General features: G+C 41.9%; 3 protein-coding genes across 4 annotated transcripts in view; all 3 read right to left on the bottom strand.

The window, feature by feature from the left end:
• Positions 1-8,442, bottom strand: part of LOC147901451 (BTB/POZ domain-containing protein At1g63850-like) — an 8,629-nt gene extending 187 nt beyond the window's left edge. The window contains exons 1-3 of one of the 2 annotated variants that reach the window (XM_087374701.1): positions 8,279-8,441; positions 7,137-8,074; positions 1-552 (exon numbers count right to left, since the gene is read on the bottom strand). The exon at positions 1-552 is cut by the window's left edge and continues 187 nt beyond it. In XM_087374701.1, the coding sequence (XP_087230827.1) occupies positions 292-552; positions 7,137-8,074; positions 8,279-8,288 (1,209 nt within the window). In that variant the 5' untranslated portion in view covers positions 8,289-8,441 and the 3' untranslated portion in view covers positions 1-291. Of the gene's footprint in view, positions 553-7,136 lie in introns of both variants that reach the window. The other variant, XM_087374700.1, reaches the window with a different exon arrangement.
• Positions 8,443-28,998: 20,556 nt separating this feature from the next.
• Positions 28,999-94,204, bottom strand: LOC147901450 (methylsterol monooxygenase 2-2-like). Its single transcript, XM_087374538.1, has 7 exons — positions 94,016-94,204; positions 93,237-93,371; positions 55,473-55,618; positions 55,229-55,348; positions 54,881-55,093; positions 29,504-29,584; positions 28,999-29,385 (listed from the first exon to the last, which is right to left on the bottom strand). Exons 1-7 carry the CDS (start codon positions 94,043-94,045, stop codon positions 29,220-29,222), a joined length of 891 nt encoding a protein of 296 aa, XP_087230664.1. The 5' UTR covers positions 94,046-94,204; the 3' UTR covers positions 28,999-29,219.
• Positions 94,205-113,477: 19,273 nt separating this feature from the next.
• Positions 113,478-126,336, bottom strand: LOC147901449 (Golgi transport complex protein-like protein). The gene is made up of 3 exons (XM_087374950.1): positions 125,159-126,336; positions 115,396-115,869; positions 113,478-115,033 (listed from the first exon to the last, which is right to left on the bottom strand). The coding sequence occupies exons 1-3, from the start codon at positions 126,278-126,280 to the stop codon at positions 114,098-114,100; spliced, it is 2,532 nt and encodes an 843-aa protein (XP_087231076.1). The 5' UTR covers positions 126,281-126,336; the 3' UTR covers positions 113,478-114,097.
• Positions 126,337-144,179: the final 17,843 nt, after the last annotated feature.

The raw sequence follows: 144,179 nt of genomic DNA, 5'->3' as shown, positions 1-144,179 counted from the left end.
TCAAAATTCACATTTTCCATAAGCCTGTACGCTGCTGTAATGCATCACTAAAGGAAGCACGATTCATCATACATAATTTATGATTTCAAGTGAAATGAGACAAATCTCTCAGGATTGCTTTGTATGTGCACAACTTGCACACTAGACATTGGGTTCACATGAAATAAGGTGCTGTGTGGGAGACTATCCCTCCACCTGGAGCATGACCAAAAGAACAAACACAGTACAAAACGATGTTGATTGTTACCATCCCTTACCATCTCATGATCAGTGTCAAGCCTTCAAGCCCATCTATTCAATACCATCACCTGCCCTCCGAAACCAGGTATTGAAAGCTGACACAAGATGAGGGCAATCCTCAACACTGCGAGTGGCAAAACTTAAACACTGTGGCAATAATGCTTGCGCATCTCCAAAGGGTAGAGTTGAGATGATACGTAAAAATAAATCTTCAAGCTCCCGGTTTAGAAACTTCGGGGACGCAGCAGGTGATGGATTATCCCGAGACACAAGTAGCACTGGCAACCAATCCTTCACCAGCTTCAATCGAACCTGCAGCTTATCTTCAGGCCTTAGAAAAATTACATCAAGTGCATGCAACCAAAACACACACACGCATATATATACATCCCTAAAAATCATCCTTGCCCTTACATACTTTGGCCTTGAAATGGCATGCTCTATACATAAACACTGAAGATCTATAAGAATCTATTGGACAGCAAAAATATCAAAACACAGCAAACAACTTCAGAGAAAGCTGCTCTTCATTTACAAAAATTATTGTAGTTTAACTGACATGTGAAGAGAGGACCTCAGTATACATGAACACGTGTGTAGGTACAAACATAAAAATGCCTTCCCAGGGAGATGAACATGTGTATGCATGCATGTGCTCATACCTGCAAATGTGCATGTGCACACAATTCAAAATGGACACTCTCTTTGGCTAAATGCCCCACACTCGTAGTAAAGAAGTGCCGTCTTGTAATTTCTCTCATAGCACGACACTTTTTCATCCCACAACCAGATCTCCATTTGTGTACTATTCCAATCCAGCCTGACAGGCCTCCCAGCTGAATCTAAAGGCATTAGCCTTTCGCATTCACTTCAGCAGGATCAGAGCACCATTTACGTCTAATGCTGCTTACAGTTCTTCAGTAAGAAATGTGAACCAGGCATCAACAGATCCACAGTTAAGTTGGCAAACATAAGGCTCTCATTGTCTGTATAGGCGTTCTGAATGAGCATTCAGGATTTTTTATATACAGATTAGACTGCCTTATCTTGCACATTAGGCACAATTATTATATGCATCTGATGTAATCACATATGAGCAGGCATGGCCAAAGTCTGATACCAATGGGACTCTTGTGACTGAGATATCAGAACCAGACATTAGCCCCAGAATGAGCTTTCCTTTTGTATAAAGGAGTCTAAACCTTAAAATCTCTTGAAAATCATTGAAGCTAAACTAATTTAATCAAGATACATAATTTAACTTTATTAAACTAGCCATACAATTAAACAAAGACCAACTCTAGCAGGTCGCTACTTTCGAGGCTTTTAGAATAATAGTTTCTCCGCTTTCTCAGAGGACTATGTGATGACTCAAGTTCAATGAAGAAAATCCAAGCAACAATTATGTATAGACGAATTGGAGGCAAGCACTCTTAAGTTGGAAATAGAAAGCACACAGTTGAGGCCAAGGATGCCACCAATGTGGCTAAGGGTACGAACATAAATGAGGTAGCCATGGATCTGCTAAATCGAGTGGCTCAAGATCTCAGGGGTGGGTTGGGTAGAGGAGGCCCTAGCAATCTGCACTTGTTTCTAAGATGATACAACGTGTGGTGTGGAATATGCATGGGCAACCACCCTACAAATGAGTGCCCTCACCTACAGGCAAGGCCAATGCTTTAATGTGCCCATTGTGCTAGATGGGGAAACCATGAGACTTCACAATGTAGATACCCCAAGTCAATGCCCCCGCCTATGTACCAGCAAAGGCTCCCGTTGTCTCTACCTACACCGCCAAATCAATATAATCCAAGTCAGGTAGCCATACAAGGAGCCCCCCCGACCAACCAAGGGCCACTATTGGCTCAAAACCTACCATTGCCACTGGTCCACGGTTCTAGGTCCACAACCCCCGCCATGACAGTCCCATGTAACAAACAAGTCAGATAAGTCATTACATCATGCAGCATGGCTTCTTTGATATGTTTTTTGAGTACCTGTTGTGGCTCACAAATATACCTTAATTTTGCTGCCATATATCTAGATGAATCTAAGAACATGCTCAAACTTTCCATCTAGACATAGAATAGTCAAAACATAGAATAGGCTGCCAGCTGCCATTAGTTTTTTCTATGAGCTTGATCATTGCCTATAATTATGAGAATAGAACGTTCCTTCTCATAATACAGAGTAGTTGTAATGACATGCAAGCTTGAACACATCAAGACTACTTAATTCTTAAAGGCATCAAAGAATTAATTTGTCCTGGATACCAAGTAGATAGGCTTGGTGAAGATATCCACAGGATTGTTGTTTTAAGGAAACAAGATCATTTGAGCTGTCCATCTTTCAGTCTCTCTGATAAAGTAGTACTTGATGTCAATGTGCTTGCTTGTACTATTCAAGGCCAAAGCAAAAACATATCAAGTAGAAAATATGGTTCGCCTCAATGCAGTCCTGCCACTTTGGAATCATATATCAAAAGAGCAAAGAAAATATGGGTGCAAATGCCTTGTTCAAAACGTGGGCTTGCACATGGTCTCATCGCCAATATCTACCAAGATGAAGGACATGATATTGAGGAGGTGGAAGCCACTTTTTCAGATTTCCAGGATCTGTGACGCCAGGATCAGCCTAGGTTAGCTTGTATTTGTGGACTGGCAACAGGATTTACTTGGTTCAAGACTCACACTAAAGAATGTTGACATTAGAAGTAATGCATATTCTTCAATAGCAGGGCATACTGCCGTCATAAGACCTGTGCTCGGGTTTAGCATAATTTCTATTGAAAATGGTTTTTTGGGGAGATGGCATGAAGTATGTCTTAGAATGTTTGCCATGCCAGTGAAAAAAAGTGGCTGGCCAACTTCCAGCTTGTTGTAGCCATTGCCCATTTCAAAAGGCAAGTGGACCAATGCTGACATGGATTTTAATACAACGTTGCCTTCTATAGATATGGGTAGGACAGCATTTACGTGGCGGTATATAGGCTTCTAAAGCATGTCCATTTCTAAGACAACAGGTTGCCTACTTGTTACCTTAGGAAAGCCTCGGTTACAGCGTTAGAGTACAGCATCTTTACTGGTGGATGTTCCGGCAAAAGTGGGTATGTAGGGGAGGACCATATTAGAATTAGCTCCACACATTGTACTCAAGTTTTTATGACATCTTCAGCCCTAACCTACTCATGCTCTCTCTCTCTCTCTCTCTCTCTCTCTCTCACACACACACACACACACACACACATTGTCTTCTAGTCACCATTTCTCACTTCCTTCACTCCCTACTACTATGCTATCCCTATTCTTCACTCTCAATTTTTGCCTAGTCCCCTTGTTTACAATAACTAACATTGGTAAGGCATTGGCACCTTCCATGATGCCACATTTCATGTCTACAAGCAGAAGATGCTAACCACTTTGCATGTGCCGAAGAAATGGCATCATTATTTGCATGGGAGCGCCTGCAAGTGCAAGACTAGCCATTATAAAGTTAAGCACACTGGTCCCATTTAGCCCCATGCTTGTACGTATGGAACATCAACCTGCCCCCCATAGGCATTATGGATCATCCCAAGGGTTGGGGACCTCAAGTATTACTCTAAAATTCAAGAATGTCTGAGACAACTTCTCTTCTATTGAGGACCATTGACAGCTATCACTTGTAGATTTTTAGGGCAAAGAATTGAAAAGGGATGGACGTAAGAATGAGGGGTAAATTTCCACTTTCACATATTAAGGTATCCATTGGTTGTATATATCCCCAAGTCTAGTCCCATGCTTATGAATGTAGGGACCATCAACTTGCCCCGTAGGCATGGATGATTTTTTCATGTTAGTTTCGTTAAGAAGTGAAACTTTCAAAATTGGCATTAAAAGTTCATGTGCCCTAATTAAAATGAAATTTGAAACATTTGCCAAGATTTGAAACTTCTATACAAAAATTTCAAAAGCTTCGCCAAGATTTACATATTCTACTTAGAAATTCAAAAGAAAATATATCAAATCATACAATGTTTGTCAATATTGTGAAACTAAAAAAATTAGCTTGTATAACGTTCACCAAGATTTGATATTAATATAAAAGTATAGCTTCGATAAAAACATCCATGCCCGTAGGCATTATGGATCATCCAAAGGGTTGACGACCTTAAGTATTGGTTGAAATCCACTTTCAAATTCGAGAATGTCTCAGACAGCTTCTCTTCTCTTGAGGTTGTCTAAAAACTTATACCTAGATGAATCCAGGAACATTCCCAAACTCATCCTCTAAAAACACAACATATTGCAGTTTCAATCTCATGATAGTCACTCATAAGGTTGAAAACCATAAACTCCATCACACATAGCAGGGACTAGCTACTATGACATCCCCACTGACGTCATCAATGCCCAACAATGGGTATAGACCATAGTATAAAAATATGCTCTCACACATACAAATCAACACACCCACACGTACTTGAGCATCCATTTGTACAAAGCCTTCGTATTGAGTTTCTGTCAGCACTCCAGAGGTGAAGGGCAGACTCAGCCATGACGAAGGCTAGTCACTTACAAACTTCTTTCTTTCCTTTGTTCTCTTGCTTTTGGTATAAAAATGTGTAAGATTGGATATATTCTAGTCTTATGGAGGAATATCTATTAGAACCTATTAGGAATACAAATTCAGAAATCCAGAAAAGCGCTGAAATAAAAAATGTTAGAAATAATTTTTAAAAATTCACATAAAGTAATAAAATAAAAATATATTTTTTAAATTAAAAAATGTTAGAAATATAATTTTAAAAATTAAATTAGGAAGTTAAAAATAAAAATAAAAATGACTTAATAAGCAAAGCTACGCTTATGTTCTCATCAGTACCCAAGCATAGGCTGCCATCTAGGATTCCAAAGGTTCCTCAAAGCTTCTATTTTTTTTTCAGAAAAAAGAACGAGGAAGGGTAAATCTAACTAGTTTGGGATGTAGTCTAGTACATTGTATATATATATCTAGATGAATCCAGAAACATGCCCAAACTCATCCTCTAAAAATACAACATATAATGCAGTTTCAATCTCATGACAGCAAGTCACAAGGTTGAAAACCATAAAATCCATCATACATAGCACGAATTCGCTACTATGACATCCCCACGGATATCATCAGCACCCAACAGTGGGTGTAGATGATAGTATGGACATATGCTTTCACATATACAGGTCCACACACCCACACAAATTTGAGCATCCATTTCTACAGAGATCTTCGTACTGAGTTTCTGTCAGCACTCTAGAGGTGAAGGGCAAACTCAGCCGAGACAATGGCTAGCACTAAAGGAGAAAAGCAGTCCACATTCTTTTCATTCAAACTACAACTGCTTGTGAAGACTATAGAATTTCATTTTAATCTCTCCCAAACGAGCATTTCTAAGCAAAAAATGCTTTAGCTGATAGGACAACACACCACTTATGATGGAACAAAGTAATCACAATATCAGCAAGCCGCAATATAGACAAAAACTTCACGAGGTGAAATTTACATTTCCGCTAATATAGCGGAAACATATACCTATATGAATCTGACAATGTGCCCCAATTTCCTCCGAAAACACAATACAGTGCAGTTTCAATCTCATGACAGTTACTAAAACCATAAACCATCACGCATTGTAGGGACTAGCTACTATGACATCCCCACCCACGCTATCAGAAGCTGTAGACCATAGCATGAACATATGCTCTCACATATACATACCGACACACCCACACATACTTGAGCATCCATTTATACAAAGATCTTCATATTGAGTTTCTGTCAGCACTTGAAGGAGAAGGGCAGAGTCAGCTGTAATAAATGCCAAAGGAGAAAGATAATCAAAAAGTAGTCCAGATTCTCTTCATTCAAGATACAACTAATTGTGAAGACCATAGAATTTCATGTTAATCTTCCCAAAACCAGCATTTCTAAGCAAAAACTGCTTAGAAAATCTAGCCGATACGGCAACCCACATTGGGGTATAGAGGGCATCTACATAGTTTCCCCTTTACGGCCAAACAGATTGAGAACTCTCAAAATAATTGCAGAACGCTCCTGGCATTCTACACCCCGCATATAATGTGAGCGCCCCCCCGCCCCCCCCCGTTTTTTGGTTGATTGGGTATTTCAAACACTTTCAACAATTCTCAGCTGTGGATACTTGGGAAACTTACCTTGATGTTTGAAGACAACCCATAAGCAAACAAGGGTTGGATATGACCTTGAGATACTAAAAGACAAATGTAAACGAATAATGTCTGTAATGTTTGCCTTGCCAAACAGCTTTAGTAGGAACATATGATCAAGACGAAGATATTTCTGACCAAAGAGGATGATCTCTCAAGAAAGGTGCACTGTATAGCTAATAATTTGTTATGCCAAAAAGCCTTCAAAGCAGCAGCACTTTGATGCTATGTCAAGGAATTGCTAAAGGGGTTTCAAAAATCAAAGTCAAGCTTTTTCTGAAAGGAAAATCTTCTCAATAAGCGGCTTTTCTGCATCTCTCACTAGTCACTATTATCTTGCACTTTGACTGTCCATGCATATTGATGGATCTCCAATGGAAACATATGAAGAATTCACTGCATAGAAACTCTCTCACTCGCCTCTGGGACGACTTAGATGAAGTCGAATTTGTCTCATAGACTAAGTCTGATATTTCATCAGTATTAACACAATTTTCAATCTCCTAGTTTTCTTCAACACTAGTGGTCCATGGTCCTTGTTCTTTCCCTTAATCTCACTCAAAGACAATAGAAGCGTTACCATCATGAGCCCCTCAGTATAGAAAAGTGGAAAGTGCAAAAATTTGTAACAACAATATCATCGATTTTGGACCAAGTCACTCGTGATGCAAATCCCGACACTATCTGAAGTACCTGACATGAAGCTATGACAGTGCCAGCAGCCACTGCATTAGCAAGACGGCACGTGCATTTGAGAAGAGCAGGCAAACTTGGGGCAACACTAGGCCAGGCATCATCATTGAACGCCCTTTGCAGATTTGCAGTAAACGCACCCTGTTCGCTCCATTCATTTACTGCGTTGTCTGCCACTCTTAGGTCAATCATTCGCTCCACCAGCCAGAGTAGATGCTTACCATTCACAGACGCAGTGTGTAAATTCATCCGTTGAAGAGCCTCTATTTCATCATGCCGCCCACGGACATTTGGGCTTGAATACTCCTCAAGAGAATCCTTCACAATCTTCAGACTACTTGCAAATGCTCTGTCTAAGACAAGTTTCACTGTAGCACGAGAAGCATGATCATTAAGTAATCGGGCAACAAAGGCCTTTACTGTGGCCCCATTTGGATGACTGTGAGTCACCGCAAACACAAGCCCACTAAGCATGTCCTCCATTGCGGTGTTATTGACAGGAACAACCCTTGCAAGCAACTGTGTAGACTCCCTGAGCTGAAGGGAAGAAACTAACTCCAAAACACGCCTTTCCTCCTCCTCTGTCCACGGAACAGCTTCAAGATACTGGATGCAAGCTAATATGCATTCATCATATAACAATTCAGCAGCTACTGGCAAGCACGACAAAGCAGTGGGAACATCCACGATAACCCCACGAAAGTCCTTGGAGTAAAACAGCGGTAACACCAAAAGGTAAGGATCCACTCCCCGCGAAGCTGGAACCGTCATGTTGATGCAAATCCGCCTGTCATGGATCAGTCCCTCGGAAGTTTGCCTACGCTCCTGCCAACGCTCAGACAATGCTGTAGCAAAGTACCTGCACTGCTCCAGAACACGTGCGTGAAGGTAAACTTTGGTGCTTGTCAACGTCGATTCAGGCTCCCGATCGCCAACCTCTTGCATGACAGCAGAGGAAACAGAATGCGGGTGTAAGAAGAGCACGACGTCTGCTGTTTTGAGATCGTTGAAGACAAGGGAGCATTTAGGTCGATGGCTAGACTTCCGTTCGCCTTCAATTTCCAGGTACTCTACGCGGCTAGAACCCCGTTCATTAAGCGAAGCGAGACGGTTGCTGCTGCCTACGCGTTGCCTCTTCTTACCAGATTGCATCGCAATTGTTGTAGAGCCAAATCTCCAGTGACAATCAACGATTCTCTCACCTTCACCTTGATGGAAGTTTGGAAATCAGTGACGAGGAGAGACAATTCGATGAGGAACACGATACGGTTTTGCCAACAAAACAAACTCAACGCGCTTTTCCCTTCTAGGAACACTTATTATTAGGTTATATTAGTGATGCAATTTTCTTCATCAACTTCTTCCTCTTCACAAGACGTCGAATTTACATGCATTTTAACAAGCCATTAATAGATTTACCAGGGTATGGAGGCCCCGGTCGTGGCTCACCGACTTTGGAGGCGATGCAGGTGAAGAGGGTGCGGGGTCGCGTGCTCTACACATATGTGAACACTCTATTAAGAACCTTAACTAGTGCTCCCTAACTCTTAGTGGGAATAGGCCCTAACCCAAGAGGGGCACCTTTTGAGTATGAACAACGTCACCACCACCAGTAAATCTAAGGTTCTAAAAAAATAAGGTGCTTTTAGACCCTGCTAAGCGCCTATTGGGGGGACCTATTGGCTAATGATACATGCAACACAAGTTTGTATTTCCCTAGAAAGTCACCTCCTTATTGGTCCAGTATAGCATCTTTTGACTCTCTCATATATGGCTTATTCCCTCCTATTTTGGATTCTCCAGGCTAGTGGCTTGCCCCTATTTTATCTCTAAAGTCTAGGTAAGGTCACACACTATCAATCGATACGAAATTGCATTAAATGATGTCACAATCGCCATTCCAATTCGCAAATTTCATCCACTACCTTTGCTTGCCTTGTGTGTGAAGTCTATGTGAGGGATCCTTTTTACTTTGAAAGAGGAAGAGAGAAAGGTTACTAACCTCTTTCAAGGGTAAGAATCAAAGAAGTAACCTGCATTTCACAAGTTTCTAATTCTCAAATGGTAAATGAGGGTCTCCTGAGTGTTAAGGAAACTAGTTGCTATGATAATTTATTGAGTTGAGTTGAAAGGAGAGCATTATCTAGGGACACAGTGCTCCCTAAAGAGAACAAAGATATGTGTAGTACTCTCCTAAGACAAGAAGTTTCCCTCTAGAGAGTGCTATGGTAGGGAGATATAGCTACTTGAGAATTGGTGTGGTAATCTAGGACCATTGAGACAGACAGGTCCACCTCCAAAGGAGAGAAGTGGCATAGGATTGCAAAACATCTAAAAAGACGTGACTATTTAGGCTTCTAACTAGATTAGTACCGTACCATTGTCGAGGACAATGAAAAAGTTCATGTTGTTAAGCTTCCTTTTCCATATCCTAAATTATAGTTGTTTGAGTTGTGTATCTTGTCTTAGAGGATGCTTTTTTTAAAGAGCCTAAAAAGGATAATCTACACCATAGGTGGATACAAAGGAGTAGCTAAACGACAATATTTGGATTTGTTTCTAACTTTGAATAACTTTGTGTGGCTCACACTTATACTAGAAAACTCATGAGTTTTGCCTTTAATTGTAAATTCAATGCATTTACCTTCTTCTTCCTTTCCATGATTACAATGATTAAATGGTAAAAGGTGCCTAAGGCCTTTCTGGAGTGTGTAGTGCAAGTTTCAAAATCTTATAATTTTTTTGTGAGTCTTCTTTTGAAACTTGCAAGCTTCTAGCACTCTCCTTGACTAGTTTGTCACTCTTTTTCATATTTTCTTACTTTAATCAAAGGCAAGAATACCAAAGTACACCTTACCAGTGGAGAGGTGTCATGTATGGTTCCTAGGACTTCGAGAGACTCTTAGGAGAAATTTCAGATATGGTCCTCTTCCTAGTAGAGATACTAAAGTCTCCGAGGGATCATGTACATTTAGTTGGATACTACCCTGACTTGAAGCCCTTGTAGCAAGCCATGATATTTAAAATCACTAGATTCCTTGAGTTGTGCAAGTCTTCCATGTGAGATTCCTTATGTGAGTTTTTCATGAGAAACTTGCTTTATGAATGATTCTATATTATATCACATGAACCTATTAAAGAACTCAAAGCCAAAAACCCGTGATCTTGAAACAAAGAACTCAAAATAAATTAACCCTAAACCCAAAACAAGTAAACTAATATAATGAACCCTAAACCCAAAACAAGTAAACTAATATAATGAACCCTAAACCCAAAACAAGTGACCCTTGAAAAGGTAAGTTCAAGACCCCTAAACCCGAAACGTGAAATTAAAACTAGAACTAGAAAAAGCAAACCTAGAACAAGCCTAAACTTGGATCAAGTCAATATCAAACCAAAACCCTAAATCTAAAGCCATGAAAACATAAATTTTGAATCTAGAACAAGTGATCTTGGGACTTGAAACCCAAAACAAGTGCAAAAAAGTGGAACAAGTGAACCCAACACTTGGAATAAGTGTGAAACTTGGAACATGTGGACCGAAAACTTAAAAACCCAAATCAAGTGAGCCCATAACTCAAAACCCAAAAAAAACATAGAATCCAAAACCCATATCTAGAACAAAACTCAACCCAAGTGCGGAACCTTTAATGAACCCACAATTGAGAACAAGTCCTCGTAATACTCAATGTACAAGTGTTGCAACTCCATGTGGGCATCCTAACAATGCTCTATAACAAGCTTGATCTCCTAAAAAACCAAGCATGCCAATCCATCTTTGGCACCCCTTAATAGCCACCAAGGCACGTCCCAATTGCATCTTAGGTGGACACACCATGAACACATATAAAATATCTTCAAATAAATTATTTCTTACGACAACATTAGAATTTTTTATTTGAAGAGATCTTTCATTTTTCCACAAGGCATGATGAAAGATAAGCCATAGAAATTTACTCATTTTTAATGCCAAATCCACATAGATCTATAGTTCCAAGTACAAGTTTTGTCTTGCTTCCTCCACCTACTATTTTAGGAATTGATTAGATCTTTGTTCTTTGTAATGAAAAGGGAGCACTTGTGAAGGGTATTGTTAGTTTGGACCCAAACATTTTAAAGGGTTAAAAAATCAAGCCACCTTTCTAAGGATATGATCTTTCTCCCATAGAGTTGTCTTGGTCATAATCAAGTATGGGCTTGATTGCCAAGGAAAAACTCCCTTCTAATACATCACCACTCCTTTCACCTAAGGTCCACATTGTTCCAAAGGTCACGCCACATATAGTCTTTTTTGGCTGAACATGAAGGCTAAAGCAAGCATATCATCCCTCAGGTTCTCTCTGTGCAATCAAATTGAGTCCACCACCATGGAGTGACCATTGGCGTTTTAGGAAACCTGAGCTTGTCACTTCCCAAGCAATCCACAAAGGTTTCCATATATTTCTACCCTTAGTAGAGCATAGTTCGAGACTACAAAGAGCAGTTATCCTTGGGAGATTCTACCATTTAAGAAGTCCTTTGGGCTTCACCTTCCTCTTGTTGAATGGAAGTAGTTGAGAAAGCATGAAGTATTTATAGCCAAGTTGTGAGTAGCCTATTCAATATCTATGATACCCAAGTTACCATTGCATTTTGAGGAGGATTAAAACATCCCACTTCACTTTTTTATTATCTTGTGTGTGTTGTTTTTTGAAGAATAGAAGATAATACACTTTTATCCTTACAACTCTTGTGTGTTTTCTCTCCGCTTGTGTGAGAAAGAAGACATACTAAAACAAGCTTCAACTCTCCCATTCCCCTTAAAATCTTTTAATGGTATCAGAGCCTATTTGTGAGAGGAGCTCAAGCAACAAGTAAAGGAAGAGATATTGGGTAAGACGAACTACATCTCTTTTTGTTTTTAGTCTGGGAGGAAATCTCTATAGGGAGATATGATTAAAGAGCAACAAGCAGGTGCAATAGCAATTCTCTATAGGTAGCTATGATTGAAGAACAACAAGTGGGTGCAACAGCATAATGCACCATCACATCTTGAGCCACCCTCTGTGATGGGCATTATATCGCACTCAAAATTTTGATTTGAGACCATTTTGGGGTTAAAATGTCAATTTTTTGTTGTGTATGCCCAATATCTGGTTTTGTGAAAACTTGTGATAGACATTTGGTTTGAATGAATTTGGTGCAAAGATTCTAGATTTTCACGCCATTAATGATTGTGTGGTTACGCATAAAGTTCACTTGAAGTGACTATAACTGGTTGAAATTGGACGGTGTTGCCTATTGCAATGGATGTGCTATAGCTTTGTGAGGTGGTTGTCGTAACTAGAAGATGTCTAAAACATTATCTCAAATTGTGAATGTGAAGCTAGATAAGGACGAATTCCCAAGGATGGAGGTCCATGATGACAATTTTCAAAAGGAAATAGTATCTATTTTATAGACAATACACATTCCATTTCCTTGGCCATGTTCATAGTTATAACAAGGGCTAATGTGTCATACTATAAATTCTTGGTGCACCTGGGTACGATGTAATTTGGTTAGTAACCATTGAACAACTGAAGGATGTCTGTTTGATAATAGCATGCTCTTGAATGGAATATTTGGTCTCAGAACCTTGAGTAGAGTGAAGTAGATGGAAAGGGTTGAAAGAGAGGACATGGTTTGTGAAACGTGCAATGCTAAAGAGTTAGAAAATGAGGAGCATGTTTTTTTGCCTTGTGAAAATGATGATTAGATGAGAAAGATACACAGTAAAAAACCGTCTTCACCCTCTCTCAAGCAGCCAACCAAATTGCTTTGGGATTAATGTCAAGGAATTGCTTTGGGATTTACATCAAGGGACTCTTAATTATTGAAAGCAAGTTGATCACTGGGGATGAGTAGGAACCACGAAAACTTCTAGAGACACCTACTTTGTAATAGGTACAATAGTTCAAGATAGGAAATGAAAAAGTGATGAAAGTCATGTATTGGTTTTTGAATAGTGTTTTAGATTCTATGATTGGTCATACACAAGATGCAAAGATGTCAACACATGCATGGGATATCTTGATTAGGTTGTATAGGACAAAACACCAAGTCAAGGCAGTTGCAGTTGGGGAATTACATAATGTGAAAAAGAAGAATCTAAGTATCAATGACTATGGGATTTTGGATTCCTTCAATCTTATTTTGGTTTTAAATGATGATGATTTGGTGTCAGCTACATTGAATATGGTTTGAAGAGTGTACAAGGCATTCCAAACCTTATTATAAGGATTTATGTGGCCAAAAATTATGTGGGGGCACATGTAGGGTCGAGTGCCATGTGAGACCTCCTAGCCATCCCCCTTCCTCAATCCAAAAGTTCCAGACAAGGGACATTTGGGGAGAAGAGTCCCGAGCCAATAGATCCTAGTGCACTATGACATCCGAGATTAATTCCCAAGGGCCATTTGCCACATGGCAACCCCTCATTGATGCCTTAGTTTGAATTGCCATTAGCACATAATCTTTTTTGGGTTCTAACACCCTCCTTCAATTCAAGCATGGGGGAGGTTTATAGTTTGTGCCAATCGTTAACATATAACTAGGAGAGCATATCAACCAGTTGGCCACTGCAGTGATTGTGCACCATAAAGGATTGATACACAAGGTGAAGCATGCCAGTTGTCCATGCCTACTAGCGATCACTACGTGGACTAGTCCTCGCGTTTGTAGCATAGCTACTATTGTGAATCATGTGCACAATTAGTTTGCCTATCTAGTAATTAGGAGGCATCAATAATTGACGCTAGGGTCTATGCCTTACCATCATCCATAAATAGGTGCGCCGCCCAAGTCATCACATCTTGATTGCCACATGTTGTTGGAGAGCCTTGGAGTCCTTAGATATGTATACCTTACTGCCACAAGGAAGATGCACAGTCAACTAACATCCACACATAGACATATAGAGTCCCAGCTCTGATACCATGATAAGTTTTTGAGTGGCCACCAGTTGGGTCATGCCATGTGTAGAGACAGGTGCCAGATGTGTTGCAATTTAATTATCAAGTTGTGAGCAAGTTGTGTGGATGCCTACTATTGAGTTGCATTGATGTACTCTTTGTTCCTTTCTTTTGTGATCTGATTGTCATTTTGATTTGTTGCATGTCCATCCCATTGTGCAACTACTTCAAGATTATAAATAGTCAAACTATGGGCTCTGCTTCTTATTTAGCTAAATTTTGTCAATCGAATTGCTTTATTGCTTTTCTTGCCAATTGCATTGCTTTGTTTGAGTAGAGTTGCATTGAGCTTGCCTAAGTAGCATGCTTGGCACTGTTGCATTGTTGAGTTGTGTGGCTTTCACTGCTAAGTTATTGATGTACTCTTTGTTCCTTTCTTTTGCTAGTAGTAGGTGATTGTCATTTTGAGTTGTTGCATGTTTATCTCATTGTGCTGCCACTTTGAGAATATAGATAGTCAATTGTGGGCTTTGCTTCTTATTTAGCTATGGTGCATCTCAGATCTTGTGTAGCTCTAAAATAACTTTTATGAAAAGACCACCATTAATAGACACACACACACACACACACACTTTATTTTATTTTGTGGAATTACACACACACACACATTTTTCTCAATAAAATTTCACACTCACACACACACACACACACACACTTTCTAAAAGTCAACTAAATATTTTTATTTATATGATTGACCAAGATAGGATTTTCTATTACCTTTATGATTATCTAGAGATTTACTAGATCCATGGATAAATTTTGCACATTTTACCTTGATCTTGGCTCCCATCATTGGTATATTATACCATCCCATTAACATAAGAAGTGTGCATACATAGTGTAACCCCCTTTACCCCCCCTTTTTTCCCCCGCTTTTTTGTTGCCCTTTAATTTATTGTATACTAATGATAGTTAATTCTTGACTAAACCCAACCCCCTACCCTACTCTTTCTCAATCTAACCTCCTTTGTAACTAAACCCAACCCCCAACTCTAACTAAATCCTTTGCCACCACCCTGACCTAACCATCCTCTAGCCTAAACTCCACCGTACCTAATCGTAAAACATGGTTTATCATCCCCCTAGTCCCACTCCCCTCTATCCATCTACCCCCCACAATGACCCCACTAATGGGCGGTGCACGTGGTCATATTTAATTCGATTTGTTGCTCAAAGGTCCTTATTATTTGCTGGCAGATTAGTCGCGCATGTTGGAATGATTATGTAGTACTTATGTTGGAATGATTATGTATTATTTTTCTTCCTGGCAGATTAGTCGTGCATGTTGGAATGATTATGTAGTACTTATCTTTCTTTTTACCCTTTTTGTGTTACATTTTTTTTGACACACACATACACAAACATAGCTTTATAATTAATTTACTCTTTATTAACTCAACTTAAATTCCCCTCAATTTATTTCCTTATATTTATATTTCCCCCCTCCCCTTTATTAAATCAACCTTTCGGTTTATTATTCCAATTTTATTATTCTTGTTTTCATAAAAGCATCGACCTTCTAGTTCTCTGATTGCATTTATGGCACCGCCAACACGTTGCCATTTCTTAAACGGCTTAACCTTCTTTATATTCACCGTTCCTTGCTTCATGTTCCTTCTATTTATTCGCAGCCACGCCTTCACGTTCCTTCTATTGTGTGGTCACTTTGCTTTGTGGTGATGGTTATGACTTTATAGTCTTACATCCTTCATAAGAGAATTTGCCTCTAAGCTGCCCTTCTTGCCTCAAGCTCTCCTCTTCCTGTATTCTCCTCGACTGCCTTTCTTACTGGCTCACCTCTTGGCTCTGGCCCTTCTCTCAGTCACCTCTATGACAACTCCTCCGCTGCAACCTTTTGGGTCAGGGGATCTCCCTTTCTTCGCTCTCTTGCTTCGCTTCACTATTGCTGCATAACAGTTAGTTCCTGACTTGCTTTTAAGTTAATTCCCTTTCACTTTGCCTCCATTCTTGTCTCCCTTATCCCTGCTCCCGTCATGGCAAGGTACATGCTTTCGTCTTGGGTTGCCCATTGTTTTTCGTGCTTGGTTCCCCTTAATAAAACTGTGTAGTGATTTTGGTTCTCTAGCTCTCTCTTGACTAAGAGACTATCTGCATGGCACCTTTTACGACTGTGTTGTCTTATTGGAGTTACCTTTCGGTCTCAATTCTTCTTGTAGCTCATAGCAATGCCCTCTTGTGCTTGTAGTTCTGGCTTTTTTTGCTACTTTGAGTCCCTCCTTCCGTTTCGAGCCCCTAGTACAAGCTGCCACTTGATTGCCTCTACAAGCCCCACACCTCCACATACGATTTATGGAGCCCGTAAATTTTTCTCTCTGGTTGCGTCGCTGATTTTGCTTCTCCTATCTTCCCTTTATGTCATTCTTACCTTTATGCTATGCCACCACGTAGTTATCTTGTCTATTTTCCTTTATGTGGTCATGGTCTTTGCTAGCCTTTACATTATATATACACATGTAATTATATATATATATGTATATATATATATATTTATTTATATTCTCCTCCCTTACGGTTATTCATGCTTTTATTCGTGATTCACATTTGGTTCAATTAATCTTTAGATTGACCATTGATTTAACGTAGACATTATTTACTTGGCTCTTGCCTTCTCTTTTGCTTAGTAATTTTTTTATAAGGAACTTTTATTTCTTTTTAATTGTTTTCTTGTTACTCTTTATTCCTTGCACTTATTCTTTTATTTACTAGACTAACTATGGATTGTTTTGTCTTGTGTACTAAACATTTAATTTATTATTGTAGTCTTTCTTAATCTTGTAAGAACTCTAATTTTCTTTTACTTTAACACTTTAATTCTAAATTGGTAAATGTTCTCCCCTATATTTTTGGCTAATTAGTTGCTTTAATCAATTAATTGCCATTAATACATATAAAAATTCTTATGCAAATTGGTTTATTTTTCCCTTTAAAATAAATCTTTGTCTTGATTGCCCTTGTTGTGTAATTATGAGTGAGTGGGTGGTGCATATGGTCGTATTTAATTTGGTTTGTTGCTCAAAGGTCCTTATTACTTGCTTTTTTTCTTTTGGGCAGATTAGTTGCGCATGTTGGAATGATTATGTAGTACTTATCTTTTTTTTGACCTTTTTTGTGTTACATTTTTCTTGACACACACACACGTGCGCGCATGCACAGACACATAGCTTTATAATCAATTTACTTTTTATTAACTTAGCTTAAATTCCCCTAAATTTATTTACTTATATATATATTTCCCCCCCTCCCCTTTATTAAATCAACCTTCCGGTTTATTATTCCAATTTTATTCTTCTTGTTTTCATAAAACAATCGACCTACTAGTTCTCTGATTGCATTTATAGCACCGCCAACACATCGCCATTTCTTAAACGACTTAACCTTCTTTATATTCACCGTTCCTTGCTTCATGTTCCTTCTATTTATTCACAGCCACGCCTTCACGTTCCTTCTATTGCGTGCTCACTTTGCTTTGTGGTGATGGTTGTGACTTTATAGCCTTACCTCCTTCATAAGAGAATTCGCCTCTAAGCCGCCCTTCTTGCCTCAAGCTCTCCTCTTCCTGTATTCTCCTCGACTGCCTTTCTTATTGGCTCACCTCTTGGCTCTGGCCCTTCTCTCAGTCACCTCTACGACAACTCCTCCTCTGCAACCTTTCAGGTCAGGAAATCTCTCTTTCTTCGCTCTCTTGCTTCGCTTCACTATTTCTACATAACAGTTAGTTCCCGTCTTGCTTTTAAGTTAGTTCCCTTTCACTTTGCCTTTAGTCTTGTCTCCCATATCCGTACTCCTATCATGGAAGCTACATGCATTCATCTTGGGTTACCCACTGTTTTTCATGCTTGGTGTCCCCTTAATAAAACTGTGTAGTGATTCCGGTTCTCTAGCTCTCTTGAGTAAGAGACTGTCTGCATGGCACCTTTTACGACTGTGTTGTCTTACTAGAGTTACCCTTCGGTCTCAAGTCTTCTTGTAGCTCATAGCGATGCCCTCTTATTCTTGAAGTTTTGGTGCATTTTTTCACTACTTTCAGTCCCTCCTTCCATTTCGAGCCCCTAGTACAAGCTACCACTTAATTGCCTCTGCAAGCCCCACACCTCCACATATGATTTATGGAGCCCATAAAGTTTTTTCTCTAGTTGTGCCATTGGTTTTGCTTCTCATGTCTTCCCTTTATGTTGTTCTTACCTTTATGCTGTGCCACCACTCGGTTATCTCGTCTATCTTCCTTTACATGGTCATGGTCTTTGCTAGCCTTTACATTATATATATACATGTAATTTTATATATATATATATATATATATATTCTCCTCCCTTATAACCAGTTATTCGTGCTTTTATTCGTGATTCACATTTGGTTCAATTAATCTTTAGATTGACCATTGATTTAATGTATACATTATTTACTTGGCTCTTACCTTCTCTTTCACTTTCAGTAATTTTTTTATAAGAGACTTTTATTTCTTTTTAATTGTTCTCTTGTTACTCTTTATTCCTTGCACTTATTCTTTTATTTACTAGACTAACTATGGATTGTTTTGTCTTGTGTACTAAATATTTAATTTATTATCGTAGTCTTTCTTAATCTTGTAAGAACTCTAATTTTCTTTTAGAGTTTTTTACTTTAACACTTTAATTCTAAGTTGGTAAATGTTCTCCCCTATATTTTTTGGTGAATTAGTTGCTTTAATCAATTAATTGCCATTAATACATATAAAAATTCTTATGCAAATTGGTTTACTTTTCCCTTTAAAATATATCTTTGTCTTGATTGCCCTTGTTATGTAATTATGAGTGAGGATACCCGCCAATTTTTTAATTACTTTTTTCTAAAATGGTTGTGAATTTTTTGCTCTAATTGAGAAATTCCCAGTCAAGCAATTTATGTACATTTTATTTCTCTGACCTATTTTCAACCTAGTGAGCATTACCCCCCATATTTAAAAGGATGTGGACTACCCCCCTATATTAAGGTGTTAGCTTCAAAATTAGCTTTGAAGGATGTGGACTACCCCCTGTATTTTTCTTAAAATACATAGTTAGCTTCAAAATTTTAATGATATATGCACATAAATGGAACTACATGGTCCATATAAGGAAGTAGATGGTCTTTGTACGGATGTATATGGCCTTATAAATAGCTCATGTAGCCTATGAACTACTTGGAGCTACATGGTTCTTATAAAGGACTACAAAACTCCTTATAGCCAATGCCATGATGCTCAAGTAATTAAATCTAATTTAACTAATTACCTTCTCATTAACACATAAAGAAAGAAATGATGGTGAGCTACTCTTTAGGATATGGCAATTCTTTGACTGTTGGAAGCATCATGCTTGTCCTAGCACATTAACAATGAATACATGATGGGTAGTTGAGGTAGCAAAATGTGGAGATTCAAGTTTTGCCGAGCAGAAGAACCCAGCTTGCATAGCTAGTAGGGTGGTCTCCAATATATGCACCGGTGAATCAAACTCAGAGGTGGTGGCTAAAGAAAGAGAGCCTATGCAAGAAGGAAGGAAGTAGCAGCAAGGTACGGCACTCTTCCTAAGATGTAGCTAACTGAGTGAATGTAGCAGTAGAGAAGAATGGAGTTTAAAGTTGAATCCTCCAATGTTAGAAACATGGTGATAGTGAGACAGAGCCAAGCATGAGATGCCACACAAGGAGGATTAGATTGCACATATCATACTAGAGAAAGGTACATGTCACCTTGTATAGGCTTGCTAGGTCTTATCTTCCTCACACATATACTTCATAGATGCGGTCATACATGGAATCAAATCCAGGTTAAAAGGTCAAGTGACCCTTCCATAATCGCAAAGGACAATTTCACACAAGTGGTTGTAGGACACATTACACCCACAATTATAGGACTAATCACATTAGGACTTGGATCTCCAACATATGCATTCAAGTAAGCTAATCACCCTCCACGTTCTTCCCACCATCAATGCAATGTGGGTAGCCACAAAGATGGTGGAATTTGAAGAGCCAATATGGACTTCCCAAGGGGTTTTGTAGAGAACAAAGAGGTATAAAGTGTAGTGTAAGAAGAACCAACATCCTAGATTAGTTGGACAGCAATAGTGACCGAATTACAAAGGACAAGCAATCAAGGAAATCAATGTGGATTCTTAAGTAGAACCAAGTTTGGCCCAAATAAAAGGGAAATCTTTTGGTCAGTGTTCATTTTTCCACTAAAGTCATAGTCAAAAAAATCCTAAGTACCAGAATATGGTGAAGTACCATCTATCCACCTATTGTAAAATCTACAAGAGCTATAATGCAAGCCATCAGAAGGGATGTGAACTCGATTTGTCTAGCAAGAATCCTCTCCCACTTTCAAATTACCTAAGCAGGGTTTCACAAATTTATTATATTGGATTTCCCTATCGATCTAAGTAGTATTGGTATGAGCCTGAGAGATGTATACTCCTATAGTTGTCACTCAATAGGTTTTATATTGTTGTACAATGCCCCAATAGGAATAATGAAAGAAAACCTCCATCGAGTGTGTGTCAGACCATACTGAGTGAAAAAATGTCGTTGAGACAAATTATGCTTGTCTCGATGACAAGCATAATTTGTCCGGGTGGAATTTATCGAGACACCCATGAAAAGATCCCAAGAGATACTAATTCCAAGGGACCAATACATGTCAAAACCACCATGGACCATAGTGCCAATAATCAAATAAGAGACATTGCTCACTGCTCACTAGTTAGGCCAATGCAATGTGCAAACAATGGATTCAATCTCCCTCATGCTCCTATAAATACCAAGAAAGCATGGCAAAGAGCCATAAAATTATGAATCACAAAGGCACTGAAGATCCAAGGGGTGGCAACAAATCATAGGACCTCCTTGCTAGACAAGAACAAATACCTAGTCATCATAGCCAACAAGAAGTCATTTGCTTCCTTAACATGGTGAAGGAATAATATTATAAAATGCACCACATATCCAAACTAGAAGCAGCCCAAATATACGAGCTTCTTTATGCATACGACATACCGCTAATACCCCAATGAAGAACCAACACCCCATGGTAGTAGAACGAGGTCTGAGCCATGAGGACACCGCTTGAGCATAAATCAAAGGTAATGTTGAGCCCCCATGGTGACGATGATGCTTGTTCGATGAATCAAGAAAAATGGACAAAGGTTGGACTCACATTTAACATAAGCAATTTGTTCAATGTCAACAACATCGCTTATAATGTTAGAAATGTCCACAAAACTTGTGGCCATATCACTATCATGCTCTTCACAGATTGGGTACTTCTTTTCTTTTGGTAATACATTTATGTGTCTTCAACTACATTGAAAGAAACTTAGGCAAAGGCAATTTCAAGAAAGCTAGTTCCTATTTGATAGTATTATGAATATATAAATGTGAACTACTGTGCATTGAAATTTTTTATTATGCCTTCACATGTCATGTCAGCTTAATGCCTCTATCATACAAAGAAAACTCTGGACATAGCCCTTGAATCTACTAATTGCTAACACTTTCCAATCAAGACAGCATCTCAACTTTTTCTCCGTCAAAATAAGTTTTCCTTATATCATGAAGGTAAGTCTTGAAAATGATTTCATCTTATCCCAAAGGTTCTCTGTGCTTTCATATCCAAAAATTCACATTATAACAAATCACCCAATGTTTCAAAAAGTACTGATATGGATATTATACTGTATTTTTTGATAAACCACATTGGTGATTAATCAACATACATCTTCTCTCACCACAACATTGAAAATGGCACACACTCATGGGATCAAGACTAAGTATTTATCAAAAGGCCATCACTTCATTTCTCCTATACAACACCACACCTAAACCCTCTTAGAGCAGATACTTGTTTTAGAAAAATTAAAAAAATTACAAGATGTTGCTTCTTACAATTATCAAGTCTCAAACTTGCAACCCTAAACCTAAATTTTCAATTTGTATACCTTGAGAAATATTCCAATTAAGCATCTTACATGAGCAATAGGTTAGTATAATACAATCATCGCTCAAATCAAATATTAAAATGAGTTGGACAATAGATTATATTGCATTCAACCAATTGCTCAAGAAACAGGTTCACTCTAAGTTGTGTTGTATGCAACCTATTCCTCAAGCTACATCTTGGAGTAATACACAACTTGTTTCTCAAATCAAGCTACATCTTGGAGTAGAACAGAACCAGTTTCTTAAATCAACAAAATTTTTTGATTTAAGCATGAGGATGTATTGCACCCTAACATTATTGCTCAAAATCAAGCAACAACTCGGGCCCAACACAACTAAATGCTCAAGTCAAGAGATTTCGCAATTATTGCGAGTACTTTAGGGATTTCCAAAAAATGTTGCTAGAATTGAAAATTTTTCTCAATTTATATAAAAAAGAAATTATTTTAATGAATATTGTCATTTCAATCTCTTTAAGATATTATTTTACTCCAATATGTTTTATGTTTGTTTATATATCTAATACCAATAATGAGTTGGTAATCACTTTGTAAGGACTAAAAGAACTAGGAGAAAAGGATTAGTTTCTTTAGATATTGTTCACGCAAAAGCTTACAGATGAGAGAAAGTCCCAAATCTATTGCTTATATAAGAGGAAAGGTGATCAGGAATCTAAGTTGTGAATAAGTGATAGAAAATAATTTCTTGGAGTGAGTGCAAAATTAGACAACTTTGTCACATATATTTCATGCATTGGATTCTTTGAAATGTATATGGGAAGGATTAAAAAAAGTACTGAGTAGTTGTTACGTCGACCATAATCATGGAAGCCTATGGCTCAGTTATGGCAAGGCGAGATACGATAGGGCTCAACAGTGCTTGCATATTATGGGGCCTCGAGGGCTTGGGTCTAGGGTCACCCTAGGCCTAGACATTTATGAAGATGTGCATAAGATAGCCCAAGAGAGGTCTTAATGGAAGGAGCCCATTAGGGGACACATGGCACCAAGAGGTGAGGCCATTTGGCAAGCATTGGGCTAAGGGGAGGGTTCTAGAGAGAAATCCAAGAAAGAAGAAGAGTTAGAGACTCTCTCTCACAAGCTCTAGTCTAAGTGGAAATAAAAAAGGAATCCCTCTTTGCTTGAGTTGGTGTCTCACTAGTATCAAGGCCTGGATGATTGTTGCCATCTTGTGTAGCCCAATCGCTCCTATAATAGATTTGATGCTAAGTAATGTCATTGCTTATGCCTTGTTCTCCAAAACATCTCATAGTAGCTACTGTCATCAAATCTACAGCTTGTCTACAGTAGAGGAAGCAGCCTTTGCGCTCTAAAATTTACATGTGGTTACATTTCTTTAGCAAGGAATGGGAGGTAGTTGCTCTTGTTAGTCACAAATTGCACAGTTGCCCATCGCTTATACTAGTAGTAGTGGAACTGAGGAGGGGAGGCAAAAGCCTAGACAGCAGCCTCTCTATGAGATGAAAATTCACTAATGAGCCTTTGTTTGCAACGATTTATTGCCATGACTTTGTGGTTGAAATTATTGTCATCGCATCCATATACGAACGAATCTTCACCAGTCGTCGCTACTATTACGGATGCCTCCAGAACAACCCGCACCCACGTAGCTTGAGCTCCGCGCTCTAGCTCTCCAGAACAACCCGCACATATGTAGCTTGAGCTCTAAAGATTAATGGCGAGTTCAACTCACAAGGATATCCAAATGGGAACTGTAGAGAGCCCTAAAGATTAATGGCAACTTCAACTCATTTTGAGCTTGAGCTCTAAAGATTAATGTCGACTTCAACTCATTAAGCTGCAAGGATATCAAAATGGGAGCTGCATCAAATGCTTCATAGCCTATCTAGCATAAACTATTGTAATAGAAGAAAGGATGATAGAGGAATCCCAAAGCTTATATGGAATCTTTTGCATGCAACTGCACTTAAAAGGGAAGCTTGAGAGCATGGTGGTGACCATCTGAGATGACATGAAATATCAAAAGCTAGTTCTTTGAAGAAGCCACATCATCCAAAGTCTTATAGCCTTTTTTTTAAAAGCCACCTCAAAAAGTCTTCTTTTTTTTTTCCCTTTCCAAAGTTTAAACCTTTTTAAAGGGCCTTAAGTTCTTTTCAATCCCTTTCTCTCCAAAGGTGTATTTTCCAAAACCTTTTCAATTCTTAGCATTGCCAACCTTAAGGAAAAAGATTGGAAAGTGAGATTGTGGAGATCAAGGTCAAAAGAAGAAAACTCAAACAGGACTAAAAGGCAAGATCATAAAGCAAAAGAGCGACCCAACTTTGAAGACATATCCAAGGCCTTGAACAAATACCAGGGAAGTGGGCATCACATTGTTCTCTGTTTGATAAAGCTTTTTGCTTTATTATTTTTACCAATTCTCATTTAAAAAAATGGCGAGTCCAAGATGAGATGATGAGGGAGAGCGAGGAAAGAGCAACAAAAGGACAAGCTAGTCGAAGAGGAAACTCATGAGGTTACTATAAAAATGGAGGATATTGATTACATTAATTACGAAATTCTGTATTTAGAATTCCTCAAACTAGAAAATCAAACGCAAAATCTAGAGTAACAATTAGGGTCTATTAATAATACATTGAAGACCCTCACTGAAGCCATATATCCAAGTTATATGATTCTCTATCGGGAACTCCCATGGAAAAATCACCCACTCCTCCAAGTCAAGTTGAGAGATCTACATCTTGACTTAAAGAAACCTCTTGACTTAAAAACACCAACTTTCAATGGGGAACAAGGATGCAATAAATACGTTCTTGCAAAAATGGCTAGACTTCCATCGACTCAAGAACACCCGTCCTAAAAATCAAGTCATGGAAGCAAGTCTTTCTTTTGGAATTAAGGCTTATAAATGGTAGATGAGCCTTAGAGAAAATGATAGGATCCCTAGGTATTGGGTTGAATTCAAACCAGCTTTCTTAAAAGAGTTTTGTCATGCATGAGCTAGAAAGGGATTGGGAAGCTTGGGACGATTATACCATGGGTAAGAATACTTTAGTCTAGTACATACCGAACTATAGGGAGGTAGTACTTAAGTTAAAGGGAATCGAGAAATGCCAAAAGATGAGGGGTTTTGTGAGAGGTCTGAAAGACACCTACAAGGTTGAGGTGAGCAGAAATTCTCCCAAGACCTCTAAAGAAGTAACTAAATATGCCCAAATATATCTGAAGGGCTCAAGATAGAGCAACAAGCTATACAAACTTCCACCGTTGAAGGTTGGAGTTTGAAGAAAATGAGAAAGTCTATCTCAAGGTACCTGAATCTTCAAAATCGCTAAAAATAGGTAAATGTCCAAAGTTGTCTCCTAGGTTGTGGACCATTCACGATGTTTAAGATAATTGGAGAACTTGCATACAAATTAGCCTTACCAAAGGGATGTAGAGTACATCCAGTTTTTCATGTAAGTAGGCTAAAAACAAAATTAGGAGATAATGATAATCTCCCTAGACATGAAGTCCTAGTTGAAGTCATTGAACATGCTACTTTACCACATGAACCAGAAATAGTTTTTGATAGACAAGAAAAAAGCACGCGACAAACAATATGGCAAGAATTTCTGGTTAAGTGGAAAGATAGACCTAAAGAGAGTTGTGAGGTAATCAACCCCCAGATAAGGTTTCCCAATTTTATTTTGGAGGATGTATATCATTCTTAAGGGAAAGTTATGTCAACCATATTCACAGGATCCTATGGCTCAATTATGGCAAGGCGGGAAACCAGAGGGCTCAATAGTGCTTGCATATTATGGGGCCTCGAGGGCTTGCATCTAAGGTAACCCTAGGCCTAGGCATTTATGAGGAGGTGTATAAGATAGCTCAGGAGAGGGCTTAATGGAAGGAGTCAATTAGGGGACACATGGCACCAAGAGGTGAGGCCATTTGGCAAGCATTGGGCTACAGGAGAGTTCTAGTGAGAATTCCAAGATGGAAGAAATCTTTGCTTCTTATCACATCTCTTCGAGCACGTGTTCAAACCCACAAAGTAGTTAAAATTCACCAGTACACACTATAGAGAGTAGGAAAGAGAAGAAATTTTTTTTGTCATTGAGTCATGTGACAACCATACTGAGTCGTTGAGTCATGTGACAACGATACTGAATCGTTGAGTCATGTGGCAGCCATACTTATACCAAGAAGAGAACGCAAAAGCCCTTAGCTTCCATGAGCAGATTGAAGTAAGAAATGGACAAGAAAGAGAATTAAGCCAAAGATGAAGAAGCTGCATTTACAAATTCTCATTTATCTAAGATCTATGTACGCATGCCAAACTTATACCCTCCTAAGGACGAGGGGTACATATGCAAAATTGGTCATATTTCTATGCTAACAATGCACATTAATCTAGTCTTTTTATTACTAATCAAAGAAAGCTTGATGACAAGGCAAAAAAAATGAGAATATATGTAACCAACATCACTTTACATCTTAAATTCTTTCGGAGATCTCAAAAAAGAGGATCCTCTCTATTAGTTGATGTCACCTTTCAAAAGTATCCAGACTTCTTTCAAGAATTCAAATGAAGTAACAATAGTTCACGAAGAAACGATGTATGAATGCAGAGTCAAGAAGGATAAGGCAAAGAAATGTATGCTCTCTAGAAATTGATTCCGAAAAGAAACACAACTTTGAGTCCAACAATAGAAAACATTCTATAAAGTATGCAAAATTGCAACTCAAATTTTGAGAAAGGAAAACTTGCCATTAGAAAAATACTTAGAAAAGATTATAACAATCATTACCTCTATATAATCATATTTCAAGAAGACTCAAAGTCGATATTAGAAAAGTTTGGACACTTACCATTTTAAAAAAACTCTAAAGATTTTATTTTTAAAGGTTCTAGTGCAAGCAAGAAGGTTATTAGTCAAGTATGGGAAGCCAAAAGCAACAGAGTAAGAACCCTACAACAAAATATCTATCAAAGCAAGCAATATGTTTTTCATTGCTTTACTCATGATGATAACATCTTAAATATATAATGAATGTGTATGGCATATGAAAATTATTTTTTTAAGAAATTATTTTTAAAATATTTTATTTTATTTATATTTATATACTTTACATCAATAATCTTATTTTTATAAATTTATAAGAGGTTAAAACAACACAAATAAAGATTGAGGTTTCTTTAGATGTTCCTACAAAAGCTTCCAAACGGAGAGCAAGTCCCAAAGCTATTGTGTACACGACCTAAGAAGAGCTGTCAAAACGGAATAAGTTAAAATTTTTAAAATCAAATAAACTTTATTTTTTTTTCAAGTATAAGTACTGTGCATGCAAGAGGTCATATGTGCCTCTCACCCTCTCCTATGCTCTCCTCCAATATCACCTTCTCCTATGTTCTACTTTCACGTGTCTCTCTGTCTCTATCCCCACCTGTAGCACATACAACAAGGGGAGTCCTACATTTGGCACTTACAGCGAGGGGAGCCCTACATTCACCCTCCCGATGAGCGCAATTCGCTGATGGAAGAGAGAAAGATGCATATGATACAGCAACAAAGTTGTAGGAACTTATAATATGCATGGCGTAGGTACTCCGAGATGGATCCAAAAAAGTATGTATGCATAATCCATGATAAGATGGACCAAAAAAAGACGGCAATTCCAAGACTTCGGGTGAGGTCCAAGGACACCAATTCTGCACGGCAATTATAGGTTTCACTCATTGGAATGATTACCCATGGGCATGGAAATGGTCATTATGGACACTTCACCCTCAATGGTTTGTGGCCATCTGATCCCAACCTGACGATTAGATCGCTCTCAATTTGTTTGCGCAACCTTGAGAGGATGGATATGCATGACCCCTCTCACTCTCTCCCCCACCCCACACCTATTGCGCACGCAACAATTGAGTGGGGACCTCTAACCGCCCTCACCCTCCCCCCACACAGATATATATATATATATATATATATATATAGAGAGAGAGAGAGAGAGAGAGAGAGAGAGAGAGAGAAGCTAGGATGCATCCATATTCATCCTCCACAAATAAAACAAATGACACAATTTAGAGAGAGAGAGAGAGAGAGAGAGACCCTAGGATGTATCCATATTCATCCTCTACAAATGACAATTTTGACATTATGACAATCAACCACATGTGAAAACCATGAACCCCACTGCACATAGCAAGGGCTAGCTACTTTGGCATCCCTATCAATGCCCGATGCAGGGTTGTAGCCCATAGTATAAACATACACTCTCACATATACACATCCACCCACACATGAGATCCAATTGTAATAAGGTCTTCATACTGAGTTCCTCTTAGCTATCTAAAGGTGAAGGGCACAGTCAGCTGTGACAAAGGGTAGCAGTAAAGGAGAAAACTAAGTTGAAAACGAGGCAGCATTCTCTTGATCCAAGCTACAAAATATGTGACATCAAAGCTGCTTCCACCATACAGTGCAATGGCCACATGCAAATTTCAAGCCATCTAGTGCCCACTAAACATGCTCTGGTTCCCTAGGATAATGTGTGTTCCAAGGCATAGCCATTACATGGCACTACTGCCTCTAGCATTCATCTCACGCATGCCTCTGCTGCCTTTCCACCATTAAGCCCCCTTTTGTCATTTTTTCCTCTTTCTTTTTTCTTTTCTCTCTTTCTTTTTTTTTGGAGAGGAGGCACGCTGGGCTTGCTAATACACTCCTAACACCACTCCTCAATTAACACAGAAAGTCTATAATGTTTTACACATTGAAAATTTAGTCTGAACTTCTCGCCTGCAATCAGGGTAATGAGAGGTGCATTACGCATGGGATGGGTGGGTCAATACATCACACATTCCTGTTGTTGCACATGAAGACAAAAGAACAAAGATAGCATGCTGAACAAAAATGCATGATAAATCTCAAGTGTCAATTCAACTCCATGCTTATATCATCTCAGGATAGTATAAATGAATCGACTAAGCCAGACAAAAACTTGTGTACAGAAATTCCCTAACTGGGTGGTAAGTAGTTGATTAACAAAAAAATGGAAGCCATTGCCTTTCCTTACCCGAACAAGAGAACAAGTCAAATAATAAATTTATTGCTAAAGTCTTTCATCAAAAATCTGTGACTTTTTCAGTTCTGCCTTTCCATTGTTTGCAACTTTCCGTTAAGTGAGCAGTCCTTTGCCCCCACCTCTTCTGGCGTTTCCAACAGGCTTCTCACCAAAAACTCTTCTGAAACTTCTGTGTCCTTCTTTAGAGACTTCAGTTTGCGATATCCCTTATCAGTACCAAAGATCCTACAAGTGGTAGAAAACAGCCCGAGTGAGGGGAATACAGTCCTACATACACCCTACACTCGTAGGTCAGCCAAGCAAAGAACATACAGTCCAAAAATATAATATCAACAGCTCATACCAATCCATGTACGTGAATGTGGATGAGTAGTTCCCCGACTTTGTATAAAGCAATCGATGGTGATAATCATGAAAATCAGCCCTACACAAAATGTGTTTTAAGTCTCTCTCTCTCTCTCTCTCATGCTCTCATGCACAAATAAAATCTCTAGCGTCTCTAAAGAATATATACAAACATAAAACTTAAGTCGTGAAAATATCGAGCTCTAAAGGATTGGTTTAGATCGCAGTAAAAGATTTGGAGATCAATTTACTTGTCCTACGATCTTGGAAGTCCTCAGAAGAGGTTTAAAACACCCCTCCCCCCCAACACCCTCTCCCTCACTGGCATGCCTAATGGCCAAACGAAGTCTAGACCAGAGATCTATCATACTGATTATGGCTGGTGTTGCTGTAGAAAGTGAACCAGCTGACCAAACTCAGAAGAGGATATAACACCCCTCCCCCCCCCCCCCAACACCCTCTCCCTCACTGGCTTGCCTGATGGCCAAACGAAGTCTAGACCAGAGATCTATCATACTGATCATGGCTAGTGTCGCTGTAGAAAGTGAACCAGCTGACCAAACCAACCAGAAGAAACCAGCATGCTTTACACAGGTGCACAGATACCCTGTGGCATGAGCTACCACATGTGAATGCACAGTGGCACATACCATGTGTTTCTCATGAATCCATGTAAGTCTCTCTCTCTCTCTCTCTCTCTCTCTCTCTCATGCACATCGAAAGAGCAATAAAATCTCAAGAGTCCCTAAAGAATATATACAAACATAAAACCAAAGTCGTGAAAATATTGAGCTCTAAAGATCGCAGTAAAAGCTTTGGAGATCAATTTGCTTGTCCAATGATCTTGGAAGTCCTCAGAAGAGGTTTATAACACCCCTTACCCCCAACACCCTCTCTCTCGTTGGCTTGCCTAATGGCCAAACCAAGTCTAGACCACAGATCTATTATACCGATCACGGCTAGTGTTGCTGTAGAAAGTGAACCAGCTGACCAAACCAACCAGAAGAAACCAGCATGCTTTACACAGGTGCACAGATACCCTGTGCACATGAGCTACCATTTGTGACTGCACAGTGCACACATACCATGTGTTTCTCGTAAATCCATATATAATTGTTCCTACAAAATATTAAGATCAATGTGTTTAATATGTTAGCACTCAATAAAATTAAGGGTCCCTCCTTTTTTTCAAGCTAGAGGACCACCCATACTCTTTAATCAACCTTAATCAACCATCGTGGCCCCCCGAAACATACACAAATTAATTAATACAGCGAGTTTTTCTTGCTGGGGGGCCCTATTAAGGCCACTGCTGCTTAATGAATTCACCTGCGTGCCTCTGGTAAGGAGGGCTTCAGTTGGAAGCATACAATGATTTATGAGGCAATTATATTGGGCAGTGCAGCCCCAAAACTGGCCCACCACATCAGGACCAGATTAGGCCAACCAGATAAGCCAACTTGATCTGTTGCATCTCCAGCTGACCCGGTCAATGTTTCACTAGACCAGCAGGTCAGGTCTAGATCAGATCTGCCAACCTGATCTGGTATTTCAACTGCCGATCTGCATGCTTTCCAGGCATCTAAAGCCTGCTGCAGATATGGACCAGATCTCCTACTGTCAGGGGTTGCAACCTCTAATCTGTTTGCACCCACCTCAGTCTGAGGCCTATATCTGGTGTAGATCATTCCTGCCTAACCTGCCCATCCCCCAGATTTATTGCTCCCCTGTCCTCGTTATATGGGGGATCACATGTGGGGCAGTAATGTCTAACGCCCCCTCTTAGGGCCAACCCCCATCCATTGAATGAGATGCTCCATCTGATCATAAGAAAGAGCTTTGGTAAATAGTGTTAGAATTATAGATATAATTCAGCAGTGACCAATGTAATTTAATAAGCTAGTTAGGGGCACTTTTCCCTCTTTAAGAGGTTTTTCCCCCTAACCGCAGTTAGTTCACTAACTATGGTTAGTGACTACTAAGGTTTTGTCACTAGGACAAAACCTTATCTCTCACACTTTCAGTTGTACTCTTTACACTCTTCTATTGCAACTCAGCTTCCAAGCTTTCAGCTCTCCAGCTCTCACTCTCTTGCTCTCTCTCACTCTCCATTATCTCACATTTGGTATCAAAGCATTTGATCCCGCTCCCTGCTTCTTCCCCGTTCAGCTCCAGCCTTTAGCCCGCGCTCCTGCATCTCGCCCGTACAGTCTGTACGACTGTACGGAATCTGTACTTAGTCTCTGCACGTCCGTACCGTACCTGCAGTACTGCTCCAGCAGCATCCGTACCTTCTGTACCTGCAGACTCGAATACCGTGCGACTGTACGGCTGTACAGCTGATCACCATACAGCCCCGTACGTATCAACGCCATCCGTATCGCCGTACACATCTGCGCCGTACAAATCCGCCCCGTCCGTACTCCGTACTGTCCTTCGTACTCCGTACCATACCTTCGTACTTCCGTACTGGTCCTCCTTCCGTACAGCAGGTAGTCCTCCGTACAATCTCTGATTCCGTACAGGAGAAACTCGCAAGTGATCTTTCGCAGGCACATTTTGCAGACAGCCATTGTTTGGCTCAGTTTTTTGGGAGTACATTTGGGGCATTTTGTTTGTTGCAGAGATTGCAATCATTTTGTAGTTTCGGAGCTACACTTGCAACAAACATTGCGGATTTGGTCTGAAATTTGGGGCCTTCTGCTGAAATTGCAAAATTTGGGGCTTTCTGTACTTCTGCCCCTTTCAGGTTGCAATTTCAAGCTCGAAATTTGGGGCTTTCAGTTTTGCAGTACAATTTCTTGAAGAAATTTGGGGATTTTGTAATTACACTGCAATCTCGCAGTGAAATTTGGGGCTTTTGCAGACAGAGCACAATTCTTGCAACATTTGGGGCTTTTGATCAATTTACCCCTTTCCGGTTGCAATTTCAGGCCTATTTTAGGGGATTTGTGTTGGGAGAGCAATTTCTGGAGTTTTCAGTTCATACTGCCTTTCTTGAAGTGTTTTGCAGCACTTTTGGCAAATTCTGAAGAGTTTTTGATGCTTGGACAGATTTCTGACAGTGCAAGTACAGAAATCTGAGTTGCATTTACAGCCGGTGCTTGGCTGTGTTTTTTGGGAGTTGTGCATTTCATTCCCAGTAAGGGAATTCAGTTTTGTATCTGCTTAAATCTCTTTCTCACATATGGCCCATCAAAATCAGAATGACTTCCAGTTCGGTGGTCTTTCACAGGAAGACAAGTTGGATGGTACCAACTACTCCCTTTGGAGTTTCATGGTACGCAATATTCTGATTTCTCACAATTTATGGGATTATGTGAATGGGGGTGAGATCCGACCAGTAGATATTGCACCTGCTACCCCTCCCCAGCAAGGAGGTGGAAGAGGTCGTGCACAGGGTGCAGCTGCAGGACAAGTTGTTGGTGCAGCTACAGTCACTACTCCAGAGCAAAAGAGATGGGATTCATGGGATGCCTTAGCTTTGTCATGCATCTCTCTTTCAGTGAAAAGATTTATCATTCCGCATATCCGGTCGTGTAAGACCTCCAAGGCAGCGTGGGATATTTTAGAAAGCATGTATGCAGCCCGGAATGATGCAAGGGTATCTTTTTTGAAAACAGAGTTAAGTAATACACATATGGAAGAGGGTGACTCCATGTCAGTCCACCTCACAAAGCTACAGGATCTCAGAGAGCAATTGTTGAACATAGATGAGATTATTCCTGATTCAGAGATGATTACCACCACTCTGAATTCTCTTCCTGAGTCTTATCTCATCTTTCATACCTCGCTGAACTTATCATTGAGGGGTGGTGCAAATCCTCTCAATTTTCATGAGTTGATAGGACTTCTGCTTCAAGAAGAGCAGACCAGGAAAAACTTGGCTTCACGTGCAGGTGAACAAGCCATGCTCTCAAAGTTCAAATCAAAAACAGAGGGACAGGCAAAGACATCAGTAAATCAGCCTTCCAGTGGGTCAGGACAGCCTTCACAAAAGGCTAAAAATGATGCAAGTAAGCCCAAGAAGAAGGGTTTTTGTCACTACTGCAAAAAGCCAAGTCATCACATTGCAGAATGCAGGAAAAGGCTTGCAAAAGAGAAGAAAAACAGCTCCGGTATGGCTGTTTCAGATTCAGCTCCTCATGCATCTGACAGTGGGGATGCTGCAGCCAACTTCGTTGGACAGGATTATGCCTTTTTATCTTGCATTTCAGATTCTAGGCTAGTTGCTCCAGATGCTCGGGATACTACAGCCACTTGTAATGATGATACTTATGCATTTTTGACTTGCAGTTATGACTCTTCTACGGATGCATCTGCTTTCAGTGTAAATGAAACACTGAACACTTGGTATTTTGACAGCGGTGCATCCAAGCACATCACTTCTAAGAAGTGTCTTTTTACTTCCTTGCATCCACCTCCCGTTGGTAAGAAAGTCACTTGTGCCAACAACTCATCATATTCAGTACGTGGCACAGGAGATGTTGAGCTCACTGCCATTGATGGCTCAATTTTCAGACTATCAGATGTCTTATATGTGCCTCGTATAACCAAAAATCTTCTTTCAGTGTCCACTCTTAACAGAGCTGGATTTCAGGTCATCTTTGAGGATGACAAATGTGCTGTCCGAGCCAGGGAAGATAACTATGCCTTAAGATTATCTGGTACTCTGCTGCGTGGGCTTTTTCAGCTTGATCTTTTTGGGAAAAGAGCACCCATGCTCTTGCAGTTTCTACCCCTACTGCTGCCATGCAGAATGCAAAATTATGACATGCCCGATATGGCCACATGCATTACAACAGCTTGATGACACTTCGGAAGCATTCCATGATTGATGCATTGCCACCTCTTGAGATACCTCCTCCACATGCCTGTGAAGGGTGCATTTTAGGCAAGATGCATAGATTCCCCTTCAAGAAGGATGGTTCAGTTAAAGCTGTCCGCAAATTACAGCTTATACGCAATGATGTATGTGGTCCCAAGAGGACTCCATCGTTGGGTGGTCATCTCTACTTCGTTACATTTATTGATGATTACTCCAATTTCACTTGGGTCTTTGGGCTGAAACGCAAATCAGAAGTGTTCACGGTGTTTAAACACTTTTCAGCCATGGTTGAAAATGAAACCGGACTCAAGATACAAACATTGCGCACAGATAGAGGTGGGGAATACTTGTCTGCAGAATTTGATGCTTTTCTGAAAGGCAAGGGTATTGTGCATCAGCTCACAATCAGGCTGACCCCTCAGCAAAATGGCAAAGCTGAGAGGAAAAAAAGAACTCTCATGGAGATGGACAGATGTATGCTGAAAAGCAAACACATGCCTCACAAATTCTAGCTTGAGGGTCTGATGTATGCCAATTACATTTTGAATCGGGCTCCCACTAAGGCTTTAAAAACCAAAACTCCATATGAGGTCTGGAATGGAAGAAAGCCTTCAGTGGATCACTTCCGAGTCTTTGGATGCCTTGCTTATGCTCATGTGCCAGTTGAATTTAGGCACAAGTCGTCAGATAAAGCCATTAAGTGCATATTTGTTGGGTACAGTGCAGAAAGCAAGGGGTACCGTCTCTACAATCCTGCTACACGCAAGATCATAGTCAGTAGAGATGTGATATTTGCTGAAAATTCAGCTCACACTCAGGCTGAATTTCAAATGCCTTCCTGTTCAGAGGATGTCTTTGAGGGGTTGCTACCCATTGCCTTGGGTTCCCCTGCTGATATTTCTGATGCAAATCAGAATTTACAGCCACCTCCAGATGCTTTAGTTCCGCCACAAGATGTCTTGCCCCCTCCACAAGCAGTGGAACGGGTGGTGCAGCAAGAAATTGCAGACATACGTGCAGCAAAAACAGTCCCAAACTGGCTGTTACAGACTCTCAGGGAGAGTAAAATTGATGCTCCGTTACCTGGCAGGACTCGCAGTGCAGCAAGGCACATGGAAGGTGCTAATTCAGTGGAATCAGCATATGCAGGTACTCTTCTTGATGAGAAGGAGCCTGCCACATTCGAAGAGGCAAAGGACAATGTGCATTGGATGAATGCCATGCACGATGAGTTGCAGTCCATTGAAAAAAATCAGACTTGGGATGTTGTAGACTTGCCACCAGGTAAACATGACATTGACACACGATGGGTTTTCAAGGTCAAACGGAAGCCAAATGGCTCCATTGACAGATACAAGGCAAGGCTGGTTGCTAAAGGCTATGCTCAGAAAAAGGGCATAGATTATGAGGAAACATTCGCTCCTACATCCTGGATGACCACCATCCGATTAGTTATTGCAATGGCTGCACATTTTGAGTGGAATGTTCATCAGTTGGACATAAAAACAGCCTTCTTAAATGGGGACTTGCTGGAAGAGGTGTATGTCAAACAACCTCCAGGCTTTGAAATTACAGCAAATGCACTTCAAGTATGCAAGTTCAACAAAGCTTTATATGGGCTGAAACAGGCCCCTCGTGCATGGTATGCCAAGATTCATGCCTTTTTGACCAGCAAGGGGCTGCACAATAGTCCTACTGAGAGCACCCTCTACATCAAGATGGATGGGGGGGAAATTTTAGTCATCCTTCTTTATGTCGATGACTTATTGCTCACAGGGTCCAATGAAGACAAAATTGCAGATTTCAAAGCTGATTTGCAGACCAACTTTGACATGTCAGATTTGGGGCTGCTTCACTTTTATTTGGGGATCCAGTTCTCTCATGAGAGACGTGGCACTGTTATGTCTCAGTCCAAGTATGTGCAGAAACTCTTGGACAGATTTAACATGCATGATTGTAAGCCCATAGCCACTCCCATGGAGCCGGGGCTGAAACTCACAATGCATGATGCAGGAGAATTAGTCGATGCCACACTTTACAGTCAGGCTGTTGGATGCCTCATATATCTCTGCAACACTAGACCTGATATTCAATTTGCAGTATCTCAAGTGAGCAGGTACATGCACAGCCCAAAAACTATGCATTGGCAGGCAGTTAAGCGCATCTTCCGTTATTTGCAGGGCACGAAGTCTTTTGGCTTGCTATTTCCCAGGGGGGGTGACTTGCAGATGCATGCCTACAGTGATTCAGATTGGGCTAGTGATTATGACACTAGGCAGTCCACTAGTGGCAATTGTTTCTTTTTGGGTAAATCTTGCATTTCCTGGCTGAGCAAGAAACAATCTACAGTGGCTACCTCATCATGTGAAGCTGAGTACAGGGCAGCTTTCACAACAACAGTTGAATGTGTCTGGCTGCGACGTCTATTTGCTGATCTTCATCTGTCTTTGGAGGGTCCTTCTCCAATTCTCACTGATAGTCAGAGTGCCATTGCAGTGGCAAAGAATCCAGTGTTTCATGCTCGCACGAAGCACATTGAGGTTCACTATCACTACGTCAGAGAGAAGTTGCATGCAGGAGAGATCAGTATGATCTTTGTGTCCACACATGACAACGTTGCAGATATTTTCACCAAAGCACTACCACGTGAAAAGTTTGAGGCATTTCGCAGTGCCCTGAACTTATATCCGTTTGGTGATTGATCAGCCTTGTACATGACATTGGCACTGCAGGGGGGTGTTAGAATTATAGATATAATTCAGCAGTGACCAATGTAATTTAATAAGCTAGTTAGGGGCACTTTTCCCTCTTTAAGAGGTTTTTCCCCCTAACCGCAGTTAGTTCACTAACTATGGTTAGTGACTACTAAGGTTTTGTCACTAGGACAAAACCTTATCTCTCACACTTTCAGTTGTACTCTTTACACTCTTCTATTGCAACTCAGCTTCCAAGCTTTCAGCTCTCCAGCTCTCACTCTCTTGCTCTTTCTCACTCTCCATTATCTCACAAATAGGTCAGCAGTATTTTCTTTTGTTGGGCAATAGATCAGCTTGATCAACTCGTCCATTGTTAGCACTCTGCTTGTTGCCGACTTCCATAGGCTTCACAGCCTCCTTGCATTCCTCTATCTGCCACCGCTTTAGTATTTCCTGGCAGTATTTTTCATGAGAAATGAAGATCGTTTCTTCCTCTTGCCATATCTAGATCCCAAAAGTAGTGCAGAAGACCAAGTTCAATCATATCGAAGTCCTTATGCAGCAGATTTTTTACCTTCCTTATCTTCTTGTTGAGGACCCCGATCAAGATACGATCATCAACATAGACAAAGAAAGAAAGAATATTATAGTCTACAAAATACCAAAAGGTCTATGAGAATTAAAGAAACCAAAATCATATAAGGACTAAGAGTCCATTCAAAACCCTTAACAACTAAGTCCATCCTAGTGTCTTAAAAAACTTATGTATTACATCAGTTATAAATTGAGTGTCTCCACATCTATGTGTTAGATATCAATGCTCCACTCTTGTGTAACTACGCGGGAACAAGCTAACTCTACTTGTAATCCCCCCATATGAGGAGAAGGCATTTGAGTAGCTCGATTATCTGGTAGGTCCTGGTTTGGACACCAGATGGGGGCCATGTGTGGCCTCATGGCTGGACGGCTTCAGATAGAGTTGGCACACTGCCAACTAGGCTACATGCAAGTGCGGGAAGGCATCCCATGACTGACCGCACTGAGGGTAGACGGAGCATTTCTCGGGGCAGCCCGCTCTCGGGCTGTAGGGCCCGTTTGGAGCCCCAGATGATACCGAATGGCTCTGAGCCGAACAAAAACCGTAGTTAAGTTGCTCTATTCTGCGCCACGATTCTAACGTGTGGTCGGTGGCCTATTTCGAGACCGACCTCCAGTGGGCCGTTTTGGGCCGACTGGGTGGGTCTCCCAATTGGGTCTAACCGACTACGACTGGTGGCTATATAAGAGCAAGCCCGTGAAGCCCATCATCATCACTGGCTACAGCAACCCTGATTTTGTAGCATCCAGCCTTCGTCCTCTACTGTTTTCAGCACGCCATTGAAGCTTCTCACACAGGAGCGCATGGTTGGGAGGCAGCGCCATCTATTGTATCAGTTTTACGGTAATCAAATATTTGATTCTCCATACTATCTGCTTTTCTCTCTTGCATACGAGATCATGTTACCTGTTGAGCACAGACGTTGTATTGTTTTCTTACATGGTATCAAAGCTTAAGCTCTAGCAAGAAGATTTGGTAGTGTGTTTCTATTTGCGAGTAGATTGTGAGAGATGGTCCAGCCCGCAAGACTGTGAATCCCATCGTTCGGCGACGGCACTAACTATCTACTCTAAAAGTTCAAGATGAAGACCATCCTAAGCGCATACGAGCTTTGGGATACTGCTACTGGGATGGACGTTAAGACGATTGCGAGACCGAATCCAACCAATGCAGGACAACAGATAGTACCAACTGCAGATCAGATTATCGCGTGGATAAGAAGAAATGCAGATGCGCTGTGTTCTATTGTCTGCAGTGTAAGTGATTCTGTCATGGTGTTAATTCAACATGTCACCACAGCGGAGGAGGCATGGACGGTCTTGAAAAATCAATACGAGACCAAGAATCAGACGCGAATTCAGAATCTAGAGACTCAACTCGCGAACGAGAAACTGTTTGAGTCTGAAACGACAGAGAAGTTCATCACCAGGGTGAAGAATCTGCGCGATCAGATGACTGCGATTGACATCACCATTACCAGCGAGAATCTAGCACCAAGGTGCATATGGATTCTCCCACCAAAGTACGACGGTCTTGTTACGGCGCTGAATACGCAGAACAAAAATTCGCCCCTCAACTTTGGGGATTTCAGCGCGATGCTTCTGGAGGAGGAGATGCGTCAAAAGACGAGGACTGGAGAAGATTCGGCTTTCTCGATTGGATCAAAGAAAGATAAGGGTAAGGACTCTGGTAACCCATCTTCTTCTGATGATAAAAAGAAAAAGAAGAAGATCAAGTGCTTCTATTGCAACAAGGCAGGGCACAAGCAGAATGAGTGCCGGAAGAAGATTGCAGATGAGAAGAGCGGAGTAAAGAAAGAGTTCAGCAACAGCGCACAGACAGTACCAATAGAGCTGGACGTAGCAATTGAGGAGATTTACATGGAGGCAGTTCATATACCTGCGGATAAACCTTGGATTATTGACAGTGGTGCATCGCGCCACATGACCAATCGGAAGGATTGGTATACCTCTCTACATCCGGTAGGGAATGACATCCTGGTAGCAGTCGACAATGATGCAAAATGTCCAACAAAAGGAAAAGGTACGATTGCTCTCAAGTCAGATGGAGTTGTAAAACAGTTGTCCGATGTTCTTTATGTGCCAGATATCAAGAGGAACTTGTTGTCTATTTCTGCGATCACAGATCGAGACCTCAAAGTTCACTTCGATAAGAATGACGCACAGATTTTGAATCTTCAAGGGAAGATCATTGATAAAGGTACACGGCGCAACAACATCTACGAACTCTCAGCTTTCAGTGCTCGAGCCGATACCTACCAGAAATTACAGATCTGCCCAATGTATGTGAAGCTTGCATGATGGACAAGTAGCATCGGCAGCCCTTTTCTAAAGAGGCCAGCAGGGCAAAGGCTCCTCTAGAGCTCGTTCACACGGACCTCTGCGGAAAGATGGAGACAGAAGCTTTGGGTGGTTCCTACTACTTCATGACACTGATCGACGACTACAGTAGAAGGATATGGATATACTTCCTGAAGACTAAAGATGAGGCTTTTAGTAAGTTCAAAGAATGGCATGTAATGATCGAGAAAGAAACGGGGAGGAAGGTGAAGAAGTTGAGATCAGACAGAGGTGGAGAGTTCACATCATGTGAATTCGAAAGTTACTGCAAAAGTCACGGGATCAAGAGGTAGAAACCCCCACCACATACATCACAACAAAATGTAGTAGCAGAGCACAAGATGCGCGTCATCTGCAAAATGGACAAGAGTATGATGAAAGGGAAAGATTTGCCAAAGACTTTCTAGACTGAAGCATGTAACACGGCAGTTTACATTCTGAATCGTAGCTACACGAAGGCTGTGAACGGGATGACTCCACCGCAAGCCTTTTCTGGAAAGAAACCTTCAGCTGCACATTTCAGAGTTTTTAGATGTCACTGTTTTGTACACGTCCCTGATGCTAACAGGACCAAATGCAAACCGAAGAGCCGAAAGTGTATTTTCTTGGGCTACAGTGAAGAGACGAAGGATTACCGTCTCTATAATCATGTTACCAAGAAGATAATAAAGTCGCGCTGTGATCTTCTCAGAACAGCCACATCAATTGGAGGAGGATGCTTTCTTCCCAGACAACCAGGACCATGATATCCATCCAGTACAACCACCAATAGCAGCCTGAACTCCCCCAACGGTGCTTGGGAGGATTCAAGATAAAGAAGAGGAAGAAGAGCCTGCAGAACCACAATGGCAACGACCATTCTCGAAGTGGGTAAAGCAACTTTTGGACAACAGAGAACCTCCAACCATTGAGGAGGAATCATCCGAACACTGCCGGTTCAAGAGATTAGAGGAGCAAAGAATAACGCAGGAACACTTGGTCAACTACGCTTTGATGACAGAGGTGATCCGTGCTGAAGAACCCAAGTGTCTTGAAGAAGCACAGGGTGATGATAGGTGGATGGAGGCTATGCAGTCAAATATGGCTCCATAATGAAGAACAACACTTGGGACCTTGTGGATCGACCACCAAAACGCAAGGAAATCGGCACCAAGTGGGTGTACAAGATCAAGTACAAGTCCGACGGCACGTTGGATAAGTACAAGGCTCGACTAGTGGCAAAAGGATTCGCACAGGTATATGCTTTTGATTATCAGGATACTTTTGCTCCCACAGCTCGACTAACCACAATTCGCAGTGTTTTGGCTTAAGCAGCACAAGAAAGTTGGCCCGTGTTTCAGATGGATGTAAAATCCGCCTTTCTGAATGGAGATCTCAAGAAGAAGGTATACGTGGAACAACCACCAAGTTTTATGATCCTCGGTTCAAAAGGTAAAGTCTGTAAACTGAAGAAGACACTTTACGGGCTGAAACAGGTCCCATGAGCATGGTACCAACAGATTGATGCCTACTTTCTGTAAAATGGATTCAGGAGGAGCCCATCTGATGCAAATTTGTATATCTACAGAGAAGGAGGCAGGTGTATGATCATGGTCCTTTATGTGGACGACCTTGTCATAACAGGGAACCATGAAGAAAAGATCTCGCAAATAAAGCAGCTGCTTGAAAGAGAGTTTGAAATGACAAACCTCACACTGATGCATTTCTGTTTGGGGATTGAAGTTTGACAAGAGCCAAAACAGATCTTCATCTCACAGCTGAAGTATGCTGGAGAGATACTGAAGGCATTTGGCATGGCTGATTTGAAATGACAAACCTCACACTGATGCATTTCTGTTTGGGGATTGAAGTTTGACAAGAGCCAAAACAGATCTTCATCTCACAGCTGAAGTATGCTGGAGAGATACTGAAGGCATTTGGCATGGCTGAGTGCAAGACAGTTGGCACCCCTATGGAGATTGACGTGAAGCTCTCAAACGAGGATTCATCACCACTGGTGGACGAAGCGAAGTACAGAAGGCTTGTGGACAATTTGATTTACTTGTGCAACACGCGGTCGGACATCAACTTTGCGACTAGTGTACTAAGCAAGTTTTCCAATAAGCCCCAGGAGAACCATTGGAGGACAGGGATGCAGGTGCTGAAATACATCAAAGACACACTTGATTATGGCATCACCTATACCAAGGGCAACATCTTGACCGGATTCTGTGACTCGAATTGAGCAGGAGACGTGGACAACAAGAGATCAATGACATGTTACTGTTTCTCACTTGGATCTGGAGCTGTATCATGGGTCAGCAAGAAGCAACCTACAGTTGCTCTTTCTTCTACCGAGTCTGAGTACAAATCAGCATGTTTTGCTTCTTGTGAGGCAGTGTAGTTGAGGAGGATTTTAGGAGACATGGGTGCAGTGCAGAAAAAGCCTACGCAGTTATCATGTGACAATCAGAGTTGCATGGCAATTGCCAAGAACCCTGTGTACCACGCTCGCACAAAACACATTGAGATTCAATATCACTTTGTACGCGATCTCATCATGGATGGAGAGGTCGACTTGGTGTACTGTCTAACTACAAAGAATGCTACGGACATCTTCACGAAGGCTCTTGGAAGAGACTTGCTGGAGAGGCATCTTCATCGACTGGGCCGAAAAAGTAAGTTCACTTGCGGGTGGACATTGAGGGGGGTGTTAGATATCAATGCTTCACTCTCGTGTAGCTACGCGAGAACCAGCTAACTCTACTTGTAAGCCTCCCATATGAGGAGAAGGCATTTGAGTAGCTCGGTTATTCGGTAGGTCGGACACCAGATGGGAGCCATGTGTGGCCTGATGGCTGGACGGCTTCAGATAGAGTTTGCACATTGCCAACTAGGCTACATGCAAGTGTGGGAAGGCATCCCATGACTGACCGCACTGAGGGTAGACGGAGAATTTCTCGGGACAGCCCACTCTCGGACTGCGGGGCCCGTTTGGAGCCCTAGATGATCCCGGATGGCTCTGGGCCGAACAGATACCGTAGGTGAGTTGCTCTATTCTGCGCCACGGTTCTAACGTGTGGTCGATGGCCTATTTCAGGACCGACCTCCAATCGGCCGTTTTGGGCCCACTAGGTCAGTCTCCCAATTGGGTCTAACTGACTACGACAAGTCTACTGTTTCCAGCACGCCATCGAAGCTTCTCACACAGGAGTGCACGGCTGGGAGGCAGCGCCATCTATTGTATCAGTTTCACAGTAATCAAATATTTGATTCTCCATACTATCTGCTTTTCTCTCTTGCATACGAGATCCTATTATCTGTTAAGCACAGACGTTGTATTGTTTTCTTACACTATGTTGGTGTCTTAGCCAATTTGAAATTTTTAATGAGAGCATTGCCTTCACCATATACAGCCCACTTGCCATTCTTTCAAGCTTCCCATACTTTTTGAGTTTATTAGCCTGTATCTTAAACTATTGAGGGGTAAGATCTACTACTATTCATATCCTAGTGCTTTTTAAGGGTTTGGTTTGGCAAAGGATTGCCAACATATCCTCTCGTGTCTTGAATGTCATAATGACATGATTTTGTAGTGTGCATTGGAATGCATCAACTCCTTTTGTGTCCCAAGTGAGCATGGGCATGGCGTTCACTTCTTATCAAGGCATTGCTCAAACACTAAAGGAACTTGAAAATCCTCACTTCGCCAATGCTCCGGCAACCCCCCCATCCCCTACATTAAGTGCAAGTCTCTCCCTAGATTTCTCCTCCTTAAGTGCTAAATCAACATGTTTGTTAAGCTTTAATTTGACCTCATGCGAAATCAAATTATCGAGCTTGGAGATACCATGTGAAGGGGGATCACCCACATACTAGTGTACAGCTTTTTGGAATGTTTTTTGGGCTAGATTGCTTCTCTAGCTCGGTCTCGAGTCTAGCTAGGCGCTTGAGTACCCCGTCCATCTGAGTTTTAAGCGCACACTTTTCCTCTTGGAGGTTCTCCATTTGTTATATAGCACACTGAAAGTACGTTTTCACTCTGCCTTGTTGGGGCTGCAATCGAGAGGTCCCTACAAAGAAGCCACTACTTCTGCAAAAGATTTAACTTCTCCACATTTATGTTGATGTCTTAGCTAATTTGAAATCTTTAACGAGAGCAATGCCTTCACGATATACGGCCCACTTAGGCTTGAGGATTTGGGCTACCTATGCAGCGAGTAGCATTAAGTGTGCCATTCTTTTGAGCTTCCCGTACTTTTTGAAGTTCATTAGCCCTTATCTTAAGCTGTGAGGGGTAAAATCTAGTGCTATCCATATCCTAGTGCCTTTCAAGGCTTTGGTTTGGTGAAGGATTGCCAACCTATCCTCTCATTTCTTGAATGTGATGATGGCATGTTTTTGTGGTGAATACTATCAAGGCATTTCTTAAACAGTAAAGGAACTTGAAAATCCTCGCTTCACCGATGCTTTGAGAGCCTCCCAATCCCCACATTAGGTGCAAGCTTCTCCCTAGATTTCTCCTCCTTGGGCACTAGATCAACATGTTTATTAAGCTTAGATTCGACCTCATGCGAAATCAAATTATCAAGCTTGAAAATGACATGTCAAGGGGGATCACTCACACTAGTGTACAGCTTCTTAAATGTATTATCGGCTAGATTGCTTTCTTGATGGGTCTCCAATGTAGCTAGGCGCTTGAGTACCATGTCCGTCTATGTTGTTAACTCACGGTTCTCCCATTGGAGGTTCTCGATTTGCTCTTGCAGACTCAATATATGTTTTTGTTCACCCTACCTAGTTGGTCTGCAATCAAAGAGGTCCCTGCAGAAGAAGCCACTGCTTGTACAAAAGGCTTGACTTCTGCACATCTATGTTGATGTCTTTGTCAATATGAAATCTTTAATGAGAGCAATGCCTTCATGATATACTGCCCACTTGCCATGCTTTCAAGCTTTCCATACTTTTTCAAGCTCATTAGCCTTCATCTTAAGTTGTTGAGGCATATGATCTTCTGTTATCCATATCCTAGTGCCTTTCAAGGCTTTGGTTTGGCGAAGGATTGCCAACCTATCCTCTCATGTCTTAAATGGATGATGGAATGATTTATGGTGTGCGTTGGAATGCATCAACCACTGTAGTGTCCCAAGTGAGCACGGACATGGCGTTCACTCTATTACGAAGGCATTGCTCAAACAATAAAGGAACTTGAAAATCCATTCTTCGCCAATGCTCCAGCAACCCCCCAATCCCACATTAAGTGCACATTTCTCCCTAGATTTCTCCTTCTTAGGCGCTAAATTAACACGTTTGTTAAGCTTTGATTTGACCTCATGCAAAATCAAATTATTAAGCTTTGAAATAACATGCAAAGGGGGATTGCTCACATACTCATGTACAACTTCTTGAATGTGTTATATGCTAAATTGCTTCTCTAGCTGAGCCTCCAGCATAGCACTTGAGTACCCTGTCTATCTGCCATTTGAATGGTTCTCCTCTTGGAGATTCTCAATTTGTTCTTGCAAACTCAAAGTCTCCTTTGTTCACCCTGCCTTGTTTGGGCTACAATCAAAGAGGCCCCTACAAAAGAAGCCCCCACTTATGCGAAAGACTTGAGAATTGTGAGAAATAGAGTGAGTGAGAGAGAGCAAGAGAGAGTGAGAGAGCAGGAAGCTTGGAAGCTGAAAGCTTAGTTGCAATAGAAGAGAGTACCACACACTGAAGGAAAAGATAAGGTTTTGTCCTAGTGACAAAACCTTAGTAGTCACTAACCATAGTTAGTGAACTGACTGCGGTTAGGGGGAAAAACCTCTTAAAGAGAGAAAAGTGCCCCTAACTAGCTTATTATATTACATTAGTCACTGCTGAATTATATCTATAATTCTAACACCCCCCTGCAGTGCCAATGTCATGTACAAGGCTGATCAATCACCAAACGGATATAAGTTCAACGCACTGCGAAATGCCTCAAACTTTTCACGTGGTAGTGCTTTGGTGAAAATACCTGCAACGTTGTCATGTGTGGATACAAAGATCTCTCCTGCATGCAACTTCTCTCTGACGTAGTGATAGTGAACCTCGATGTGTTTCGTGCGAGCATGAAACACTGGATTCTTTGCCACTGCAATCGCACTCTGACTATCAGTGAGAATTGGAGAGAGACCCTCCAAAGACAGATAAAGATCAGCAAATAGACGTCGCAGCCAGACACATTCAACTGTTGCTGTGAAAGCTGCCCTGTACTCAGCTTAACATGATGAGGTAGCCACTGTAGATTGTTTCTTGCTCAGCCATGAAATACAAGATTTACCCAAAAAGAAACAATTGCCACTAGTGGACTGCCTAGTGTCATAATCACTAGCCCAATCTGAATCACTGTAGGCATGCATCTGCAAGTCACCCCCCCTGGGAAATAGTAAGCCAAAAGACTTTGTGCCCTGCAAATAACGGAAGATGCGCTTAACTACTTGCCAATGCATAGTTTTTGGGCTGTGCATGTACCTGCTCACCTAAGATACTGCAAACTGACTATCAGGTCTAGTGTTGCAGAGATATATGAGGCATCCAACAGCCTGACTGTAAAGTGTGGCATCAACTGATTCTCCTGCATCATGCATTGTGAGTTTCAGCCCCGGTTCCATAGGAGTGGATATGGGCTTACACTCTTGCATGTTAAATCTGTCCAAGAGTTTCTGCACATACTTGGACTGAGACATAACAGTGCCACGTCTCTCATGAGAGAACTGGATCCCCAAATAAAAGTGAAGCAGCCCCAAATCTGACATGTCAAAGTTGGTCTGCAAATCAGCTTTGAAATCTGCAATTTTTTCTTCATTGGACCCTGTGAGCAGTAAGTCATCGACATAAAGAAGGATGACTAAGATTTCCCCCCCATCCATCTTGATGTAGAGGGTGCTCTCAGTAGGACTATTGTGCAGCCCCTTGCTGGTCAAAAAGGCATGTATCTTGGCATACCATGCACGAGGGGCCTGTTTCAGCCCATATAAAGCTTTATTGAGCTTGCATACGTGAAGTGCATTTGCTGTAATTTCAAAGCCCGGAGGTGGTTTGACATACACCTCTTCCAGCAAGTCCCCATTTAAGAAGGCTGTTTTTATGTCCAACTGATGAACATTCCACTCAAAATGTGCAGCCATTGCAATTACTGATCGAATGGTGGTCATCCGGGATGTAGGAGCAAATGTCTCCTCATAATCTATGCCCTTTTTCTGAGCATAGCCCTTAGCAACCAGCCTGGCCTTATATCTGTCAATGGAGCCATCTGGCTTCCGTTTGACTTTAAATACCCATCGTGTGCCAATGGCATGTTTACCCTGTGGCAAGTCCACAACATCCCAAGTCTGATTTTTTGCAATGGACTGCAACTCATCGTGCATGGCATTCATCCAATGCACATTATCCTTTGCCTCTTCAAATGTGGCAGGCTCCTCCTCATCAAGAAGAGTACGTGCATATGCTGATTCCACTGAATTAGCACCTTCCATGTGCCTTGCTGCACTGCGAGTCCTGCCAGGTAACGGAGCATCAAGTTTACTCTCCCTGAGAGTCTGTAACAGCTAGTTTGGGACTGTTTTTGCTGCATGTATGTCTGCAATTTCTTGCTGCACCACCTATTCCACTGCCTGTGGAGGGGTTAAGACATCCTGTGGCGGAACTGAAGCATCAGGAGGTTGCTGTAAATTCTGATTTGGATCAGAAAAATCAGCAGGGGAACCCAAAGCAATGGGTAGCAATCCCTCAAAGACATCCTCTGAAGACGAAGGCATTTGAAATTCAGCCTGAGTGTGAGCTGAATTTTCAGAAAATATCACATCTCTACTTACTATGATTTTGCGTGTAGCAGGATTGTAGAGACGATACCCCTTGCTTTCTGCACTGTATCCAACAAATATACATTTGATGGCTTTATCTAACAATTTGTGCCTAAATTCAACTGGCACATGTGCATAGGCAAGGCATCCAAAGACTCAGAAGTGTTCCACTGAAGGCTTCCTGTCATTCCAGACCTCAAAAGGAGTTTTTGTTTTTAAAGCCTTAGTGGGAGCCCTGTTCAAAATGTAATTGGCACACATCAAACCCTCTAGCCAGAATTTATGAGGCATGTGTTTGCTTTTCAGCATACATCTGTCCATTTCCATGAGGGTTCTATTTTTCCTCTCAGCTTTGCCATTTTGCTGAGGGGTCAGCCTGACTGTGAGCTGATGCAAAATACCCTTGCCCTTGAGAAAAGCATTAAATTCTGCAGATAGGTATTCTCCACCTCTATCCGTGCGTAATGTCTGTATCCTGAGTCCGGTTTCATTTTCAACCATGGCTGAAAAGTGTTTAAACACCGAACACTTCAGATTTCTTTTTCAGCCCATAAACCCAGGTAAAATTGGAGTAGTCATCAATAAATGTAACAAAGTAGAGATGACCACCCAAAGACAAAGTCCTCATGGGACCACAGACATCACTGTGTATAAGCTGCAATTTGCGAACAGCTTTAACTGAACCATCCTTCTTGAAGGGGAACCTATGCATCTTACCTAAAATGCACCCTTCACAGGCATGTGGAGGAGGTATCTCAAGAGGTGGCAATGCATCAACCATTGAAAACTTCTGCAGTGTCATCAAGCTGTTGTAATGCATGTGGCCATATCTGGCATGCCATAATTCTTCATTTTGCATGGCAGCTGTAGGGGTAGAAACTACCAGAGCATGGGCTGCTCTTTTCTCAAAGATATCAAGCTGAAAAAGTCCACGCAGCAGAGTACCAGATAACCTTAAGGCATAGTTAGCTTCCCTGTCTCAGACAGCACATTTGTCATCCTCAAAGATGACCTAAAATCCCCCTCTGTTAAGAGTGGACACTGAAAGGAGATTTTTGGTTATGCCAGGCACATATAAGACATCAGAAAGTCTGAAAATGGAGCCATCAATGGCAGTGAGCTCAACCTGTCCAGTGCCACGTACTGAATATGAGGAGTTGTTGGCACAAGTGACTTTCTTACCAACAGGAGGTGGATGCAAGGAAGTAAAAAGACACTTCCTAGAAGTGATGTGCTTGGATGCACCGCTGTCAAAATACCATGTGTTCAGTGTTTCATTAACACTGAAAGCAGATGCATCGGTAGAAGAGTCAAAGTTGCAAGTAAAAAATGCATACGTATCATCACTGCAAGAGGCTGTACTATCCCGAGCATCTGGAACAGCCAATCTAGAATCTGAAATGCAAGATACAAAGGCATAATCTTGACCAACAAAGTTGGCTGCAGCATCCCCACTGTCAGATGTATGAGGGGTGAATCTGAAACAGCCATACCTGAGCTGTTTTTCTTTTCTTTTGCAATCCTTTTCTTGCATTCTGCTATGTGATGACCTGGCTTTTTGCAGTAGTGACAAAAACCCTTCTTTTTGGGTTTACTTGCATCACTTTTAGCCTTTTGTGAAGGCTGTCCTGACCCATTGGAAGGCTGATTTGCTGCTGTCTTTGCCTGTCCCTTTGTTTTTTATTTAAATTTTGAGAGCATGGCTTGTTCACCTGCACGTGAAGCCAAATTTTTCCTGGTCTGCTCTTCCTGAAGCAGAAGTCCTATCAACTCATGAAAAGTCAGGGGATTTGCACCAGTACCTTGGGTATCCAAATATAGGTGTTTCCAAGGTAATCATCCCTGGGCCTCTAGTGATCTTGTGGAAACCCAACGGGGAAGCCACCGGCCATTTGTTTTCTTCCAGTGCATGTACTGGCATCATTCCGTGCTGCATACATGCTTTCCAAGATATCCCACGCTGCCCTGGAGGTCTGACACGACCGGATATGCGGAATGATAGATCTTTTCACTGAAAGAGAGATGCATGACAAAGCTAAGGCATCCCGTGATTCCCATCTCTTCTGCTCTGGAGTATTAACTGTAGCTGCACCAACAACCTGTCCTCTGCAGCTGCACCCTGTGCACGACCTCTTCCACCTCCTTGCTGAGGAGGGGTAGCAGGTGCAATATCTGCTGGTCGGATCTCATCCCCATTGACATAATCCCATAGATTCCGAGAAATCAGAATATTACGTACCATAAAACTCCAGAGGGAGTAGTTGGTACCATCCAACTTGTCTTCTTGTGAAAGACCACCAAATGGAAACTCATTCTGATTTTGATGGGCCATTCTTGAGAAAAAGATTGAAGCAGATACAGAGCTGAATTCCCTTACTGGGAATGGAATGCACAACTTCCAAAAAAACACAGCCAAGCACGGGCTGTATATGCAACTTAGATTTCTGTACTTGCGCTATCAGAAATCTGTCCAAGCATCAAAAACTCTCCAAAATCTGCCAATAGTGCTTCAAACACTCCAAGAAAGGCAGTATGTACTAAATACTCCAAAAGGCACGCAAATCTAGGAAGGGTACAGGTGGTATGGTACAGTACGGACTATACGGTATAGTGTGTACGGGCAATACGGTAAAGTTGTACGGATGCTCCTGCGCAGGTACGACAACCTGTACGGCACTGTACGGTAAGTGGACGAACGATGTACGGCGCTGCAACGAAATGTGTACGGACACCTTTTGGGGAGTGTACGGCGCTGCAACAAAATGTGTACGGACGCCTTTACGGGAGTGTACGGCGCTGCAACGGAAGATATACGGACGGTGTACGGCAGCAGTGCGTCGAATTCCGTACAGTCTTACGGGCTGTAGGGACGAGTTGGAGCAAGCTGAAAACGTGAAGCAAAGGGGTGCCTTGAAGGGAGCAGGGAGCCCGAGGCTCTTGAACCCGCTCTGATACCAAATGTGAGAAATAGAGTGAGTGAGAGAGAGCAAGAGAGAGTGAGAGAGCAGGAAGCTTGGAAGCTGAAAGCTTAGTTGCAATAGAAGAGAGTACCACACATTGAAGGAAAAGATAAGGTTTTGTCCTAGTGACAAAACCTTAGTAGTCACTAACCATAGTTAGTGAACTAACTGCGGTTAGGGGGAAAAACCTCTTAAAGAGGGAAAAGTGCCCCTAACTAGCTTATTATATTACAAGAATCACAATCATCCTCATGTTCCTCTTTGAATATAAGTACAAAATACATCTGAAGTTTACATATAACAAACTACAAGGAAGACCAATCTGTGTAAAGTATTCCTCAATGCGTTGATACCAGGCTCACGGAGCTTGCTTCAGCCCCTAGAGCCTTCTTGAGTTTGCACACAGTCTTTCAATTGGTCTAAAATCCCTAGTGCTGCTCCACATAGACTTCCTCCTCCAAGTTACCATTCAAAAAAGCACACTTTACATCCATCTAATAGGTCCCCCCAACGTGAAAAAATGGGAAATTCAATTCATTAGTTGCCGCGCACGTCGAAGGAAGGTATTGAGGTAAGGTTGGAGCCCGAATTGATGTATTTGAGCTTGCATCTTCTCGATCCTTTTGCTAGCTTCCACCTCTCGAACCTTCTGCCACTAGCAGCTTCTCCAGAAGCTTCTCCGCGCCAATATATAGAGACCAGTCTCCCCCCCCCCCAAGTAGGAGGGCAAAGAGGGTGAGGGGAGGAGGAGAGATCGAGCGAGGCGGAGAGGGGAATTGCAGGAGTGAGGCGCGGACTAGAGTGTGTAATATTCAGCATTAACCTATGATAATGCTTGGCGCAAGCGCGCACAAGCAACTAATTAATTGAATTTAAATTTCTCGAGTAATTAGGTGCAAGTAACTTATAGTGGACGGCCAATGCTATCACTATCTGAATAGTCTACGTGTGAGTTGTCGGTACAAAGGCCTCGTCACAATCAAGACCTTCCACCTATGAATAACCTTCGGCCACCAACCTTGCTTTTAAGTGTCGAAAGTCCCATCTGACTTGTACTTAGCGTTTTAGTCTAAATAAAAATAGGGTTTTAAAAAACTAGCAAACCCATTTAATTTTTAATTCATTTTTTGCTAAATTACTCCCAACAACAAAAAAAAGGCCAACTGCTCATTATTGCAAGTGTGCTTCTTGCACCAAGACTTTGTCCAACTTTGCATTGTCATAGTTAGGTGGACAAAATACAGCCACGGGAGTCTCGTCAAACTGAGGGAGATGAAGGCTACTGATGCTCAGTGAATGCTCCTGCATGCCTCTGGTAAAAAGGGCTTCGGTTGGATGCATACAATGAGGCAAGAGCCTCCTTTTCACGAGGCGGGCCAGCCCTAAAAATGGCCAACCAGATCAGGACCGTATTCAACTGACCAGATCAGGCCTGACCTGTTCTGTTGCATCTCAAGCCAACCTGGTCAGCATTTTACCCAACCAGCAGGTTGGGTTTAAGTCAGATCTGCCGACCTGATCCAGCACTTCAACTACCAGTCTGCATTCCTTTCCAGGCGCCTACAGCTTGCTGCAGATCTGATCCAGATCTGCTATTGTCAAGGGTTGCAGATAGCAACCCTAATCCAGTGTAACCAAAAAACATGTTTCTAGTAGGCGAAACACTTAGAAACGTTTCTAGACGAAACGGGTGAAACACCCTAGTACATATACCTAGATGAATCCAGGAACATTCCCAAACTCATCCTCTAAAAACACAACATAGTGCAGTTTCAATCTCACGAGAGTCACTTCATAAGATTGAAAACCATAAACTCCATCACGCGTAGCAGGGACTAGCTACTATGACATCCTAACTGACGTCATCAACGCCCAACAGTGGGTGTAGACCATAGTACAGGTTGTCACATGTATCTTGACTCTTTTGAGAGTGCTCAATGTGTATATGTGTAGGTTGTCACATGTATCTTGACTCTTTTGAGAGTGCTCAATGTGTATATGTGTATATGAGAGCTCTTTTCTCAGAGAGAGAGAATCTGAAGATAATTATTTATGTTTTATATATAATTCATATAAAATACATTTTTTAAACCCGTTTCTAGACAAAACGCCTGGCAAAACCTAGAAGCGTTTCTTGTCACACTGCCCTAACCTGGTTGCACCCCCCCAGTCTGAGGCCTATTTCTGCTGCCAGTCATTTCTGCATATGGGGGCTCACGATCTCTAGCACGGCTCACTTTTTCTCAGAGCAGGTATATGTACAAGACAACCTTGCTATCAAGTTTACCACATGCAATATTTAGCGAAAGCCTCTTCTTGACCTGCCTTTGTGAAGTATTCAATTGCCAAATGCTTCTTCCAATAAGCAGAGTCTGGTTTTCGACTCAAAGCTCCTGGCCCCCTTGATAAAAAATGTCTTCTGGAACATACATACTCTAAAACTCCCCATATGTGCCTTCTGAGACATGCATAGCTTACCATGTCTTTACTGACTAGCCTTTCACGAGGTATGGCACCAAAAATACTTGCAGTTCCAGCACTTGGATTAGTGACATTGAGGCTCAAAAACAACATTATAAGAACAAGACAAGCAGATACTAGACGCATGCATCTTCACCTTATAAATTCACAAGGTAGGTTAGTGAGGTAGCTTTGTAACTGCCTGCTTCAGCAAGAATACATATGGTTTGTTCTCAAAAGGTATGTGGGACCCAATGCCCATTGTTTAGACAGACTTACCCCCCATAAAGTACGTAGTCCAAAGACTATGTATACCTGTGAAAAGATCATGAGATTACACACCTAACTCTCAGAGAGACACAGTGCTCATTCAATGTTACATCAAATGCAGAGGCCTACTTGTCATCAGTAACCTTGGCAGCCTGCTACAACCATCCACGCGATCAGCAGACAAAGCAGCTGTTGCAGATCAGTCTACACAGAAGATATGCTTTACTCTATTCCCCAATTTGTTTAAAGCCTTGTCTCTTTTTCCTTTCTTTTCTTTTCTTTTTCAGGTTCGGGGAGGCTATGGGCTCAAAGAATAGTACAGCATAGGTTATTTATACGTCTAGATTTGATAATTCTACAGGTACATAAGGACCTTTTCTGTAAGCAGGCCCCTGGGCTACCAATCTGGCTACAGAAGGGGAACATTCTGCATACACATTTCGCCATTGACATGCTATACAATGGAAATTTTTGCAATTGTAAATTGGACAACCATAAGACTTCATACTTGTGCCCAAACTCAAAGCTTGTGGTTTAACAGCAGCTCTCGCGAGGCTATGTGGATGCACATATTGTTCTATCCTACTATTATTTTCAGATGTTCTGCTTTCTAACTTCTGCAATTTGAGTTCAGTTGTCAATCAAGCTAGCTTATCATATTTCTACAGGTCTCGATAAGCAAAATTCTTGTGTAGAAGTATAGATGCCATCTGGAAATCTTTGGCAATGAAGGTTTGCCTTCAAAACAAGATGTACTAAGCAATAGGATGGGTCCTTCCTACATGCTTTATGTTAATAACTGGAGCTGAAAAAGGCAGGAAGGGGTAACGCTCTTGGGGGCTCAAAGAATAGTACAGCATATGCTATTCTGTCTCGATTCTAGGGGTGGATAAAAGGGACTTTTCTGTAAGACCCCTTGGCTATGACATGTACCATACATCTCAAGTACACAAGTAAACACAAGGTCATAACTCTAATCTGAATATAGAAAGGGAATCTTTCCCACCTGTACAGTACATTTTATTGACATGCTATATGATGGAATTGCCAACTCAAAATCAGACAACCCCCATAAGTCTTCACACTTGGACCATACACTGAGCTTGTGGTTTAATAACAGCTCAAGCTAGGCCACATGAATGCAAGTATTTTTGCAATAGGATCCTGTGAGACAACTGGAAGTGGAAAGTCAAGGCTTCTGCTAGCAGTCCAGAGACAAATGTCAATAGTCTTCTCCTAAAATCGAAAATCCAAAACATTGATCTCATAGAACCAATTGAACTCCACAAGCCAGCCTACAGTTATTAACTCCATTGCAAATAATGATTGGAAGCCTTGGAAAAGAATCACACATGTCCCTCTAGCACCAGGACTGGTAAGTAGTGGATATACCCCCCATAGATGGGAAACACCCTTGAAAAACTCCAGGGAAAATCATAGCCACAGTGTGCTTCAACTGTCTCCAAAACTCTCAGTATCATCCAAAGCCATAGTGTGAAAAGGTGAGGGCCAGTTATTGCAGGACCAAAGAACGTTGCGAATCCAAGAAATAAGATTTCTGCCGGATGAGCATACTCTGAAGTCAGACCGAAAGGAGTAGCATACCTGCAGGTTAAGCAACATGACTATCATTTTAAGTGGCCTTTACAGCAATAATCACAACAATCAGCACCAGTTTCATCCAGAGTGAGGAAAAATTGCAAGACACAATAAGTCAGGTTAAAATATGGTGTATCTTACTCATGGTGTACACTGTGCACATGTTTGTAAAGCCATTTTGTGTGCAGAATCCTGTGACCCCAGTAGAAAATAAAATCCTCAAGTATGAAATATGATATAATCTGGAAAGCCACAACCTTCCTGCCAAACGACAACAGAAATGAAGTAAGAAACGGGGGCATTGCTTTAAAACCAGATTACATTGCGCACAATTCCTGATTGACCATCTACTTATTTGCAAGAAATGCTAAGAATTCAAGCTCACCAAGAGGGTAGAGGCAACTTGCTTGTCATCCCCATGGACTTGAAAAGTGGATATGAGAGCATCATCAATGGCAAATTCACGCAAGTATGATACAATAATAGGCGCGTGATACATTTCTCTTGAGCTGCAGTTGTGTTCATTTTTCCCTGAAAAACATCCATTATTTTGATTAGAAAAGCTATTCACAACATTAAACGTCAAATAGAGTCTATAATAAATGAAAAACTCCATACATTCATATATGCATGCATGTGTATGGTGTATGCATGCACATGGAGGTGCCTGTGTATGGGTGTGTGCACGCATGCGCATGACTACTCGCAGAGAGACAAAAAGAGAGAGAAAAAGAGACAGAGAAATACGGACATGGACATGGACACACATGAGGGGATGTGAAGACAGCAAGATTTTGTCCAAATCTGCACCAGATCTGCAGGTTCAAGCAATTTACAGCAATTTTCATTTTTCCAGACAGCAAGCAAGTTTGCAATAGGCTCTATGTTGTGTCGTGATCCGGCAAAGCCACAGATAATATGGGTCAGCTTCCACAAGAAGAACAGGTCTCAAGAGGCGCAGTGTCTACTTTCTTACAATTTTGACCCACAGATAATATGGGTCAAAATTGTAAGAAAGTCCTACCTACAATAGCACTATGAGGTGCTCACATTGTCCCCCTACATACTGTGACATCATGATACCCCCCTCAACATGAGCAAACTGAATGCCCAAATAATAGTGCAGCTGTCCCATGTCTGACATTTCAAAAGCTTGCTACAAATCAGCCTTGAAAGCTGCAATATGCTGAGTATTAGGGCCCGTGATCAGCATGTCATCCACATATAAAATCAGCACTAAAAAATCAGATCCACTCCCACGGACATAAAGAGTGGGCTCTGTGGGGCATTTCTGAAAACCAAGGGACAGTAAGTGTGCATGAATTTTAGCATACCATGCCCGGGATGCCTACTTCAAACCATAAAGGGCTTTCCTCAGCCGGCATACCTTGTTTTTAGCGCCAACAACCTTAAAGCCAGGAGGTTGTGTCACATAAACTTATTCCTGCAGATCCCCATGAAGAAAGGCAGTCTTGATGTCAAGCTGGTGCACTTACCAATGGTGATGGGCTGCAATGGCAATGCATCTAATAGTAGTAATCCTGGAAGTTGGAGCAAAGGTCTCCTCAAAGTCAATGCCTTGTTGTTGGGCATACCCTGTTGCAACAAGACGGGCTTTGTGTCGATCTATGCTACCATCAGATTTCCTTTTTAATTTGTAGACCCACCGGGTACCAATGGCATGCTTGCCAGGAGGGAGATCTACTAATTCCCATGTGTCATTTTTGGCAATAGATTGTAGCTCAGCTCTCGTGGCATCCATCCACTCTTTGCTGTCAAAAGCATCTTTATGGCACAAAGGCTCTTCATTGCAAGCTGTAGCAAGGAGTGCAAACTCAAGAAAGTGACCATGCATCTGTCTATTCCCTGATCTTGTTTGGGCAGCAAGAGGTTGATCTTGTTTGCTGTCCCTCAATGTGTCAAGAAGCCATCTGGGAACTTGCCTTTGCTATCTATTGACAGCTCTTTCTTCAATCACTGCATCATGAATAGTGGGATCATTCTGTGCTAGAAGAGGAACTTGCAAATCAGCATGGGGTGCTGGCTGATCATTGCTTGTTGGAGGGCTTGCAGGAGGCTCATGTTGCTGGTCAAAATCCCCCTCTGAGGGAAGCAAAGGTAACCAAGAGTCAAAGGCATCAAACATGTCAACTTCTGGCTTAGCTTTGCAGTCCACAAGAGGAGAAGCTGAATGTTCAGCAAAGATTACATCTCTACTGACAATAATCTTCCCAGTATTTGATTGGTACAACCGATACCCTCTGCTCTCCTGGCTGTAACCAATAAATATGCATTTGATTGCACTATCATCAAGCTTATGTCTCAGCTGAGATGGTACATGAACATATGCAAGAGACCCAAAAACTCTCATGTGTGAAAGTGAAGGCTTCCTGCCTTTCCATGCTTCATAAGGTGTAACAGTCCTCAATGCCCTTATAGGTGATCTATTCAGCACATAGTTGGCACACATCACTGCATCAAGCCAAAATTTATTGGGTAAGGACTTGGCCTGAAGCATACATCTGGCCATCTCCATAGTGGACCTGTTCTTCTTTTTAGGAACAGGATTATGCTGAGGAGTGTAAGGAGTAGTGCATGAGTGAACAATGCCCCGTGAAGACAAAAATGCATCAAACTCCTTTGACATATACTCTCCCCCCCCTATCTGTGTTGAGGGTGACAAGCTTGCATCCTGATTCATTCTCAACCATATTCAGCCACCTCTGAAAGCATGAGAACACTTCAGAATTTGGCTTTTAAACCATATACCCAGCAATATCTTGTGAAGTCATCAATTAGAGTCATGAAATATTTGTACCCCCCAATGGCATTTGTCATCATTGGGTCACAGACATCACTATGTACTAGCTGCAATTTCCTTTGTGAGAATTTTGGACAATTCTTTTGAAAAGGAAACCAATGCATCTTACCCAAAAGACAACCCTCACACACATGTTTGGAAACTGTGTGAGTTTGAGGTACATCATTTGCCATGCCCTGTGAATGTAACTTGGCAAGAGCTCTATACTTGAGATGACCCTAGAAACAAGGTTCCAAAAATGTCTTGCAACAAGAATATGTTTCATGAGATAAGACCACATCGGATAGTTGGTGCCATCCAACTTATCATCTTCACGAAGAATGCCAAATAAATCATGATTGTTGCCAACCATTGCAAATAGGACAAGTAAAAAATGCACTGACAAAGTGACCCAAAAGATAGCCTCAAGGCTTGCAACTGCAAAAAATAGGACTTGCTGTCCAAATCTGGAAAAGCCCCAAATTAAGCTGTAATTTGCAAATGTGATCAAATGGCCTGCAATTTCTTGCTAAATTCACTGCAAATCTGAAAGTATTGTGCAATCTGCCTGCAATAGACCAAAAAGCCCCAATTTGTAGAGCAAAATTGAGGCAAAAATGGGGCAAATTCAAGAAAGGCCCCAAATTATCTGCAAATCTGCAATCTACTTGCAAAATCGTAGCCCGAATGCAAAAGTCCCAAATGTCACCAAAAATTTGCAAATCTACTACAATGCAATGTCTACTCCCAAAATTGAAGCCAAACGATGGCTGGTGCACAACTTCGCCTACAAATGAAGGACACCGAACACCTTCAGCCTGCAAACAAATCCTGCAGTACAAAACCGTACGGAATCCGTACAGTGTACAGACAGAGAAAATGTGCGGATGTCGAAAATCAAAAATGTACGTACAATACGAAAATCCGTACGTACATTAGTACGAAAATCCGTACAACTGTACGGACAGATTCTGATGCACATTACGAAAAAATCCAAACGACTGTAGAGACGAGCTAACGCACCGTACGAAAATCCGTATGACTGTACGAACTATACGGAATCGTATGGACAACAGGTCGTAGGGTCGCGTCGGAGCTGTGCGGGACATCCGGTAGCTGAGCTTGACGATGGAGCTGAAGTGCGGGAGCTGGAGCTGGAGCTGGAGCTAGAAGCAAGAAGTAGGGAGCATGTCCAGGAAGGAAGTGCTCTGATACCACTATAGGCTCACAGAAGCAAAAGGATGCACAAGAGTGGAGCAAGAAGTGGAAGCCGTCACATCAACTAGTTGAATGAAAATGAAAGTACAAAGTACTATAAAAGAGAACCCTAGGACCTAGTGTCCTAGTGGTACCACTAGTACTGGGTGTCATAAGACACAAAGTACTACGTGACCTAAGTGCCAATAAGTAAAGCTACATGGCACATACCAAGGCCCAGAGGGCATTAATACGACCGGGAGAAGATGGCCTATAGCTAGAAACGGCCGTGTCTAGTAACTATGACACCACTGTTGGCTGATAGCATTTACTCTTGGTTTTATATTCACCTCCAATTCCTGGGACGAGGAGGTAGAAGCCTCACCCTCCTGCTTAGACGCTTTGCCTTTCCCTTTTACAAAATTGGTCTTGGCAATTTTGGCTAATAGAGTAAGACATTTATGCCATGGATGCCCTAGCTTATGTTTCTTACATCCGAAACATTTACCCTCCTTAATCAGCTTTTTCTTCTCATCATCAATCATGGAAGGAAATGGTATCCATCCAGGACATTTTGTACATAGCTTTCTCCTTTCCTCTGTTGAAGGGTTTACGAGGATTCAATTTCCTCTTAGCAATCTCAGATAATTTACTAAGGTCTCTAAGGGTGGTTGGGTTAAGCATTCAACCTCATATCTCACTGTCGAGGTTAGGGCTGCTAAATACTTCTTTCTTCTATCATCCTCACTCTTCTTAGGTAACTCTAAACAGAGTTTCCAAAACCTGGTTGTAAATTCAATGTTACTCTTGTTATCAAAATGCCTGAACGTTTCCCAATAGAAGGTCAATTCTTCTTCATGCCTTCAGCTGAAAGTAGCCTTCAGCTGCTCAACAAACTTAGACCATTAAAGAATAGGCTCTTTTCCTCTTTGTAATAAGGACCACCAAATCAAGCATCCAGACGAGCTGATGCGCCGAGAGCTGTAGCTTAACGATGGAGCTGAAATGCGGGAGCTGGAGCTGGAAGCAAGAAGCTAGGAGTAGGGAGCAGGTCCAGGAAGGAAGTACTCTGATACCACTGTAGGCTCACGGAAGCAGAAGGATGCACAAGAGTGGAGCAAGAAGTGGAAGCCGTCACATCAACTAGAAGAATGAAAATGAAATAACAAAGTACTATAAAAGAGAACCCTAGGACCTAGTGTCCTAGTGGTGCCACTAGTACTAGGTGTCATAAGACACCAAAAGTACTAGCCCTTCACAAGGGCAAGTGCACAGGTTCAGATGAACTTTCTCCCTCCTCCTTTATTGCTTTTTGGGATATGATTGGGGGTTACATTACCTCAGGCTGCAAGGAGTTTGGGACTCAGGTGAGATGCCTGGCTCACTTACTCATGGTCTCATTCATCTCATCCCAAAGGCAGGATGCAAGAATTTTTGTGTCCCAGTGGAGACCTATCACTCTCTTGGGCACTTGTTACAAAATATTGACCAGAGCAATCAGCCTGCAAGAATTTTAGTGTCCCAGTGGAGGCCTATCACTCTCTTGGGCACCTGTTACAAAATATTGGCCAGAGCAATCAGCCTGCGTTTGCAGCCCATACTTCCAAATCTTATTCATGATACGCAAGCTAGTTTTGTGCATGGCAAAAGATTTTTTATAATGTCTTCTCATTCTGGGAAGCTTCAGAGTGGGCTATGCAGAGGGGCCAGAGGTTGGCAATTCTGAGTAGATTGGGGCTTTTTGGGGGGCACTCTTTTTTCGTTTCGGCTTTACAGATGCACGGATAAGAGGGGTTTCCCCTTTATATAGATCAGCCCACAGCCAAGCGCTTATTGGTGGGGTAAGGGGAGAGAGTCATTTCAGATTTCCCGCCAAGGATGCCCTCTTGCCCCCTTCCTCTTTTTGTTTGTGCCTGAAGCTATGAGTATCTACATTAGATCTCAAGCTGATATATACCTAGATGAATCCAATAACATTCCCAAACTCATCCTCTAAAAACACAACATAGTGCAGTTTCAATCTCACCATAGTCACTCATAAGATTGAAAACCATAAACTCCATTACGCATAGCAGGGACTAGCTACTATGACATCCCCACTGACGTCATCAGAGACTTGACAATCAACCTTGGGAAGACCAAGGTTATGGTCTCCAACACCTCACATGCAATGGGCCGTCGACTCAGCTTCACCTACTGTGGTGAACATTGGGAAATAGTGCAGTCCTACACATATTTGGGAGCAGTCTTCACAACACAGTTAGGGGAAATGGAAACAAGGAACGAAAATGGAAACGAAAACGGAAATGTTTCGGGATTTTTGGAAGGGCTGAAACGGGGAAACGTCACATCAACGAGGGGGGTTTAGGGTGAAAGAGGGCTGGAGGGGATGGAGGGGAGTAGATGATGATGGAGGGCTGAAGCAACCTGCAGAAGAGAAAGGAGAGCAAAGGAGTGAATGGGGCTCAAGGAGGGCTGGAAAACCTTGAGGATGGAGAGAGTATGTGGCTGAAGGAGTGGAAGGAGGCCAAAATCGAAAGCAAAAAGACCAAAATCGGGGCTGGCGGCGAATTTCGCGTCATTTTGGAGACCTAGCAGCTTTTGTTGTTTGAAACAGCCTGTTTCAGGGCTCTGAAACGCATTTCAGACTGGCTGAACGTTTCAGCCAGCCGTTTCAGGGTCCTGAAACGTTTCAGAGCCGATCTAGGCTTATCTAAAACAGCATTTCAAGCTTGGCTGGGCTCTAAAACGCGTTTTAGCGTAACTGTGCTTCACAGGCCCCTCTTCACAATGACACATGCAGCCCAGGCACAACTTACGCAAGGGCAGAGTGCTTTGGCCTGGCTAGAGAGAAAATGCTTCCAGGCACACTTCCAAGACCCACTGGCGAAGGGCTGGCTCTTCGACACACTCGTGCGACCGAATGCCATGTATGCAACACCCTTCTGGGGATGTGATCTACCGAAGACCGAGTGGAAGAAATTTGACCGGCTACAAGTAATTATGGGATCCCGGATGATTCGGAGTAAGCCCTCAGTCCCACATGAGATAGTGCAGGCGGAGTTCGTCAGGACTCCTCTATAGGTTGATGCCATCTTTCAAACAGTGACATTCTACCACAAAGTTTGGGACTTACCTTGATGCAGTCTACCAAGACTGGCCATGGAGTCATCCAAACGACTAGCAAAGAGTGGAGCAGACACATGGTATGCACGGATATCCACATGGTCTGCCAGTCATGGTATTCAGATGGATAGGCTCCCCCCCTTTCAATACAGTATGGACGCACCCCTTCAGTCAATCCCGCAAGACGAGGTTAACCATATCATACAATTAGATCTCCCCACCAAGTCCCAGTTCTATCGTGACCACTTCCTGAGGGTGTCAGAGGAGGGATTCGTCATCAAAGCCCAGTATCTTGAGAGCAGAGGAGTCTCGCATGCACTGAGGATCGCCATTGGACGTATGCGTGTTTCGTCTCATCAGTTGAGGAGCGATTCATCATCAAACCCCAGTATCTCGAGGACCATAGTCACAACAAAATGTGTTTCATTGGAAAAGAAACGTTTCTCTCCCAATGAAACGTGATTGGGGCAAATGAAAATTTGGGGCTTTATCCAAAGTCTTGTGATTTGGGGCTTTTTCTAAGGTTTCTAGACATTTGTGTCGACCTACTCATCTCTTCCGTACGTCCATCGAATTCGTGACCTCCCAGCATAGCATGATGATCATGGAGCCCTGACAAGCCCATACTATTCTATCTGTACAGCGTACTGTTTGTCCGCACGACAACGTGCAACCTGGCTATGAGCTTCCATACAACCAACAAGGACCTAACGTGAACCCTACAAGCACTTGGCTTTCCGTGCAAGCGTACAATTATTACATAGACCCGTACGGTCCTTGGCGTAGGCACCCGTACAATTGTACGGGTCCTTGACGTGGACATCGTGCAATCGTACGATCATAGCGTCATGGACCTCCTGTACGGTCCTGAGGTACTAACTACGGTGAGTTGGTCCTCTTCTTTCACCTAATTTCAGAGTCCTTTCAATAATGCACGCATGCACAGGCTACAGCCTCACCGTGAATGGCTTGTTGCAAGCAAAGCTTAGACCTACCTATTTCTCTACTGTCAATTGAGCTCTCTTGCTTAGAACCTGCCTATATCTGACAAAGTATTTATTAGGTATGTGCTGTGATACTTGAACCTTTCATCTTTTTTGGTGCATTATGCTGGCATCTCTTTCCTCTTATCTGTTCAATGTTGTCACTCTTAGTGATTGGAGTTGTATGTACTATGCACAAGTCACAGCCTCACAGATTCAGCCTTCTAGGGCCTACTAGCCTAGGCTATCTGAAATTTCTGATTCACAAGGGAAGAAAATGGGCCGTTTGAAAGATCCCGTTTGGAAGGAGGTAAATGTGGAGGAATCTTATCGTGCTTCTGGGTCAAAAAAGTGGAAGTGCAAGCAATGTGGGGGCACCTATCGTGGAAGTGCACCTCGTGTGAGAGATCACTTGCTTGGCATCTCTGGAAGGGGTGTAAATAGTTGTGCAAGAGATGTCCCAAATGATGTGCTTCTTGTTTTGGGAGGCATTCTAGGCTCATCAAAGAGACAGAGACTTGAGGCTCCCCAGGCTATTTGTATGCATGGATCTCCTCCTCGGAGTCCCATGTCAAGTCTTCCATTCAATGCTACATCTAGACCACCACTTGTGCTTTTGTCATCGACCACTACATTACCTACACAAGTTGTATCTACAGATATGCGTGCAGCCCCATCCAATTCAGCAAGGGGGAAAAGCAGAGCAGCAAGGGCAAGAACTTTACGGACTGGTTGGGTTGCAGGTCTATCCAGAAATGCACGTATGGCATGTCACAGGTGTAGAAACCCGTAGGATAGAATAGATGCATCTTGCAAGAGGTGTGAGAGCACAATGAAACAAAATGGTAGTGTTCTATATATTGATTGTGAGAGAGAGGACTCTCTCTTATAGAAAGGGGGAGAAGGTAGTACCTTCCCTACATAAGTGGCAATCAGCCCCTACATCAGTGGGAATCAACCCCTACATCAATGGGACTGGCCTAAATCAAAGGAACCTCCCATGTGGGGGCCTTTGGCTTACATCATAACTTAGGTCACACACTACACACATCATAGCACTTGATGTGCCTTTACAACACACACAAACATGCATGTGACTCCCCTAGATGCACACATGCACCATAGAGCAAGCCCTTGATCACACTTATCCCAACATCCCCCGCAAGGGGTTGCCTCTTGCAGTGTCAAGGATACATCTAGTCTCATAGTTTCTCATGCCATCTCATGGTGGTCAAGGATAAATCTATGGCTACGATCTCATGCTAGCAAGGGTTCCCAAGGGTGTGAGGTTCACAGAAATGGGATAGTCAAAACACATATCACATGGTCTACATCATATGGTGACCAGAGGTGATTTATAAAAAGACATATGATATTCTTTTTTGGAGTACTACTCCAGGCAAAGAATCTCAAAATTTGACCAAGTGATGATAAACAAAAATTCAAAAGACAAAGTGCTTAAAAAGCATAGTCTTTATTTTCTTCATTTGCTGATGGAGTTCTTCCTTCAACCAGATTTGCTTTGTTGTTGAAGTAGCCCTTCTTCATAAGAAATGCTTGATTCTCTTTATTGTTCTTCATGGAATAACACATTCCCTTTTCCAATTGTAGCCAAAAGAGCAAGATATATTTGAAGCACTTCCCTTGTGCACCAAATACTGTGAGAAGATGATCCCGAGCTTCATGTGAAGTTACAAAGCCATCAATGTGGTGAATGTATGAGCCACTTAATCCCATAGCAATGATAGCAAGAGCCTTCTTGTCTTTGATCAACCAATTAGTAGACTTCTTTCCATTCACAATATACCATATCTTCTTTTTCATAAGCATAAACTCAGCTTTTGTTTGCCAAGTATGGAAACAAGTTCCATCAATTTTCTCTATTTGCTTGGGCTTAGTCATGTTTATAGTTCAAGTACTCATCAAAGAGAATGACATAGTCATCATTCTAAATGCAAAGTATAAGGACACTTATGAGCTGCATGACTGAGTTCTACTACTCAAGTACAATCAAAGCAATGAAAGTCTGCAGTAAATAATGAAAGCCCCAAACTTATGGTGATTACTCAACACCTTTTGACCAAAATATGCAAAATTCTGTCAACAGAGATCAGAGTAGATTGGAGGGTGCAATTCTCATAGCTCATAGCTCTATTCAAGGGGATTTTTATGCAGAAAGAAAGGCCTTATACCAGAGAAGGTCCTCCACCAAGGAAGAGCGCAATGCTGCGCCAAGTCGCCATAGCCAAGCTTGATAAAGTCGACTGGTTTTTTCGCAATTTCTCCTCCAATTCTTGACCAAACGAGCTCAGATTTCAACAGCAGCTTACCTGTAGTGTCGTGCAGCTCGGGCTCAAAGGGATTTGCAGATAGGTAAGCACAGAGGCGGCATTGCGCGATTTATCGGCGAGCAGAGCACAATGAAACAAAATGGTAGTGTTCTATATATTGATTGTGAGAGAGAGGACTCTCTCTTATAGAAAGGGAGAGAAGGTAGTACCTTCCCTACATAAGTGGCAATCAGCCCTACATCAATGGGAATCAACCCCTACATCAGTAAGACTGGCCTAAATCAAAGGAACCTCCCATGTGGGGGCCTTTGGCTTACATCATCACTTAGGTCACACACTAGACACATCATAGCACTTGATGTGCCTTTACAACACACACAAACATGCATGTGACTCCCCTACATGCACACATGCACCATAGAGCAAGCCCTTGATCACACTTATCCCAACAGCAGATTCTTCTATGAGTGCGATCTGCCATTTAATATTTGCTCGAACTCCTACATTTATGGAGTTTGTGCAAGCAATGGGAGATGCCGGACCATCGTTTAAGCCTCTATCTTCAGAGACACTGCGCACTCGACACTTGAATGCAGGGCGGTTCGAGGTAGAAAAGGAGCTTCAGCCCATTAAGGCAGCATGGAGGAGATATGGATGCACTATCATGTCTGATGGATGGTCAAATACAAAGAGGAGGCCTCTTATCAACATCCTTGTGTCATGTTGTGTTGGGACTGTGTTTCTGAGGTCCATAGATGCAGCCAATGAGTCTCATACAAGTGATTATATTTATGGTCATATTAAGAGGGCTATTGAGGATGTGGGACCTCAAAACGTAGTTCAGGTCATCGCTTGCTAGTAATCATCAACCGATGGGTGCACTAATAGAGAGTGAGTACAGCCACATTTTTTGGACACCTTGTGCTGTACACAGTTTGGATCTCCTTATTGAGGATATAGGCAAGCTTCCATGGGTAGCTACGGTGGTTGATAAGGCACAAGCTTTGGTGACCTTCATTACCCGAAAGCATAGAGCCCTTGCCATTTTCAGAAAGCACAGCACATTGGAGATTTTGAAACCCTCCAAAACTCACTTTGCCTATCTCTTCTTATCTTGGCACGCTTGGTAAAAGTGAAGGCCAATTTGTGACGCATGGTTGTGAGTGAGGAATGGATAGGATGGGATAAGTCCAGCAAACCAAAGGCAAGGAGATCTGAGGACATCATATTTGATGGAGACTTTTAGCATGCAGCGAAATCATTGGGATTGTGAAACCCCTCTTTATTACCCTTTGCCTCACTGACAAAGAGGGCTGCACTATAGGATTGGTGTATGAGTTCATGAAGAAGGTTGGAGAGGCAATGAAGGCTGCACTTGGTTGTAGAGAGACAGGTACATCCAAGTAACAGGTTTCAGCTTTTGCCTTTTTTCCTTTCCATTTCAAATTACTCTAATATCTATAATCGTGAGACTTCCTTTTACTTAGAATTTCAGATGTGTTCATTGTTATGGCAGGCTGCAACAAATCTTGGATATATGGGAGACTAGATGGAATAAATTTCATAGGCCAATCCATGCAGTAGCCCACATTTTGCACCCTCTATGGAGGAGGGAGGACCAAATTGATGATCAGGAGTTGTCACAGGGATGGACCAAGTTCCTAGAGAGAGCATACCCTGATGCAACTCAGCAGAACTCCGTGGAGGATGAACTCTTCGCATTCAGAAACTCCTTTGGGGAGTTTGGTACAGCTCGTGCATGCATCCGTGAGGCCCAGTTGAGGCCTGTTTCATGAGAGTCATGACTCTTAACTTTTAAGTTATAACTGGTTTCAAATTGATGTCTGAACTTTCAAGCTTCAACACTTGAACTTGAATCTTGACTCTTCAATGTTTACTATGCAGTATTGTTGACAATTGTGTGCTCAAATGATAAATCTGAATTCTGATTAATCATTAATGGGGCTGAAGCCTGGCTCTAGGCTGGCTGGCTGCTACTCATTTATGGATAACGTCTGTTGATAACTTTAGTGATAAATATGAGGCTTAAATTTTATCGGTGGTTGGCTGCTATTCTACATGTTTATGGTAGGTATTACTGGCTTTTCTATATGTTTATGGTAGGTATTTCTACATGTTTAATGGATGGCTGCTATTCTAGATGTTTATGGTAGGTATTACTAGTATTTCTACATGTTTATCATCATTTTAACATTACAGATATATGTGGGACATATTATAGGCATTTTTGGCACTAGAGAGTACAACCAGAAGTTCCCAAAAAAATTGTTTTTTTTGAAACGTTTCACGTTTCTACGTTTCGAAACATTTCTTGTGACTATGTCGAGGACAGAGGAGTCTCGCATGCACTGAGGAACACCATTGGATATATGCGTGTTTCATCTCATCAATTGAGGATTGAAACAGGGAGAGCAACGGATTTGTATGCTATGCACACTAGGAGTGGTTGAGACGAAGGAGCATTTCCTATGTACCGGCATGGCATATTATGAGATCAGGGGGCAATACCATTGCCTCTTCTAGGAGGGAAGCAGCTTTGGCCCACTCTCACAACTGATCCACTTCCATAACCAGGTCTACATTGGCCTATACCTACTCGAGATGCGCCGACACAGGGAGACTCTATTACGACAGATTAGAGAGCACCAAGAGACCACCAAATCACAGGATACAAAGGCTAGCAGAGCACATGGACACATCACAAACTTCTATGCATTTGAGTCAGCTTCAGGACACAGCGGGATAGAGAAGGAGGAGATAGCCGACATGCGGGCAACCTGGATCACTGAGACCCACCCACTTGTACAGGGCCCGTATATACTCATATATATATGATAGAGGAATAAGCTGGAGGAGCTTTGGCTCCACCATATTCGGTGTCTCCTATCCCTTCCCGCATGCTTCCTCTTCCCCCTCAACTGGTATCAGAGCCCATGGTGTTCGATCTGTGAGGAGCTCGGTGAGAGGAGCACATGCACTACTTCAAGAGATGTACCGGAAGCTTTGGAGAGCTCGATTCTCTCATTCACGGGGAGATTTTTGGTAGATTTCATCCATATTTGTTTGCTCTACAATGCAATTGCAAGAATCACATTGGATTATCTTCTTGGTGGGGTGAGCGTGCAAGAATCACTTTGGATTATCTTCCTGGTGGGGTGAGAGAGGCTGGAGTTGGGGAAAAGAGACCACCTGCAGCACAGAGAGCGACTAGAGTTCACTCTATTGAGGTCCATCCTATCACAGCTTTCCTCAGAGGAGACCGCCTGAGATGGGGGGTCGCTCTGACCATAGCCCAACAGGTTCAGAGATTGAGGAGACCACGGCCTCCCCCACCACCACAGCGTGAGACAGCCCGACAGACACAAATCAGGGACATTTTTTCCACTTGTAGACGAGGCAACATGGTGCCAGGATTCGGCTTCTGAGTCCCCACTCTCAATCTACTTCAGCTAGTCTCTAACTCTGATTCATATATTTTCATATACTTGTTTCAGATTTTGTTCGAGCTATTGAGCTCGGTAGATTAGTTTAGCACTCAGCAAGGGCCCTAGCACGCCCTTCGCTCCAGCCCATTGAGGCTTTTATGAGACTTTCCTTTTTGGTGTACTTTGTACCTTGTCCCATAGGCCCGCAAGGTCTCCCACGGACGTTAATACATCTCTCTCTCTCTCTCTCTCTCTCTCTCTCTCTCTCTCTCTCTCCGTCTACACCATCTAACTCTCCGCATCTACACCATCTAGCTCTCCCCATCTACACTGCCTAGCCCAGCAGCAGGTCGTTGCCAAGAAATGAGCAAAAGACCAGGCCACCATCAAGAAACCAGGTCATCGCCAAAGGAAAAACAGGTTGCCATTTCAAACTGTGCCGCCGCCAGGAGAACCTCAGGCCTCACAGTTCAAATAGAGCTCAGGTTGTATAGCAGCAACTCCAGTTCGTTTTAGCTCGTTCTAGCTCACAGTTCTAAGCTCAGGATCAGTTTCAGTTCGCAGCTCACAGCCAGATCCAAACTTCTCTCAATTTTGGTTCACAGCAGCCTGAACTCAACCCTACCCTAAGTCCGAGTTGGGCTCAACCCCCAGCTCAACTGGGGGGTAGTCTCAGTAAAAAGGTACACAGCTTACTAGAGGCTACCATGGAGCTTCCAAAGGCGAAGACCTCCGCTACCTCAACCCCAGCCAGCAAGCTCTCTTACTCAGCCATTGCAGCTGTATGAAAACCTCCCCACTAAGCAAAGACATATCAAAGGCGGAAGATCATTTCAGACTCGCAGGAGCAGATTTCTTACTTGCAACAAGAAATACGAGAACTCAAGCTTCGACTTGCAGTCTTGGAAAAGGACATGGACAGCAGTCGAAAGCTGGAAGAAGTACTACACAAATGCAATGCATCTCCACCAGCACCACAGTTTGTCCCTAAAGTTAAGGAAATGATCATCAAACAAGTGAGCTCAATCAAGCAAGAGATGATTCCTGATGTCAGCAATAAAGTGGATAAAGCTACACTTTAAGTGGAAGTAAAAGTGCAGGAAACACGAGGAAATAATACAGCGATCCGATGCATTGGGAGGCTGCAGCATGGCTCCCTTGGTGATGAGGAAGGAGACACATATGACAAAATCATAGCCCTCAAGAAGGAAATACCACAGGTTAACTGGGATGAAAATGATATACAGTATCGCTCAAAAGGGGATACAAGCACAGGTTTACTGTAGAGAGAGTGCAGTTAGGGTTACACAAACTGAAGGGGTACAAGGACTTGGATATCTGAGGAGCTCACACTAACTCAGCTCAAACAAAGGAGCATTTCTTATTAAAGTGAAGGGAGCATGTAGAGTGAAGGAGACATTTCTTATCAAAGTGAAGGAAGCACGTAAAGCAGGTAAATGAGCGGTCTATCAAGATGGACAAGCACTAATTAGGGGCTTCAAATCCAAACCCAAAAAGTCTGAGTCTTAAACTGATGTATAAAGGCCACCTTAGTATGTAGTTGTGCTAAAAAATAATTCCGAAGGAATTGGCTGATGGAAGCAAGGAGCGGAAGCAAGAGGGAGATGGAGAAAGGTGAGAGAGCAAAAGAGAGAACACAAGTTTGTGGGAAGCAAAAGTCTCAGATGTGACTTCCCTTATTGCCTTTTATACAACGAATAGATAAGGTGATGACGAGGCATTATAAGTACCACTTATACAAGGGATAGCACATTATGCCTTTATCCCCAACAATCTCCCACTTAAAGGCAATGTGCCCAAAAAGAGGAAGAAGTGTACATAGAAAACATATACACAAAATACAAGAGAATCTCAATCATGAGAAACTCAGCCAACACCCATCTGTACTCTGCAATGTGCAAAGCGTTGCGGGTTAAGACTCTTGTTAAAAGATCTGCAGGATTGTCATCAGTGTGCACTTTGACAAGCTGAATACGCTTATCCTCAAGCACCTCTCTGATAAAATAATATTTCACCTCGATGTGTTTCCCTTTGGCATGAAACACAGGATTACGTGCTAGCTAAATAGCACTCTGACTATCACAATGCAAAATAGGAACCTCTCCTGATAAACCAATATCTCCCACTAGACGAGATAACCATATGGCTTCTTTGCACGCCTCTGTGGCTGCAACATATTCTCCCTCTGTGGTAGACAAAGCAATGCATTTCTGCAACCAAGAGATCCATGAAATAGCACCACCACCTAAGGTGAAAACATATCCTGTAGTAGACTTTCTTTGGTCTACACATCCTGCAAAATCTGAGTCTGTGAACCCATGAAGAACCAAGTCTTTCTTCCCAAAGCAAATGCACACATGCATCGTGCCCTTAAGATATCTCATGATACCTTTCACGGCTTCCCAATGCTTCTTGCCAGGTGTTGCCATGTATCTACTGACAACTCCCACTGCAAAGGCAATATCTGGACGTGTAGCCACCATTGCATACATGAGACTACCAACCGCGGATGCATAAGGAATCTTGGCCATTTCAGCTCTCTCATCATCTGACTGTGGGCTGTCTTTCTGACTGAGTTTCACATATGGAGGCAATGGAGTACCAAGAATCTTTCCTCCCTCCATATTGACACGCTGCAAAACCTTGCCAATGTATTCCTTCTGAGACAAATAGAGCAATTTTTTATTTCTGTCCCGTATGATGCGCATCCCTAAAATGTGATTTGCATCACCAAGATCCTTCATATCAAATGTCTTATGCAGTCCCATCTTCAATGCATCAATCTCATACCGAGATTTGCCTGCAATAAGCATGTCATCAACATAAATGATGAGCAAAATAAGGCTACCATCCTTTGCTTTCTTGGTATAGAGACAGTGATCAACATCACTTCTCCTAAACCCCTGAGATTGCATGAAAGTATGGAATTTGAAGTACCACTCCCTTGGAGCCTGCTTCAACCCATATAAGCTCTTTTTCAGCTTGCATACCAACTTTTCTTTGCCTTCACTGACAAACTCTTCTGGCTGTACCATATAAATCTCCTCATGAAGATCACCATGGAGAAATGCAATCTTGACATCCATTTGACACAAGTCCATATCCTCATGTGCAACCAATGCCAAAACAGCCCTCAATGTTGTCATTTTCACCACAGGAGAAAAAATTTCATCAAAGTCAATGCCCTTATGTAGCTTGAACCCCTTGGCAACCAATCTTGCCTTGTATTTGTTCTCAGCATTAGGAGTGACCTTGATCTTATAAACCCATTTGCATGGTAAGGCATTCTTTCCAGTTGGTAGTTTCACCAAATCCCATGTTTTATTTTTGATAAGAGAATCCATTTCTGAATGCATGGCCTTCTCCCACTTTCTCTTATCATGCCTTCTCATTGCTTCTTGATAGCATGAAGGCTCACCACAATCTGTCAGCATGACAAAATCAGCCACGTAGTTCTGTCCTGGAACAAACCTATCAGGAGGTTTGGAGACTCTGGTGGATCTTCTTACCCAATCATCTTGATTGGCTGGCTGTTCAGCCTGCATATCAGCCATATTATGTGGCTGTACCACCTCCTCTGGCTGTCCTACATCACCCAGATGTGGCTCTATCTATGGCATATCAAAGGCAATTTGATTGGGCTGATTCTCAGCCTCTATTCCCTGCGCATTAGGGACATTTGCAGCAGCACCTTGCTGCATATTATTGGGCATATTTTGCTGTCTATTCACAATGATTTCTTCAAAGACAACCTTCCTATTTTCTGATTTTTGAGTGGGCTGCCTGTGCATGCTTTCCTCATGAAAAATCACATCATCACTGCGTATAATCTTCCTTCCAACAGGATCCCACAATCTATATCCCATTTCACCACTGCCACCATATCCAATAAAGATGCATCTTTTTTACTTTGGTTGGAGTTTGTTGCGCTGCTCTTTTCGTACGTGCACATACGCATCACAGCCAAACACTCTCAAGTGTTTATATGAGGGTGGCTTGCCATACCACTGTTCCTCAGGTACTTTACCATCCAACCGATTATTCGGTGACCTGTTGATGACATGAATGGCTGTTTGAACAGCCTCTGCCCAAAAACCATGGGGTAAGGCAGCATGAGATAGCATACTACGGACTATATCTTGAATAGTCCGATTTGTTCGCTCTGCAACTCCATTTTGTGGAGGATTATGAGGGTTTGTGAGTTCCCTCTTTATCCCTTTCATGTCACAAAATTCCTGAAATATTTTGGAGACATATTCTCCTCCATTATCAGAGCGTAAGCATTTCAACTTCTTGCCTGTCTGATTTTCAACCAAGGCAACAAACTTTTGAAATGCACCAAAAACTTCATCCTTCCTCTTGATGAAATAGACCCACACTTTCCTTGTGGCATCATCTATAAATGTAACAAAGTATTCATGACCACCCATAGACAACTGAGGCATTTGACATACATCACTATGTACCAAATCTAAGGGTGTCAATCTTTGTTGCAATGTCACTTTATGTGGTGACTGTGAATGCTTACCAAAAATGCAATGCTCACAATGCTTAAATTCTGAAAATTTCAGAGATGGTAAATAACCCAATTGAGATAGTACTTGCATTCCTTTAACACTCATGTGTCCTAACCGGCCATGCCACAATGAAACCTTTGGTACCTCAGTTACGGCAACCACATGATTCTTTACATCAGAAACATGCAAAGTATACAAAGTATCATACTTGTACCCCTTTGCAATGACTCTAGCTTCCTTGGTTATCTTCCACCTCCTATTACCAAACACAGTGTAGCAGCCTTGATCATCCAATTGACCAGTACTAACCAAGTTCTTTTTCAGCTTTGGCACATGCCTAACATCATGAAGTATAAAATATGTGCCATCTAAAAATGCAAGTTTCACATCTCCAATCCCTGCAATAGAGCATGCATAATTGTTTCCAAGATGCACAACACCCTGTAAACCACCATTATATGAGCAAAACCACTCCCTATGTGGCGTCACATGAAAGGAAGCACCTAAATCAATGATCCAAGTGGTCATGTCACCGACTTCTTCTGTGACCAAAGCATGTGCATCAAGTGATGAAACAAACAAAATGTCATCCTCACTCTCATGAGTGACTGCATTTACCTCTTCAATCTTCACACCACTATTACTACTCTCTACTTGTTGCTTGACTTTATCATATTTGGCATCCTGATTGTTGTTGTTGCTCTTTTTCTGCTCCCTTTTCAGCTTAAAGCAATCTTTCTTCATGTGCCCCTTTTTGCCACAGTGAAAACATTCAATATCCTTCTTAGGACATGACTTACTGCGGGATCTGTTCCTTTGGCTATCATTGCCTCTATTCTAAGGTCTCCCTCTTGTGTTAAGGGCAGTGGAAGACTTACTTGAAGAATTGTTCTTCTTGTTCATCTCCTCCATGAGAAGCTGACTCTCAACATCTGCATAAATAAGAATAGGATTTGAATTGCTCAAAGCTGTTCTGAAAATATCCCAACTCTTAGAAAGAGTGCAAAGCAAGAATGTTGCTTTAAACTCATCATCAATGTTGAATTTCTGATTTGCCAACTGCTTGATGATAGAGTTGAACTCATTGAGGTGCACACTCATAGTTGTGCCCTCCTTCATCCTACGATCCATGAGCTTCTTGAGCCAATAAACCTTGCTTGCTGCACTTTGTTGAGCATACAAATCTTCCAACCTTTTCCACATATTCCATGCAGTGTTCTCATTTTCAACATTAAATAGAAGCACATCTGAAATAGAAAGCATGATTGTAAAACGTGCCAATTCATCAACACTTTCATCATCTGATATATTTGCCAGCTTCACTCCCTTTTCCTTGATAGGACGGGCTTGATGCTTTTGAAGAAGCACATTAAAGCACTGCTTTTGCCAAATGGCAAAATTGAGTGCTCCTTCCAACTTCTTGATGTTAAGAAGTGAACCACCTTCACTCCCACTTGAAGCCATATCTCAGCAAATAAAATATCAGCAAAGGAAATTAAAAAAGCTTGTAAAATCTGTCCTCTACTGGAGAGAACTTGCAGCCAATATATATTCCAACTTTGAACGCATAAACAGTACCAAAACTGTAATTAATTTCCTGCACCGATATAACTCCAAAACTGAGTGAAATATGCCTGCAAAACTGAGTGTAACTCACTCAAAATTCTGTCCCAACTTGTGACAGAGATAGAGGCATCCAAAACTCAGAGAAACTGTCCCAAAATGACAGTAAAAACAATCATAAATCTGCAGCAAACAATATTCTTGTTTTTCTCAACACAAAGGCATCCAAAATTGGCATCCAAGACACTATTCCAGTGTCACAAAAATTGCTGAGCACTTGTGCACCAAAAGCCCCAATTTCTGAGATCAAAAGTCAAACTTTGACTACCACAAATGTGCACAATCCAAGCATAAAGGAAATCAGTACCACTTTTGCAACAATGTCAATGCATCCAAGTGCTCCAAGCACTACTTCACAAATGCATAACCTCTGCCATCAAGCTCAAGGAATATTATTGGAATATTCTGAATTCTTTGAGATTCCCTCTTCCAATGTGTCCCAAACTGAAAATTTCTTGCTTCAATGTGCAAGAGCAAGCCTTCCAATGCATAAAATTGCAAAAGCCCCAAATTTCTGTGCCTTATCCACTGCCACATGTCACTTTCTGAGAGGCTGAACCCTAAAAGTGATGATAAGTCAGCACCACGAAGGCGAAATTCAACCAAACTTGGCAGACAGTGTCCCTTCAAGTAGGCAACCACTTTTATGATGTCAAATCAGCAGTAGAATGTGCGAAATCCACAGATCTGCAACTTGCCCTGTGGCTGGAAACTGAAAATCAGCAAGAACTTCGCAACGGGCAGTCAAAATCCAACCAAACTTGGCAGGATTCGTCTACAGGTGTAGGCAACCAGATTTAGTGCAAAAACTGGAGGAAAAAACCCCAAAATGACAGACGAAATTCAGCTACTGTGTGGCTGAAAACTGTCACCCAGCATAAACAGCACCAGATCTGACCAAATGTGATCCAAATGTAGTCGCCCTGCTGTAGGAGGTGTAGCAATACCAAAAGCTCCAACTGGAAAGTGTCCTTGACCACTTTCTCGCTGTATTTCGCTTGCCACAGCCCAAAAACCAGTCAAAAATGCTGAAAAACAGCAAGTACACTCACCCAAAAGATGTCTCCAGCTAGGAGCACGAGAATAGAAGTGATTCCCGTGATGAAACTCCACGAAACAGCTGGGGGCAGCGAGGGAGAGTGGCTGCACTGCGTGGACAGCAAGAACAAGTGACTTCCTGCGATGGAAAGGTCACACAGTGCGAGGGGAGGCTAGGGAACGAGGAGAAGCTGGTGGGTAGGGAGGTTCTGATACCAATTGATGGGAGCAAGGAGCGGAAGCAAGAGGGAGATGGAGAAAGGTGAGAGAGCAAAAGAGAGAACACAAGTGTGTGGGAAGCAAAAGTCTCAGATGTGACTTCCCTTATTGCCTTTTATACAAAAAATAGATAAGGTGATGACGTGGCATTATAAGTACCACTTATACAAGGGATAGCACATTATGCCTTTATCCCCAACATTGGCTTTGTACACTCTCCCAACTCTGGTTATCCAGATGTAGTAGTCACTTTTTGATGTTTGCACATTGTCTCATATGTCCGTAAGCCCTTTTGCGAAAATCTCTCTCTCTCTCTCTCTCTCCGCCACCCCCCGCCCCACATCTTGCACCCTTTTCACAACCGAGGGAGTCACCCACGCAGCGCACAAGCTTCACAACAGCCGAGCCAAGGATCATGAGGGCCTATGCACAGAGTTTGTCGCCTATGGTATCAAAACTCTGGCCCCCATCCTGGCAACGTTGTTCAATGAAGCTGTCTACCATGGATTCCCCACAGCCTGGACCCTGAACACTATCACACCCATCCACAAAGCAGGAGATCCCATGGATCCAAGGAATTACAAGACCATCATGATTGGACATGTTATGTCCAAGATCTATGCATCAGTGTTAGATGGTGAGGTCAGCACTCGTGCAGAGATACGAGGCCTCAGGGCATCTGGACAAGCCGGTTTCAGGACGGATCACTCGACTTACGATCACATTGTTACACTTCGAGGGATCATTGAGGAGGCCAGACACAGGAGACAGAGGGTATACTGTTGCTTTGTGGATTTCCGCAAGGCATTCAACACTGTTCCTCGGGCCTGCCTTGTCAGACGCTTGCAGGAGTTAGGTTACGACTCGGAGGTTATATGGGCGGTAGTAGCTCTCTATGAGAGGGTGACGAGCCGGGTTAGGATTGGTACCAGCTGGACCACAGAGATCACAAGCACAATAGGGGTCAAACAAGGATGTCCCTTGTCACCGACTCTATTTGGCCTCTACATCGACGAGCTCGAGACCACCATCAGGACACTCGGAGGTGCACGCTGCTCTCTTGCGGAGGCTGTCATCCAAATTCTCTTATACGCAGACGATGTAGTACTACTATCCTCCTCTACTACTGGTCTTCAGTGACACCTGGATGGACTTCAGATCTTCTGTGATACCCACGACTTGAAAATCAACCTTGGGAAAACCAAGGTCATGATCTTCAACACTTCCCGACCTGCTATGCACCACGAGCAGTTCCTCTTTGCCGACGACCCTGTTGAGATAGTCAACTCTTATACATACCTGGGCGTTGTATTCTCAGGCCCGATCTTCACGATACACCCGGCCATGCAGGCCAGGATCAACCGAGGCTATGCCGCTCTTGCCAGACTGGAGCGACAGTGCTACCACTCTCACTTTCAGGACCCGCGGACCAAGTCTCTTCTTTTTTATTCCTTAGTCCACCCAGCAGGTATGTACGGCAGCCCATGGTGGGGGGCCGACCTTTCAGACACAGAGTGGGCACGCGTCGAGCACCTATAGATACTAATGTTTGCTCGGATGATCCGCAGCAAACCATCGGTACCTCATCAGATCATCTTAGCAGAATTCGGCGCCTCACCAGTACAGCTTGATGCGGCCTTCCAGGCTATCACTTATCTACACAAGGTCAGGGACTTCACCTCCTCTTCCGACGGTCGCTTCCGCCTACCCTGGCTAGCCCTATCCTCCTCTATGGCCTTATCCGCTAATGGGGACCAGCGATGTTGGTATAGATGCCTTTCCAGTTGGTTCACCCGACTAGGCGGGGTTTTGTCTAAGTGACAAAACCCTATCTTATCCACTAACCGTAGTTAGGGATTAGAATGTGGTTAGGGGAAAAAACCTCAAAGAGGGTAAAGTGCCCCTAACCCACTTATTACATTACATTGGCCACTGCCTAGAATATGATAATAATTCTAAGACCCCCTTGCAATGCCAATGTGGTGTACAAGGTAGTGATCAATCACCAAAAGGAGATAAGTTTAGGACACTGCGAAATGCCTCAAACTTCTCACGTGAAAGTGCTTTAGTGAAGATGTCTACAACATTGTCATGTGCTGACACATAGATCATACTGATCTCCCTTGCATGCAACTTCTCTCTAACATAATGATAATGAATCCAATGTGCTTCATGCGAGCATGAAACACAAGATTCTTTGTCACTGCTATAGCACTCTGACTATCAGTGAGAATTGGAGAAGGACCCTCGAATAAGAGACGAAGATCAACGAACATACGTCGCAACCAAACACACTCAAATGTCACTATGAAAGCTGCCCTATACTCAGCTTCACATGAGGTATCATAGTCTCTAGCCCAATCTGAATCACTGCAAGCATGCATCTGCAAGTCACCCCCTGGGAAACATCAAGCCATATGACTTTGTGCCTTGCAAATAACAGAAGATGCGTTTTACAGCCTGCCAATGTGTTGTCTTTGGGCTGTGCATATATCTACTCACCTGAGATACTGCATACTGAATATCGATCCGTGTATTGCATAAATAGATGAGGCATCTAACAGCCTAGCTGTAAAGTGTGACATCCACTGATTCACCTGCATCATACATAGTAAGCTTCAGCCCCCGCTCCATGGAAGTGGGTATAGGCTTATAATCATGCATGTTGAACCTATCCAAGAGCTTCTACACATACTTGAATTGAGACATAACGATGCCACACTTGTCTTGTATAAACTCGATCCCCAAATAAAAATTTAACCTGCCCAAATCTATTGTGTCAAATTCAACTTTCAACTCATCTTTGAAATCTGCAATTATTTCCTCATTTGACTCTGTGAGCAACATGTCATCTGCATAAAGAATGATGACCAAAATATCCCCCCCATCCTTCTTGATGTAGAGGGTGTTTTCCGTGGGACTATTATGTAACCCCTTACTTGCCAGGAATGCATCAATCTTGACACACCATGCACGTGGGTCTTGTTTCAGCCCATATAAAGCTTTGTTAAGCTTGCAAACCTGAAGTGCATTACCAAAAAGTTCAAATCCAAGAGGTTGTTTGGCATAAACCTCTTCCTGCAAGTCCACATTAAGGAAAGCTGTTTTTATGTCCAACTAATGGATATTCCAAACAAAATTTGCAGCCATGGCAATAACTGACCTTATGGTGGTCATCCGGGATGTAGACGCAAAAGTCTCCTCATAACCTATGTCCTTCTTCTGTGCATAGCCTTTGGCAACCAGCCTTGCCTTGTAGGACTGTTTTGGCTATGTGTATTTCTTGAATCTCTTGCCTGACAACTTCATCCACACCCTGCGGAGGTACAAAATCAGCATGTGGCTGAATCGGGGCATGTGGATTGAGGAGGAGATTGCTGTAAATTCTGATTTTCCGCATGAGCCTCAGATGGGGAACCAAATGCTATAGGAAGCATCCCCTCAAAAACATCATCTGAGAAAGCGGGAATTGTAAATTTAGCATGTGTATGTGCTGAAGTTTCTGAAAATATAACATCTCTACTCACAAAAATCTTGCAAGAAGTAGTATTGTAGAGACGATAGCCTTTGCCTTGTACACTATACCCAACAAAAATGCATTTAAGTGCCTTCTCTGACAACTTATGTCGAAATTCCACAAGCACGTGGTTATATGCAACACAACCAAAAACTCTGAAGTGATCCATTGAAGGCTTTCTTCCATGCCATGCCTCATAGGGAGTGATTGTCTTCAAAGCCTTCGTGGGAGCCCGATTCAAAACATAGTTTGCACACATGAGGCCTTCGAGCCAAAACCTGTGAGGTAACTTTTTACTGGTAAGCATGCATCTATCCATGTCCATAACAGTGCGATTCTTGCGCTCAGCTTTGCCATTTTGCTGAAGTGTAAGCCTCACTGTAATCTGATGCGTGATGCCTTTCTCCTTCAAAAAAACCTCAAACTCATGAGACATATACTCCCCCCCTCTATCTGTGCGAAGTGTCTGCTCCTTGAGTCCTGTCTCATTCTCAACCATAGCCACAAAGTGTTTGAAATGCATAAACACTTCAGATATTGCCTTAAGACCATAGACCCAAGTATAGTTGGTGAAGTCATCTATGAATGTAACATAATAGAGAGAACCACCAAAAGCAAATACCCTCATGGGACCGCAGACATCACTGTGAATGAGCTGTAATTTACATGTAGCTCTCACTGCACCATCCTTCTTAAAAGGAAATCTATGCATCTTGCCAAGGATGCAACCCTCACATGCATGAGGAGGAGGTGACTCCAAAGGAGGCAATGCATCAACCATAGCATGCTTCTAAAGTGTCATTAAGCTGCCATAGCTCATGTGCCCATACCTAGCATGCCATAACTCCACATTCTACATCGCAACAGTGGGAGTGCTCACTAAAAGTGCAAGATCGGATCTTTTCTCATATATATCAAGCTAAAAAAGACCCCGATACAAAGTGCCAAACAACATCAAAGCATAGTCATTCTCTTTGTCTCTGACTACACACTTAGCATCATCGAATACAACTTGAAACCCTCCTCTATTGAGAGATGACACTGAAAGCAAATTCTTCTTTATACCTGGCACATAGAGAACATCTAAAATTCTGAAATATGTGCCATTAGTGGATGTGAGGATACTGTCCCTCACTCCACACACTGAATAAGAAGAATTATTTGCACAAGTCACCTTCTTTTTAGTAGGTGAAGGATGCAAAGATGCAAAAAGGCTCTTCTTAGAAGTTATGCACTTAGAAGTACCACTATCAAAATACCAAGTATTCAGTGTCTCATTGACGCTGAGAGAGCATGCATCCTTTGAAGGATCATAACTGCAAGTCAAGAAAGCATAAGAATCATCCTCAATACTGGTTGTAGCATCTGAACTACCCACTAAAGAATCTGAAATGAAAGACAAAAAGACATAGTACTCTTCCACAAAGTTGGTTGTAACATCTCCCTCATCATGTGCATGAGGAGCTAATGCATCTGACACAACCATACCTAAATCCCTTTTCTTTTCTTTAGCTATGCGCTTCTTGCATTCACCAATATCATTACCTAGCTTCTTGCAGTAGTGACAAATGCCCTTCTTTCTAGGCTTATCTGCATCACCCTTGGCCTTCTAAGAGGGCTGTCTTTAATCAGCTTTAGGTTGATGTATGGCCTTATAAGAGGGCTGTCCTGAATCAGCTTTATGTTGATGTATGGGCTGATTAGCATGTTGCTTTTGCTGCCCTTTTCCTTTGGGCTTAAACTTAGAAAGCATGGTGTGCTCGCCAGCCCGTGTTGCCATATTTCTTCGCGTCTACTCTTCCTGCAACATAAGTCCTACCAACTCGTGAAAAGAGAGAGGATTGCTGCCCCCCCCAATGACAAATTCAGCGAGGTGTGGAAACCAAGATAGGACTCGAGAAGAGATTTCAGAGTGGTGGTAATCATCTCTAAATCCGGAATAACTTCATCAATATTTAGCAACTACTCCCTCAAATCCTGAAGCTTTGTGAGGTGAGTATTCATGGAATCTCCCTCATCCATATGCGTATGAGAAAGCTCTCTCTTCAAGAAGGAAACTCTGGCATCATTTCTTGCTACAAACATACTATCTAATATCTCCCAAGCTGCATTTGAGGTCTTGCATGACCAAATGTGAGGGAGAATGAACCTCTTGACAGAAAGAGAAATCACTGATAGAGCTTGTGCATCCCTAGAATCCCATCTTTTCTGGTCTGCTGTGGGAGCCACTGGAGCAGCAGCTCCAATTACATGTGCTGCATTTTGACCTCTACCGCTGCCTCCAACTGTAGGAGTGACAGGTGTAGCCACAGAATCTAGCCTTGCTTCATCTCCATTGACATAATCCCAAAGATGTCTGCCAACCAAGATATTGCGAACCATAAAACTCCACAAGGAGTAGTTGGTGCCATCCAGCTTATGGTCCTGTGTGAGGACTCCAAACACCTCATTGGGGTTGTTCTGAGCCATTTTTGCCGGATAAACTCAAAAACACAGCAAAGTGAACAAGTAAAATCCCTTCCTGGGATGCAAAATGCACAACCAAAATCTGCCAAAGAAAACCTGCTCACAGTGACAAATACTGGGGCAAATTAACTAAAACCCCCAAAAAATGCCTGAAATTGCAGTTCAAAACCAAAAGCCCCAAATTTTGAGGTGAAATTAAGTAAATGTCACTCAAATTTCAAATCTCTTGCAAAATCCCCAAACTTCCACTTGCTCCAAAGAAACACCTGCCACAGCCAAACAATGGCTCAATGCACAAAAGCCTACAAATGGACCGTACAAGAATGCAACTTTCGAAATCCACCTGCAAAGCAAAAAAATGCCCGACCTTTAGTGACCTCCAAACTATACGGGACTATCAGTATGGCTGAATGCAGCTATGCAGAATGTACAACTTGTATGGACGAAATCCGTGCACTTGTACGAAATTGTACGGGAGCTGTACAGAATGACCAAGGGAGCTGTACAAAACTGTGCGCTCTAACTGTACGAAATACAGAGCCTGCAATACGGAATACGGAGCTTGCAAAATAGTACGGATGACCGTACTGGCACTGAGAGGGGGAAGAGTGGAGGAAGGGAGCAAGAGAGTGAGAGTGAGAGACACACTAGTGTGGGTGTGAAGTGATGAGTGAGCCACACCACAAACTCACTTATGTTTTATTAGGATTAGGTTTACCCTATGACTGTCTTAAGACAGTCATAGGTGTCCTATCTTTAATTCTTTAATTAAGGGTAGGCAATGTGCCTTTACCCCAACAACCTCCCACCTAAAGGCCAATGTGCCTAAAGGGGAGAAAAGAATAAAAATACAGCAATATACAGTTACTGTATACAAGACCATAAAGTAAGAATGGTCTCATCCTAATCCCATGATGTGGCGGCAATGTGCAAACCGCTCTGTAGGCAAGCTCTTAGTGAGCAAATCTGCAGGATTATCATCAGTATGTACTTTCACAAGCTCAAGACGCTTGTCTTCCAGTACCTCCCTGATGAAATGATATTTCACTTCTATGTGCTTGGTCTTCTGATGAAAGACCGGATTCTTTGCCAACATGATAGCACTCTGACTATCACAATGCAAAACTGGCATATCTCCTGTAATGCCCAAATCTCCCACCAGCCGAGTAAGCCATATTGCCTCCTTGCAAGCCTCAGTGGCTGCAACATATTCAGCTTCTGTGGTTGACAGTGCAACGCATTTCTGCAACCGAGACACCCATGATATAGCACCTCCTGCAAATGTGAAAATATAACCGGTAGTAGACTTCCGGTTATCTGCATTCCCTGCATAGTCTGAATCTGTAAAACCATGCACCAATGCATCCTGCCTACCATAGCATATGCACAAGTCTTTGGTACCTTTGAGATACCTCAAGACACCTTTCACTGCTTCCCAATGCCGCTTGCCTGGATTTGCCATATACCTGCTGATGACTCCCACCGCAAAAGCAATATCCGGACGAGTGGCAACCATGGCATACATCAAAGATCCAACTGCAGATGCATACGGAACCTTGGCCATTTCAGCCTTATCATCATCTGATCTGGGGCTGTCCTTACTGCTGAGTTTTAAATGTGGAGGCAACGGGGTACTAATGGACTTCCCCCCCTCCATTTTAAACCTCTGCAGTACTTTGTCAATATACTCTTTCTGTGACAGAAACAAAAGTCCCTTGGACCTGTCACGAGTAATACGCATGCCAAGAATATGATTTGCATCACCCAAGTCTTTCATGTCAAAAGACTTATGCAGTTGTTTCTTCAAAGCACTAATCTCATGCTGAGATTTACTGGCAATAAGCATGTCATCCACATATAGAATGAGTAGCATTAAACTGCCATCCTTTGCCCGTTTGGTGTACAAGCAATGATCGGTCTCACACCTATGATACCCTTGGGACTGCATGAAGGCATCAAACTTCTTGTACCATTCTCTTGGCGCCTGCTTGAGTCCATACAAGCTCCTTTTGAGCTTACACACAAGCTGCTCTTTCCCTTTAACAGCATATCCCTCTGGCTGACTCATATAGATCTCATCATGGAGATCTCCGTGAAGAAAAGCTGTCTTCACATCCATCTGACATAAATCCATGTCATCATGAGCAACAAGAGCCAACACTGCTCTCAAAGTAGTCATCTTGACTACAGGTGAAAAAATCTCATCAAAGTCAATGCCCTTCTCCTGCTTAAATCCCTTGGCAACCAATCTGGCCTTATACCGAGGTAAAGCATTTGAATCCACTTTGACTTTGTAAACCCACTTGCATGGCAAAACCTTTCTGCCTGCAGGTAACTGCACCAAGTCCCATGTATCATTCTGAAGTAGGGAGTCCATTTCTGACTGCATGGCTTTCTCCCACTTCTTTTTCTCTGTTCTTCCCATAGCTTCCTTGAAGCTGGAAGGCTCACCACAATCTGTCAGCATAATAAAATCAGCCACATTATTGGCTCCTGGAACAAACCTGGCAGGAGGCCGTTGTGCACGGGTGCTCCTCCTCACAAAATGTTCCGGATTAGGCTGCTGTCCAGCCTGTTCTTCATGCATGACGGGTGGCTGTACCACCATATCTGGCTGTTCTACAGCCCCATCTGTTGGCACATCCAGTGGTGCATCATTGGCAAAATTATCTGGCTGATTTTCAGCCTGTATACCCTCTTGAACAGGGTGATCTGCAGCAGGCTGCTGCTGCATATAAATGGGCATTCTTTGCTGTCCAACATCATCATAAATAACCCTCCTGTATTCCACAGGTTGCACGGGTTCCTTGTGTACACTATCTTCTTTAAAGATGACATCATTGCTGCGTATAATCTTCCGTTTAACGGGATCCCATAACCTGTACCCCATTTCACCTTCGTCACCATATCCCATAAAGATGCATCTGATAGACTTTGGATCCAGTTTGGTGCGGAGATCTTTGCGTACATGAGCAAAGCACTCGCAGCCAAATACCCGTAAGTGCTTATATGAGGGTGGCTTGCCAGACCACACCTCCTCTGGCACTTTCAACTCCAAAGCCTTATTTGGTGACCTGTTAATAATGTGAACTGCTGTTTGCACGGCTTCTGCCCAAAAGCCATGGGGTAATGCAGCATAAGACAACATACATCGAACCTTCTCCTGAATAGTTCGATTCATCCGCTCACTTGCACCATTTTGAGATGCATTATGAGGGGCTGTGAGTTCCTGTTTGATGCCCTTAGCTTGGCAAAACTGCACAAAAGCATGTGACACATACTCACCCCCATTATCGGATCTGAGGCATTTCAGCCTACGACCTGTCCGATTTTCAACCTGAGCGACAAACCTCTTGAAAGCATCTAGGGCATCTCCCTTATGCTTCAAGAAATAGACCCACACCTTACGTGTGGCATCATCAATGAAAGTAATAAAATATTTGGCACCCCCTAGTGATAACTGTGGCATCTCACACAAATCAGTGTGCACTAGATCAAGTGGTGCTCTATTCTGGGGAGATCTCCTCTTATGAGGAGTCAAAGAATGCTTGCCAAAAATACAATGATCACAAGTAGGCAAATCTGAAAAAGAGAGAGGCGGCAGATAACCCAAACGTGACAGTTCTTGCATTCCTTTAACAGACATGTGTCCCAACCGGCTATGCCACAATGAAACCTTTGGCAGCTCGGTTATGGCAACAACATGATTACCCACACTGGAAACATAAAGAGGGTACAAGGTATCACTCTTAAAACCCTCAGCCACTACAGTCTGGCCATCAGTAATCACCCATTTGGAATCCCCAAATGTGGTGTGGTAACCACTGTCATCTAATAAGCCAGTGCTAATCAGATTTTTCTTGATTTGCGGCACATGGCGAACACCATCAAGCATAAATGACTGTCCATCAGGAAATACTATCTGTATACTGCCAATCCCTGCAATCTGACATGCATAGTTGTTCCCAAGATGAACAACTCCATGAGTACCTGTGTAGGAAGTAAACCACTCCCTATGAGGTGTAACATGAAAAGAAGCACCTGAATCCAAGAGCCAGGTGTGCATGTCATGGCCATCAATAACCAAAGCATGTGCTATTACAGCAGAAGAGCATAAAACATCATGTATGTCACTGTCACTGTCCTCTGCTGCAACATTCACTGCATCCAAGTCATCTGCCTTGGCCTTGCCTTTGCCTTTGCTTGCATTTCCTGCATCCTTTGTTTCAGCCTTCTTGGCTTTCTGATCCCGTATGAACTTGAAGCACTTCGACTTCACATGTCCCTTCTTGCCACAATAAAAGCATTCAATGTCCTTTTTGCCACGGGACTGACTACGGGATTTGGACTTACTAGCAGATCTCCCCTTCTGTTGAGTCTTGCCTCTGTCCTGTACCTGCAAAGCACTTGAAGACTTGCTGCCCGCATTATTCTTCCTGCTCATCTCCTCCATAAGAAGAGAGCTCTCTACATCAGCATAAATAAGAGTGGCATTTGAGTTTGACAGGGTGGTCTTGAAAGTGTCCCAACTCTCAGGAAGAGTACACAACAAGAAAGTAGCCTTGAACTCCTCATCAAGGTTCAACCCCTGTGCAATCAGCTGTGTAAAGATAGCATTGAACTCACTCAAGTGTGAGGTCATAGCTGTACCTTCCTTCATGCGAAGATCAACCAGCTTCTTCAGCCAATAAACCTTACTGGCTGAGCTCTTTTGGGCATATAATTCTTCTAGTCTTTGCCATAGACCATAAGAGGTCTTTTCAGCCTGTACATTGAACACAAGAGTGTCTGAAATAGTAAGCATGATAGCTGCCCTCGCGGACAAATCAAGCTCTTCCCAGTCATCAGCTGCCATATCAGATGGCTTGACACCCTTTACCCTTATGGGCTTAGCAATCTTCTTTAACAGAAGGACATTCAAGCACTGTTCTGCCCATAATGCATAGTTATGTGCTCCTTCCAGTTTCTTTATGTTCAGAATTGAAGAATCACCTCCTCCTGATGCCATATCAGATGAGGAAAGTACCTGACTCCCTGGAAGTAAAAAAAGACTGAATAAAAGTTCTGATTTCTCAGAAAAGCCTGCTCTATTCAAGAGACAGAAGCACTCTCAAAGGTGCTGTTTTTACTGTCAGTAAAATCTGCAGCAAAACAGTAAATGTCCCTGCAAATACTGTACCTTCTGACAAACTGTTCTGAGCTCAAAGAGGCATAAAAACAGTAATTTCAGACTGCTGCTGCTGCTCAACAAGAGCTTAACAGTGCATAATTATCTGACAAAACCACCAACACTGCTGTAAACACTGCTGTACTGACTGTACTGATCACTTCTCCCACCTCAGATGAGGTATGTCACTGACTCAAATTGCAGAAACCACTTGACAAACACCCCAAAAAAAAATGACACTTCAGCCTGTCACAAAACCTGCAACAGTAAATGGGATAAATCCCAAGCAATCACCCTTATACCAAGGGGAGAAAATGCATCTGAAGATCTCTGTTGGTAACCCAAATGCTATCAAACAAAGTCTGGGCAAAAGCCCCTTGATCTGACACCTGAATCAAGTGGAGAACACCTCAACACTGAGGTAGCATGCAATATAAAATCTCTCTAACACTTGTACCTGACAATGTGTAATGCATAGGCTGCCCCTGTGTACTCAGTAACAACACAACTCACAACGTACAGACACCAAGAAGAAAATCTTTCGAGCACTGTCAACAATGGGCAGTTAGGGACCGAGTAAACTCGATGCACCCTGACCAAGCGTGGCTCAACTGAGATTTTCAAAGTGCGTACAAAGAATGTGACCTGCAACAAATGTCACCAAATGTACTGCGGAAATAAAGCAAATGTGTGCTCCCTGGCTACACACTGCCTCAAGGCATATACTGCAAACACATCCAGGCAAAAGCCCTTTGATAAGATCACCCAAAACTGAGAATTTCACTCAGTAAAAGCATAGAAACTCCTGCTGTACTTCTGTCCTTCTTGCAGCACGCTTCCCCCAAAAAAAATTTGAGACTTTGCAGCAAAAAACAACCAAGTCCTGCTGTTTCTGTACCCTGCTGGTTCGACGCCAACCCAGTGTACCTGCAGACGGACTGTCGTCCGTACCTGGCTGTGAAGGACTGTCGTCCGTACATGTGTACGGCTGTCCGTACGACTGTACGGACAGTCCGTACAGCTGATGTAAGAACTGCTGTAAAACACAGCAGCTATGCTGCTGTACTGCAGCAGGCTGGCGACGCCCACGCCCTCTTCAAAGACCTGCAAAAGGTGCAGATGTTGTACGAAATGCGCCGAAATGCGCCCGCAACCACGCCTTGCAGCTGCCGTACAAAATCGCCCGCGACAAACTGCGCCGCCTGCGATGCACACACCCGCGACCACCGTATCCACTTCAAAACGCGCCGCCGTACGGCTCTGCGCCCTGGTCCGTACAGTCGTACGGACGACGTACGGCAGTACGGAACTGTCCGTACGTCCGTACGGTATGGATGAGGAAGAGGTAGAGGGAGAGAAAGCTCGATGGCTCTGATACCAGTTGAGAGGGGGAAGAGTGGAGGAAGGGAGCAAGAGAGTGAGAGTGAGAGACACACTAGTGTGGGTGTGAAGTGATGAGTGAGCCACACCACAAACTCACTTATGTTTTATTAGGATTAGGTTTACCCTATGACTGTCTTAAGACAGTCATAGGTGTCCTATCTTTAATTCTTTAATTAAGGGTAGGCAATGTGCCTTTACCCCAACAGGCACTCCACACGTTCCAACATCATCTAAAGGTCCATCTTGGTAAAACCAAGGTTATGATCATCAACAGAACTAGGTAGTCATGCATAAAGTGCAGTTAACCCTTAAACAGGTTATCAATGGAGATCGTCACATCCTACACATATCTGGGAGTACTTTTCTCCGGCTCTATTTTCACAATGAGACTAGTGATGCAAGCCTAACTAAGCACGCAGTACCCTTCAATTGCCAAGCTTGAGCAACACTGCTTTCACCCTCACTTCCAAGATCACCCAACGAAGTCTCCTCTTTGATTCTTTGGTCCACCCAATGGGCATGTATGGCAGCCCATGCTGAGGGCCTGACCTATTAGATGTGGACTAGGCTCAAGTGGAGAGGCTCTAGATTCTCTTGTTGGCACGGATGATCCACAATAAGCTGTCAATTCCACACCATATCATTTTGGCTGGGTTCAACGTCCCCGCACTCCAGCTTGACGCAGCATTCGTACTGATGTACGGATGGCAGCAGATCTCGAACAAGGAGCTTGCGGGCTGGCTGGAAGCAGGCAGGGAGCTTGTGGGCTGGAAGCCGGAAGTCGGGCAGGGTGAACCTGCTCTAATACCAAATGTGAACAAAATGAGAGCAAGAGTGAGCAAGAGAGTGAGCTGAACGTAAGTCTGCTAAATAGTGGACTGAAATGAAGTGAGTACAAAAGAGAAGTGAGGGGTTTTGTCTAAGTGACAAAACCCTATCTTAACCATAGTTAGGGATTAGACTGTGGTTAGGGGGAAAAACCTCAAAGAGGGAAAAGTGCCCCTAATTACATTACATTGGCCACTGCCTAGAATATGATAATAATTCTAACATGTAGTACTCTCTCTCTCTCTCTCTCTCTCTCTCTCTCTCTCTCTCTCTCTCATCCTTTTCCTCTTTCTCCCTTCTACATAAGCTTCGTCTTACAAGGGGCTGCTAGACATGATTCAGCTATGAGCACTCTCTGGAGTTTCTTGTGCATAAATTTTGTTTTTGTTTATCATTCCTGTTTGGCATTTTTACACACTTCACAGCTGAGCAGGTGCCTCACGGAAAATTCTCACAAAGCACTTCCACGACAGTTGGGCACATGGCCCATTAGACATCACCATGATCCAAGTGTTCCAGCAGTTGCGGAAGACAATAATTAAGCATTGTCCATTTTCACCCAAGAACAGCACCATAAAACAGAAGGAGGGCTTTGGTGTAGAATACAACTAATCGTCCCCGGACAACTGATCTTGGCCAATAGTATGGTAAGCCAGCCAACCTACCGCATGATACTCCTTTTGAAAAGGACATCCATCATACAGGATGCACACATATATGGACTTACACAGACCCCAAGGCTCACAGTTGAACTCTTGGGTTGAGTTTTATGGACGGCATCTATGTGCATTGTCAGTCGGATATGTGATTTCCACTAGGGAGGCATTGACGACAAGGCAGGGGAGCACTGCAAAGCAAGGCATACTTTACACCCCTAATTAAAATTATGCATACACAGAAAACATGACTCCCATCCAGGCAAGGAGTGAATGATCTTCCAGTATTCAGTCAGTGAGCCATAATCACATGAAGTCAACTACCACAGTTGCCTGCCAATCTGCCTGCTGTAGCCGCTTAATATACGATAGGATGCACAAATGTCAGCGGAAAATCAGTATGTCAATGTACGGTCCTCGGTGATAAAATGAGGAGATAGTTCTCGAGGCAAAACCAGAGAATATTCTCTCAAGACTCAAAATGCCTCTCATTCGCTGGCTTTCCTCCCACAAGACAGCTAAATTTGGTCCCTAGGTCATGAAGACTCCACTGATTAGTACATGCAGGCCTTGACTTAGGAGCGAAGTCACACAGGGCAGTGCAGGAAATCCCAACTGCAGGAGTACTTAGAGCAGAAGATAACATCATCTTGGTTTGATAAAATTCATGACGTCCACCAGCAGCAGAACTAGAAACTCCGTTCCCAGGCCTTGAAAACAAGAACAAGACTCCAACCTCTGACGTGTTCAGAGTAATTCAAATAACTCTGATAGGAGCCACCACATCAGGATGCCATTCCACCAATAAACTTTAGAAGTCACGCATGGTAAGATACTAAGTCAAATACTAGATTTAAGACAATTTGGAGGGCATTGACCTAGCATGCAGCTACATGATCTATCGCATGCCATCAAACTTCCAAATCAATGATCATGCATTTAAAATGATATCTTAATTCTATACAAAATCTTATACGTTTGGTGGGCAGCTTTGAGTATCTTCAATGAACGTTAAACGTTTACATCATGAGACTGCATATATCCCAAGTCATGATAATTTTGATAAAAACAAGAGCCTCAACCGCAAACCAGAGAGCTTGCTAGTGAAAGATCCAGGCAGACTCCTTAAAGTACTTCAATAAATATATAATATAGAGTATCAGATCAGATACATTATGGAGAAGATTCCTCTGAATGGGAAAATAGCAAGCTCCATTCAAAGAAAAGAGCCACCTCAATTCCCATACAAAGAGCGAAGAACTCTCATGGTGCATACAGGGAGCAAGGAACTCACATGATGCATACACGGAATAAGGAACTCTTATGATGCAAATGCTGTCACGAACATAGCATTGCCTGATTAGCATACATATGCCTCAAAAGCATTATAGACCCAAGATCCCCAATGGAACAAAAAGAGGCAGCAAATCTAAGGAACATCAAACTAGTCTTTAACTCCACGTGTACAATAGATTCAGAGAACAGTGACCTAGAACGTCCTTCCACCAAAACAGGATGTCCACCCATTTTTTTGGCCTGCCTTCTTGGCTGTCAGGCACCCTCCTACCCAGGGCCAGACCTGCAGACCGTAAGAGAAGGAACAACGAAACCAACAGGCTGTCCACCAGGTTTTGCCTGCTTTCTTGACTGTCAGGCACCCTCCTACCCACAACCAGACTTGCAGACCGTAAGAGAAGGAACAGCAAAACCAAGACATGAGGCTTCTATCCTCCAAGTGTGCTTCTATGCTGCCCAATGTCTGTATAACTCAGCTTTGTATAAATAAAGACCCATCTTCTTCCTTTATGCTTATACCTGATAGCATGTACCTCATCAACGAGATGAGTCACAAATCAGCTTCAAACTTGTTTCGCACTGCACAGATATTATAAACCTAATGTAAGCGTGTCAGAGCTGTATTGGGCTAAGCAGCAACAATATCTGGCAGACTTTTGGTCATTAAGAATAGCTTATCAGGGCTCCGTTACCCTCTGCCCCCTAGAAACAAGCCAGATCACTGAGCAATATATGCCCTTTTGAGTGCAATGCTGCATCTGCATACCAGATGCAAACTCGAGATCTTTCGGAACCAGTCGAGGCGCATGGACACATGAATCTAATCTTTTTGTCAGCCAGATCAGAAGCTTCAGAGATAAGTCCGTACCATCCCAGTTGTAATGTGGCAGCCTTTTCCCTGGGCCAGGCAGCAAGCATAACAGCTGGCCAATCTCCTGAAGCCCGCTTGTGTATTGCCCATCATCCCGTCCTCTGCACAACCCAGCAAAATATTCCATGGACCTTTCTATCTTATCCCATGGCACATACATTCTGCATGCAAACCACTTCAAACCCCACTTTACACTGAATGAACAAACTTCCGAGCACATTTTATCTCCATTAAGCGCTTCAAGTAGCCAAGGTGCAACAACAGACCGAGCATGATTTAAGGTCAAACTTGCCCCCAGATCATTAATCGATCTTAGTACAGGCACTAAGCACGCATAAATTAGCGAGGCAAAATTAAGCGTTGCCAGCTGGAGCTAAGTTCTCCAAGCAGCTGAAAAATCAGAACGATCTGTTTGAGAACTTTATGGCCCTCAATCTTTTCATTGATCTAAATGTTCGAGATATTCACAACGCCACACGAACAATTCATAATTGAAAGTAGCCGTGAAATTTGGATATCACACTAACATGCATTTGGCAAAAGAAGGCCTTCGTCAAGGCCCCTTTAAAACATGAGATGAATTCACCAAACGAACAGATGCATCGACGAGCTAGGGGCCCCATCATAACATTCCAAACATCTAGAAGACAGAACCTGCATTCCAAAACACAAGATTCAAATACGATGGCAGGGATCAAACGAACCTGGATTTTGTATTTCTTCAGTCCCCAGATTTCCATGAAAAGGTAAGGAAGGCCGGATAAAAAGAAAACACCTTCGTGTAGAATAAAACTGCCTATAGATGCCAGTTGAAATTCAGTGAAATTGTTGACTAGATACTGCACACACCGCCGGTACATCAAAAAGACAAGCGTAAGGTCCTTGAGAAAACTGGTCTTTTGACAAAATAAGTAAATAAGTATAAAGAGTCAAACGGCTGCCGCAAAAGTATTCCATCACAGAATCGAGACAATAGATATCGCTGGTAGCTCCAGGTACATGAGGCGACTGGAAGAAGGATGCAGCGTGGCAATGCACCGTCCTAACGGTGAGGATCACAATCGAACTAGCTGCGTCCGAGGGCTGACAATTGCAATTGACGTTGATAAAATGAACTACCCCATAAGCTAGACCCGAAGGAAAGAATATCGTGGTTCACAGTGCATGGATGACGGAACGTTTGAAAGACCTCCGCCAACCAAAGCAACGGGGCAAAGAGTCCCGGAAAACGCTTCGGCCCCAAAACTGCCACCCTGTCGGAAATACGGAGAACCGAAAATGCTACGTTGTTGGGTGAGAAGGGAAGGAAAGAGCACTCTGATCAAGATCGGCTCATCCTCATGCGTCATTATATATGCTAGCGTCCTTATCCCTCGAAATAGATGGATCCACGAATTCGTACGCAATGTGTACAGCGCGACAAGAAATGGAAGGAAATGCAAGGCCGAAAACAGATCCAAAAAAGCAGAGAAAGCAAGCCGACCTCCCATCCTCGTTCCAAAGCGAGAGCCATGATATGCAGTGTGCGGGAGGGCGGAGGAGTTACAGTCAGGAAGCGCTGAGCATCGGAGGAGCAGTGACAAGCATTGCAGGAAAGGAAAGGAGAGAGAGCAAGAGAGCAACGACGCCCCTTGCCCCGCGAGAGAGAATGAACGATGGGCCTTCTCAACGAACTCTTCTGATGTATATACATATATATATATGTAGCACAATGAATGCCCTTTATCATCATCATCATCATTATTAATTTTATATATATATATATATTCCCTCCCTCATGTCAAATTGTCCCACACACACAATTCCCCTTTTCCTGATTTTTGTGTTTTTGGGCTCCTTGTTAGCCCATGCTCACCTCCACCTCCCATTCTTTGTCTCTCTCCCTCTCTCCCCCAAGATTCTCCGCCCCTCTCTTCCCTCCGCTCTGGCACTTTCTAGGTATCCATGCCCCACCTTCATAGGTGCCACAACAGCCATAGCTCATTGCTCAAGGGTCGTACTCAACATTCATGTACCTCAATGCCTATTTCAAAAAATCCCAAAGAAAACAGTGAAGTCGGAACTACACACTCTTGCTAGTTTTGTCATGTGTGTGTATGCACGCATGAGCATGCAAACATAAGTGTGTGTGCACACGTGCATGCGTGCGTGTGTGTGTGTGTGAGAGAGAGAGAGAGAGAGAGAGAGAACACATCAAATGTGTAAGGCTTAGCTTGTACTAAGGGTAGTTACACACAGCCAAAGGGTGCCCCAGATGTGCCCAAGCAGAGGGGTTACACACCGCCCAAGCAAGAATTTTTATATAAAGGGAGCATTTAATGGGAAATGATCCTGTACTTGAATTTGATTGGTTGAAGAATGGGTGCCCAAACTTGGGCAGCCACAGTTGCCTGCCTAAGAAATCTCTTATCATGGGCATGAGGTGGCACTTGACTTAGCTTTTGGACTCCCCTAAATTTTTGTTGTGTGTAAAGGGGGGGCGCCTATCCACACTAATGGAGCATCCTGATTGGCTCCCCCCATTTATGATGTCTTTGGTGTGTAAAGGGCCTAAGTATCTCCAAAACCAATGTTTTCTTTCTAGAACCAAACTATAAAAGGGCCCAATAAAAGTTATGTATATTGATACCCTCTCTTCAATTTCAATATTTCAGTTTTGGAAGCACCTCCTCCTTTTGGCACCAAGTGCTCAACCCCTCAGCACCTTTTTAAAGTTCTATTTGAGGATGGCTTATCAAAGATCTCTTTAAACAAAGGTCTTGCAAGTCTAACCATAATAACATGAATGTGATTGATTTACCTATACCTCAAGGAAAACTTCATTTTTTGCCCCACTCAAGTAGCTATCAAGGTAAATATTACACACCGAATTAAGTTCCCCCTTAACTAAGATCCCATGCTTGGAGAAAACAGAGGCAATAGTCCAATCCTGATACACATGAAAATATGTAAAGCACCTAATCATTGTAAACAAAGATGGTGATACCATTATGCATCTTGCTTAAATTAAGCAATTACGATGAGCAACTTCTAAGATTGTCATGTCACTATGCATCCTACTTAACTTCAACGATTGCTATGAGCAATTCTAAGAGCCACAGTCCTTTCTTAAATGCACGGTCAAGGAGTTTATCGAACTAAAATGTTGGTACATTAAGCAGCAATTTGAGACCCCTAAAGATACAATTATAGAGCGTAAGATGGTCATAATTCTCCTACTTCCAAAAAGCAAATGAGAAGAAAGGGCTATTTCTACAAGAGAGAACAATTGCTTGTGACCATTGCCTTGTGGTATACTTAGAGCATGAAACAATATGAGAGAGAGAGAGAGAGAGAGAGAGAGAATTTCAATATGAATTACTAGAAATAGGGCAAAGATCAATAGTTCAAAAATCATGCTTAATGACATCTAGGTCTATGACAAAGTAATGATGAAGTGCTTCTAAGGCATGCCTTAACTTGAACAAATGGCAAAACATAATCATCTGTCTTGTGGTTTGAGCATAAAGTTTGTCGATTAGCTTGCTATCTTACACAAAGTACTTGAGCAATAAATTAAAGCACCAGTGTCCTTGATTTATTAAGATCTATGTTGATATGTACATGTCAACAAGTCATACGAGCCAATCGCTTGCAAGTTGAGGTCAACATGTCTCTTATGTTGACCATGTAAATAATTCCATGCATCAACTATGTGAAATCATTGAGGACACCATTGATTTGACTACAAGCCCTGGATACTCCTACTACCCATTCGCATTATTGTAATAGATTTTGTTCATGATAGCAAAACTATTAATACTATGTAAAACTATGCCAACATAATCTAGACACTAATATGCATATACTAAAAGTCTAATGTAGCTTTCAAGGTAGGATAAGGAATTGTGGGATACCACATAAACATGAAACAAATTAAGGATAAAGTCAAGAGATGGTATCAGCTCCAAGGGTAGTAGACAAAGAATTATGGGATACCACATAAACATGAAACAAAGAATTAAGGGAAACCCCATGAACATGAAACAAAATAACGAAGAGAGGAAGTGAAGAGATAGTAGTAGCTCCCACGATAGACAAAGAATTGTGGGATAACATGTAAATAGAAAACAAACATTTATGCAAATATGTATCTTATTACACAAGACTTAGTTTAGTCTAAAATAGACCTATGTACATGCATGCATGCGCATGTGCATGTGCATGTGCATGCATGAGTGCGCATATGTCTATGTGTGTTTGTTTGCATGCATGCCATCTACACGTGTGTGCTAGTGTGTGCATGCATGCACAGCACGTGTGCGTGTGTCTATGCGCATGTGTGTCTTTTTGTGTGTGCGCACACGCATTGTGCTTGTGTGTGTGTGTGCGCGCGTGTGCGCACGCACGTGCATGTGTGCATGCATCCATGTGTGTGTGTGCATGCATGCGTGTGTGCGCACGTGCATGTGTGTTCCATATAACCACATTGAACTACTCCCCAAGCTTGGTAGTTGTCAACTTATACAATGCACATCCTTGCAAGCTAGTCAAAATAACATATAAATGTGGACCAAACAATATATGATGTAAAATAAGTAAACAATATAAGAACATATACACATGCTCGCTTAGCTCGCAACTTCTTATAGTCCATAATTGACTTCTTGCAAACCTTCAATCAAGCAATCTTGGATGACCAATGGCAAAATATGCTACCATATATGATTAACCAAAAATTAGGTGAGAAAGATTGGTTATAAGGGTGTGATAAATTTGATGTATGATTTGCTACTTAAAATTCATTTTGTTGTTATGAAAGACATTGGAAAATGCTATGAAAACATAGTGGGATTTTGGCCTAGTAATGTCACTTAGGAAATCCATACATTAAGCCTTTCAAATTGCACATGGACATACATTGCTATCACACTTGCATTAAAGGCATCTTCAAGAAAATATAAACCAAAGAGTGCTTTCTTTTTTTACTCAAAGCTGCTTATTGCCATTAATGAATGCCTATTGAGAAATATGCATGTACAATTACCTAACTTGATGCTTAAATAGGTTTTAAGAATCCCTCTGGGAGTAGCCTATTCTTTTTTATGATGTAAACTATATATCTTTTGGTTCAAAGGTCAGTTTATTGAAAAGTTAGATGAGGATCTAGAGACGTTGGCAAAGTTTAATCTTCCTTTAGATATATGCATGACATAATGATGACTAATGTCTTTGTTGATACCTTTATTTTTCAAGGTAACTCCCTCCAAATACATAAAATGGTTGGATTGAGCACTAAGGCTTTATTTTTTAACGTAATGTTCAATATCATGGACTTGACCAACGATTTATCCATTGCTACTAGATTCCATGAGAGTAACAGACTTGAATATAAAGCTTGCTAGTGTATTCATGGTAGGTCAAATAGACCAAGCTCATATTTGAGATCCTTTAATAGAGATAGTCGTAGAGTTTAAGCTTGTAATAGTTCTTCAAACCCTGAAAATCAAATGAGAAGACAGGGCTATTTCAATAAGAGAGCATGAATGCTTGTGACCATTTCCACGTGGTTTACTTGGAGCATGAATACTATATATGAGAGAGAGAGAGTGAGAGAGAGAGAGAGATGCACACGTGCACGCACATGTGTGTACATGCATGCATGCATACATGCATGTGTGTCATGCATGTGTGTGCATGTACCTTTTCTCATGCATGTGCACCTGTAGGCAATGCATGATTGTATCACTCAATCAATAACTTTTGGAGTTGATCAAAGGTACATGCACATGCATGCACGGAAGATCAACTTCTATATTGATTATATTTAGCAACTAGGTCATATTGCGTTTGCCAATTGTTGTATTTTATGACATAATTCTTAAAGAAATGTGGTGTTAATAAGCAATGCATAATTGTATCACTAAATCAATCGCCCTTGGAGTCTCAAAATGTGCTTGTAGCAAGTACATGCACTTGAATAAGTAGAGTTTCAAATCTTCTTGCAATCTCCAGTACTTTCAAGTTTGAATTCATAATTGCAAAATATGTCACTAAGCAATTCTTGTAGCAAGTACATGCACTTGAATTAGTAGACCTTCAAAATTTCTCACATTCTCCACCACTTTCAAATTTACATTGCAATTGGAAAATATTTGGTTCTTCCAAATGTCATGCATGCTTGCCATCTTGTATGTCGTGGTCCCTCCCCCTCTATTCCATCTTTGCCTTTATCCCCATATCATATCCAAAGCAATGTATTTTATCCATTTAGCTTTTGTTATGCATTCTAGATTTGTTAGTTATTTTGCTTGGCTTGATGCTTTATGATACAACTGATTAGTTTATGTAGACATAATGAGGGCATTTAGTATAGATTATTGATTTAAGAGCCTACACAAGGTAATAATAATCCATAAAATCCCTATAATTCTCTATGGAAAGGGAGTGTGATTGAGACAAGTCCTAAGATGAGATAAACAATACCTTCCCATATTACTTTCTACACTTGGTAGTGAGCCCTATACCCATTTTTGGAAAAGATTCCCAATAGAGGTTTCCATGGTTTTATCTTTGATGAGAAGGAACCCAATCAGGTCTTTCACTTACAAATTGCTATGTGATAGATTTTCTTCCATATAGCTATATGAATTGGTAACAATTTTTTTGTGACTACTTAGGGAAGAACCCAATTGGAATATAATATAACAACTTTTGGCTCTTAAAAAGGAATCAAGCTAGTTCCTTGTATCCCAAAATTATATGGTAATAACTCCTTACAATTCTTCTATGTCCTATTAGGTTTTTACAAAGTAGCATCTAAGGAGGGTGGTGGGTCCTACACTTGAGGACGGTTGATGTTATTACACCAAAATGTGAGGCCCATATATCCTACTTTTTTAGAGTATGTGGACCCAAGTTAGGGTGGGTATGGACATGCAAACATGCAAACACACACACACACACATGTTGTTGTCACTAGTTGAGTCATTTAGGGAACTCTTTCATTTCTTATTCTAGAGGATTTTCCTTATAAGAAATACCTACGGGCTAAGTTTTTTCGTAGTTAAATTTAATGATTGGTCAATTTGGGAGCAAGTCTTTTGATTTCTTGTGATATATTATTTTCCTTGATTTTTCCATCTAACTTGTTGCTTTTATTCCAGCCTTAGTTTAATCTCATTGATTTTAAGTGGGGGAGTGAACTAATTAATTGAATTTTGACTAACAATTCTTTAGTAGGACATATTAATAACATCCCACTTGAATATGCTTCTCACATTTTAATAACTTCGCACTTCAATGAGCAGGGGTTTTGACATTTTACGAGTAAATTTTATTGCAAGTTTGCGAGTTTTTCAAGTATTTTTATGTGTGAATTTATAATTCTTGCATATCACCATACAAGTTAAATAATATTAAAACCAGGCAATATATTTCTTAAACATAGGAAACACTCGATGGAAACCATAGAGCTAGTTCTATTAGAGGACAATATCTTATCATAAATACCTTGAATCAATAGCTCACCGTTAAGCTACAAAGGCAAGCAAGCATTAGCCAAGCATCATTGCATTCGTGCATTCATTGAGCCAAGCATAAATAGCTTGAAACAATAGCTCACGGTGATGAGCTATAAAGACAAGGTGCCAAAAACCTTTTTCCCAGATGCTATTTTGGGGTTTCATCTAAAGGTACCCATGTTTGTAGTTTCCCATTTAAAAAAAAATTATGGTTGAGTCAAATCAATCCTTGTAGCTAGAGATCAGGTTGTTATAAGAGTTCTACGCCATACAATCTTTAATGGCATGCCATGAGCTATAGAAAAAATTCAATAAAAACTTGCAAAACTCGTAAAAACTTACTTTCACAAAATGTCAAGCCCCAATGAGCAGCTACACACCTTCTCATACCATTCTAGCCATTAACTCCCCACTTCAATGAGCATATTAATAACCTCCCACTTCAATAAGTACCTACACATGTTTCCTACACCATTCGAGACCTTAACTCACCACTACACATATTAACAACTTTGCTACTTCAATGAACTCCTACACATGCTTCTTACACCACTAGCTTCCCACTTTAATGAGCACCATTCCATACCTAACCTCCATACGTGAGTGGAAAATATGATGGTTATAAAAAAACATTGACATATGAGATTTTGGAAGAGTCATAAAGCTTAGCTGTTTTGCATGTTGCTAGAAAGTGATCTGATTAGCTTATCGGTGACACTCTAATATCCCTATATAATTTCCCTAGCTATATGCTTTGATTAGTACACATCTTCCTCCTACCCAAACCTTGCTTCACAACTTACTTCATGGACCTATCTTTCTTCTCTCTCAAGAAAATCGTTGGTGTCTTCTACCTAGGTGGTTATGACGATAGACTTCTAGTAACTGCCAATAGTCAAGAAGAGGATTGCTAATATCTAGATTAGATTGACTTAACCTAAGTCTAATACAAAAAATTAAGCTACCTAGCCTAAAATTATCGTCTACCCTATCGCTTTCCCTAAAAATTAAGCTAGTCGGCCTAAAAGTCTTGCGACATTGTTTTTCCTCCTTGGATTTTGGCTCCTTTGGCTTCGCCTCCTCCTTGCATTTCCTCCTTTTGGCTCACCTCTTCTTGCATACATATTTGCACTGTAGGCTATATTTCAACTAAAGAAAGCCTTCAGACATAAATATGTAGGTATCACAATAGACCACTTGAATAGGGTGGAATAAAAGTAATAGGTCTATATGGAAAAATCAGTTGAATAGGATGGAATCAATGATTTTTTTAGTACATTAAAAAAAGAAGAAAAATATGTATTATTTGTATTAAAGACTCTTGGGAACGTTTCAAATGTAAATCCCCCCCTGAACAGCCATTGCAAGCTAATTAACCAAAATATTACTACATGGTGAATATATACACCACATGGTGAAGCTTCATATTGTGCGGTATACTCTAATATTACTGAACATTATTGCTCTATACGTGTGGTATTTTGACATCTACGTGACCCACATGGGTGCTTTTTTGCATGCCTTTATCCACATGCGTGTTTCCCATGGGCTTGGAACGTTGCATGCAAAACCCCTCAGTCATGCACACAATAATTATTGACGAATGAAAAGTTCCTTCTGAGATCATCCCCCTTTTCCCAAAAGAGAAGAAGCGTAAGTACACGATGGGGATAGCCAAACATGAGGAAGCACTTGCAACGTTGATGTCTAGTGCACCAACAACAACTGCTAATTAGCATATCCACTATGTAGCTCTCCACCCAGTTTCTTTGTATGGGTTGAGTAGGCTCCTTTACAAATTGCAGGCTGTGCATGCATCACAAGTGAGCCTGGTAATGCACCTCGGACCTTATGATGGATTTGATACTTTTTTACCTATATCGTGATTTTATTGCAAACTCAATATGAGTTAAAATTCTTGATTTGTTACAACTTTGTCAAAATATTCAACTTAGTGGTCTTACATGTTTTTAAGTCCTTGTCTCATATATAACTTGTTTATCCAAATGATGGAATTAATTGTATCACTCATTATTGATGGGACTATTAAATCTAAACACAACACACTTCCTATCCCTTCCCCCCTTTACTTTTACTTTACCTGTTTCCTTTCTCCCCCCCTGTTTATTTTCCCACTTAAATCCTTCCTCCTTTAATTCCCTTGTTTTCTCCTTTAAATCCTCATTTAAATCCTCCCTTAAGCTATTTTAACCCTCCTTTAATCTTTTTTCCTTTTTTTATCCCTTCTTATTAATTTTTTACTTTGTCAAAAGCTTATGCTCCTTATCTCCTACATTAATTTTTTATTGTCCTAATTCTCCTAATCTTTCCCTTACTTCCCCTCTCCTATTTTCCCATTCCCCCTTATTTTTCCTATTTTCCCTCTTTGTTTTCCAAAATTTTTCTCTTCCTAGTTTTCTAACCTTTTTAGTCCAAATTTTTTCCCCTTTAATTAAACCCTTGTTACTCTTATATTCCTAATGTCTATTGGTGCCACTTAATTTTTCAAACTTCATTATTTAAATTTCCTCTTAGTTTACCTCTAATTTTCTTTACCTCTTTCTTACATTTTTCTCTAAATAAACTCTTTCCTTTCTCTCTCCTTTTTATTCCTAATCTTTCCCATTTTCCCCTTAATTCACTTATTTCTCTCTTAACCCAAACCACCCTCCCCCTCCCCGCTAACCCCTTGACCCCTTGGTCTTCTATCTACCCGACTGTCCTACTTCTCCCTGACCTTTCCCTATATAAACGCCCCTACTGCTCATGTACCCCTACCTTATGCTCATTGCTCAGCTCTCTAGCCTTCTCCCCAAAGTGACCTCACGCCTGTGCATGTCTCTAGTTGTCTACACTTGTCCCCCGAGGTGGCTTTGCGTTGATTGTAGTTTGCATCTCTGCTCCCACTATTCCACTATGCAATTCTTCCTAGACTGTGCCCTTTACTAGTAGTTTGCTTGATTGTGCACTGATGTTGACGCTCTGCCTCGACTGCGGCACTTTGGTCCCCGGTTGTCCTCCCTACCTCACTCGTGAGCTCATCTATTCCTCCCTCTAAGCCTTGGTAGTTGTTACTGCGGCATCGGCCCTTCGCTCCTAGCTATGCTCGCTTGCTTTGGTGGTTGGTCTGTGGATGTTATGTCTAGCAGGCACACATATGCGGCCTGCACCTCAAGTTTCCCTCAATTCCCTTGATGGACTCATAGGTCCCCTTCTTGCTTTAAATCTCTCACTCTCTCTCTCTTTTATGCTGTTGACTATTCATGGATCTTTTCAAGTACCTCACTAAACTATCCCTTTGCCCTTTTCTCCCTTACTCTTTAAATCAGAATCAACCCCCCCTCCTAACCTAACCCTTCCCTCTTTCCTTTTTAATTCCCCCCTCTCTAAACCCAAAACCCCCCTTTTTTCTCCTCGTTACATACCCTTTATTTAACCTCCCCCTGCCTTTCCTTTTTATTCCCCCCGCCTTTTTTTTTCTAACCCCTCCCTCCCTTCTTTTTAAATCCCCCCCTCTCTAAACCTTATTGTATTCTTTCTCCTAATTAATCTAAACCCTAAACCTTACCCCCCCAACCCTTTGTCCCCTATTTTCCTTTTTTCCTCCCCCTTCTCTATATACATTATTTCCATTCGCTCTTAAAATTTCCCCCTTCTCTATTTACTTTATTTTCCCTTCATAGTTAGATTTGTTAAACCCTTGTTTTATTTCTTACTCTATGTTCCTTTAGTTTTCATTAATTCCTTTACTTTTCTTTAATCTATGGTCCTTTAAAAACTCCTTGCATTAATTTCCCCCTTTAATCTATGGACCTTTAATTTTCATTAATTTCTTCACACTTCTCAAAACCCCCACCTTCCTGTTATCTCTTGTCTTATGGATTGACATCCACATCCAAATCTCTTTATTTTTTTTGGCTCACCTTTAGTTAGATTCCCCCCCTTTTTTTCTATTCATTTGTTTTAAATTTCCCTCTCAAGTTGATTGGTTGTTTAATAACTATACCTTCTAGCATCACTTTTTCCCCTCCACACTTATTCCAAAAAAACCCCTCCCCTCCCCCTCCCCTTCCACACTCTTCTCACCTTCCCCCTGTCTACAAAGGTTCAATATTCCTCTCGCTATAATTGCTAAACTCATTCTTCTACCCAAACAATCTTGTTTTTCATTAAGCTTGATAAGTGTATGGCCAAGTGTTAATTTTTATTGTGACTTTGATAACAAGGGAGGGGTGTTTATGACACCTGTCTTCCCAACTAAAGTCAAAACTGGTTCTTACTATTTTGCTTGTTGGATGGTGGTAGGTAGGTAGACTCCCCTCTTCAATAAAAATGATGCTGCCAATGACTTATCAAAGCTCAACTAGTCAGATTTCCTTTTTCTTAATAGAAAAAATTGTTTACCCTCTAGTGATGCTACTTCACTCTTAGCGGATGTTTATTTTAAAGTTTATCTATAAAACATTTCACATTCCTACTCTAAATTGTCTTCTCTTCACTACTATGTAAAGGGGCGTTGTAAATGTCTTCCACACACACACACACACACACACGCACGCATGCACACACACAAAATTTATTTTAGGTGAAGATGACACACATGCTATGGTTTAGGTAATGTGTTCTCTATGTCATCCTTATCTTGTCCTTCCCTTTTTACAAATTTCAACTAGGAACTTTCTCTATTGGCTAGTCATACCCCTTAACTTGGTACACACACATTCTTTTGTTCTAAAAGACTTAACCCCGAGTAACAGTTCCTAAGTCTCTAATGGTAACACTGTCTCTAGTGATAATCAATTGACGTAGTACTTTGGGTACTTACTTCATTGATTGTGAACCTCCCTACTTCACAAATAGACAAATAATAACTAGATAACATACTGCCAAATCTCTTTATTACTTGTGTAAGATATGCAATTGTGACCCTCTTAGTCCCTAACCCTATTTTAAACCCTCATATGTTTCCTCAACCCATTGCTTTTGATGGGACCTTTTCTTATGCAACCTACCTTCACTGGCATTTTTTCTACACTCATGCCCCTTGCATGCCATCCTCTAGCTATGGTTGGTCCTGCTCACATTGGTTGCCTCATCTCTTTCTCCCTAGCCTACTCATGCAACAAGAGAAAGACTCAACTGAGTGGTGGTTCACCCCTCCTTCCTCTTGAAGCTTGCTGCCTCATCTTCCACTACATTTGACCCGCTTTTCTACCAATTGCATATGCACCTGCACATTCACAATTGAGGTGTTTTGTTGGCCCACCTACACAATCGATGTTTGATGGACATAAAACTTTGAAAAATCATTCAAGGTATGTGAAATAGCACTTGTGTAAAGTTTGGTACCATTTTGATACTTGTTAGTGTGCAACAGTTGAGATCGATGCATACGTTTCCTACACATATGCACTGCACATGGAAAACTTACACATTTGAGCTTCCCACCCATACAATTGTTGTTTGATGGACATGAAATTTGAAAATTAGTTCAATTCACATGAAGACCCATATGCTCCATTACCCATATTTATTCTTCAATTGTGAAATGCATGTCATATACTTCCCCAAACTCATTTGGAACGTCAAAATTAATCTTGCTCATGAGCATATCCCTACCATTAACAAACACTTGGGAATTTTAGATGCAAGAGTTTTTATGAAGCAAATTCTAATGTTAAGTAGCCCAAAGGCCAAGTACCAATAAAGCAGCCATAGCTACATGACTAAACAAGAATTATACCAAACAAATCTTGAACCTATCAACCATGTGCTTAAACTAAACTTGTAAGGTATTTTTATCTAAGCATAGCAAGACAATGGGTACTCATGTGCTAGTAGAAAGAAATTTCTAACTCATTTCGTGTTTTGTAGACAACATTGAGCATAATATGTCATGCTTTCTTGATAGATGTGAATCTTTTAGGCATTGAAATTGAAGAAGAGGTAACACCATTAGAATTGTAGGTTTATGGAGAGTGATAGTGGGAAGATGGGAGAGGAGCACATAAAACATGTACAAGAATGAGAAGCATGAAGATACACAACAAAGTATGAGCCATTTTTTGATGCATATTTAAATTTTGAGAGCCCTACTATTTAATACTAGTATTCATTTAACGTGTTAGCCAAGTCATTGAAAAATATGCACAAAAAAGTCCATGGTCAAGCCATGTAGGCCTAGCTTCTCCAGAGTTTGGACCCATAATTAGTATGTAGAAGTCATTCCATTCACATGAAACCACATGTAAAGTAAGAGTGAACCAATTAGGAAGAGTACTTATCCAATATATTGGCATTTAATTGTAATAGAACTAGACATTTAGCACAAGGTTTTGTGGTTTTCAATATAGAGTGCTCATGGCCATTGGAGTCAAGAAAAAGGATTTGATTGTAATAGAACTAAACATTTAGCACAAGGGTATGTGGTTCTCAATATAGAGTCCTTCTTGCCATGAGATTAAAGAAAGAGGAGATTCAAAGAGTCAAGGATTTTCTAAAGATCTCAAGGAGATGAGCAAAATTAGCAAATTTAATCTCGAGGAGAACAAGACTATGCTAAAAGGTTATGTCAATAAATCATTCTTGTAGAAAGAAATTAACTCTAAAAAATTCCAAATCTTTAAAAGCGGATTCCTAAATTCCATTTTCAAGGATGAAAACTGTTCCAAGGGGGAGTAAGTTATGATATTGGTAACTTTAGATCTAGGAGTGCTAGACTGCCCAAAGACATGTAAAGGATTGGACTTATGAAGAATAGCTGTAAAGTAATTAGCACAGGTGTCTTGAAGGGTTCAATTGGGTCAACATACCAAAGCTAGAGGGGCAAACTGACTAAGTATGTTAGATAGCCTAGGATAGTAAAAGGTGTCCAAGGATAGAATGTGCATCTATATAGTTGGCATGGTTGAGTGGAGAGATGCACAGCTCTCAGTCCTCTTATACTATCAGTCCTATCATGAAGTGCATGGCAACTGATCTAGGCCTAGCTTCTCCATTGCAACCATACGCGTAAACTAGAACTATAAGACATTTATATCTATGTGAAGAGAAAAAATGGCTAGTCAATTAGAAATCACCTTCTAGTAGAACTTTATACCCTTGGAGAATTCCTCATTTTTCATTACATAGAAAGCATTGACCATTAAGTAAGTCATAAATTTTCAATTGACTAGTATAAATCTTGTGCTTCAATTAGATGGATACTTATGAGAACCAATGTTTTTTTGTGTGGGTACCCCCTTGAAAATGATCACCTAAGTGGGCTAGCCTACCATCCCCACCCTCGAGAACTGATAGCCTAAGATGTGAGACCTTGCTCTATATTTGGTGGATAAAGTTAGCTATAAATTCAAAAAATGTTTATTTTGGTGAATGTGACTTTACTAACTAGTGCTGACAACGTTACGATCATCTAAATGATGCCTTGCCATTCAATTTGATAGCAATCAAAAGATATAGGTTGTTGAAAATGAGTGCTCTAGATCCACCATCCATGATATATTCTTGATCATATCCATGGATTCAAAATGTGTGATGCATCATGATCCATACCTTATTCAAGGTATCCATGATTATGCCCATGGCCTCATTAAAAAAATGTGTGATGCTTCATGGCATTGAGCATCGCCTCTATTGTCACATAGGAACCATGATGTCCCATGGACTTATAGAAAAATAATGTGTGATGCATCATGGTCCATGCCTTGATTGAGGTATGTGTCCACATGTGCTACCAAATAATACTAAAATGACACCTAGATACCTCAATCTAGGTACTAAAATCCATATGTGCTACTACATAGGAGCCTGCCCACCACATGTACACCTAAAAAATAGGTCTTGGCATCCACATAAGAGAAGCACCTTGCCTACCACCTTGGACATCCTCTTATTGACACATCATACCTAGATATTTGTGACAGATCATGTGCTAGATAGGATGCCAAAGTTGCATCCTACCACCTTGGACATCCCTTATTGACACACCATACCTAGATTGCAATATTGGTGTCACAGATACATAGGGCACCACATGTGCGTAGCGTGACATGTGTAAGGAAAAAATTCAATTGAGATATTTCAATGCCATGTCATATGCACGTTTTGGGTGACATCAAGTGCCACATGTGCACTAAGCATGTTGAGTATCTCGATCGATGCATAGAAGTGTAGTACATGAGTCCTAGTTGGTGACAATGATGAGTACCTCAATTGAGGTATTTTGACCATTGCCACGTTGGAATCCTAAGCCTAAAGGAATGGTCACATGTCACCACTTGGTTGCCTAAAATACCTCAATCAAGGTATTACTGTGCCTGCTACCCATCCCTTCATTTCCTTTGTATTTTGGTGTGTCTTGTGTGTCCCATTTTGCCCAAGACTGCACAAATACTTCAAACACTTTGTTGCAATAATAGACTTGATAATTTTGAATATAGTTGTGTAAGCTTCATGGTTTATACTAGCAACATCACAAAGTCCAAGCATCTCCTTTGCATCCTCTATGCCCTTGAAGGCCTTGTCACCTCTTGAGAAACTTGCATATGTAGGCCTTTGTGTCTAGGATTCTTTGCCATTGTAGAGACATGAAATGGCTTTCATTAATCTCTTAGAGGGCATTAAGTGTCAATATCATTGATGTCCATTGCTCCAATCATATCCTCCATAAAGTTCCTAAAGAAGGAAAATTCAATTTGTTACAAGCATCAAAGTATGATCATGAATGAGGCATAGTAGAGTGTTTTATGGGAAGACTTCACACTAACTTAGTAGCCCAAAAATATTTTACCTATTGATAGTGCATCAATAGGCTGGAGATGCATTTTTCTATCCTTGAATCTAAAAGGTGTTTCCTTGAGCTTCTGCAATCGTTTCATCATCTTCTCCCATTCCTTCTCCATGGACACTTGAAGGTGGAAATGTATAGATCTTTCTAAACCATGTTTGCATGAATCTAAGTTCAAGAGTGGCCCTTGTGATCCTTCTCACTCCAAGTCCAATGCAATTGATTTGTCACAAAGATCCCTGTTCTCCAATCAAAGACCTTCTATGGACTATTGCACTACAACAATCCATAGAACTCCCCAATTCTATGAGTTGTTATGCTTGGTCTCTCCATAAATCATTTGCATAGAAATTGTCTAAGCATGGACCACTCAATTGTAATAATAAAGCAATCTAGCATCCCCATCCCCAACAAAGTGAACAAAGTCTTGCATTGTATGAAATGGAGGATCTACAAGATACAAGTTTCCTTCCATCCAAAGGTTAATATGCTTTATTCCTTGCAAACAAAGCATTTGTCACTCACTTTCATCAACTCTCCTTCCCTCCAAGCTTTGCATGCTTGCATATTGAGCCTCCAACTGTAGGTTCAAATGGTTCTTGGCTAAGATGTTTGCAAATGGAGCCATGAGTAGCTAGAAAATGTAGATAGACTATAGAAGTCCCTAATAGTGTAATGAAACAGAGGAAATAGACGATAAGAATGGGAAAGATGAGGCTAAGATAGGAAACAAAGGAGGAAAGGAGGCAATTGAGACATCAAGGCTACAATAAGCACATAGGAGAGAGGAGGAAGGAGCACATAGGTCAAAGGAAAGGGGAGAAGGAGAGATGGATAAGGAGGAGAAGGAGCAGGCATGTGGCATGAGGGACAAGGATGAGGATTCTGGCAAGAGGGAGGAGGAGGCATGTGGTAGGAGGGATGGTTGTAGGAGGGAGGAGCAGGAAGGTTGCAAGAGGGAGGAGGAGGCATCTGGCAGGCAGGAGGAGGGTGGAGGAGGATGGTGGAAGGGGAGGATGGTGGAAGGAGGGAGGGAGTGTAGGAGGGAGGGAGCAATTCAAAATTCAAAATTGAAAATTGGATTTGGAAGGAGAGCCCTCCTCCCATAATGATTTGTAAAGGTCAAAGGTGGTGTTCAATTGTGGCCTTAGCCCACCTACGTAGGGGGTTAGGACTCCTTGGGATCCCAGAAGCCTCTTGTATTAGCTCACTAATCCTCCCCTAATCCATTACTTAGCAGGCCCAATTCAAAGCACATTTCTCTCATATTAATGTATAGAACTCCTTTATCACTGCTTTGACATGACGTTAAACTTCCTTCGGGGATGTTGATATCTATTTTGTCATTCCTTTTGACATTTTTTCCTTGCTTTGATTTGTGAATGTTTTGTTAGGGAGATATTCAACAACAAAATAAAGTGTCAAGTCCCCAATTACTTCAAAGGTGGTTACGAGTCTACAAAGCATTGTGAATTATTCCCTATGGAGCATCACTACGTGCATCATGATGCCTTCTATGCATAGGCTCATTAATGACATCCTCATTTGTTAGATAAAGCATCTGCATTAGGAACAAGCACAACTTGTTCCCAATTGGAAACATGATTTTTGTTGGTTCAACTTCACCAAGTCTGTTGGATACATGCATTGCAACAGCATGACAACCTTCTAGTTACTAGTGCCATGCTATCCCTTTTTGTAACTCCTCTTACATAGTGCATCTTCAGTATAGATTTGTAGTCCCATTATCTAAATCCATCAACATCTCCTTAGCCTCCCAAAAGATTTATGCTACATTCCTTTCCTTGGATACATTGCTAGCTTGAGCCCCATAAGACATGTCACTCCATTATCCTTTAGTTGTTCATGTGTCAATGGTCTCTTTACAATAGCCCCTAAAAGCAGTCTAATCAGAGTATTCAACAAAAACTACAAGCAAAAGATTGAGATGTGAAAGCTTTTGGATGCAATTCATATGCTCATATACATGACACCCACAAAATAAAACTTAATGTGCAATTTAGAAAATAATTATGGTTGGATGCAGTGAACAAACAAAAGCTTATAAAGATATAAGTTCCCATTTGTGGGAAAATTATAATCCCTAGATATGCACTGTTTGATGAGAATTCATGGTGGAAAACATTTGCGAAAATCTTTTGTCACAAGATTTTTTGGGAGCTTTTAGTCATAGGCTTTTTTGCAAGTTGAAGAAAATGTGCAATTTTTCCAGATTCCCTCTCACACCATCTTTAATCCACCCCTAACACACACACACACACACCCATGCATACGCATGCCCCCCCCCTCACACACACACACACACACACACACACACAGACTCTTTGTAGGTGGGAAAAAAATCTCGCAACTCCAAAGAGACAAAGAATGAAAAAAATCTCGCAACTCCAAAGAGACAAAGAATCCTATACTAAAGGAACGAAACTCTTACCTAAATTTTTTTGGCATCCTGAAAAGTCTGCAAATATTTTTCACACATTTGTAGTTAGGTCTTAGCGATATCTATGGATTACATTAAGGTATTTAATTTACAATTATGTGTATATCAAAAAATTTCCATAGACAACATAGTTGATATATCAAGGATCACGCGCGTGCACACACACACACACACATATGTATGTATATGTATGTATATATATATATATATATATATATATATATATATATATGTATGTATGTATGTATACTCTAAATCCCTTCCATAAACAAAACTTTTGATACATGCATAGTTTGGCATTTTTGAAACTAGAAATGAGCTCACAAGCCTCAAAACTCTAGAAATGGTTGTGGATATGGGTAGCTTTTGATGATTTTTCAAAATCCCATGAGGGAGAAAAGTGCATTAGCAAGGCCCCAATTAGGCACAAACTCTAGCCGAGCCCCTGTACATGTAATTTTTCCTCGGTTTTGAAAAATCATCAAAAGGTATTCATGTTTATAGTCGTTTCTAGGTTTTTTGGGACTTTTTAGCTCAGTTCAATTATAAAAAAGTTTTTTCCAAAGAAATTAGAGCTTCTAAAGATTTTGTATGATGATCACTAGATATTGATCCCTTTTTATAATAATTTATCATTGAAACATTGAGGCCTACATTAAAGGCATCAAGGTCACTAAAGAGATCATGTACTTCAAAGAGCTCATACATAGCCTTCGTTATCATATACGTTGATGATGTGATCGTGCTCATTTAGATTAAGGTCATTAAAGGAGAAATTAATATAATGAGGATTATGTGTGTGTGTGTTAAATAGGATATATCTATATTCACACACACACACACACACACACACACACGCACACATATATATATATATAGAGAGAGAGAGAGTTGATTCTATATTAGATATATAGTAGGATTGCATTCACCTTTTGTTTCCATAATAGGATTTATTTCTTCTTCCAAAATTTTGATGACAATATATTGTTTGTGTGGGTCACCATAAGTTTCAATTTTTGATATGGATAATGACTATATTAAAATTTCAGCTGCCTTTGAAATTCCCTCTATTGTTTTTGTATTGACCATTTTGATCATACCATTTCCTTTTGCAATCTCTTTCATAACGTCCACATTTGTGACAATAGCTCTATGCTGATGGATACTTGACACATCTCTTGACACGATCTTCCTCTATCTTGGAACTATCCTCTATTTGAATTATTTCATGTGTTTTGATAATTTCCTCTTGAACGTTGATGCTAATGATTGCCTTGATTCCTATCTTGTTGATGGTGCTAATTATGTTATTCATGTTGATGTCCATGACTTTTAAGTGTTGACCTTCAATGTCTTCCTCCTGCCCTTTCCTTCTCTACCTTTTTCGGAGGCTGCAAAAGTTTGTTCATTGCATTTTTCTTTCTTGATGGAATAGCCTGTGTTCTTAACTTTTTATTGAGTTGGCCAAATAAAGAGCACAATGCATTTGCCATTCTGTAGCAATTTTAAACGAAAGTAGAGCCATTATGTAGGTACAAGATAAATTGTTGCAAACTCCACATAAAAATCATGTTCCTTACATTAAAATCTCAATCGCGAGAGGGGGGGGGGGGGGGGGGGGGGGACTTAAAGTAATATGAGCAACAAAGAGGGGAACTACCATTGAGCATCTAAGTGGGCAGAGGAAGAGGGGGCACTAGGATTAGAACTTTCAAGAGAATAAGTTGGGTTGTGTTTGATTAGGCTCATTTAAGCTAGGTTAGGTTTGGTGCAATTGAGCTAGGTCAAGTGTGTTATTGGCGATGGGGTACGTTAGATTATGTAGATCGTGTGTGAAAAGTGTGTGTGGTGGTGGGATTCTTTGAGAGGAGGTAGGTAGTATGAGGGATTTTCTTGTCTTTAGGACTATGGTTAATTGTGTGGGAATGGTCACTATGATTTTGGTTGGCCACAATGCATTCGGTTGTACTCTATTTGCCATTCTGTAGCAATCTCCATTATGTTGGTACAAGATACACTGTTGCAAACGCCACATAAAAATCATGTTCTTTACATCAATCACTTGGCGTGATCCTCTCTTCTCTATCTAAGGCTGCCTCTATAAGATCTTCCCATCTAAGCCTAGACACCCAACAATAAGCCCTTGTGTCCCATACCACCGTGACACACATCAATGTCCTCACTATTGTATAGCTCCACATAGGCTCAAAACTCCGCAATGATCAATATACCACAAAGGGTGAATGTGAAGCCACTTACAAAGTCTCAGCCCTTTGACTATATTTAGCCAGTCTTGCAAGTATCCAATAGACCGCATCAGTATCCAGTCGATCCCATTTTATGATCCTTAGCCCTGATGATTACCAGCCCTAGATAATACCCATACTTTCAGGTTGTGCATCACCGAAGATAGGCACAAGCCAACGATGGTTAGATATGGATGTCACTCTTATCATGGCTAGGCCTTGGCATTGCACATGTATCATGCAATGCCTAGAGACACTTTCCTGTTATCATTGACCTTTAAACCCCCTAATTGCCAACTAGCATCATTTTTTCTCTCCACAAACGATGAACCTTTCTTGAAGATTTTCGAACTTTCAATGGCCAAAGTTCTCCAAGGTCTTAATTCCTTCAGCTACAGGCAGGTTTTACAAATGTACTGTGCAATAAATAACAGGATCAACACGCATGTTCAAACTTTGGACCATGAACTAGCAAACATTTATAGCTTCCCCTTCGACTTTCTCTTCATAATGAAAGACATCCAAATAATAGATCTAAGAATATAAGAATTTCCCTACAAAACCAACGTCATTTGCGTATTGAATCACCCTGTAACAAGGATGCTCCTAATTTTAACATTAAAGGATATACTGGGGTGAATTCCTTGTCTCCTCGTGCTTTCACTTTGGCAGCATAATCATCCAATGTGGCTTTGATACCCTTCCAGACCTGTTCCTCTCCCTGTGCATCCAACCACAATGAGTACTGCATAGGCGTCAGCTTTGTCCTCTCCATTGGTGACTCCAAGTCAGGAGGCGCTCGTGAATATAGGTGATGAAGGATGACACTTGGGAGCAGCTCCTGTATCAGGGGACTGCTACCAAGTTGTGATGTCTCTAGAAATATCAGAGGCCTGAAAGCCCGTAGGGCTCGGTAAGGTGCACCTAACTGCTCTACAGGGAAAAGGCTTTGTCCCACTGCTAGCTCCAACTCAGCCATGTCTCTTGCCATCCGCAATTTCCCAGATTCTGACAAGGGGCGCACAAGAGCGGCATGGCGTACAAAAAATACAAGCACCCGAGAGGCCATTTTCCTCGCAAGGTTTGTGCAGATTGACTCCCCCTTCAGCAAGGTAGCCGACATTGCATTTGAGGGCAACAATTTTGACAAGAATTCTGTGTGGAAATGAGCCACAGTCCTCTGGACTTCCTCCATATATCTGGAGCTATTATTATCAATGCCTGCATCAACTTTCTCAGAGCCAAAGTTCTGATCATAAATCTGCAAAATAATATGTTCAAGGTGCTCAACCATAGCCTGAAACAGCGGTGCTATTGAATCCAGTGCCACCCCATATAGTGTGCCTAGAGATGGTGACAAGACCTCAGCAGCTCGAGGCATGTCCAGAACCATTGCGGTCAATCGAGAATGAACCTCCTGTAACTGAAGGCACAAAGTGAAGTTCTTAAGCTGCAAAGACGTTGCTGGGCCAGTAACTTGGCGAGAATCTGGACCTGTAGCAATCTGCAAAAAGCCAGCAAATCAGTAAACACTTGGTGAATAAGGTGCCTAGTTAGAGGACCATGATCACTTTTATGGTACACAATGTGGGGAAGATATACATCGTGCAAGGACACCATATTTCTCAACTTTCAACGATTTCTTGTGAAGTTGGCAAGTCTTGAAAAAGTGTGTGTGTGTGTGTGTGTGTGTGTGTGTGTGTGAGAGAGAGAGAGTAGTAGTACGTGTTCCACTCTGGGCTATGAATGTACATTCTTCTTAATGCAAAGTTTCTTTTACCAAAAAAAAAAATGTGTGTGTGTGTTGAAACCGAGATGCATAAAATGTGCTACTTATGTCATTAACATCAGAATGGGAATATATACCTGGTACTCAGATTTCTCAGCAAGCAGCTGGATTACTTTCCCAACTTCATGTAGTACCAGAAGGGTCAGACGCTCATCTAACTTAACAGCTTCAACTTCTTCTTGGATGCGTGAAATAACTCTTGAAATCTGGTCCTGAGAGGGAATACTTCCTCGGATCCCAAATGGAAACATTCCATTGACAAGGTCTGAAAGGCGATTCAAGCATTGCGCAAGATAAGCTGTTTGAAATGGCTCAAGTGCAGCTAGCAGCTGCTCCTTTTCTTGAGACTTAATGGCTGGTGGCACACCCTTCACATCAGTGTCATGAACAAGCCTCTCCAGTAGATTATTAACCATAGATAGAAGTTTAGGATACCCCAAAACAAAGGTCTCTTTAACAAAACTTGAAGCTGTAAAAGAGGATTTCATTTGACTGGAAAATGTCTTGACCAGAACCTCCCACACACGATCTGTCAGTGATTGATCACCTGCCTGCATATAAGAAACCATTTAAGCTTTAAAACCCAATTTAACACATATTTACAGACATTCTAAACGATATAGGCAGAAACAAGATTACTGAATATGTAGGCCATCTGTTTCCACCTTGATCATATGCATGATCAAAGCCTCAAAAAAGAGGAAGGACCCAAGCAATTTTTTCAACTGCTCAGCTAGCTTGATGTTCAGAATTAGCAGCTTGTGACCAGCCTTATCCAGATTTACATTATCTGATATGATTGCAGCCAATCTGAACCTTAACCCAATTTACTGTCAGAGAAGAGTGTTGCTTGCGTAGCCAACTCCCACACAGCGGAAAGAGAGAGATTGAGATCACACGTCATCCAGGAACCAACTGACAGCCTTATCCAGATTTACATTATCTGATATGATTGCAGCCAATCTGACCCTTACCCCGATTTACTGTCAGAGAGGAGAGTTGCTTGCATAGCCAACTCCCACACAGCGGAAAGAGATCACACGTCATTCCAGGAACCAACTCACTTTGTGTGCATGCTTGAAAAGACAATGTAGATCTAGAGACAATCCAAAAGAAAATGTGCTGATATGAAGAACCAAGTACAAAAACTGCCAGCATATATTCTAACACCTAGAGCACAATGTCGCGGTGGTAAGGCACCAAAAACAGGTCATTTGCTGTACCTTCTTGTTAGAAATGACCCAACAGAGGGTACGCACAGCGGAAGACTGATAGTAATGCCCAGGAGCTCACACAGTGTGCGTGTGGCTATGGAATCACAAACTTCTTAACTTATGTGCATAGATGTGCAAGCCAGTAAATAGAAACAAATATAGAAGCAACATATTTCCGTCCATCCACAAAGTAGGATAGGATACAATACCAAAAGGTTCTCCTACTAATTGTCAAGCACTCCTAGATCTCTGAGCCCGCGTGCTCCACCTTGAGCATATGTAGACTCTCTGTCTAGATCCCTTCCACCTTGCTGTCCGGAACCCAGCCTAGGTGGTCTGCCACTCTAGCTCAGTCTGCAGCTTCTCCTGGGTCACCTTGTCCTCCTGAATGTAGGCCTAAGGCTCCCCCTTTGCTGCTCCTCTCTGGCTGTCCTGAGGGCTGCTCTGAGGAATGATGATCTCAGCAACCTGCTGCCCTAGAAGACAGTCTAGGTTCAGCCTCTTCCTGGAGCTAAGTCTGCAGCAACACCTCTCTCCTTCACTTCCTGTGTAGAGGCCCAAGGATGGTGCATGTGCTGCTCCTTTCTGCTCCTCCCAAAGCTGCTTTGCTGAATGTGAAATGAGGCCTGAGGCCTCTCCTTTTAGAGGCCCCCAAGGGGCTGTCATAAAACCGACCAGCCAGCCTCATCCTGGCCGACTAGTCTGCTTGCTGGCCGACCTGGCTGGCTGGTCCAACCAGCCCTATATAAGGGCCCTAGCCAAGCCCTTTTTTGGCTGCTACTAGGCTGCCCATCCACTAGTGCTTGTGCTAACTCTCGTAGAACTCTCTCATAGAATCAAGACGCGTCCTCATTGACTTCTTGAGGATACCTACCCATAGACCTGTGCCATGTTGCGTCATGCTTGTGAAGAACCAGCCTTCTCAAGAATGCAAATGTGTGCGATGCATGCAGAATTTGAATGCCGATTGGCCCTCCAATGGGAAAAAGCGCCCTCGTGAGAATACTTGTTTCTTTTTTGTGACCTACATGCAAGGTGTGTGAGAGATGGCGGATGAATGCAAGGTGAATGAAGAATGCTACGTGAGATTCACAATGAAAGGGTGATACCCTTTCATTAATGTCCATTGAGATCACTCAAGTTCCATCTTCCCATCCACACCTATCCTTAGCCTATGACCCATGCATCTACCATTCAATGCACCTTAATGCACCCTTCCCTTCCTATTGCCCCTAGGACCTAGACACGTGTATGCACATTTTTATTAATAGAATAAGTATCACATGTCCACATTCGATGCCGTTTGAAGCGTGGCTCCAGCTCGACTAGTCCTATCTACTGAGATGATCCACCACCATAACAAATCGGTCGGTGTCCATCATAAATACATATACATGTTACACCATTGGCGTATAATATATAATAATGTTTTCAATGTCTACTAATCACGGATTAGTGATTTCTCTTGTCATGACACTTCCTCCTGCTTGAATGAACAAGTGTCCTCTTCTCGATGCTCTCTTGTCTCTTTCTCTTGCATACGCTTCTCTTTTACTTCTGCATTTGCATCTCCTCTTCATAATCTGCAAATAATCTTCTCTTGGTAGTACACGATCTCTTATGAATCAGAACCTAAATCTCATCTTCAAGTTCTGGTTCCTCTTGATGCTGAATATTCAAAATGCAGAAGTATCACTGCAATGCCTCTTCAATATCTCTTCATACTCAAAATTCTCTTCTGAATACCAAGCTGCTGAAATCTCTTTATAGTAACCTGCTCAATAAGCTGAAACATATTCTCAACAAACTAGTCAGTATTAAAACGATTCTCTCACCCAAATGTTTCATTGAACTAGGTAGACCTTGGCTATAGATGATTTTGTGATGGAGAACTACTTAATCTATAGAAACTATAGACCTTCAATCTCTTTTTCCAACTCTTCTATTTCAGCCCTCTTCATCCTATAATACGCTCTACATGGAGGAGAAAAATATTTATTCTCTGTCCAAACTCTATAATGAATATGCCTACTCTCTATTCAGTTCACACATCCATACACCAATGTTGGTTGAATGGATAGCATTTACTTTTGTGATGGAGAACTACTTAATCTATAGAAACTATAGACCTTCAATCTCTTTTTCCAACTCTTTTATTCCAGCCCTCTTCATCCTATAAGACGCTCTACATGGAGGAGAAAAATATTTATTCAATGAATATGCCTACTCTCTATTCAGTTCACACATCCATACACCAGTGTTGGCTGAATGGATAGCATTTACTCTTGGTTCTATATTCACCGTAGAGTCCTAGGATGAGGAGATAGAAGCCTCACCCTCCTGCTTGGATGCTTTGCCTTTCCCTTTTACAGAGTTGGTTTTAGCAATTTTGGCTAATAGAGTAGGACATTTATGCCATGGATGCCCTAGCTTATGTTTCTTACATCCGAAACATTTACCCTCCTTAATTAGCTTTTTCTTCTCATCATCAGTCATGGAAGGAAATGGTATCCATCTAGGACGTGATTGGCTGTTAACATTTTGTACAATAGCTTTCTCCTTTCCTTTATTCAAGGGTTTACAAGGATTCAATTTCCTCTCAGCAATCTCAGCCAATTTAGTGAGGTCTTTCAAGGTGGTTGGGTTGAACATCTCAACCTCATATCTCACTTTCGGGGTTAGGGCTACTAAATACTTCTTCCTTCTATCATCCTCACTCTTCTCAGGTAACTCTAAAGAGAGTTTTCAGAACCTAGCTATAAATTCAGCGTTATTCTCATTATCGATTGCCTGAACCTTTCCCAACAGAAGGCCAATTCTTCTTCATGCCTCTAAGGCATGAAAGTGACCTTCAGCTGCTCTACAAATTTGAACCATTGAAGAATAGGCTCTTTTCCCATTTGTGATAAGGACCACCACATTAAAGCATCCTTTTGTAAATGCAGTGTGGCAAGAGCAAGCTTCTCGTGGTCGGTCTTATCTTGATGGGTAAAATATAGCTCAAAATGACGAATCCAATTAAGGATTTTATCCGCCTCTCTTGCTTCATCATACTTTGGGAACTCTATTCTCTCTCGAGGTTGGAATTTAGCTCTCTTTGAGAGGGAACTTAAATTGTCATCCCCAAAATTCAGCACTCTCTTAGTCTCTAATTTTGTCATAATGGTCTGTTCAATCATATGGCTAAGTTGAGAAACCAGCTTATCAACGGGAGACTCCTCTCTCCCTCTTGCACTTGGATTATAATCCATGTGTACGAGATTTTGAGTTAAAGGTGTAAACTCAGTGCCTTCCTCTTGGATGAACTTGTTTCTCCTTTCATTTCTTAAGGAAAACTCCCTATCAAGAGATTCTTGAAGGAGAGATGAAGGTAAGTCTATACGTGGGTTATCATACTCAATATGTGTAAAACTCTCATCTACATCATGAGGAGGTGATGGTGTTCTCTCTCTATCTCCTTCTGATAGTGGAGAAAAAAGGACAAGTTCATTATTAAATATCCCTTCCCCTCCCATTCCTTCCTTTTAGTAATACAAGAGAGAAAATGAATTGCTATAATTTCAAAAAAGGGTTTATTTTTACGGGGTGTTCACCCCGTTCCCCGTCCAAAGACCACAAAAATAAGAGAAAGTCCTTACCTCAGGGCTTTCAAAGTTGAGGAATCGTGGCTTCCAGGACTACAGCAAATGTGCAGTCCTGTTTCGCTCCTTGCAGAGGTGTGTTTCGCGGACAGATTTTTCGCGTAGGTCCCTGCCAAAGGCCTGTTTCGCACATAGATTTGCAGGCTCCCGTACCCTTTCACGTCCACGCAAGCCTCCTTCTTTTTGCATCCTTTCTTCCCCCCGCAACTCTTCGCGCGTGGCCTTCTTGCCGCTCTGTAGGCCTGCGCCTTGCGTGCAATCTTCGCCCGCATGCCGCCTCCTTCTACGACTCTTTTCCACGCAGCCTTCTCATACACTCGCGCTTGCTGTCCGTACCTCCATCCCGCACACTCTTCTGTCTCGATCGTGGATTGTCACAGCTCTGATACCAAATGTGAAGAACCAGCCTTCTCAAGAATGCAAATGTGTGCGATGCATGCAGAATTTGAATGCCGATTGGCCCTCTGATGGGGAAAAGCACCCTCATGAGAGTACTTGTTTCTTTTTTTTGACCTACATACAAGGTGTGTGAGAGATGGCGGATGAATGCAAGGTGAATGAAGAATGCTACGTGAGATTCACAATGAAAGGGTGATACCCTTTCATTAATGTCCCTTGAGATCACTCAAGTTCCATCTCCCATTTACACCTATCCTTAGCCTATGACCCATGCATCTACCATTCAATGCACCTTAATGCACCCTTCCCTTCCTATTGCCCCTAGGACCTAGACACGTGTGCACATTTTTATTAATAGAATAAGTATCACATGTCCAAATTCAATGCCGTCTAAAGCAGTGGCTCCAGCTCGACTAGTCCTATCTACTGAGATGATCCACCGCCATAACAAATTGGTCGGTGTCCATCATAAATACATATACATATTACACCATTGGCGTATAATATATAATAATGTTTTCAATGTCTACTAATCATGAATTAGTGATTTCTCTTGTCATGACAATGCTGCAGCCCTTTGCCGGCGCCATGTCCTGCCCGTACACCTTCCGTACACTACCATGCAGCAGCCCGTACAGATCCGTACAGTGGCTGACGTCGTCGCACCTTTGTTCCTTGATGGAGATGCTGCGCAGATCTGCTCTACTCCGTCCTTGACAGTCACCTGACCATTCTCTGCCAGATCTGCCCTCCAGGCAAGCTTTCTTCTGCCAGGTACTCTCCTTTCTTTGTGTGAGGGGCTGCCCATGTGGCAGCCCCCTCCCTCTTTCTTTTCCTAGGTTCACCCCCCCATGCAACACTTCTGAGGTAGACTCTTCCTTCCTGCCATGCACCTTCTTGTAGCCGTCAGTAATACTGTGGATGAGTCCTGTTGCTCTGCTTCTGTGCACCAGAACAGGCTTTTCTACCGCGGTGTAGATGTCCCTCAAGGTGTGCTCCTGGAAGGCCCAAAACTCTGGCAGAATGAGCTGCCTGAACTGTCCCCAAAGGGTCCCTTGTATAGAGGGCATGGAGCCCTCACAGACTGGCTGCCAGCCAACTGACCTGCTGCTGACTTTGTTGGCAAATAGGGTCCATTGTTCCACCTGTAAGTCCCCATATGAGAAGAGCACAGGGACATGGTACCAATGTAGCATTGGGGGGATTGAGAGTCTGCTTGTGTGCATCAAGTTTGGATGCCACATAGGCAGATCTGGTTTGGCCTACAGTGCTGCCCACATCACTGTAGGCTGCCACACAGTCCAAGGCTTAGGGCTGGCAATGGAGCTCTGAAAGAGGACATACCTGGACGGAAGGTACAGCAGCAGGTACACGCTGTATGGCGGCAGTTGCAAGCCCTCTTGGAGCATCCACAGTGGTCATAGATCTGTTGCAAAGAGATGTGGCTGCTGTGCAGCTGCCAAAGACTCAGCAGACGCAGAAGGTGGCCTGGTGGCTGCAGCAGGGCTGGAGCAGGAGCTAGCAGAATGCCTGCAGACAAGGGAGCCGGAAAGCCTGCAGGTCGGCAACATTACGGCCTGCCAGATGATGTCCTGAATAGGCCAATTGGCCTTATGTATGCCTGGTCTGGCCAGGCCAGCACAGACTGGGTCAGCTAAGTCTGGCCAGTTGGCTGGATCTACAGGCTGGGTCTGCCAGTCTAGGGGGCCTGGAGCTCTCTATAAATAGACCCCATTCTATTGTGGGGGGCATTATACAGTTCAGACTGAAGCAGTCCCCCACCTTCTGGAGCAAAGCTTCGTGCATACCTACAGCAGTAGGAAAGCACGTGTATGCAGGAGGGTGCTGTCCAAGGAGCTCGCACTACAGATGGTCACTGGAGCACACTGAGGAGCATGCAACCTGGGGAGTGCAAGGACAGAAGTAGGGGGGGTGTCTGTTCACCATAAAGCATCCAGGGCGGCGTGTTTTGAATCTCTGGTGAAGCTTTCTGTAAGGAGTGTTTGGCTCAGATTTGTGCATTGTTCTACTATTGCTATCTAAAGGCACAGCTATTCCATGATTAGCAGATTACAGAAAAGTAAAGCTAAGCTACTTTAGGCAAGAAGCCTAAAGTTAGAGGGCTAACTGCTAAAGACAGCCAGTGCTAAGCCTATAAGCATGAGCCAGGGGCTCAATATTAGGAGTTGGAGCCTCCTCTAGATGTAGATCTGTTGACCTGCGAGTGGCAGCGAGGGGAAGGAGCATGTGGTATGGGACACATGTTCTGATCTTGAGGCTGGCCAACCCACTGTAGTGGGTCTAGACCTTAGGCTCAGAGGGTGATCCTTTATATTGGATCAATGGGCCGGGAGATGAGCTGCTAGCTCAACACTTATGGGATGTTTTGCGGGATTGTCTCATGTTTCGAGGAATCTGGCTTGGGGTTGTAACTTGTACCCCACCAGGTGGCAGGGTCAAACGTCCCTTGACCTGGGTGGCCGTGTTTTAGATAAGTACACAATGCTTAACCATTGGCTGTATTGCAGAGCAGCAAGGAAGTCTGATGGAGCGGCATCTAAGCAGCCCACTGAAGATCCCTTGGAGCACAAAGGCTCTCAGAACTTTGATGGCACCAGGAGTTGGTAGAAGACAGCTCTGTAAGGTGCCAAGGGTCGACATCTAGGCAGTATATTAGTTGCTAGATGGTGGCACACTGAGCACACTTTTGCATCAGGTTTTGTCCATCTTTGGCGCAATCTATCAGGTTTTGTTCTACCCTGCTGTGTAATGTTCAAGATCTCTGTCTGTGTTTATCTCTGTATATACACTTGTGTGCACAAAGGAACAGAGCAAGATTTGATTTAGCATCGGGATATCCCTGGCATTCTTCTTATGTGGGAGTGTTGGCTACAGCAAGCAACCTCCATCTCAGTTTTCTTTGTAGTCTAGATGACACATGTCAGTATGTGCACAAATTGGATTCCATTAACTAGCCTTTCCATTCTGCTTTCTGCTCTCCTGTTATAATCCTAACCTGAGGTTTCCTCTTTTCCCTTTCTTCTAATGTGTTCATCCTGCCCCGCTAACTCCTTGATCTCAATTCATTTTTGGGCTAACTCATCCTTCAAAGCTCCAAATTCAGTTCTATCCCTCTCCTCCCTGCATCAAGCATTTTTTGAAGTTCCAGGCAGTTTGTGTCTTTTGATCCATAGCATTCCTATCTGAGAGGTCACGCTTGGACACTGTACATATTCTTTTACAAGTGTGCTTTGTGAACTAGAGTTCTTAGATGTCATCCTGTCCAGAAGCCTGAAACGACCGATTGTATTTCCTTACTGTCAAATAAATAAAGTATACCGAGTGGCCAATAATTCTAGCTTAACCTTGACTAGGCTGTAATAAACCTTTAAATAAAATAAGGTGCATTTCTAATCAAAATCAACTAAGAATACCATGATAGCTTCTTGAAAGAGCAATAGAGAAACTTTTTACTTTCTACTCTTCAATGACGATTATCGTTCCCTTCCTACACCCAAACTTGCTACTGGTGGATGCAGGAGAGGGGGGGGGGAGGGCGAGGGGGATGAGTTGTGCACAAAGGGGGATGGGGGGGGGGATGGGAGTGTATTGATGCGGTCGTTTGGTCATGGACATCAAAAGCCATAAATAGACCCAAGAAGATTAAGATTCCATAGAGTGTATGTATCAAAGCACAAGAGAACTTGCTTGGTATCAGAGCATAGAAAATGGTGCCAATTTTCTCCCTCTTGATCTCCCAAACTTCCATTGTAATGTGTGTTCTCATGTGATGTTTCTCAATTGTTGTTATCTTGTCAATGAATATTTGCAAATTATTAATATGACAATGTTCAGAAGCTGTCTTTCACAAACAACTACTTTGTTTCTAGTAGTTCACTATGCACGGTGTTTGTTAACACCACGACTGGTGTTTATTAACACCTCAAGTAAAATATACATGTTGTTTCCAAACGGTGTTTATTACCACCAACAAATACATGATTTTCAAACTCTGCCACAAATGCTTTGCTCCGGTTGTTATACCCAATGAAATGTTTTACAACCAATGAAGTTTTTCATAATCATTGGAATTTCCATGTTTTAAAAAAGATGTAAGATTACCTCTAACCTTAATAGCAGCAGTCCACAACATTCCAAAATCTCTTGCCTTGCTGCCTCATGAGCATTCTACAGTTTTCCTGGTGGAACTGTAAAGGGAAACAGGAATATCTTTGCTGCTACTTAGTCCCATTCATTGAGGATAATAATAGGAGAGATCCGTCTGATTATCAAATTTCTTTGAGAGCGGTTTTCTAAAGCACGTTCCAGCTCTTCATGAGGGGATGCCACCACCATTGACGTATACTTTAAGCATCATTGACTACACGTTGAGATACAACAAATTATTTTGCAAAACTATTCTGTAAGCAGAAAGCTCATGTCAAGTGGAAAACGACAGCTCAAATTGCGGTGTAAATTGATTTCTCTAAAATCACACTTTGACTAAGTGCCTGACAGTATAATCTTCTTCATTAAAAACAATTGAAAGCACATCTTCTTTGACGAGAACTGTACCACTTGCTCACCTGCATCACTGCTTCGAGAAATCCGGAATGCGAGATGGGATCTCTTTTCTTTGAGAGCACACGCTGCAAATGCCACACCGCAACTACTACCAAATGCAATTGATCCACGCAAGGCCCCATTCTCTGCCACAAGCTTTCCCGGGCCTTCAAGCTGCCACCAAGCTGTGGTGTCCCACTTCGTTGAATTCCTCCTGGTCCTGAGGACCCCCCCACGTTAATTGAAATCATCTTCATATCAAGTGCAACAGTAATACTCTTAACAGCTTGTGTCTTGTATTTGCTGATAATTGTTTCAACAGTAGCCTTCAATTCTCCCATGTTATAATAGACCTGCAAGGCACTGCCGACTTCAGCCTGGTTGAGAGAATCCATTCCAGCCTCCAACACCTTCACTGCTTCGTTTCGAATCCTATTACCTGTCTCCAAAAACCAGGGAATTTCTACATCCACGACCTCCACCCCTGTTAAGTCGGCCTCTTTTCTTAACGTTTCAATCTCGTTGTAGAGCTGTGCTGCCTTAGCCAGATCTGGCCGTGTCACGTCCAATTCCATCACTTCCTTCAACTTGTTCATTTGCCTGAGAGCCCGTATGACGGATCGAATAAGTTCCATGGTGTCATGGAGAGAAGACAGCTGTCGAGTCTTGGCTTTTACCTGTTTATATGGCTCTGCAATTTCTGATTTCAGTCTCTGCACAAAAGCCAGTAAACTCTGTGCTCCATTTTGAACTACCGCTACAGAACCCTCAGTATCCTTGAGGCTTGAGAGCAACTGCAGAAGCTCGTCATGTCTAAGATAGATTTCATTCCTGAGTTGTTTATCCATCAACCGAATCCCCTCGTCCAACTTTTCCGAGCATGCTGCTGCAGATCCGTTCCTCAAGGCTTCGCTGACAAACGTTGTGACGTCAAAATGATCAACAAGAAATTGCGAGAAGACTTTGTCTTTGGGAAATTCGTCCAATGCGGCTTCAGCAGACCCTGCGAGTGGATCGGCTACATTAGGAAGACCCGAACCCTCTCGATCTAAGCGGAAGGGCAGTCTGGAACTTTGTAATCGCTGCAAGGGTGACGAAGAGCCAGAGGAAGTGGCTCTCTGACGCTGCAATGAGGTCACAGACATGACTACTGCGGACGGAGAAGCAAATCTCGCGAGAGCAACCAAGAAACGATGGCCGGACCGAAATGTCTTACATCTCTTCTCCTCGCACCACTGGAGCGAGTACCATATTTTCTAATTAATTTCTAATTACCTTCTTAATGACGGATTAAGATTTCCATTACGGTTAGGTTTTGTCCCTTCACACCATGCGCCCGGACATTGAAGGTGCGGTGGGCCGCCTAAGGTGAAAGAGAGCAAGAAAGGATTTTTTGAAATAACAGAAAAAAATATTAAATTAGAATTAGAAATTGATAATGCATAAATTGTAATGTTAGAATAAATGGAAACCATAAAGTGGAATTTGAAATTCTATATTTACGAATATTTGATGTAATTTCATGTATATGAGTGCGTAGATAAATTAAAACAATGAATAAAGAAGAAGAAGAAGAATGATATGAATTGTATTTTGAATGTTTGGAAATTAAGTCAAACAAATGACATTGTTGCTTAAATCAAATTTTTTCGCTTTAAGTAGTAATATTTTTTCGTGCTCGCAAAGTGTCCTTTTATATTATTGTAACCCTTTGAGCTCGATATTGTGTCCATTTGAGCAATGTATTGACATTCTAAGTTATTCGCTTCCATTGTATTCAAAGTTGATGCTAAGACCTCCATATTGAAGTTTTTTTCAAATGGTTTGTACTTGTGGACATCATCGATCATTTTAGATGGTGGGTTAGTTTTGTGTCGTTTCAGACATGTTTCAATGTCTGTAGTTTGTCCAATATATTTTTTCCCATTCCGTAAACAAGTGATGCAATACATAAATTTTGTTACCGATGTGGTATTGTTGTTTGACATGGTTGGTTCCTTATTTATGTCTGCTGATCATAAAATTGAATAAAGTATGAGTGAAAGTTATATGGAAAAATATATATACTTCGAAAGGATGTTTTATATTGTGGGTAGGGTTTTACCTTGAGTAGGCTGCTTCTTGGGTTCGGGGAAAATTGTTGCTAATGGCCCATAGTTTTTTTCTGCAAATTCTGGGTCAATTTTGTATGCTATCTTGTCAATGGTTACTGGCCATTCGCCCTGCTATAGATTGTACACATCCTTGAATTATTGTAATATGCTGTCAGCTGCTTGGTTGTCAAGATCGGCAAGCTCTTCAAGTTCGACGTTGAAGGCAAAGTGTAGAATTGTTATGCAAAAGATTGATATTCCCTTGGTATGTTTATCAAGTATCACTTGTGCTTTTGTGCGCGGCAACAACTCATCCATGGTCTCCTGGCCATTGGATAGCTTTTGTATAATGTGTTTTATCAATCCATCTGCGAGCTCGTTGCTTCCCCTAAGTCTATCCTTCAGAATCTCCATTACTTTTGCCATCAAGGGATGGTATTTCTCATATGAATCAAATCTAAAGATATATTCTTGTGGTTGTATGCCTACCACGTTTGCTCTTCTCATCTGTTTATCGTTGAAGAAAATCTTGCTTTCTTTTTTCTGTTTTTTTAAGGCGCGTTCTTTGTCTTCCTTTTTTCTATAGCTTTTTGTTTGAACAGTTGGAAAAGCTAAAAAATGAGAATAAATGAATAAAAATGTAGATTGATGTTAAATAGAATGGTTTTCTCAAAGAAAATAGTTAGGAATGCATACGTATCTCTTTCGTAGTAGCCATTTTTTTAGTAAAAAAGAGGCATCCCTTTTGTATGATCTGCCAAAATAAATAGTGACTGAGTTATACAATAAAGGAATGTAGAATGTTTGATTGGCTTCAAAGCACAGGTCTGAGATTATATGCTGAACTGTATATTTAGCATTTTAGTTTTTAATCGATAAAAATGTCGTATCGATTAATGGATGGTGAATGGATATTACCTTTTTTAATTAGATTGTGGGTATACTATATGAGGCATGGGCACAAAGTCGGAAGGTTTTATGCTACGCAAGATACGAAGATGTCGTCAGCTCGTGACTTGAGACAGCATAACATACATCAATCCTGGAGCAAACGATTTACATATGATTAATGTCTTTCCATGTAGTGTCGAGCCTTGTGACTTGTGTCCCGTTATCGCATATGCGAGCGTGATTGGAAATGTTGTCTTGTGGTACCAAGTCCCATTCAGGACCTTTTGTGTGTGCTTTGAGCGTCTGACTGTAATAGTCTCGCATGTGGAAGAGATGATGGCATGAATCTTTGTCAACATGCATGTTGTTTCATGCAACTCCAGGTTGCGAATAGTTGCTATTGCCCCATTGGCAGCTCCTATTGTCATATTAATATCTTCTGTTAGCATGATCCTGGCACAATCGCTACATGGTGAAGCTCGTGGAAATCCGAATTAATTATCCAATCTTATAATTTTGGAATGTTATCTGCATTTGATACAACTTGTACTTGCATGATGTCAGTTATGGAAAATTGCGATCGCAAGATAGTCGTTATATCGTTGTGCATCATGTCTATGCTTGCACAAGACAGTGGTTTTTGTGTCGATGAAGCTTTGTGCCTCCTCGTCTGTGATGATTGTCCCAGTGGGATATTATTCGATCTGATCTTCTGTTGGTGTTGCAGTGCGAATGATGTTTAAGAAGCTATTGAAATATGGATCTTCTAAGTGCCGGATTGAGGCATACATATGGTGAAATGTAGCAATTCTCTAGAAAGGCGAGTTGTTGATGTGACACTTATGATAATATTCCTTGGGAGCAACTCTGCATTGGCATATAGGCGGGAGCTGTTGCATGTCACAAAAAAGAATTAGCTTTTTGGAGTGGAATGGATCTAGAGTATTGATGTTGCAAATCTCACATAGCTGTTGGACTAACATGTTCATCATTTCACATGTCATCATGGATATCTCATCGATGATGATGGTGTCTACAGCGAGCAACGCAGAATAGTGATCGTCTGATTTGGAAAGTGTGCTACGAAACATCTCATTATTCTTTAGAAGTGCAAATTGATGATGGACTCTTGTCGCAAGGCGGCTCAAGCGTAGTGCTGCAACACCAGTCGTCACTGATAAGACCTCACTGATAAGACTATGGACTTCTCGTGTAGGACATGATGTAAGTTATGTACTTGATCATGAACATCTTTCCTGCTGACTCAAGTGTGCCGCAAACAATATGCAGCCCCGTTGGTGTCTCAAAAATGTTATTGTAAATAGCTTTTTGATCTTCGGTCAAGGTCGAGGTCTACATCTCCTTGAACTCGTCTAGTAGTTGCAGGATTCTTATGCAGCTAATTTCTAGTGTGTTGTCGTTTGCATCTTCGCAAATGGTGAGGGAAGTATCGTCGAGCGCTCGTAAAGGACTCTTCTGCAATATCATGTTAGTCAATTGTTGTCATTTTTCATCAACTAGCATATGAATCTTACAGTAAGCTGAGACGAGCATCTCAATGTCTTGCTCCGTTTAGACGATTCCACGAATGTGACATTCAAGAAAGTACGATCCTGTTCAATCGGATGGAGAGAGCAGTTCATGTTTGTTTCTGAAATGGATCCTTTTAAGTAGCTGATTGAAGAAGAAGCCCTCAAAGTGGTCGCTGCCTAGTTCCAGTGGCTTTGTCATCACCCCAGTAGTCCAGCGAGGATCACCCACAATTCTATTCGGTTGGTTGTTCAATGAGGAGGATGCATGTCGGTAGTTGGTAGCCAATATCATTCTATTAGCCTTCCAGTACTCAATGCCTCTGTGCTGTAGACCACCGAAAGATTCGAGTTTGCCATTTTGCTTGTTCTACTTTGTCTCCACCATGTGCTTTCAAGCTGTTGGAATAACTGTTGTGCCTGGTTATCTTATCACGAAAGCCGTAGATAGTACTTCAGGAGGACAATATATAGTTCATTAGAGCCTATCAAAGTGCCATACCAGCCATTGTTTACGATTTTGTAGTGGTAGCATTGTGAGATATTATTAGAGCAGGACATTTGTCCATCAATTTTCCAGAGTTGTTCAATCATAGCACCAAAACCACAAGAAACAGTTTACAGAATTCGATGACGATGACTACTACTCCCGCTACCTGAGAGCAGGAGAGACCATTTCTCAAAGGGTGAAGAGCATGGAAGCAGTGGGGTGGGGGTTGTCCTCTAAATCAAGTATGGGATGACTAGGAATGTCATAGAGTGTGTCCATGTAGACTTTATAGGGACAGGGATCCTTGATAGGATATAGTGAACACTTAGCTTCATCCAAAATTCTTTCAAGTTATTGCTATATAAGACACTTAGGAGTTCTTGTAGATTGTTGTAGACAAAAATCACCATTCCTTTCTTGGCAACAGACATTAGTAAGGGGGTGTAGTATGAGCTTAGAGATTTTTAATGTGAAAGCAAGAGATCCCATGGTATCACCAACCACACTATGCCCAACTTTGTGTGGGCATCGCATGTCCCTCTCTGAGCCTGGCCACTCTACACCTCATGATTGATACACTTCTAGCAAATTGTCTCCCATACTAGATGATGGAGGTTGTAGTGTGTGTGTCCTCTGATCTACACCTAAAGTCTCAAAGTGGAAGGTTTTGTAGTGCTATGGCATCTTTGTGAAATCTAGTATCTTTGCTTATGTGTCTTCTAGCCTAGTGTTGAAGTTCCTGATGAAAGGACCTTCCCCCAAAGTACTTGTAAATGTGAATGTCCTCATAAAGTATTGCCAAAGGAGATGTTTCTCCTCTCCCTGAGGTCATCATAGCATAATTTGTACCAAGAAAGGAGACGTTTGTTCTCTCCATGAGGTTGTTCAACCTCAACCTCAACTCCCGCTACAGTGTCAGTTCCGTTTTCAGCTCAACCTCAGCTCCTTCTATCTCTATCTCTACTTCGACTTCAATGCACATCACTTGTCTCCTCTCATGCTATCTTTCTCTCTCAAAATAGCCCAAAACTTCATGCAATCACTTTTGTTGATAAAAAGAATCAGATCATGAATGCATGGAGAGTGGGGAACGATGAGACAAAAGAGAACTCACTGGTTGTCAAATTCAAGATGCATCTCTTGGCAAAGAGAACATGCTTGAGGGGTACTACAGTCTTTATTAATGAGGACCTCGCATAAGCAAGTAGGACAACACTAGAGAGGGAATTTAACAAGTAATGGAAGCCAGAGAAAAAGGAAATGGATAGTCTATAGGGATGTAAGCATCCAAGATAGGAGATGCCCTCCTCCCCCTAAATAGGAACATGTAACCTATGGGATGATGCTTTTTGGAATGGAAACCGAACTTGTGCAGTCTTCCCAAAGCAAGTTGACGAAGACGTCTTAGGGGAAGGATGTCATAGGGTACACCAAGACACACCAAAGCCCAAAGAGAGGACTAGTGGTAGTACATAAATACACATGGCAATCCACATACATGTCAAAGACACACACAGATAGAGGAGTACACGAATCAAAACCTCTTTCACTCCTATCTGTAGGCACACATCATCGTCACAAGGCATGTTGATATATGTGGAGCCAATGTGGGAGACCCTCAATCATGGATGTATACATTGCAACACTCTTCTTCCCTCCATAGATATCAAATTATTGCATGCAAGGATTAGGGGGGGGGGAGAGAGAGAGAGAGAGAGAGCACTTAGGACTTTTGCACATGGTCACCAAAAAATGCTCATTAAAAAATAGCACCACGACAAGCGTTTGATTAGACAAGAACAATGTATTCTAATTCACATGCAATTATAAGTCTTGAAAATATTTCATTAGTCATGTTGATGACTCATTCTAAAATTGCCTCTTCACCTCTCTCAAATTCCAACAAAATAATAAACAGAGACAACATTTATCAAACAAAATCTAGCCTTTAGTTTGAATTTGAAGATGAGATACCTATATGTTAATATAAGATATTGAGCTTTGCACAAGCATTTATAGCTCTTGGCAATGCAGATTACATCCAAATGTTAGCATGGAGATAAAATAAAGCTATAACTATTTTGGCCTCAAGTTCAAGTAGTTTCAACTATTTGCCTTCAAGTGTTAGAGATCTATTTTTTTATTGGATGCACATCGAAGAACTTTTTTTGAGTGAGAGCTATGCATTCCATTGAAACTTCATACTAAAACAAAGAACTAATATAGATTTAATTTAATCTTAGATTTCAATGTTTTAATAACTATCTTTCAAGATAATAAACCCAACAATGCAAAAGGAACGAAGAATGTGGATTGATGTTTAGACCTAGTGTCTTGCTCAACAATGATGCACTTGAATAGAGATACGTTGACTAGGTGGTATGATTAGAAGATCTTATTATTAGCCATCTAAGTAGCAATACTTTGGACATGGATGATAATAAACAAGAGAGTATTCACTTAGGAAGAAAGCGATTTACAACTTATGGAAGGAAAATTGAGATATGCAACTATGTCTAAAATTGACCAAGACGACAAAATAGCAAAAATTGCATATTTTGAGACATACAAGGCTAAATAAACTTGACATCAAAATTAGCCAACACAACCTAAACAACTAGTTTCAATGCTTCGAGCACCATTTACTAGATCACAAGCATGCTTCTAATGAACCAAACCTACAATACAAGGAATTACATTACAACAAATCTCAGAGCTAAGGGTCTAATTAAGACATACGAGGCTAGGTAACATGATTTTTTATTTTAGACATCTAGTAGCTTTGACATAGCAATTTAAAAAAGGGGTAAAAAGCAAAAGCACAACAATATTAGGGTACAAGATAAAGGAGCACAACAAAAACCTCAACAAAAGATGCATTAATATAACACACGCCTATTTATATAAAGAATGTATGAGCAACATGCATCTATATGGTGCTCTAAACTATAAGAAATGTTTATCAATCATACTATAATGAGATTCTATAACATAATGAAATCAATAGCTCCCACAAGGAGGTAGAAATTCTCCACCCCAACTATTTCCTCTTCTAGGCGGAGCGCTCCACCTTGCTTGATCAACACGTTCCCTACAAATCGGTCTTTCAAAATAGCTCAGCAAGGAACCAACTTCCAACATATAGCTTTTCCATGATCTAGGAAAGAGATTAAAGGTTAGAAGTGGTATATGCAACCTGTGTATTATGCTACGCATCGTTTGGTGGATGTTGAAAGGAGGTACCTTCAGGGAGAGAAACAAGGACTATCACTGTTATTTACTGTGCACACATTCAGGTCATATTTGTTGCCAAAGCCTTTCATCTTTTTGGCTGATTTGGTAATTATTTAGTACCTCATAAAGAAACCTAATCCTAGAGGGAGGTTTGCTACATGGCTAGTGGAGCTGAAAGAATTTAAATTCTCTTTCATTATGACGAACTCTGCTCGCGCTATAGTAGTGGGTATGCTAAGAGGATGTATACTTTGTTTTATGGTGGGGCTTTTTGAAAAAATACGAGAAAGGGAAGTATTGGTATATGTTTATGCAATCCTTGCTAGTCAAGATATTATTGTAGAGGGAAAGGAAATAGACTCAATAGCCTTGAATAAAGAGGCTGAACCTTGATACATGGTCTAAAACGCTGCCAAGAAGCTGGGGTTCAAAGGCCTTGTGTTTGTGGGGATTCTCTAATAGTGATATGCCATATGCAAGGGTCTTGGCAAGTGTATAGCAAACTACTCAAGCCTTTGTAGGAATAAGCAAAACTGCTATGCCAAGAGTTGGGGATTCATTTCTACACATTACCAGGAACAGAATGCCCAAGCTAATCACTAAACAATTTGGTTTTAGAATACATATATGATGAACTACAAGAAGGGAAGCCCAAGCGAAAGTGCTAAGGGTGGGTTCACACTACGTGCCCGGACATGGAGGAAGAAAACGGAGAGGAGGATGGTTGCCGGGAGATGTGGTTCAAACCACCCGGTGGTCATAATATAATTAAAGGCTACCACATTATTACACTAAAAGATGATTGGCCTAATGGTTGAGGGAATCTTGTAGGACCGACGGCCTACTTGGGGGGTAGTCTCACCTATTGGTGTAAGGAGGACTAGGTCACCTATTGGTGCTAGGAACCTATCCTCTTTATGGTAGGCAACCTAAAGAGATGTTTGGGTTTTCTCACATCTCCTTGAGCCACATGTCAAGAATAGACACCATTGATGTAAATTGATCTAAACGGTTGGTGTCTGACAAAAGCTTTTCACGTGATCTTTTCATGTTACATGCTTTTAAAAGGCTAAAAATCACAAAAAAAAAGAGTTTGACAGAAGCTTTTCAAGTCAGCTTGTGCTTATATATGAGTATGTTATCCCCAATCTTTGCCAACTTGAGATTGCGTGGGAGTTTTTTTGTGCAGATAGCACTTCTTTGCGCAGCCAACTTTCAGTGCTACTGACCATTGATCGTCCACATCTAGGTAATTTATGATCTCTCTCTCTCTCTCTCTCTCTCTCTCTCTCTCTCTCTCACTCACTCTCTTGTGGGCCTCTCTCTCTCTCTCTCTCTCTCTCTCTCTCTCTCTCTCTCTCTCTCTCCGTCGCTCTCTCTTGATCTGCTCTTCGACCTCCCACTAAGAGCTTCTTCTTCGTTCTTCTAGTGTTGCTCCTTCTTTTCCTCCTTGCAAGCTCTTGCCAAGCATTTGAACTCATCGAACAAATTCTTGGGCAAGTGCTAGTTTGCACCTTGCTCCCTACCTCCTAAAGAGGGTGTTTGAACTCATCGAACAAATTCTTGGGCAAGTGCTAGTTTGCACCTTGCTCCCTACCTCTTGAAGAGGCCACCCACGCTTACGATAACGTCGCTAGATCCCTCCATAGCACTAAGGCCTTGCAAGAACAATTTTGGCTTCTTTGACCAGGAGCACAGCCCTAGCCAGAGTAGCACGCTGGAGTCTGGAGGCGGAGGCGTCAGCGCTAAAAGCATGGCCCTGGGGTATTTTGTTGGGAGCCAAGTATTTGAAGGGCAGGAGCATAGATTTGAATTTGAGAGTGAATGATCGAGCCTCAAGTGTGGTGGAGGATGAGGTTGCTTGTAGGCCATCACAGACCATGATCGGACACCACAACATTTAATCGGGTCTTCTTGTAGATGTGCACAGTGTTTAATCAGGCCTTCTTATAGAGCCTTCTTCTAGATGTCCAAAGCAAGAATCTCTATAGCATCATTGAATCGGTTTTGTCTCGCTACCTCTCTCATTTATAATTTCTTTGAACGTAGTGGTGTGAAATTGTTCGGATTGTCTGTCTTTTGCCTCCTTTGTATAGTCACAAACTAAGCAGGTAGTGATTTTCCTAGACAAAAGACTCCAAAGTTCCTTGAGATTGTCCTCAGCTAAGAAGGGCCTTATAGCTTCTATGGAGAAGTTAGAGAAGGCCATCAAGAAGCTTCAAAATGGCAAATCCAAGGATCAAGATAGCCTCCAAGCAGAACTCTAACCATGGGTGGAAAATACTTGCTTCGATCCTAGCCAAGATATGTAACGAATCTTTTTGCATACTTCTCGGACAACAAATACCATCATAACCATTCACAAAGTAGGGGATCCCATGGTGGAAAGGAACTATAGGGCCATCATGGTCATCCATTTAAAGAGACTGTTGCTACAAAAATTGATAGAGACGAGAGGCAGGCAAGTTAGCATGATTGCAGAACAGTTTGCTGAGTGCTCAATTTCATGTAGAAGGAGGCCTCAGTCACTTAGTTGCCATTTGTTGCTAAGGAAGATGGGCGGAAGTTGTCACGTAGCAAACACTATGTCGGGGCAACTCTCCATGCTCTGAGAGGATCACTATCTTCAAGTCTCCATGGAAGCTCCATTAGTGAGAGAGCTCCTCTTCATCGGTGAGGCTAGGGTCGGCATGGCTAGAGGTGGCTAGAGGCTCTGATACCACATGAAGGTACCAAGGTGTGAGAGAGAGAGTAACAGAGAGTTCAAGGAGGATGGAGGCAAAAATCCATGGTTTAGAGAGAGAGTACATGAGATAGAAGCAATGACCAGTAGTCCTCAACCTTGTCAACATACAAATTATTCATTTGGCCACTAACCTTCCTTGAAAAATTTGATTCTTCTCATGTATTTCCATTATGTCTATTCCATGTGAGTTCCATGTGCTTCTTTCTAGTACATAGCGCTAATCATCTTCATTGTCTTCCTCTTGCTCACTGAGGTCCTCATCTATCAGACTAGTTCCTTTTGACATAGTAGACTGACTTTCTCATAACCCTCATCAATATTTCCATATTTATCATGAATAAGTGCTTTAACTAGGTCCATGGAATTGGAAAGAAATCTTTAACAATGATTCACCGTAGTTGAACAAATCTTATTTCAAGTTTCTAAACACTTGACATCATAGAGTTCCCTAGGTAGGGAGACACCCAACTTTTGCAAGACTTCAATGCATGGACCAGGTGGGCCTACTAGACTTTGCAAATGAGAGAGATCCCAATATAGTTCTAGAGCTAGATGTAGTAGAACTCAAGATACTAAGGCACTCCATAGATAACGAGCTAGTTCTAGAGCTAGATGCAGCAGAACTCCGGATACTGAGGCACTCCACAAACGCCCCACATGTGATAGGGTACAGGTGACATCTACTTGAGCTAGGGGCAGTACATGACCTGATCATCTACAATGGTCTTTAGAGATGGCCATAATTTGGAGGACTCACTTGTTTCCCACATGGCGGTGGGACCCATAGTAGCCATTCACCTTTGCTTCATGGGTACATGACTTCATTGTACCCCCTCCCCCACTCGTAGAGCTGACCACTCATATCTAGCCTTTCGTATCTTGGTTAGTATGCCAGCTATAGGGAGAGATCTCCCCACATCGGCTCATACCTAGATCCACTTTGACCATTCTCTCAACCCAATATATGTGAGTCACTTAGCCACAGAGCTTTTTGCCTACTCAGAGATGACATAGACCTTGCCCACATCTCTAAAACCCTTGTCTCAATGATAGAAGATGTTGCCATTAGATCCTCCCCCACGACCTGTGACCCACACAGGATCAAGATGGGAAGATGCCTCAAAACCCTTAGTTTAACGATGAGTGTAGAGAAGCGAGAGCCTATCTCACATGGGAGCGAGCCCTAGGCCATTTGAGCACTTTGCACATGGGCAGGGGTCATAGCACTAGTCCTAGCATAGATGTTGAACCAAGCAGTATGCCACAGCTTCCCACCTTCTTTGAGCACCACCACTATTGTGCCAATACACAAAGCCAAGGACAATATGAATAATGGGAGTTATTGCACCCTCATGATTGGCCACACTTTGGCCAAGATTTATGGGTCGGTATTAGAGAGGGAGCTCAATAGTCATACAGAAGCTCGAGAGCAGTGGGCACTAGGACAAGAAGCATTCTACTCTAGATCATATCTTCCCTCTTAGGGCTATCACTTAGGCAGTCAGGTCCAGACACTAGAAAGTCTATGCCTGCTTTGTAGACTTTTAGAAGGCCTTTGACATTGTCCCACGATTTCGCATGATCGGAAGCTTACAGAGGAGATGCAGATTCTAGAGACATTGATTTGGGGTGTGATGAGCCTATATGAGTTAGCCAAAGGCACAGTTTGTGCTCCAAGTGGTTTATCAAATTGGGTCGAGAGCACAATCAAGGTCAAGCAGGGTTGCCCCCTCTCACCGACTTAGACTTTACGACAATGAGATCAAATCCTTCATAGACCGCCTCCTAGGGGCTGAGAGACCTTATTGGCTAACACTCATGTTATAGATATCGTTATATGTTGATGACATAGTTCTTATATCATCTTTAGAGGAGGGACTACAGAGACATCTGGAGGCCCTAAAGGTGTTTTGCAGAGAGAGAGACCTGACTGTCACCCTTGGGAAGACCAAGGTTCTTCAACACCTCACACACAGTACTCCATTGGTTTAGTTTCACCTACCCTAGTGAGCTAGTGGAGATAGTACACTCCTACACATACAATCTTCATAGGACATTTTCACAATGACTCACACAACCCAAACACAAATCACATGGGGGTGGAGCGTGTTGGCTAGAGAGACAGTACTTTTAGGCACACTTTTAGGATCTACCAATGAAGGGCTGGCTCTTTGACACATTAGTGCGGTTGATAGCAGCCATGTATTCAGCACCTTTCTAGGGAAGTGATCTCCCAAAGATAGAGTAGAGGAGGTTTGAGTGGCTACAGGTAACTATGGGGTCTAGGATGATTCAAGTAAGCCCTTAGTCCCACATGAGACAGTACAGGTGGAGTTCGCCATGACACCTCTACAAGTTGATGCCATCTTTCAGACAGCAACATTCATCCATAGAGTTTGGAACTTACCTTAATGGAGACTATCAAGGCTAGCCCTGGAGTCATCCAAATGACTCATACAGAGAGGAGCAGACACATGGTATGCACGTGTATCCGCATGGTTTGCCAAGCACAACATTCAGATGGATAGGCTTTCCCCTTTTCAGTACAACATGGACACACCTCCCAAGTTGATCAACAAGACGAGATTAATTGTATCATATGGCTAGATCTACTCTAGCTCCATACATCTCGGACTTGGGGTGGGGATCAAGAGCTCCCCACCACAAAAACCCAATTCTGTCAAAGGAGGGATTCATAATTAGACCCCAGTATCTTGATGACAAAGCTCGCATGCATTGAGGATCGCCATTGGATAGATGTGGATTTCATCCCATTAGTTGAGGATTGAGGCACACCAAGAGAAATGTATCTGTATGTTATGCACATTGGGAGTGGTTGAGAAAAAGGAGCATTTTTCTTTGTGCCTGCCCAGCCCACTATGAGTTCCAAAGATGATACCACTGCCTCTACCAGGAGTGGAGCAGCTTTGCTGAATCTCACGGGCTAATCCACTTTCATGACTAGGTCTGCATTGGACTCTATATGGTTGAAAAAGAGTGACAAGATGCGACTAGACCACAAGATATAGAGTCTGACCATGCACAATGTGTCACTTATTTGTATGCATTTAAGTCAGAGCTCTGGGCACATCAGAGTGGAGGAGGAGCTAGCTGATATGCGGGTGTCTAGATCAGAAGAGAGAAGCAACACGGGGCCATAGAGAGAGAGAGAGAGAGAGAGAGAGAGAGAGAGAGATGCAAAAACCACCCATGACCACAAAGAGCGACTAGAGCACACTCTATTTAGGTCCAACCTATCACATCTTTCCTTAGGGGAGACCACCCAAGATGAGGGGTCACTTTGAACATAGCCCAATGGTCCCCCCAACCACCACAATGCAAGACATCCCAATAGACATAAATATGAGATATTTTCACCACTCACAAATGAGCCACCATGACATCGGGCTTCGATTTTTAAGTCCTAGAGCTCTCAGCTTTGCTTCAGATTTATAGCTTATATTTGAGTTGTATTTTAATTTTTGAGCTATTGAGCTCTCTAGATCAACATAGTACTCAACAAGGGTCATAACATGCCCTTTCCTCTAACCCATTGAAGCTAGTATGAGTTTTCCCCTTTTTTGGTGTACTTTGTACTTTGTCCCATCTCGTTCATTCAATTCAAATTAGTTAGTCGCTTGAACTTGTTAAATCTAGCTTTAGTTCATCTCATAGACTCCATGTTCGGTTCAACTTGGAGGTTGGAACAACATTGGGCTAAAGTTGTTTGCTACATGGACCCCGACTAGCAAGATTTCTTATCAACTATTGCAACTTTTGCCCTAACTTCTAGCACAAAGACAAATCAAAAGATGAAGGCCATTTCAAATCCATATGAGCATATTTATCATCTAGAGCTTGAAGTTTGAGAGCTCAATCTTTGGCTTGTAGATCTAGAAAGGAGATTTCATGATTTAAAGGGTATTGGAAAGAGAGATTCATCCATGAGGTACTGCATAAAGTACAAGGCATGGTTACCACTCAAGTGAAATCTATAATGCAAGAGACGATTGCTAATGTAAACAACAAGGTAAATAAAGTTAATCTTTACACGAAAGTGAAGCAAGAATCTAGAATGAATAATAGAATGATCTTATACATTGGGGGTTTGAAATATGAATGCCTTCATGATAATGAAGAGAAAGAAATAGATGATATAATCATATACCTTAAAAACAAAATACCACAAGTTGAATGAGACAAGAATGATACATGCAAATCAGTCAAAATGGCACACAAGCATGTCTACTTTAAAGGGAGGGCAGCAAGAGTTAAAATCCTAAGCCAAACACTACGCTGAGCGGCACAAAGATTTGGATATCTGAGGAGCTTGCTCCAACCCAACTCTGACAAAATATGAAGAGTAGAGAGGAGAAGATTGGAGATGAGGAAAGAGGGAATAGCTAGAGAGCACACCACAAATGACTAATTGTACACTAGATTTAGTTGAAATGTATAATATATACAAACCCAATTAGGGTTAGGGTTAGGGCATCTAACCCTTTCCTTTACAACACTCTATATGTGTAATGTGCTATGCACATATAATCACATAATGTTGAGCATGGTTTCTCAACACCTTCCCTCAAGATGATGATTCTGGGGAATCGAAGAAGGACTAAGCATTACATTCCATCACACCCCTTTAATGGGAATGTCCTTCCTCTGCATTAAACCAAGTGCTTGTCAGTGTTTCTCGAAAAGCTCTTTATCAAGTGGTTTGGTAAAGATGTCTGCAACATTCTCTTTGCTATCACAATGCTACAGTGTGATGTCACCAAGCAACACTCTTTCTCTAATGAAGTGCTCTCTAACATCAATGTGCTTTGTCCTGGAGTGATATACTGGATTCTTGGCCAATACTTGAGCCGATTGATTATCACAGTATATTGTTGTTGGCTTTGATTCACATCAACGTAATCTGTTTCTGACAATAGTCTTCTGAGCCATATAGCCTCACATGCACCTATAGTGAGTGCTCTATATTTTGCTATAGTCAAAGATAAAGAAACAGTTGGTTGTTTGTTGGACAACCATGATATAGCACCTTGACAAGGAAAAATGCATATCTTTATGTCGATCTCCTGGTCTCATGATCTCTCACATAGTCATTGTCACAGTATCCATGCAACCTTGGATGGCTTCCTCTGTATTATATTCCAAATTGTCTTGTACCTCTAATGTATCTCAAGACTCTTTTGGCTACATTCCAGTGAGACTGTTTTGGATTTGCCATAAACTGTGCAAGTGAACTTACTGCATAACAGATATTTGGCCGTGTGATAGTCAGATATATAAGAGATCCGATGAGCTACTTGTAGTGCCTGTCATTGACTATAGGTTTTTTTGAATCTTTGGTAAGTTTCAAACTCTATTCCATGGGAGTGGCTGCAATCTTGCAATACATATTTGAGCTGACTCATAAAGGTGCTGTCTAAATCTCTCGAGAACTCAATTCCAAGACAATAGTGCATAAGTCCAAGATCTTTCATGTCGAACTCTACAAATAAGTCTTGTTTTAATTTCTTGATGAAGCTATCCTTGCTTCTAGTCACAATAATATCATCTACGTACAAAAGTGCAATAGTAATGTCTTCCCCTTGAACTTTGTAGTAGAGAGTATGATGTGCATTGGACTTCATGCATCCCAGATCAGCAAAATACTTGTCAATTATGCTATATCAACGTCTAGGGGCTTGCTTTAAGCCATAGAGACTAGATCTAGATCTAGACCAATCATCAATCGATGAAAAAACAACAAATAATTTCTTTTCTTTGGTTCTTTTTATGTGCGGGGTCAATGCGAATATATCTTACATGGGCATGTGAAATAGGTGGATATCTCAAAAAGAGATCTCCACATCGAGCATCGAGAAGGCTACTCAGGGGGGTCACTATGTATAAGCCCTCTATATCACATGCATTTAAGGTCTATTTCTAAAATCCCTTATCTCTATAAATTCTTCTTTAATAAAATGTACCCTTTTTCTATACAAATCTATAACTTTTTTCCAAAATTGTTTTAAATACTCCCTTATGTAAATTAGCTTCTGTAAATTTTAGAAATTAAAAATATCCTTTTGTTGAACTCACGTGATAGGGTTACATATGACGAGTGACCCCTCCGAGGAAGGCTAGGGTGGGCTCCATTGAAGCCATATGCTTGCTTGTTAAGCAATTTCCCTTGAGCATTCTGATAACTCAAGTGCACTTGTTGTGCACATAGTTGATGAGGTGGCAATTGTAGGTACAGTTCATAGTCGATAAATGTTTTTTCTCGAGCGGTTTATGAAAATTTTGAAGGGATTTGTAAGGCAAAGAGCAAGACCAGAAGCAAGCATGGCAAAGGGATGGCTTGTGCAAGAGTCATTAGTATATATCATGGAGTTTCCTGCATCCATGGATCCCGATATGCCATAGGCTTGGCATAATGTGTGCATGACGTGACAAGCACATAGAGCACAAAAAGTTGATTGATTTTTCCCTTTTGGAGCGCCCTCAAATTCTTTCTGGATCAAGAGATACGACTTGATCTAGGTGGAGGGGCAAAAGGAGTGCAACGTGATGATGTGGCAGTCACTATGCCTATGAAGGGGTGTGCCTCTGAGGCACTGTGTGAAGATGTGGCAAGCAGGTGCACATGCAGTGTGCCTGGCAGGGGTACAGTGTGTCTATAGGGGGTAGTGCTGACTGGACAACTGAGGTGGCAGTGACTATCTTAACCCAATTTTGGGTTGACCCAAGGTTGACTAACCCAAGGTTAGGTTGGCCAAACTAGAGTTAGGATGACCTAGCCATGGTTTGACTGGTCAATGCTGATGTGGTAGATGATGAGGCAGATGACATCAGCATGCTGATGTGGATGTTGATGTGCCAACGATGATGTGGCCCTATTAATGTGGCCTTTGACTATACCTGCCTATGTGGTAGGTGATGACATGGCACGTGGGTCTTCGATGATGTGGCACTAGGGCCGCCTTGATGATGTGGATGTTGGTGACATGGCCTTGCTTATGTGGCACTATGGATAAGGATGACATGTTAAGACGGCTACAACATGTCACAGTGTTGTCTGCCACGTGTCATGCAACCTAACCACAAGGTTGACCAAACTTGTGGTACCCTAACTGAACCATGGATTTGGAGATAAGCTCCATGTGTCGGTTTTTTGACCACAGTGGTTAGGCAACGGAATCTGTCGATCTTTCAATGAGAATCATGAAGCCTTTGTATTAGCATATGGCCGGATCTTGCAGCTTGTAGATGGACCATAATTATTGTAGTCTATCATTGTAGAGTGGCTGTTTGTCACGTTGCCTTAGTGAAAGCCGAGAGCTATCTATTGGCACATTTAGGAGTTGTTTATAGTTGGCGTTGCATGCGAGCTGTTGGAGCTGCCCCTCTGTCGTGGAGGTTGCTCTTGGAGCTGGAAGCCTAGCATTATGGCTGGCTATGAAATTGTGTCGGTTGTTGGTGGGTCGACCTATGAAGGCACTATAGAGAACAAGCATCTACATACAAGGTCTGCAGGTTGAGGAGTTTTGACAAGATAAAAGATGCATGCATTGGCAGCAGAGCCTCCGATCGGGGTTGTGCAAGGGCTAATTCACCCTTAACGAAGAGCTTATCATCTCTAGTCTCATAAAGGTCTGGGGTCCCAAGTGGGCTACAATAGCGAATCAGCTACCTGGGCAAGCGGAGAATGGAGCACACTAGTGCAAAGGTCATTGTTGTTGAGGAGGTCGCCTCACGGGATGGTCACTTGTAGAGGCTAGCTAAGCATCTACTTGGACACTACGGGCCTGATGGAGAGGCTACTACCATAGCTCATTGAAGGCCAATTTATTGCCGTTGAGGAGGATGCACCTTTGGAGTTGGGAGGCTTGCTGTGGAGTAGTCCTTTGGAGTCTGAGCTCGGTGAAGGAGGTGGTTGATGGAGAGCTGCCGTGCTGCAGTTGCTTGTAGCTAAGGGTGGATGGAAGAGCAGCCCGTTTGCAAATGTTGTGGGCTGGGCTGATTCCAAGAACTCTTCGATGGAGTTCGTAATGAAGGCGTTCTCTT

This window comes from Dipteris shenzhenensis, chromosome 5, assembly GCF_047967505.1.
Source record: "Dipteris shenzhenensis isolate YYH24624 ecotype China chromosome 5, Dip_SZ_1.0, whole genome shotgun sequence".
NCBI lineage: Eukaryota > Viridiplantae > Streptophyta > Polypodiopsida > Gleicheniales > Dipteridaceae > Dipteris > Dipteris shenzhenensis.
Note: the sequence above shows the minus strand (reverse complement) of the source record. Positions and strands in the feature narration are given on the sequence as shown.

Excerpts from the sequence above, each read along its gene's own strand:
- LOC147901450 (XM_087374538.1), bottom strand. The coding sequence starts at position 94,045 with ATGGCTCTCGCTTTGGAACGAGGATGGGAG. Across the intron at positions 55,094-55,228 it reads GTGCACAGTGTACACCATGA|GTATGCTACTCCTTTCGGTC; the intron begins GTAAGATACACC and ends CTTAACCTGCAG. Across the intron at positions 29,386-29,503 it reads ACATTCACGTACATGGATTG|GATCTTTGGTACTGATAAGG; the intron begins GTATGAGCTGTT and ends TACCACTTGTAG.
- LOC147901449 (XM_087374950.1), bottom strand. The coding sequence starts at position 126,280 with ATGTCTGTGACCTCATTGCAGCGTCAGAGAGCCACTTCCTCTGGCTCT. Across the intron at positions 115,870-125,158 it reads TTCTCGAAGCAGTGATGCAG|GCAGGTGATCAATCACTGAC; the intron begins GTGAGCAAGTGG and ends TCTTATATGCAG. Across the intron at positions 115,034-115,395 it reads CTGAGAAATCTGAGTACCAG|ATTGCTACAGGTCCAGATTC; the intron begins GTATATATTCCC and ends GGCTTTTTGCAG.